This window comes from Solanum lycopersicum, chromosome 10 (assembly GCF_036512215.1).
Source record: "Solanum lycopersicum chromosome 10, SLM_r2.1".
NCBI lineage: Eukaryota > Viridiplantae > Streptophyta > Magnoliopsida > Solanales > Solanaceae > Solanum > Solanum lycopersicum.
The window spans coordinates 58,185,733-58,306,303 of record NC_090809.1 but is presented as its reverse complement, the minus strand read 5'-3'; the positions used below and the strand labels follow the sequence as shown (position 1 = coordinate 58,306,303).

Sequence of the window (120,571 nt, the reverse complement as noted above, 5' to 3'; positions counted from 1 at the left end):
AAAACATAGATTTTTTTTGTAGAATTATTGTTTTAATTATACTTTCTTTGTTTTAATTTTTATTTTTGCATTTTTTAAGAAAAAAAATTCTCTCTCTTCTTTTTTTTTTTTAAAAAAAAACAATACATTAGTTCCAACATTTTCACATGACAATTTAAGATCACAAAATTAAATAATATTTTGATATATTTTATCTATTTTTAATTCCAAACACATATCGAGATTTTAAAATCTTTTTTTTTTTACTTTCTTGATTATACTTTATGAGTACATGATTTCAAGGCCACCGTTAAGTCATATTCATAAACTTTTAACGTGTAGAAATTTATAATTCTAAGCTTTAAAATAACTTTAGATATGTGGTGTGAAGTTTCATATATAACTGAAGTTAAGCGATATATTATGAACTTTGATCATATATTTCAATATATTTTGCAATTTTAGGCTGACATTGATTTTTTTTTTTGGGAAAATTATATGAAATGGCAAACATTTATAACTAATTATATCATAGGGGTATAGTTTAATTTATTTACATTAAATAATTATAGTTTTTTTTTGCTATAATTAATGGGGCCCACAACCTATTATGTAACCAATTGTATAAAAACCTTATTTTCTGATTTTGTATATAATTATACACAAAACAATTTTCTCTCTCCTTTTTACAATTAATTTTCTCTCTCCTTTTCATATTCTAACGTCTTCTCCTACATTTCATACTCCAGCTATCCGATTTGAATTTCGAATTTTTGTCCAAAATTTCAGTAATCTCTCCCGAAGTTGAAGTCCCCTCCCCAAGTTGAAGTCAATTTTGTAAGTACTCCTTAATTTTAGTTGTTTACCTCTTCTTCTTTTTTCTAACTTATTTAAAAATTGTATATGTGTTCTGTTTATTATTTTTTTCATATATTTTGATGAAATAATCGATTTTTTGTTCTTGATAGATCTAAAATTGTTCAAACAATGAACGAATCATCTACATCTTTGAGGATTACCAGAGGTAGTCTTTCGCATGTCAATGTCGTTGACATTTTACCATCCTTTTCAATGGGGCTAACTCAAGAATTTGGGGTTAATGTAGGGTCTTTGGGAAAAATTAAAAGAAGTTATACAAGAACAAACCATGGAAGAGTTGAGATCAAAGAAAAAAAACGACCCTATGGCAGTTCAACAAGTTATTAAAAATGTCAAAGCTAGAGGCATTAAAATTGTACAAGGAACAAGAAAGAGGAAAGCTGTGAACATTGAATCAGAGGAAAATGCTTCTGAAGTTGTCGGATCTGATGAACTTCATAATCATGAGGTAGTGTCTTAAAACACAAAGTTAGATACAATTTTTTGGTTAATTAGTTGTCAATATACAAAAATTATTAAATTAAGTATTGTATATAGTATATTCCATGTTTAGTAATTGTATATGGTATATTGCATGTTTATGTTATTTTTGGTTTTTGTATATATATACAAAATAGTAATTGGACTTAGTTATATAAAACAAAACTGTACATGTCTGTTTTAATAGCTGGTAGTAGGGGATTGTATATGAAAGACTCATTATTATTTTTTATATAAATATATACACAAAGTAATTGGATTTAGTTATATATAGATGGGAAAATATCATATGTGATTATAATTTTGTATATTGTAGTAGTTATATACAAATTATTGAATATAATGTCATGTTTAACTAATATATTCATGTACACTTATTGTAGTTGCATTAAGTTATATAGATGGGAAAATATTATATGTGATTATAAATTGTATATTGTATTAGTTATATATAAATTATTGAATATAATGACATGTTTATCTAATATATTCATGTACACATATTAATATAACTTATTTTTATTTTTTTGTATATATATACAAAAAAGTAATTGGACTTAGTTATACAGATGGAAAATTTGAATATATGATTAGAATTTGTATATTATATTAGTTATATACAATTATTGAAGTTAGTATATATTAAGTTTATATACATATACAAAAAATGATATGTACATGTCTGTTTTAATAGCTGGTAGTAGGGGATTGTATATTAAAGGCTCATTATTTTTTTTATATAAATATATACACAAAGTAATTGGATTTAGTTATATAGATGGGAAAATATCATATGTGATTATAATTTGTATATTGTAGTAATTATATACAAATTATTGAATATAATGTCATGTTTACCTAATATATTAATGTACACATATCAATATACAAAAAAGGTAAGTTCATATATATAAACAGAAATTAATCTGTGCATGACTTATTTTTTGATTTTTTTTGTATATATAGGTAAGTATATATATACAGAAATTAATTTGTACATGACTTATATTGATTTTTTTTGTATATATATACTATGTTTATTTCATACACTTTTTTTATTTTTTAGAAAGTCAGATATATTTGCAAGAACCGTGAAAAAGGACAATTCACATGCAATGTTATACGCAAATCAACACATTGAATGAGCTTCAGAATAAACTGCCTCCAAATCAATATAATCGTATATGTGCATCATCGTGTTTTGCACAGTTAACAGCAATGAGACGATGTCACGTGCAAGCACAATTGTTTAGATGCATTATGTTGAGGGAGTTGGAAGGCAGTTCTGTGAATGCAATACTTTTTTTTATATAAATGGCACAACGCTTCGATTCACAATACGGGAATTTGCCATTATTTCTGGTTTGAATTGTTCTGATAATGGTGCTAACTTCTACTTTGATACTGATCAATCCAATAGAATCATCGATGAGTATTTTCCAGGGAATTCTCCTGTCACTAAAGCTCGTTTGGCTGAAGCTTTTAAAGCAAAGGTAGAGGGTGATAATTAGGAAGATGCATACAAGCTTGGGATTCTATATTATATACATGAGTTTATCATGTCCGCGAAACCTACTACAACAACAATAGATAGGTTGGACTTTGATCTGGTTGAAACAGGTAGATTTATGGATTATCCGTGGGGTCGGTAGGCTTTTAATGAACTTGCTAAATCCATAAACAACAAGATAAAGCTATGTGGTCAGTACTACAGAATTCAGGGCTTTCCACTTCCAATGCAAGTTTGGTTCTATGAATGTTGCTCGTATGCTGATGACAAGATTGATGTCAAGGTTTCTAGTCACATTCCTCGGATTATCAATTGGGTGACTAAGAACGACCATCCTCGGTTTGATTATTTCATGAAAATAATTTTTAATGATGCAGATAATTCGGTATGCATTTACTTAATACAATTTGAAAATTATTGAAGTTAGTATACATTTACTTACTACAAATTGTATATTACATTTTTATTATATTGATTTATAATTTTTCATTATTATGCAGATTAAGTTCAGAAATATTGAACCAACATCGATGGAAATTAAAATCCTCAAACTTCCACTATCGTCAGAACAATCAATTTCTCAGGGCCTGCAGACTGATCACAATAAAGTTACAGATCCGGATGATGATTTCCAAAACCCGCCCAGTATAACAAGCAGAAAAGGAAAAGAAAAAGTTATTGAATGTTCTTCACCGATTAGGAAAAGAAAAAGCAATCTGTTACAGTCATCTCCATCAACAAATCTTCAACAAATGCAATTAAGACATACACACAAAGATCAATGGCGCGCAAAGCCAAACGATCACAGTCCATCAATATCAACAGTGTTGCGAAACACAGTGATGCAGGTACGTCACACAACAATGAACATGTAGAGCAGAAAAGTGTACAAGACAAAACACAAATGGGGCAAATTAAGAAGTCAACAAGCATTACAATTTCGCGTGATGAATTTGAAGCATTCAAAAATTCGGTAATCAAATATACAATTCAAATATATGTTATTTGAAAAGATTATGTACAATTATTAATAAAATATGCACCTTTTTCACATAGGTCAAGGACGAGTTCGCTGATTTGAGAAAAATGCTTGAAGACAAATTCAAAACATTTATATAGTTTACAAGTCAATATTTTGAGAGTCACACTACCTTATTGAGTTTGACCGAGTAGTTTTATACTGAAATCTCTCTTTAATCGCATATCTTTCCATGACTACTTTCAAAATTGATTTGTCCTTGTATACTTGATCAACCTCAACATGCTTATTAGATTCGTCTGAAATCACCCAAGTTGTATCAATCGATACAAACGCAACATTTGTATCCTCCGGTTCAATAACAATCATATCATGACAATCATTTTCTCCAACAGTTGCCAACACCCCCAACTCTTTACACTGAGAAATCTGTCTATCACATGAATCCAAAATAGTTATACAAATAGGAAATTTGTTAAAATCAGTGTTGGCCTTTTTTAACATTATGTACACTCTGACACCCATGTCATTGTGTATAACCATTCGTTTATTGCTTTCTTCAACTTTGTACTCAATCTTTAAAGTCTTATTATTCATATCAACACCAATCTGTTTGGCAATAGTAGTATAAAAATCAAGAAACGTTGACTGTTCCTTAAAAACTACTCCCTCTATAGTATAATCAACGTAACTATTTGTATCGTCCCATTTTCCAGAATGCATAACCAAGATAGCTAATGAGCCCATTATCTGTACATTTATGACAAGAATATATATATTTCAAATAATTCAAAGAGATCATATATACAATTAATACAACAATATTTATACAATCAAATTATAGAAATTTTATACTATTATTATTTTTAATATACAAACACTACATCTACAATAGTATATAAATCTATCAAAAAAAACATGTTTTTTAATATATACAATTATGACCACTGATTATATATTTTCGATTACAAAATATACAAATTATGCGAATAACATATACAATTACATGAACAGTATATAATTGTATATTATGAAAATTCAGCTTAACAAAATCATATTTTGAATATTTTTTTAAAAAAAACACATCACACTAACGAATGAACACAAATTCAGCTTAACAAAATCATATTTTGATTTTTTTAAAAAAAGAAAACCACATCACAATAACGAAAGAAAACAAATCACAATTTCTAAATCCAATTTAACATTGTATTGTTATTGCAATAATAAACAAGAAATTTCATCGAAAAAAAACTTACCTGTATTCGATTGCAAATATTGCTGAACTTCAGTATCACAAAGAGCAAAAAAAAAATTATATTTTTGTTTCAATTGCTGTATGATTTTTTTTTTTGTGAATTTGAACGTTTAGCTTAAAAAAAGGGACGTTTCCCTAAAATTGTGGCATTATCTTAATTTATTGTTACAATATTTAACGCTTCAGTTACAAACCACTTTTTAAAATAGAATTGTATAAATTAAAAAAATAAAAACCTTTATATACAAAATTAAAGATATCTAAAATAACTAAACTATACCCATATAATGTAATTAGATAAACTATACCCATATAATGTTATTTAATCAAATAAGTTTGCGATATATGAAATTTACCCTCTCTTTTTTTTACTCAGAATGATTGAAATTCAACCATTTTTTCCTAAACTGTATCATATATAGTTGAAAATCATTTTTACCTGAATTTTGACTATTAAAATCCAACTATTTCTTTCTTAACTTCGGTAAGTAAACCTAACATTAGACATTTAAAGGTAGGCATGATAGGATATGTATATAAATATCATATCATATCAAAAAATTTAATACTATAACTTCGATATTGTGGTATTTGGTGTGGATGTGTCTATATATATATATATATATATATATATATATATATTTATTGCATTCGACACGATATTTGATATTTAAGTATAACATATCGAAATGTCGAATATTATATCCAAGTATATAGTTATATAAACAACATATGTATCATTGAAATACTAACAAATACGCAATCTAGTATTAGTATAAATTTAATGTTTGACTACTTTATTTGGATTGAAATGTATTTGAAGTATTATTGATTAATAAAAAAGTTGTTTGTACTTTATTTTGCATATATATTTTTGCATGTGTAATGTGTTAGTGTGATACAGTTAAAGACCTTTTTTTAATTGTCGAAATCATAATAGTCTATTTATACGAGTAGATACTAATCGAAGTTGAACGAATTATGATATCACTTTACCATATTATAAAATTCTAAAATCAAATTCCAATATACCAACCCCTATCAAATTAATTAATATGATACTCATATAATATTTTAAAAATCAAATGTCAAAACTTTTAAATACCGTACCATATCATGCCTGTCCACAACCCACCTCTGCTAGACATCACATATCTGAAATTGTGCTGGAACAATCAGACACAAAAAAAATTAAAAATATCGATATAAGTTATAAAAAGCAAAAATAATTGTCAAATAAGCAATGGACGTGTATCGATTAAAATCATTATAAAGAAAAAAAGTTGCAACCAATATTATTCTTTAATTAGATGACTTGGAATATCAGTTAACTCAGTAGGACCCACTCGAGTTATTTAGAAACACTCACATAAATTATCCTATTTAATTTGAATTGAAAAATTACTCAAATTAAAATTGAAATATACCCTTTTCGTCTACTTTTTATTATCATATTACATTTTTTAAAAGTTAATTTGACTAACTTTAAAATTAAATTAGATTTCATAAATTTGATATTTTTTTAAAAAAAAATAAATACTCAAATAGTACTATAAATACAAGTTTTTACGTGTCGATGTGAAGAAAAATATATCGTAAAATGTTAGTCAAAATTTTTATAATTTAATTCTAAAAATAAAAATAATTGTGGACAGAGAGAGTAACAACTAGTGCCTCTGTTCTAATTTATATGATATTTTTTAGATTTCGACATTCAAACAAATCTATTTTTTATCGTAAATTTTTTATACATATAATTTTATATTTTGAACTGTTAATTATTGTAATGCATGATACTTTCTATCTAGATTGATAATTTCACGCATAAATTATCAATTAAATTTAAATTATTTGCCTCTTAAAAAATACAAAATATCACTTAAATCGAAATGGAAGAAATAATATGAACAACGATAGTAACATTTTGGTGTAAAAAGAGCAAAACATAACATTACACTCCTTGTAATTACAATTAGGAATTAAAGAAATTGTTCACTCTCCGTAATTAGAGATCTCGATTTAAGCTTAGATACGAATAAATATTTCGTAGGAATCGCTTTCTCATTTGGAGCTAACTTTGAGATGGCGACAAAACTAAGCTGTCAAATACAGCAAATATAACAGATAATTCTAGTTGTTTGTTGTCTCTGTAAAAAAGTTCTCTTTTTTTTTCCATTCTTGTTCTTCCACTTTCCAATTCCCAATATCTATCGATAATTCTTGATTTGGTTTATCAGTCTAATAATTTAAGGCCTTAATTTTGAGGAAGAAAATGACTGATGTAAATGCCCATAAGGTGACTGATGTTTTGCCTGAACCAACTCCACCTCCGGCAGCCGGAAATGGAGAGACACAGGCACCGGAAATCAGCACCGGTGTCTCTGAAATCGTGAGGAGATGGAAGAGAGAAGATTTGGTGAAAAGGGGTTGTTTAATTTTGCATGGACTTGCTTTGGTTTTCTCATTGATTGCTTTCATTGTTATGGCTAGTAATACTCATGGGGATTGGAAAGATTTTGATAAATATGAAGAATATAGGTATTACCAATTTTAGTCTATGCTTCGTTTTGGTATTAATAATACTTTTTCTGTTTGGATTGTTCAACTGACACGGTCGAGACGAGTTCAGTGAGGTGTATTATGTATTTGTTTGCCAATGTTTTTGTTGGAGATGTTGTTCTAGTCTTGAAAATTGAATGGAATTTTGGGATTGTGATCATAACAGGTATGTGTTGGCTATTGCAATTCTGTCTTCGTTATATACAGGATTTCAAGTTCTGAGACAAATTCAAGAACTTTCAACTGGCAAGGAATCTTTTTCACGGCAAAAATTAGCTTTAATTGGCTTCATTGGTGATCAGGTTGGTCATTTTCCATTGACATGAAAAATTGAATTCAACAGATATGATGAATAGTAGTCAACAAGATTTGTGAAAAAGGGAAGAGCTTGATTAAAATTGCTTATAACCAAGAAATGTCAGCTGAGCTGAGGGTCTAGTAGAGACCGTCTTTTTACCTTTACTAGGTAGGGGAAGGCTGCATATGCACCACTCTTCCTAAATCCTATTTGTGCGATTACACTGGATAGGTAATGTGTATGTCTCTCTATTAACTTAAACACTCCGTGATAAGATTCTAACTAGTGATATGCGCTTAACTCATAAATTCGCAACCATCTTGCTTCTTTTTTTTGGATTGTCTCTACTTCGCTTGATTCTTATGCCAGTGGACTCCATTCTCTGATTTTGTTCTTAATACTAACTTAATTTCATTTACTGATCATGAAGTTTGACACTAGTAAGTGTCTTTCGTGATTGCCCTCTTTATCGCTGAAACCAAAGCCTTGAAGGCTAGTTCTTGATTAAATCGATTGTGAGACATGAAATTGATTGAATTCTTACTTCTTTTTTTTTTGGAATTGCAGGTAGTAGCATACTTCTTATTATCAGCTGCATCATCAGCTGTGCCACTGACAAACAGGATGAGAGAAAACAATGACAACATATTCACAGATTCTTCAGTAGCAGCAATTAGCATGGAGTTCCTGGCATTCTTTGCTCTGGCAGTCTCAGCTCTCATTTCTGGACATAAGCTTTCAAATAAATCCTACATTTGATCACATCTTTTAGAAATTCCAAGTCTGATAATTCTTTGATCAACTTCATTCTGCCCATGTACATCTGTTACTAATTCTTTGTCTGTTTTGATCATGTACATATGTATCAAAAACTACAGAAACATTCATATACCTGTGAAATGAAATTCAGAGTGCAAATTTTATCTGTTTGTAAAGAAATTGTCGTCAAATTGAAGGGAGTGCTCTTTCAGTTTAAAGTCTCTAAATGTCCAAGAACTTCTTGACAACATATATCTGATGAAGTGAATTGATTGAACAAGAATAGCTGTTCATATCCAGAGAAGTTGTCAGCAATTGCTAATTAGAATTGATTCTTTCGCATCACGGTGTGATATTAAACATTAGAGAGATCAATGGCATAACTCACACAGTCAAACCTCTTTATAACAAAGTCAGTTGTTCGTTTGAACTGTATAATTATCATATTTCCACCCCTACTTTAAGAAATCACATCAAGTGATTGACCAAAAGCCTATAAGAAATCTATGATGTTTCATCTTCTTAATGGTATCAACTGTGCATTCTTAAGACTGAAAGGCTCAAAGAGTTTGAGAGGGCAAAAAGTTCTTACGGTACGAGCAGAGCTATTTCTGTCAAATAACTGTTTGATTGAGAGTAAATTTGAAGTTACTTCACGTGAAATCACATTAGTCAAAAGGAATAAACATTCACAAACCCAGATATTGATTGCTAAACAATAAACATGATTTTGATCTGTTTAATCCATCTCATAACATTTTTGAAAAAATTGATTTGATGCCGGGGCAATGCTGAATGGACAGACGAACAAGTTGCAGACACTTAACAGGGAAAACAGTCGCCATAAACAATGCACCTTGCCTGATGAAGTGCTAACAGATGAAGTAAGGACTCCGGAGGCTCTGGGGCGACTATCCATTTTAGGACACTCGCGTAAATGGCTCAAACTGAGGGCTCAAGTCTTCATTCTAAATTGTCCAGCTGAATTTTCCAGTATATTGGATCTACTTCAGCCTGTGGTTAACCAAATAAAAGAAAGATAATTCATGACTAGACCAAGAAAAAAAAAGGTGATTTTCATCATTAGATAATCAAAACTGTAATTTTATTGTCTCAATTAAATGCCAAACACGAAAGCCACTGAAACTGCATTGATCCTCTAGATAAAGTAATAACCATGTTATGTTTAGCTAAAATATGTAATTCTAATTGATTCACACAACAGTATATTTTGACAACCATAGAAGTACCGCACATATTTTTCAGAGAAAAAGTAGGTAAAAATAAATATGAGAAAGATACCTGAAATGGTTTCTCTCTCCACTGAAAAACACAACCCCGGGATTCTAGATGTTGAAGGAGAGGTTGTGGTAGCAATGATTTAAATGATGTCTGCAGCTTAACTTTAGTAAGTCCGCCACAAGCCAACAGTGCAGCTCCTAGTCCACCAGGAGATAAACCCTTGAGGTGCAGGATTGTCATGTTCTGTAGACCGCTGATGCTGGCAAGAGACAACAGCCCCACATCCGTCACTGAAGTGTAGGATAAATTTATCTGTGTAATAGACAGATGGCCAACTTATATAAGATGTCAATGCTCCAGTTTGTCAATGTCAACGAAAGAGAAACTGTGGTTACCTGTTTGAGGTTTGTCAAGAAGTGAGCAAGTGGAATCATTCCAGCATCATCAATGTTGTGACAATTTTTTATGTCTAGTGTCGTAAGCTGCTTACATCCCACAGCAACAGCTGCAAGACCTAAAGATGTGACAAGAGGACAACCTCGACTTTCAAGTGTATTCAACTTTGAACACTTTGATATAGATATGAATGAGCTATCAGTAATACGATTGCAATAGGCAATATTGATCATTTCAAGGCCAATACAACCACGAGAGATTGCTAATATTCCCAAGTCGGAAATTCCAGCAGACCTGTCAAGAATAATAACCCAGTAATCAGCACACTCAATCTCTAGTACTCCGTAATTAAAAGTGAGTTTAACCAATCCATCACAAAAGAAAAGACTATAAAAAAAAAAAAGAACAACTGCACAAGATATATAGTTACACTATCTCAAATGAACTGTGAAATGCATACCTATATAAGTCAAGCTCCTTAAGATTTGAGCAGCACATGCCAATGTGCATAAGACCCTGATCGGTTATATTCAAACAGATCCCTAGCTTTAAGCTGGAAAGGCTGGCACACTTGGAAATGGTCTTCAAACCTGCATATGTAGGACACCGTCAGATATAAAGGTGGAACTTTCAAAATTACAACAGAAGCCTGAGACCTTTAAGGTAAAGGGGTGACCTTCATCATCAATTTCGTTGTCTGTAAGGTCAAGCTCTTCAAGGTACTGGCAACGCTGTCCAATTAGAACAAAAGCTTCTCTCGGAACAAGAGTACAAGACTCCATCCTAAGAGAAGTAAGGGAGGCACAAGAATTCGTTATATGGGAAATTGATATGTAAGTGATCTTGCGGCAACAAGTAATGTCAAGCTTCCTTAAGTCTTTGTGCTTCGTTACAAGGGAGGAGAGACCTTCATCTGTCACTCCCACACATTTACTTAAGCTCAGTTCTCTAAGTGAGACACACCAATTTCCAATAGCCATCAGTCCAGAGCATGTAACTTGGCAGCCATCTAGTTTGACGCACTGCAACCTAGAAAGCTTCTGCAAGCTATCTGCGACAGCAGGTGTAACCTGAAATACCAGTAATTTGAAATCAACAATCAAATTAAAAACGCAATACTACTGAAAGATGCTCAAGTCCTTTAACCCTTACAGGAGAACCATATGATAGTACAAGTTGCCGCAGACATCCAGCACAGCTAGTAAGAGATGACAAACCCACATGACTAACATTCTGACAGCTTGACATATCAAGTTTCTGAAAAGAGCCAACATACATATACTGACATTAGTCAATAATACCTTGCAAAGAAAAAGTCATTTGAGAGGGAAAAAAGGACCAAAAGGCATGATACATGCAAGGCAACACTTGACTTGCACAATAATCCACTTTTTTGGGACATCTGACGATTAGGTAGGGATGTGTACAATCTGAGTTACCTAGTTCTTTAACTATCTCAGAATACTTAGAGTGGCGTTGGCACAGTAATATCCAATTATTGACTAGACTATTAGGAAAAAAATCCATATATCTGTACATCTAAAAGAAGCAGTGCTTGGAGCTAGGACAATTTGACAATTTTCAGGGCAATTTCTTCTTGATGACTGAGAAATCCATTAGGATACAACCCTTAGGACCAACCGCAGCCTTCGGAACTAGGGGGATGATGGGTTCATTCCTCCCTTCTCCACTTAATATCAGACTTAGTTCGATTGACACGGGGCTCGAACTAGTAACTTAAGTCACAAGTCCCTCAACCTTTGCCAATTGAGCTAAGACACTGGGACTTTTGGCAATTTCATACATCAATACTATCTTCATTTTTTATCATTCATTTTTTTTCTTAAGGAGATGCAAATGTGAGAATCAAAGTTCTAAACAGTTTTCCAAAGTACATACCTCCAGTGACTTGCAGCCTTGCTCGAGGGATGCAAGGCTGTCATCATCAATTCCATAACAGCCTTCTAGAATCAATTCTTCAAGATATTGCAGTTTCGAGATTGATGATAAGCATTCATTAGTGATCTGTATAATAAGAAGATCAACACATTATTGTATGATCATTAAAGAAAGCGTGGACAAAAACAAAAAAAAATACAAAGGAGAAAGAGATGGGATGTAATAACAAAAAACAGAAACAGATTACATATAACAACTTCATAAATACAGCCAGTCAGTGGAGACTTGGTATATCTGGAATTTAAGGTCTGAACCGAAGTTGTAGGAAACTACAAACCAACAACTACTATCACGCCTTAATTTCAAGCAAGTTGGGGTCAGCTATATGAATCTTCACTGTCTATGTCCCTCCATTTATGATTTAAGCTCATATCCAAGTTGTGGTAACTTCACAAGTCAGATAGGACTTCGAAATCACATGAACAAGGTGTGATTGCGATCTGGACATCAGACAAATTACCAAGGTGCTAAAAAACACACAAATTTTTTTGCTAGGTCTCACCCTATCCTTAAGCTGAGTAGATATCAAGAAAATACAGATAGATGCTCTACAGCATAAAACCTCCAATAACTTAAAGTTTTCCAGGATGAGTATGATAAGAAAACATTATTATTCATCTGAAGATACACTGGGATGTCGAGCAGAGGTGTTCATTAGGATTCAAAAGCTGGACTCTGCACTAATTTTCCTTTTCGACATACTCAAGGCCAGAAGCATGCCAAGTGCAAGAAATGTGCAAATTGCATAAGCAGACTCTTTTTTCAGTACTTGTATATCTCCCAACTAGATAAAGCGCAACACACAGGAATGAAATTTATTAAGAAAATGTAAAATTTTAGCAAATGTATAATAATCTTAAATATTTAATGTTCTGTGAAAATTTTCCGTTCAATTTCAAAAAGAATCAGCATTGAGACCGAGTTACACGTCAGCATATGACATTGGTGTCCAGGCCAGCTTGAGCATACCCACCAAGTACCTGCTACCTCCCACCGGCACACATACCGAGTAATTTTGCATACTAAAGCTCATACAGATAGGAAGATATCGTCTAGTTTTGAACCTGAGACATATCAGCACTTGTTGACCAGTGCAAACTCATGAAGTTTTCCTCCCTTACGGAGGATAGAGAATGAAGAATAATCTTGTGCAAAATATCCTCACAAAGTTCTTCTCTCCCATTCTGATGTAAATTCGCTTAAGGTGTCATGTGTACCCCTTCTTCAAAAGCTTGCCATTCCTTGTCTTGACCCACCCTTGACGATTCGCACTCCGTCATGGATGTCACAATTCTCATAGACTTCGTTAAGGATATCAGTGAGAAATTTATACACGGCTTAGCATTTTATATATAATGATGCTTTCTTGGCCAGCTTAATCTGCACATTCCCTACTAAATCATTGGTTAACACTCCCAAAGCTGCATAAATTATCATCACCAAGCTACATTTGTTCTACAACATAAAATGCATATTTTAGCATTCATGATACATCAAATTTCAAATAAAACAAGTCCATGACCAAATTGGTAACTACAAAGCTAGAGATCTCAGTCACTTGTACCGGCAGAAGCAAGGATTCATGAAAGACTATATAATCTGATAAGCCAGTATGACAATGAGAAATCAAATAGAGTACTCAAAAAGAATCACGCACACACATCTGACGATTATTGATTCACAACATGAACACACACATCATGTGATCCTGAACATTATAGTAAACTGAACACCAACCCAATCGACGAGCATACTGTCTAAACATGCTCAATAGAACTGTATTAGACAAGCAAACTAACTTACCATGAAAAACAGAAACAGAAACATAACCAACACAAAAGTACAGGGCAAAAACATAATCGAAAACAAAATTTATAAGGGAAGAAAAGCTCCATTACCGGCAAGTAAGAAAGATCCAAACTCCTAATCTCCTTACACTTGACTGCAATCAACCCCACACCAAGATCACCAACACCCAAACACCATCTCAGGCTAAGCAATCTGAGCTTCCTGCAGCCAACAGCAATACACCCAAGTCCAATATCAGTTAAAGACTTACACCTCACCAACCACAACTTCTCCAAGTTTTTTGCCTCAGCTAATGCAGCAGCACTCACATCCTTCAACTCAGTAGCATTTGACAAATCAATCTCAACCAAATTCCCACAATTCATCACCAAATTCGACAACCCCACATGGGTAAAAGACTTAGACCTAGAAAGATTGATTGACCTCAACATTTCCTTACAGAAATTAGCTATAACTCTTAGTGAACCGTCTGTAATTCTAGGACAAAGGGAAAGATCCAGATGGGTAACTTGTGGGTATCTGCTAAGAACCTTTGTCAAGTGTTCTGACCTAAAGGGTTTCAGTATTTTCCTATGATGAGACTCAATAGCATAAAAAGATTTGCAAACAAGAGAAAATGATTTCTTGTCAAATGGGTTGTCATTAAGACAATCAAGAACTGAAAAGACAATTTCTTCAGAAAGTAGATCAAAGGGGTTGAAAAGGGTTTCTGAAATTGGCTTTTGCTTCTTCATTGTTCCCAAGATTGAACTTTTAGGGATCATTTTGGACAAAGATTGTAGCTTTATGGTTAAATTGCAGCTTAGATTTGGTTATTCTTAGTAATGGTGGGATTTTTTAAGGGAAAATTTGCAGGTGTAGAAGTAATTAGTAGTTCATTTGTGAATTTTGATCACATATAGAAAATGGAAAATTGAGAAGGAACCGTTTTAACAGAAAAACACTGGCCTAGTTGAGAATAAACCAAGTAAGGAGGAAGAAGAAGAAGAAGAAAGAAAGTTTCAATTACCTTATTGTCCTTGTTGGTTTTTTCCATTTTCTAGAAAGACCATAGGCACCCAAAAAAGTTTTGCTTGAAAGACCAAAATACCCTCTTAGTTTGGAGGATGGAGAATTTCATGGATGATAACACCTACCCTAGATAATTAAAACCAATCTTATTTCTCACTTGCATTGTGTTGTTGTTGGTTTATATTAATATATTATAACATAATAATCATAGAATTATTTTCATTGATTCTTAGTTTGTTACTATATGTTGTTTCTTGCATAATTATTCTATTATTTTGATATAGTTTTTATTTTATTGTTATCGTTTGCTTTCAATATTATTTATTTCTTTTTTGTATTTTTCCAGCTCCTTTTTGAAATTGCTTTGGACTATTTTTTCTTAAGCTGAGACTGTATTTAAAATAATCTTTCTACCTCTGAGATAGATCATAAGAGTATAACTCTCTACCTTTCTCGAAATCCACTTTTTATGGGACATTGCTCGGTATATTGGTGTTGTAGTTGTAAATCATAAGGAAAAATTCAAATTAAAAGAAAGAAAAAAAATTAAATACGTATATATATATATATGTTTACACAAAGAGAAATTACTCGTATTTTGAATCAATTAAATATGAGAGCTAATAATGTTCCTAATAAAACACATTCCATCGTTGTTACAACAATATTTTGTATATGTTTTGGTTTTTTACTCTAGTTTGCTAAAAAATAAAAGTTAAGAAGAAAATGGAAAGTATATTAAATAAATAAATAAAAAGGGTATAAAGGTCAAATAAGCTGGAAGTGAATGCCGTACGGGAAAGGACAGAAAAAAGGATGGGAGCATTGACGAAGGCATTTTAGGTAGAGTCCTATTATTGGGTCCCACAAATAATAATATATTTCATTCGGTGGAGAAAATATGTGAGGAAGGACATATTCAAGTGCAAACGGACGGTACGATCCTTTTACAATTATTTTTCATTTTTTTATAATGTCCCCACTAAAAATAAAAACCTTTCATCCTCACATAGAGCTTATCACTATTTTCTCATCTCGATATTTAAAGTCGGCATTATAATCTCGATTAAATTCAAATCAATTATAATATTCATTTAAAAATGTTATATTTTATTTTTAAAAAGAAAAATATTTTTATTTAAAAATCAAAATAAATAAACATTCAAGACATAACTAATTAAATTTTTAAAATTAACCTATAAAAAAATATAACTCAAATATAAAAAATCAATAGTTTAACTTTTTAAAAATGTTATAACAACACATTTTTTATCTCCTATCAACGAAGTAATTATTTTCTATTCAAATGAAAATTCTAGTCAAAAGAGAGAATATATGCCACTCTTATCATTTATTCCCATTTAGTTGATTGATACTCTAATGATGTTTTAAATTATCAATAGTCTTTTTCAAAAATAATTATCTTAAATATTTAAAATAAAATAAATTAATCTCTTTTTCATTTTGTTCTTGATATAAATTTTATTGACATTATTTTCTTAAATTAATTTAATTTATTTCTATTATGTCTATTTGAACTTTCTACTCATTTTAGCTGAATTGTTGGCATGATAATATAATGGCAAGATATGACTTTGAGAATTGCATACTTTTAATGGAGATAACAAATACCTCAAGTAAATATTTAATCAAGAAAGATTACAGCTTAAATATAAATAAGATTAAAATATTTAAAAAATTCTCCGAAGCAATATTTCTTAGAATATTTTTTTCTTTAAAAAAAATATTTCTTAAAAGCTAGTAAAACAAATAATAATAATAATAAATGATTTAAAACAAAAAGACTAATAAAATAATTTAAGTGTTTTGGATATATTTTAATTCATTTCATAAATAAATCTTCCGCGTAAAACAACCAAATTCATCGGTATCCTATTTAGCAACGAATTATGTTACCTACGAGCGAAAATAGCAATAGACTACATAATTATACAAATCATTGATCCAATAAATCAAACAATAATAGTAATCACCCATTTTTTTTAGTAAAATCATTCCACACGATAAAGATATTCTCTATTTTTACAAATTTAATCTTTTCTTCTTTTGTATAAGATAAACTTATTGATCATATATTACATATTAAAAAAAATAAAATCACATTTTAAAATTCCAAATCTTATATTTTAAATATTTAGTATCTGAAATCACAATTTAAAATAAAAAATTTAAAATTTTATTCTTAAAATCAGATCTTCAAATCGCATCACCAAACGTATTTAAATATAATAATATTGTTTTAAAAGTGGGGCAATAAAAGAAAATACTTAGCACTTGGGGATGAAATGATGATATTTTTGTGTTGACCCAAATAGAAAAAAAAGAAAAAGAAAAAAAGATAGTACTAGTAGTATTCCCAACTAATTTATTGTAATGGCCGTACTTATGTGTTGGGTTGTCAACAAATTAGGTACCTAACTTCCCCTGATAAGAGAGAGCCTCAATATACCTTTGATAGATGGAGAAAAGTTTGGGTCCCATGCCACATGGTGTACTAGTGGAGGTTCATTCTCATGGAGGTCTCAACCCAATCATCCAATTCATATTTTATTTTATTCGACGTATCATATCTATATTAAAATTAAAATTTATAATATCTAAGATCGTATTCAAACAAAAATAGTTTTTATTTAAAAAAATTTTTATACTCAATTCTTGAATTCAAAAACTTTAATAAGAAAAAAAGCAATCCACATCTTTCGATAGTCATTCAACTATTATCATCTAACAATGATCTCTTCTTTTTTTTAAAAAAAAAAATGGATTCTCAAATATATTTGTGTCATAAAGTAATAACAAAATATTATAGAAGAAAAAAGGGGTGCCAGATTATTTTATAAAGTAATTACAAGATGTTTTAAAAATTACTTGTAAGTTGTCTGCTTAAATTATTTACAAATTATTTTTTGAGCTACTTATAATTTGTTTACGTGATTTCAATTTCCAAGCTAAGGAAGCTACTAGAAGCCTTTTCAAGAATCTGCTTGCAATCTATTTGTTTGAGCTACTTGTAATATTTACGTTGAAGTACTTATAAACTGTTTATTTGGTTTCAAACTTCTTCAATAAAATATCAAATAACATTTATAATATGGTATATTTATTACTATTTGAAGAGTTTTTGCAGCCATTATATTTCATTTTAATTCTTTGATTTTATATAGTACTCTGCGTTCCAATTAATATAGCACGTTTTGTTTAGTGAAAATTAATTTAACTAAAATCACGTTTTGTTTAGTGAAAATATCAATTTTAACTAAAATTTTAAGTTGAATTGAATTAAATTGAGAAGAATATATTTGAAAGGATAAGAGCATATATTAGTTAATTAGGGTATATGCCTTACCCCTACCCCACCCCCCACATGCAATACGAGAAATGATAAGACTAATAAATAGTCCACCGAATAATAGTACATAACACAGTCAGGTTATATCTCATACACCTCATATAAATATGATATGTCATAAAAAAAATTTATATATTTTTCTTTATAAGTATTAGTTACTAATTATTGAGAATATTATTAATAAAAGTTTGATCTCTTTAATAGTTTCAATTTTTAGAAGAAATTGTCACACACTTCAATATAATATCAATGTAAAACTATTCTAATTTCTTTATATCGCCAATGTTGGCCCCTGTATTATATTGTCCACATTCTAGTTAACGAGCAGGATCGGCTCAAGCGTATTAGTAGTCTAAAGCAAAAATCAAACGAAGCCTTAAATTTAAATTGTTAATAACTTTTATATAATTTATTGAGAAAATAGATAAATACTTTTCTAACCTATTATCGAATTCTCGACCACACACTTATACTTCGGAGGAGTTCCATCACCTCCCTAAACTATTTTAAAACGGAATTATTACACCCTTAGAAGCAAACATGGCATAGAGAGTGTTCTCACTCTCTTGGAGGCATGTGGAAGTCAGCAGATTAATAAATAATATTATAATAATATTTTTTAAATTTAACTTTTTATTAGATATATATAATTTTTTTTACTTTTCTCTCTTTAAGTTTTTTGTTTCTTTTTCTTTTTTTTCCCCTCTCTCATTACTCAAGATTCACTCCACCACCATTTCCTCCACCTTGAACCACTATCATTGCACTAACCACATTTTTTGTCCATTTTTAATATTTTTTTAGAATTTGCTTTACTAGTTTCTACAAATTAACAGTGCAAATCATCAAAAAAAAATAGAATTATTAAACACCTTTCATCATAAAAATTCATTCTATTATTAAATTTTTTTAAATTATTGGAGAAATCAAGTCAATTAAAACAATTATGACTATATAATAAATTTTTCGATCATGAACTTCATAAACCAACCAAACATGAGTTTCGATTATATAATTTGGGTCATCACCAACTTTTTTTCTTTTTCATCAATCTCAAGTTATTTCATATATCAACACCATTAATCTACTTTCTAACCGATTTTGGGTTAGTAACATACTGAACCATCAGATCTTATATTCAATCTCTATTATTGTTTAGTGAACACCCAAGAATTTAAACATCGCAAAATTGTAAATAAATATTACAAATTTGGTATCATGGAGACAGAGAAATAACATAATAAAATTTTATAAAAGAAAAAAGAAAAGAGCTGAATTATCAATTTTGTCAAGATGCCTGAAGGATGCTATGAAATGATGAAAAAATGATAATAAAAATAACTTTAATTTTTTTAGTGGGTGAGTGATTTGAAATTAGAAGGGAATGAAAAACAAAAAAAGAAGAAGAAGAAGAAGAAGGAGGAGGAGGAGGAGAAGTGTTTTATCGAAAAAATATTAATTTCGAAAAGAGTTCGTTTTATTTTCAGATACTTTTGACTTTTAGGAGTCGCCACTTAATTTTTAAGAAAAATCAAGAAAACTTATTTCCAAAACAACTTAAACAGAAAAATTTGTTTTGAAAATATTTTAGGAGGTTCGGGATTCTTATTCGCGTCTTAGGAAGGTGTAAAGCACCTAAGACACTCCGCTAACTTACGGTTTTCTGGCGATTAACTTATTTGACTATTTTAACCTTAACCTTTGCGAATTTTTTTTGTTGATTGAACTTATTTAGCAACTTGCGAATCTGTTTCAAAACTTAAGTTTTTATCTAGATAAATTTACAAGTTTGAAATATTCATCATTTTGAGATTCCGTTTTAGTTAAACTCTTTAACCTTAATTCTAAGCAAATTTTTGAGTTTGAAATTTTATTGTTTTAGGATTCAATTTTAATTTTTTAAGTCTCGATAAAATAAAAGACATCGATGGGGTTTGGAGTCTCTAACCCTAAAACTAACGGCAAATCTAAACAAACGCACAAAAACAAGTAATAAAGAGAGAGAGAGAGAGAGGGAGAGAGAGAGATTTGGGTCCAAGCTCGGGTTCTGTTCGCCTTGACCGAGTTTGGACCCACCTGTTTTCGGGGTTTATTAACCCATTCACCACCTGTCCTAGTCTAAACATACGAAATAAAATACAAAAATAAAGCGACAAAGGGCTTATGCCCATACAAATAAAAATGCAAAAAAAAAAAAAGAAATAAATAAAATAAATCTCTAATCCAATTCTTCAAGTCCTTCAATCTTCAGGGCGTTCGAATCTGGCATGTTTCACCTATATGGGTTGACTTGACAAAGATCTTCCGAGCCTTCATGGCTCTCCCAAAATGCAAGGATAAAATGGAGTCCGGAATGGACTCGAGAAAAGTTTCCCATGCGACAAGATAGAAATAAATTAGCATATGAAACAACAAAGTAAATCAAACGTATTTCGAATGAAATCTAATAAGTAAAATAAGACAAATAACTCTATAGAAAAACCAAATGGAAACCAACCAAAAATAACCAAGATTAGCAGACAAACTAACTCTAAATCTCATTAACTTCCAACATGCAAAGACCATACCGACTGTCAACATTAATAATGAAACATCCCAAGGAAACTTACATGAACAAATTGACATTCAAGGATTTTGTATCATGCTAAAAATAAATAAACAGTAGCTCAAAATTACATGATCAACAGCTACGCTATTTTGACCTTAAATAGATGCAAAAGTTTGGCTTCCAACACAATAAGCAACCGAACTTTAACATAAGACCCTCCTTCACTAATCTCAAGTGCTATTTCCATCGTTTATATCAGAACCGAATAGACGCGAGATTCTAACCTGAACCGAAGACAATCCGAACTTGTTTGCAACTCAAAGCGATAAAAACAAGAGAAAACTCAAAGGAAACCAAACGAGACATCGGATAAGCCTAGTTGGTACTCCTTAAAGGAAATAGCTACAAGAACAACAAAGACCATCAAAGCTTCAACATACAGAAGATAATAAACCTAACTAAAGCAGAATCGAATATGACTCTATACAAAAGTTCGAACAGACAGATCAACCCACTTATCATATAGGAGAAAATAAGCGAGAGAAGTGTTATACAATACAGAGGAAGGACAAATAAGAACTAGCATATTTCCCCTTCACCAAATCAGCTTGACACAGTTGTCCAAATGCAAACAGAGAGAGGACATATTTGAAATCTTAACAGACAAACCATGAATCCAAAACGACAGAGAAAATCAAATTTGGCCACATTAGAGATTAAGCAGAAAGTGAGACCAGCACTCCACAAACAACGACAACGAAACTCTTTCCATATAGGTCGTTAAACATATACAAACGAGGAAAACATCTGAAGACGAAAGATTTACCTCTTCGGGGGCAGCGACCGAGATGAACACGAGCAGCGATGAGCGACGACTTCCACAGCGAACCTAGTATTTCGAGCAAGCGCGTAAAGGGCTGGCATCGCCGGATTGAGATGACGATATCGCGATCAAGACTGAAAGGCAAACCCTGTTTCGGACACCTTCAGCTGACAGTTCCAAAAAAGAAATGAAGAAGAAAATGAAACTTTCAACTTCGACTTTCGAGGCTCTCAAACGAAAGTGATAATCCCCCTTTCGTAGTTTCAACTCGACTTTCCCTTATACTCCTTCCGACCCTCAAAATCCAACTAAATTTTTCCAGTTCACACAACAACAACAGGAAAAAAACAAAGAACTTCAACTAACGATTTCTCAATTCTCTCTCTCTGAAAATTCTTTTCTTTTAAACCCAAAAGTCCTACCCCCTTTCTGAAGAAGGAAAGGGGTTATTTATAGAGGAGAAGAGAATTAGGGTTTCGAGTTTTGGGTGGGATCGATAATTTTTTTTTTGCCATTTCAAATTTCAAATTCCAAGTCTTATCCAGCTCAAGAATATCCTCCGAAGATACTCTCAAATTTTAACCTATTCCAACGGATTGAGAGCAAGGTGGAGGGTTGAGATGCGTTCAACGTACTGTCGAGGTGACGTGTCACCATCTCCAAGCGAGCAAGGACGAGCAAGGACGATTTCGTGTCGCCTTGCTCACTATTTTGCTGCATCAAAGCTGCAGCTGCAGGGACGTTGCTGCGAAAACAGGGTTACAGGGCTATCGCAACGCCCTGCTCACGCGCAATGGAGAGAGGAGGGGAGAGAGCGTGGGGGAGACGCGGGACGCGACTGGGGGAGCTATTTTTTTTCGTACGCAGCTTCTGCATTTCTCTGGATTTCCTGGAGTTTTCGCATGGGTGTTGGGGGGTGTTGGGGGAATGCGTGGTGTGAGGGGGAAGGGAAGAAGGAAGCGGAAATGGGTCGGAGCCGGGTAGGACGGGTTGGGTCGGGTAGGAGATTTAAGTTTAGTGGGTTTTGGGTAAAGGGGAATGGGCTGGATTAGGCAAAACGTTTAGACAGAAATGGGAATTGGGTCGGAATTTTTGGGTTGAAAGGGAATTTGGGCCTGGGGTTAGAAGTAGAAGTGGAGTGGGCCGATGGAGTGGGCTGGTTTCGAATATACACAAGATATACCGGCTATATACACAACTATGTAAACATTGTATCGTTATATTTCGCAAAATTATAAAACTAATTAATTTTAAGTGATTTGGAAAACTCATGAAGCTCGCTAATTAAATCATACCGGAGCGGGTCAAAAATTGGGTGTCAACAACTGTCCCTCATTTTACTCGGGTTGATGCAAGCAATTCGAGGAAAATGAAATTGACCAAGCCAATTTTGACCGACCCCATTCGCTTTCTAAAAGAAGAATTCGACAAAGAGTTTAGGAATTATGGCCGAACCCTTGAAAACGGGTCTCCTACATATCTCAGGCTATATGAGAATTCAGGCCACTTGTAGTTCGACAAGCTTGATTTACTGCATGATTTTGGAAGAATCAAAAGCCACTTCGATACCGAATTATGAAGGTATCAAAATGCTCGAGAATAGAATTCGAGAGCGGATGCTGGAATACAGCCGAGTTTTCAACATTGAATCCGCCTACATATCCTTAAACCTTTAGGAATCAGGCTGTGTGTAGTTCGACTCGATCGGTGGAAAAGGAAATCTATTATGCTAGATAACCTTTGGTTTTGGACGAGCGACAAGTTAAACGAGTATGAAAAAGAGGCTTGTAACCTCTTAGCCATGAATGTGGCAAGCTTCATACCCATAATTAAGAACTTACATGGACATAATTTCCAAAGCTTTTGGCGCATTTGTCACTCAGATTGGAAACTTGCTTTCGATAAACCGAAATCCTCGGATGCGAGATTGAAACTGACAGAACTAAAGAAAAACCCGCATGCTTCGAGGGGGGGTGGTCCGATTGTGGTGGAAGTCGCTCCTCTGCTCGCGTCCTAAGAGTTTGACATTCCTCTTTGGACTGTGTCCCAGTTTGCTGCTAAGAAAAAGTTCCACGTTGTGCTGCATCCTTTTTTATGTCGTCCGCACCTGTGGTTTTTTGAGAATTCATCCTTTTGGATGCTCTCGACAAAGACTGAGATAAAACTCGTCAGCTTAAAAATGCAATTAGGATGGGAGACAGTGTCTTTTTTATCGTGCCGACACTTCATTTTTCTCCTCAAATCGACGTCGACTCGATCGGTCTGGCGTCCAGCAAATAAAGCTTATGCCTTGTGTTTTGCAATATAATCTTCAATGTAGTCTATACTTGATGTCAAAATAAATAAGTAAATGTTGATGCGATATTGATGTCTCTTTTATCGTCATCTTCAATGCTCTTCTTGATGTTTACCTTTATAATAAATAACAAAATGCAATCGAGGCCAATGGATAAGTGTTGCTCTTTCTTTATCCGTGTATGTCCTCTTGCAGGGCATGAATATCTTCCCGCGATACGTAAATTCCTGCGAGGTATGAAATTTTCTCGCAATGCATAACTTTCAGCGAGGCATGAATTCTTCTCGCGATGTGCAAAATTTCAACGAGGCATGGATTCTTCTCGCGATGCACAAATTTCAGCGAGGTATAAATTCTTCTCGCGATGTTTAAATTCCAACGAGGTATAAAGCCTTCTCGCGATATATAAATTTGACGAGGCATGAAGTCTTCTCGTCGAGTATAAATTCCAGAGAGGTATAAAGTCTTCTCGCGATGTATAAATTTGATGAGGCATGAAGTCTTCTCGTCGAGCATAAATTCCAGCGAGGTATAAAGTCTTCTCATGATGTATAAATTTCAAATTCACGATGCATGATTCTTCAGTGTATGATTTTCTGCAATGCATGCTTTCCACAATGCATGATTTCCGCGATGCATGATTCTTTAGTGTATGATTTTCCGCAATGCATGATTTTTGCGATGCATGATTTTTGCGATGCATGTTTTTCTGCGATGCATGATTTTCGCGATGCATGTTTTTCCGCGATGCATGATTTTTCGCAATGCATGATTTTCGCGATGCATGTTTTTCCGCAATGCATGATTTTCGTGATGCATGATTTTTTCGCAATGCATAATTTTCTGCGATGCATGATTTTTCGCAATGCATGATTTTTAATGAGGCCTGGATGGCTCGATAATGTTCCAACTGTAACGAGGTGGATGTCTCGATAATGTTCCAACTGTAACGAGGTGGATGGCTCGATAATGTTTCAACTGTAACGAGGTGGATGACTCGATAATGTTCCACTATAACGAGGTGGATGGCTCGATAATGTTCCAACTGTAACGAGGTGGATGGCTCGATAATGTTTCAACTGTAACGAGGTGGATGACTCGATAATGTTCCAACTGTAACGAGGTGGATGGCTCGATAATGTTCCACTGTAACGAGGTGGATGGCTCGATAACGTTCCAACTGTAACAAGGTGGATGGCTCGATAATGTTCCACTGTAACGAAGTGGATGGCTCGATAATGTTCCAACTGTAACGAGGTGGATGGCTCGATAATGTTCCAACTGTAACGAGGTGGATGGCTCGATAATGTCCCAACTGTAACGAGGTGGATGGCTCGATAATGTTCCACTGTAACGAGGTGGATGCTTGATAATATTCCTGCAAGATAAAAAGAAACTTGTTTAGAAATCACTTGAGGCAATATAAAGGAATAGAGATAAAATAAGGTGGAAGATTTTCTAGGTTTCGTTGAGGAGTCCACGATGGGTGCGAGTGGCGCCTTTTGTCATTCTTGACAGCTTTATATAGCCAATTTTGTGACTTCAATGTTCCTGCATCCAAAGAAAAATTCTTAGTTTGAAAGACTGATTTGTGTTGATTTTGTCTCCATGCTCCTTCTTGCAGTTGGCTTGCACGCTCGCTCATTCTTTATATGACATATTTGATGGTATTTTTTTGAGGACCCTTCTCAAAAATTTATCCCGGTCTAAAATATATAAGAACTCTCATAACTTGCTCTGTTAACTCTGAGGTTGCTCATTCTTGAATTTTGAGGCCCCTCCTCAAAATTTGTCCCAGTTTACCTCAATAAGTAACAAATGATATTTATGGAATTTTTGAGATCATCTCAAAAATTCTGTCCCAGTTGCAAGCTAGATTGTCGTAATTTTTGAGATCCGCCCAAGGCTAATCTCCGTAGAATTTTGGTCTTCTGTTTAGACTTGTTAAAGAAGTCCAACTTCAAATGAATTTTTGAGATCCTCTCAAAAATTCTGTCCAGTTTCCATTATGAAGAGAAATGGAAATCTTACTGGGTATATGACCGAGCTGTTGTGGCGCCTACGTATCCCGTTGAATCAGGAATCAGGTCAAACGTAGTTCCCCTCTCAAGGGTTAACCAAAATAGGAAGTTTTGATAAAGAAACGATCGAGGCCGACATAGGCCGCCTACGTATCTCATTCTTGAGAAATCAGGCCGAACGTAGTTCAAACATAAAGAAATAATAAAGGGGGTAAATGGGGTGACCGAAGCCGACATAAGCCGCCTACGTATATCGTTCTCGAGAATTCAGGTCAGACGTAGTTCGTTAATAAATGTGCAATACATTTTCGAAACTTCATATGCAAAATTTTGCCAATGTTGGGCATTCTTCTTCTCGAATGAATATCTTCAAATGACTCAGTTCAGAAATGTCATGTACTCACTCTTGAGCATCCAATATGTCATCCATTCAGGTGTTTTCCTCAATATTGTTGATCATGTTTTGTATCTTGTGCTTCAGAGTTGAACAATTCTCTGTGTCATGTCCAACGGCTCCTAAGTGATAAGCACATCTGTGGTCAGCTCTGTAAAATTTTCCCAACGGATTGGCTGGTCTTCCTTCTATAGGATAGAGCATACCCATTGCTTTCAACCTGTCATAAAGTTGAGTTTGAGATTCCCTTGACGATGTAAATACTTTAGGAGCCTTCCTAAATTTTGGGCGAGAAAATTTTTCCTGATTGACATTATGGTTTTGATATTCCCTTTAAGAAGCCAGCTTCATACGGTTAGTCGTGACCATACTTACCTCCTCCATTTTTCCTTTTGATTTATCCATATCAGTAATCCTGGCAAATTTTTCATTAGATTGCAATGCGGTAAATTTGGTGAGCTTTCCAGTCTTGAAACCATCTTCCAAAGCTTCTCCCACTTTGACAATCTCGACAAACTTTTGTCCCATCATGCACAAATTCTTTCATAGTACTCAGGCTCTTGAGTACGAATGAACATTTCAGTGATCTCACGTTCGGACATTGGAGGTTGAACTCTTGCGGCCTCTTTTCTCCAACGAAAAGCGTACTCTCGATAATTTTCTGTAGACTTCTGTTTGATCTTCTCCACGTAGTAGCGATCTGGGGCATCTTCTACGTTATGTCCAAATCTTTCCGTGAAATCCTTTGCGAGTGCATTCCAACTTTTCCATTGTTTCAGCTCCTGCGATGTAAGCCACTCTAGAGCTTCTCCACTTAGACTTCGACTAAAGAGACGCATCAATAATGCTTCATTTTTGCCAACTCCCACGAGTTGATCACAATAAACTTTCAGATGTGCCAGAGGAATTCCTGTTCCGTTAAAAGTGATAAACTTTGGCACTTTGAACCCTTCCGGGAGGTCGAGATTCGGATGGATGCATAAATCCTTATAGCTCAACCCATCGACTTCGAAAATGTGGTGCAACTCCTTCATGGTTTTCCTGATTTCTTCTTTCATATTCAGCTTCACTACCTCTTCTCTTGACCTCCACTCTCTCTCCTGTTCCTTATAGTGATCAAGCTCGGAACAGTCGACATAAGGTTCATTTGAAGTTGGGATTTGGAAAGTAGTCTTTTGAGGTATGGAAGGATTCTGGGTATTCTGATTGGCTTGATAATTTTGGGGGAAAGTTCGAGGATCAGTATTTTGGTTCTGAAGATGGGGGAAGGTTTGAGCATTGTTTGCACTTTGGTTTTGAGGGAAATGGAAAATTTGAAGGTTAGTATTTTGAGGATGATGTGGTGCTTGACACGATGTGGTGGCGTGACGGGGATTGGGGATAGTTGAGTCAATGGTTGGAGGATTTTGAGCGGGATTAGAGAGAAGGTCCTGAACCTGTTCCGCATTCGAGGGAGGAAAGTGGAGTGGAGGTCTTCCGTCTCTCGGAGGGTTGAAGGATGAAATTGGATTAGGCAAATCTCGCATCCTTTGCATTTCGACCCTCATTTCGGCGATCTGTTGCATCAACTGCATAATCAATTCATTTTTATCAGCGGCAGCAGGTTGAGCCACGACAACATCATTCATGTCAATCTCACCATTGTTATCCCCCATTGTTGTCTTTTCTTCTCGCGAATTTGATCGGGTAAGGAATCTGAAGGGTCTTCCACCTTGTGAAATACGGACGATCAACCAACTTACCAACACAGATCAGTTTTAAATACCTGGTAAATGAAAAAACTCAAAAGACCAATATGGTAGTGCCTGGAGGTGGTAAATAATACAAGATATCACATATAGGTGTAAACACATAAGAGTTGCTTTATCCGGAGATAAACTGGCTCACCAACATAGAGAAATGTCTAAATAGACAGGAATTTGTCTACTTGACTTTGGGATTTAGTAAATAAAATGTCGACTTGAGTCGAGACAAAGTTGACGGTATCTTTCATTACCGTACTTTAATTGAGATGTAACTCTAATTTCCTTGTAAGAGTTGGAAAAGATAATTTTCTCAAAATTCTTTTGATTTGAGATGATGAATCATTTTCTGGTGTGAGAGTAATAATAAAGAAAAATGAAGTTCGTTTTTTTTAAACTAAACACTCGATGAGTATTTGGATGCACTTTTGAAAGTGACTTGATATTCGTGCTTACGGGTTCTAAAAGTATTTGAAGAGAAGTGAGCTAGAATATCTCCAAATAAAGCAACATATTCACATAAACAGTTATAACAAATATTGCGCGTTCTAAACAGATATGTGACCCTTTTCTGCCAAGGGTGGGCCTAGCGATTTGAGGGATGTATACGTCATTTTGAAATATTTCTCGAACACCGTATACACCCTTCAAATTTGAACATATAAGTATGATCGTCCATTTAGGCCGTGGGCCGTTTGGACTCAAGGTGGTCTTCTAATGGGCCCAATATGCCATGGGTATTGGCTCATCCTAGGCAAATGCGCTATTTTGGGATTTGGTTTAGCTCTATCCTAGGTTTACTAGAATTGTCCTCAAATAGACGGTTACCTGAGTCGGACAAACATCGGGATGGAGCTATCGAGTAACGTCGGATGACCGCATTCTGACTATTTATTGTATACTCCCAAATGATTTTCTTGGGGTATTTCTGAGAGAAGTCGCGGTATGCCGCGTAACTTCCGTTTCCTAATGCAGACTATTTGCCGTTTGGCGGAAGTTATGCCACGAGAGAAATGCATTTTTCAAAAACTAAGCAATTTAAACAATTCAAACAACAAATTACAAGTTAGTAAAATAGTTAGTCTTAGGGTTAGAATTCTCCGTCCCCAGCAGAGTCGCCATTTCTGTTTTATCGAAAAAATAGTAATTTCGAAAAGTGTTCATTTTATTTTCAGATATTTTCGACTTTTAGGAGTCGCCACTTAATTTTTAAGAAAAATCAAGAAAACTTATTTCCAAAACAACTTAAACAGAAAAATTTGTTTTGAAAATATTTTAGGAGGTTCGGGATTCTTATTTGCGTTTTAGGAAGGTGTAAGGCACCTAAGACACTCCGCTAACTTACGGTTTTCCCGCAATTAACTTATTTGACTATTTTAACCTTAACCTTTGCAAATTTTTTTTGTTAATTGAACTTATTTAGCAACTTGAGAATCTGTTTCAAAACTTAAGTTTTTATCTAGATAAATTTACAAGTTTGAAATATTCATCATTTTGAGATTCCGTTTTAGTTAAACTCTTTAACCTTAATTCTGAGCAAATTCTTGAGTTTGAAATTTTATTGTTTTAGGATTCAATTTTAATTTTTTAAGTCTCGATAAAATAAAAGACATCGATGGGGTTTGGAGTCTCTAACCCTAAAACTAATGGCAAATCTAAACAAACGCACAAAAACAAGTAATAAAGAGAGAGAGAGAGGGAGAGAGAGAGATTTGGGTCCAAGCTCGGGTTCTGTTCGCCTTGAACGAGTTTGGACCCACCTGTTTTCGGGGTTTATTAACCCATTCACCACCTGTCCTAGTCTAAACATACGAAATAAAATACAAAAATAAAGCGACAAAGGGCTTATGCCCATACAAATAAAAATGCAAAAAAAAAAAGAAATAAATAAAATAAATCTCTAATCCAATTCTTCAAGTCCTTCAATCTTCAGGGCGTTCGAATCTGGCATGTTTCACCTATATGGGTTGACTTGACAAAGATCTTCCGAGCCTTCATGGCTCTCCCAAAATGCAAGGATAAAATGGAGTCCTGAATGGACTCGAGAAAAGTTTCCCATGCGACAAGATAGAAATAAATTAGCATATGAAACAACAAAGTAAAACAAACGTATTTCGAATGAAACCTAATAAGTAAAATAAGACAAATAACTCTATAGAAAAACCAAATGGAAACCAACCAAAAATAACCAAGATTAGCAGACAAACTAACTCTAAATCTCATTAACTTCCAACATGCAAAGACCATACCGACTGTCAACATTAATAATGAAACATCCCAAGGAAACTTACATGAACAAATTGACATTCAAGGATTTTGTATCATGCTAAAAATAAATAAACAGTAGCTCAAAATTACATGATCAACAGCTACGCTATTTTGACCTTAAATAGGTGCAAAAGTTTGGCTTCCAACACAATAAGCAACCGAACTTTAACATAAGACCCTCTTTCACTAATCTCAAGTGCTATTTCCATCGTTTATATCAGAACCGAATAGACGCGAGATTCTAACCTGAACCGAAGACAATCCGAACTTGTTTGCAACTCAAAGCGATAAAAACAAGAGAAAACTCAAAGGAAACCAAACGAGACATCGGATAAGCCTAGTTGGTACTCCTTAAAGGAAATAGCTACAAGAACAACAAAGACCATCAAAGCTTCAACATACAGAAGATAATAAACCTAACTAAAGCAGAATCGAATATGACTCTATACAAAAGTTCGAACAGACAGATCAACCCACTTATCATATAGGAGAAAATAAGCGAGAGAAGTGTTATACAATACAGAGGAAGGACAAATAAGAACTAGCATATTTCCCCTTCACCAAATCAGCTTGACACAGTTGTCCAAATGCAAACAGAGAGAGGACATATTTGAAATCTTAACAGACAAACCATGAATCCAAAACGACAGAGAAAATCAAATTTGGCCACATTAGAGATTAAGCAGAAAGTGAGACCAGCACTCCACAAACAACGACAACGAAACTCTTTCCATATAGGTCGTTAAACATACACAAACGAGGAAAACATCTGAAGACGAAAGATTTACCTCTTCGGGGGCAGCGACCGAGATGAACACGAGCAGCGATGAGCGACGACTTCCACCGCGAACCTAGTATTTCAAGCAAGCGCGTAAAGGGCTGGCGTCGCCGGATTGAGATGACGATATTGCGATCAAGACTGAAAGGAAAACCCTGTTTCGGACACCTTCAGTTGACAGTTCCAAAGAAGAAATGAAGAAGAAAATGAAACTTTCGACTTCGACTTTCGAGGCTCTCAAACGAAAGTGATAATCCCCCTTTCGTAGTTTCAACTCGACTTTCCCTTATACTCCTTCCGACCCTCAAAATCCAACTAAATTTTTCCAGTTCACACAACAACAACAGGAAAAAAACAAAGAACTTCAACTAACGATTTATCAATTCTCTCTCTCTGAAAATTCTTTTCTTTTAAACCCAAAAGTCCAACCCCCTTTCTGAAGAAGGAAATGGGTTATTTATAGAGGAGAAGAGAATTAGGGTTTCGAGTTTTGGGTGGGATCGACAAATTTTTTTTTTGCCATTTCGAATTTCATATTCCAAGTCTTATCCAGCTCAAGAATATCCTCCGAAGATACTCTCAAATTTTAACCTATTCCGACGGATTGAGAGCAAGGTGGAGGGTTGAGATGCGTTCAACGTACTGTCGAGGCGACGTGTCACCATCTCCAAGCGAGCAAGGACAATTTCGTGTCGCCTTGCTCACTGTTTTGCTGCGTCAAAGCTGCAGCTGCAGGGACGTTGCTGCGAGAACAGGGTTGCAGGGCTGTCGCAACGCCCTGCTCACGCGCAATGGAGAGAGGAGGGGAGAGAGCGTGGGGGAGACGCGGGACGCGACTGGGGGAGCTGTTTTTTTTTGTACGCAGCTTCTGCATTTCTCTGGATTTCCTGGAGTTTTCGCGTGGGTGTTGGGGGGTGTTGGGGGAATGCGTGGTGTGAGGGGGAAGGGAAGAAGGAAGGGGAAACGGGTCGGAGCCGGGTAGGACGGGTTGGGTCGGGTAGGAGATTTAAGTTTAGTGGGTTTTGGGTAAAGGGGAATGGGCTGGATTAGGCAAAACGTTTGGACAGAAATGGGAATTGGGTCGGAATTTTTGGGTTGAAAGGGAATTTGGGCCTGGGGTTGGAAGTAGAAGTGGAGTGGGCCGATGGAGTGGGCTGGTTTCGAATATACACAAGATATACCGGCTATATACACAACTTTGTAAACATTGTATCGTTATATTTCACAAAATTATAAAACTAATTAATTTTAAGTGATTTGGAAAACTCATGAAGCTCGCTAATTAAATCATATCGGAGCGGGTCAAAAATTGGGTGTCAACAAGAAGGAACAAAAAAATATAAATATTTTTGTAATTAATGAAAAAGTGATAAAAAGATAAATAAATAAATATAAATAATAATAAATAACAGTTGGCACGAGTGTGCATCACTACATATTGAGAATGTGATTGTCTAGTTTCATGGTGGTATATATTTTGTTTTTAAAAAACTTGAGGAGGTAATAGGACTCACGGAAAGTATAAGTGTGTAGTCGAGAATTCGGTAATAGGTTAGGGAGGTATTTGTCTATTTTCTCTAAATTTCTTCTAGTTTTCACCTTATAATATAACCATTTTTATTTTAAATTATTTTTCATAAGATATAATACTCAAAATATGTCAATTTTTTCTAATAATTGCTTCATTTTTCATGAAAGGTTTACTTTTTCTATAAGTAGTATTCAATATTTGTTAAAAAATAATTACTTTTTATAACCTATTATTATAAAAAAAAATAAAATGAGACCCCTTAAGTTTGGAGGCTTAAGGCACATATCTTATTTTTAACACTGTCAAACCACCCCTGTTAACGAGTTTGGACATACGGGTTGTTAAGAAATCCAACATCAAAAAAGTGATGAACAATTGATCTCTTATATGGACTTGGACAATCCTCATTCTACGAGCTAGCTTTTGGGATTAAATTAGGTCCAGATATCGTATATAACAGGCAGAAGCTTTTAGATCATACACTTCAATATTAATAAGAAGAGTTTTCTTTTTCTTTTGACTAATTTGCCTTCATATTTATTATTAATCTTAAATAAATATTTACTCTATTTATGTTATATCAATAAAAGTAATACTGAGGGATATAAATTAGAAAAAGAAATTAAACATTATCTTTTAATTTTTTAAAATACCAAGTATTAATCATTTTTTTAGTAACTAAAATGACTAAAAAGAACTAGATTCCCCCCTCTCCCCCCCTCTCCCCCCCGGTCCAAAAAAAGAAGAGAAAATAATGGAAAGACTCCCTGCTACTAATTAAAGGAATTAAATTAATATAATTTACGAAGATGGTTTCTTTCCGAGCATAAATATTCATCATATGATACCTATAATATACTATATAAAGCCTAAAAAGAGATTTTCTCTAACATTGAATTAAAAATAGTACAATACTGTCTTACGGACGTTTGTAATTAAATACTTTTTTTTCTCAAAATAGTTATCACATTTTATTTTTTGAAACTCAAATAAAGAAAAATGTGATATTATTCTAATGGAATATATTTATGCATAACCAAACGCAACGACTAACGAGCTCTCTAGCTAATACATTGACCATGTAATTAAAATTATCATCTTATAGTTACGTACGTTGGTCCATGTTGACATTAATTAATTCATAATAAAACTGAAACCGTTATTAAAATATTTTTTTGAGAAAGATGGCTGGAAAGATTATTATAAACACGTAATTAAGAGGAATAATAAGCTCAAAAGAAAAAATGATGATTTAATTTCCGTACGTTATGATTTAATTGTATTGACTTTTTGTGTCATAACTCATACTTCCTAGGTCCGTATTTAATTGTCTACTTTAGAAATAACACACATATTAAGATAGCAATAATTAGTATAGCGAAATTATAATTTTATCCTTATTAATTATGGTTTAAAAAATGATGGATTGAAACTTGAAAATTTTCAACTAGTTTAAATGAAGGTAAAATAGGAAATATTTTTTATCTGATTATCAAAATGGACAAATAAATAAAAATAACTAAAAAAGAAATATAGACAAGTAAATAAAGACAGAGGGAGTAACTCATAAAGCAAGAGAATTCATTAGGCCATAGTTCATGCATGAATGTTCAAAAGGGAGCAACTCACTAAAAAATCACTATTTTTTCATTGAAATTGAAAGTGATAATTTTCACAAATTTTTATATGAAAAAGAAAAAATATAATAACATCACTTAAAAATAAGTAGGTAAAAATTTCATATCACTATTGCCATGATATTTTTAGATCTTTAAAAGAAAACATTGAAAGACATTTTTTATCCCAATCGATAAAAACAGATCATATTAATATAATTTATGATACGTTAAAAATATCTTTAACCTTTTTTCGAAAAATAAATTAGAAGACAGCTAGTATACTTAGCAAAATAAATAAAATCCAAATGGGAGAGTGGAGTCAAAATTGGCAGGCAAAGGACATTATTGGTTAAATGGTTTAAATGTGGTTTATGATCACTAATTATCTTGACGTCACATGATATATCTAAAGTTTCTGCAAAAAAATATTAATTAAAGTTTCTTAAACACATTAAATATTGACACGAGGGAACAAATTAGGAAAAGACCTGTATCACATAGCTTCTAAATTTTTGTTCATTACTACTCCTTGTTAGTTGTTACCTTTAATTACAAGATTAAGATGTATTATTCTTAATCCTAAAATCTAGGGATAATGTTTAACAAGAAAATTAAACTAGTTTTGCTTGGGGCAGTTGGTAACTGGGGTCTCATCTTTCCTCAAATTCATTAAACTTTTAAAATTATACGTTAAACTCCGCTATAGGTTAACGTTTTTGGCCTTTTTTTTTTTTTTTTTCATCATATCTATATCATAGGTCCATATAAAAAATATTGAGTTCGAATAAATTTGATACTAAGGGTTACGTCCGGCTTAGGCCCTGTTATTGTGTCAAAGAGTATATAACACATCTTTTCTATACAAAAGGTTGACTTTAAAATAGGAAAAATTACGCGGAAATGATAAACATGTAGAGTATATATGTAATATAAATATAATTTAGATTATTTTTAATTCGTAGTTACATTTTCACAAAAAAATATTATTAGCTTTCTTAATTAGTATAAATTCAGAATTTGTATAATTCGATTTCTGATTGTATAAATTCAGAATTTGTATAATTCGATTTCTGATTATATAAGTCCAGAACTTATCTATGCTTACCCTAGATATTTGTATAAACAAAAGGAGTTCTGAAAACTTCCTAAATATATATATATACAAAATTGTATAGGCAAGCGAAATATACAGCCGCAACCTCCATTTGCCTATACTTACCATGTTTGTATATTTGCAAGCGAAATATACAAACTGCAACCTCCATAACAAACGAAACTATATCTGTGAAGTGCAACTATCAAAACTATAGTCATAGAGACTTATTATTTCTATAATCTTTGCTATTTCTGAAATTTTCTCTTCTTTAAGATAAACTAGTAAGTATGATTTTTCCATAGAAGGTTTTATTGCCAAAATATTGTTGAATAAAAAGTAAAGATGAAACCAAATCTGGACAAGCCTAAAACAAATTAGATAGTTGATCGACAAATCATCGCACATAGTATTAGACATTCCATGTTTTGAAATCAAACACTTGAAGAAGTACAATATAAATTAAATAGTAGCAATCTTGGTAATAACTTTTCAAATATAAAATTTATCTTGCATTGCCTTAAAAGCAGTTGCAACAATTAACATTTATGGTGTACAGAAGGCTCACATTGACAATAGCCTTTGAGGCAATCTGTGCTGAATACAAGTTGTGTCATGGAGCTTTCTACTAAAATGTATTTTACAAGATGCACATAAGTTACACGTAAAGAAAACTCGAAGAGGGAAGGACCAAACCTCGTGGCATTGTTGTTCGACCATAAGTTTCATAAAAAGGAAACATGCTTGTGGTTCTGTTTTTCGTGCTCATCGTTGCAGAGTCTAAGTTGATCTTACTAAACAATTGAACTTCTCAAAGTGAAATAGGTGCTTCCTAACCCGATAAACATGTATACTGTATAACGTCGAGGCCAGTGTCACTAAAAGGAAAGATAAAAGAATCAACTTCCAGAAATCCTGAATCAAATGCAGTAGAAGATACAAGTTAAAACACATTTCAAGTATGGAAAACAAAAAATGCTTTCTGTGTCTATGTAATGGAAAGATAGAACTTTTATTTAACACAGGACAAAATAATACTTGACAACAATAACATATCCCATGTAATCTCATAAGTGGAGTCTGGGGGATAGAGTGTACACAGACCTTATCCCTACCTCGTGGAGGTAGAGAGCCTGTAATTTCCGAAAGACAACTTTTGATTACACAAAGGCTCATGTCTTCTTGATCACATGAAAGATAAATATGGTAATAGATTATATTTCCTTAAATCTCTTATTCTCTATCAAGTCCTAGTTTCTTTTGTGAAGCACTTCTAAGTCACGTTACAGCTTCGAGGGAATAATGAGTTCTAAAACTGCCTCTCCGGATTGAAATAACAATGAGTGATTAATGAAAATCTACAATGATCATCACCTGAGGATTAGATATGATTATGCCCGAGAGATAAGTCATCAATTCCAGGACAGACTGTAGTGAGTTTTGAACTCCTCCTACCACACAGCGATCACTTTCAGGGACATGATCCTGTCCAAGTCCAGAAATGAAGATGTCATATAATGTAAACCGCTATCAAAAAAAAACGATGAAGATGACAAATCTCTTCAACGACAGCTAGCAGAAATGTTTTAGCATCCTCACCTGCATTTGCTGAATGACTGCTAAGTCAAACATCCACAAGCCCAAACGCGATGCAGCCACACCAGCCATAAGCATAAATGCTGATAGAAATTTCTTATGGACCCATATCGAAGCTACACATATCAACAGGAAAGTCCACTGCATAGGTAACAGAATATAACTAACTTAGAAATCAGAACATTCAATGATTACTCCGTAAATTCTTAGCAACTTCTCATCATATCCTGTCACCATACAGATTTTGGCTCCTTAAGTATTTACTATGCTTAATACCTGTGACCAGATTGACCAAAGGCCTGTTCGAAGTGTTGAAATGTGTGATTCTAATATTGGGTAGAGAAATGTCGCAGCTATCCCTATTGTTGCGCTTACTCCACGCGCAATTCCAATGACATATGCAGGAATTCCTTCCCATTCAAGCGTAGCAGTCATCAACGTTCCAAAGCTGTTGGCACAAAATTAGAAAAAAAAATGATCAATATGCCCTCGGTATATTATATATCAGACATTTTTACTAGAAAGTTAAAAGTTTTCCTTGGTAACATTAAAACCTTCTTAGGTAAAATGGCAAAAGCACCGGGAGGTTGGTGCTGTTGTTAATTTCAAGGATGATAGTTGCAAATGATTTTAAGGTCGATTGCATAATAACGAGTAACATTATTAAGTTTCACCTGAGTACGGTGAAAAAAAGTAAGGCAAGGGCTAGCCCTGGGAGGACTACATCTTGCTGCAAATACACTTTCCATGCAGAAAGGCAAGGTAGTCTTGAGATTGAACCGACTATTTTCCTCCAGAGATTTTCAGATTGCTCCAATCCAATTCCATCTGAGTGAAGTGAGCTTTTCTGTTCATGAGAAATAGAAGGGCTTAAATCCGAATGCTCTGGTAAAGATCTTGAGACCCTCCTTAGGCTGCTTTCACTTAGAGCTGGAATCCCATTGTATGCTGATGTAAGAAGCCAGTATTCTAAGCAAACGGATATAACGTTCCAAAGAGCTAGAGTCATGGCTGATGCAGTTAGAGAAACAAAGCTGATAATGAAGCCAGTTACCACCGGAGCGAATAGCTTGCAAATCAAATCTATTCGTCTTATGATTGAATTCATCTTTGTTAACAGCCCAGGAGGATGCCCTTCTGATATTACGACTACCCTGATAATAAAGTTCAGTTAATTGTAAACACATCCAAACTAAATTATGAACGAAAATTTCATTAAAGGAGGTCGAGCACTCTAAAATTTTAGATGTCTCACCATTCTCTTTCGATCAAAATGGTTCCAGCTAGAGATGAAAGCACACCAACAGCTCCGGATATATAAATTAAACTTACAAGTGAGATAAATGCCGTAAGATTGACCAATATCAAGTCTGCACGGACTAAAAGAGCAATTACTGCACCTCCAGCAACAATAAATGAGATATTTTGGCTTAGCAGCCAGAGTTGGAGAACCTGAAACAAAGTCCAAAAATTGTATTCCTAATCAGAAGTGAACTTTAAGTGATCACGTGTTGAAATACAACATATAACTGCTAGAAACTAATTGTGTGTCCGTCCTGGTCTGAGTATTCTGCTACTACCATGAAATGTTTGGTATGTAAAATAGTATGCAATAGCTACTAAACCATGCATGCCAACGATTGGTTACTCGATCCCATATTGTTACCCCTTTGCATAAGCAGAAGCTTTTGTTCCTTTCATCAAAATACAGTACTAAAGTGGATTTCCAATGCGTCTTGTGATTTTACTTCACTAAAGCACAATTTACTACATATCTCTAAAGCATTTTTTGACCTTTTGATTCATATATATCATTTACGTATCAATATGAATGATGTTGTTGAGGCATAGTTGTTGTTGCAGTATGAATGATGGTTAACCATTAGTAGATGACAATTACCATAGCAATTATCGGAAAAATGTGTTATGTTTTGACATGGATCTTTATCAATCATGTGCAGGGGACTGTTAAGAATGAATGAGAACGAACCTTCACATATGTTAACCTATCCACCCACTGTCCAACAAGAGGACCAAACAATGCCGTTGAAGCAGACTCTACCACACCATAAGCAGCTGTTAGGAGTAACGAGTCTGGCCAGACGTTGATCATATACAAACCAACAGAGAATTCCCACATCCTGCAATTATGAAAATGTTTATAATTGAATCTAACAATAACGCTCGTATAATTGCATTACGCCTTCCATAACATGTATCATAGGCTTTTTTGAACAATTTGGTAACTTTTAAAATATCTCACACCCTCCCACTGAGTTCATGTTATTCTGCATTAATACCACTTCAAAGGAAGTAAAACACTGCAATCTCCACAAGACTGATCTTCTAATGAACATACTAACAATTTCTGAGCTCGAGATTCATCGAATGCAATAGGCAGACAAATTAGAGAAGCATAAAGGTCAATTCTCCTAAGTAATTAGTCCAGAAAAGAAATATGATCATTTTTTTTCTTCTTGAATTTATACCACTACACATAGTGTTTAGCGTTAACATAAAAATCCTCAATAGGGCGTTACCAATCCTAATAAGACTATGAATTCTCTAAATATTGGTTTTATCGATTTTACTGAAAAGGGTCATAGGCAACGACAAAGGCAGTATTTTCACCAAGGGTTCATCATCTACTATATAAACGTAACAGAAGACATGAAGGTTTGGGTGGAAATCTACTCAAATTTGCGTTAATAGTGAATAATTTGAAGACATATTATGATTAAAAACAAGCATTACTGTTTCATCACACCAAGAACAATACATAAAATCTAAATTTCTACACTCAAAACTTGAAAATTTTAGAAAATAAAATGCATAATATATAGTAACCTGGCACTCCATCTTGATAGAAAATGACCAACATATAGATTATTGAGAAGAGCTTTTGGAAATTGAGGGTTCTGATTTTCTTGGGAAATTAATGCCTCATTCAACATATTCATACTGATTTTATATATTTTTCCTTGAATTAATTTCTCCTTTATGATCTGAACTAGATAATTTTTGACTTGTCAATACAAAAAATGAAGTTGAGGGTTGTTATATTTATTAATTGTGATGTAGGAAGCAAGATTTGACAAATGATACGAGAATCTTAGTAGCTCAATTTGATTTATAACGATTATTCATCTTATAATCATCTGTCCTATTTTGCCTTCACTAACCAAAATAAAAATAAATACAAAATGATGGTAACCCTTCAACATTTCATGAATTAATTACTAGAGTAGTTATAGTATTTCAACGAAATGGCAGAGGAATCAATTACTACAGGACAATATATCAATATTTCAGAACTTAGTGAAAAACATTTATAACCAGAATATCTGTTACATGGTTTTGTTTATAGATACATGTCAGAATACTAGGGGTAATCAAAGCGTAAGTACTTCTTTAGTCTTAATTAGATGTTTGAGATATGAAAATGAAGAAATTTCTGATGGACACTTGAATTTTATAAAATTAGATTTTTTAATAAATTTTGAACTTAAAAATGATTAATTTTGAACTTTTCAACTAAACTCGGATTTAAGTATGGAAGTCTCACATTGCGCGAGTAAATATTCTGTAATAAAAACAATGTTATATTCAGGAGGATTCGAATATGATATCTCTAACTAAGAACCAAAGAGTACGGTTGATTAGTGCCTATCACTTTATGGTCAAATTTTATTTTTATTTTGCTTAATCTTATAACAATCATATAATCACACTATTCATTATGTATTGTTGTTATTTTGCTACTATATAATGTAAATACAGTTGGAAATCTTTAAATGTGAAACGGAAAATAAAAATACTTTGAAATGCCCAAAATACAACAATTTATATAATAAAGTTTATTAGCCAAAAGTGAAAAAAAAGAAAAAAAGAAAAAAAAAAGGGAACTATTGTCCATTTTAGCAGTCAGATTTGTCTTTTTTGTCTTCATATCTCAGTTTCACGAGGCTTTCAACACTGGCCTGAGTTAGAATTAAAATAAATATAATTCAAAATATATTATTAAACGAAGCCTAAAAATATATGATTTAAGGGCCATCCAACCAGATGAGACAATTTAAGGGGATAGAGACAGAAGTAGAACGAAACGCTAGTTCCATCTCATTCCATTAAACGTACAATAGTAATATTTTCTTTTAGATATTCTGAGATAAGAAATAAATAAATAATTCAATTGTTTTATAAAAAAAATTAGATCCTTGTTCTCTAAAACTTTGAGGAAAAAAAGATTTTTCACATTAAAAATTTAAATTTATATAAAACATTTAATAGTGTTAACCTAATATATTCATATTTCATTGTTTCTATGTGTTGTTGCATATATATAGTAGAAAAAGAATAAAAATTAGTTTCAACTCAACCATTTTAGTATCAAGAACATAAAAATCGCAAGAACCTTAAAACTAAAAAACTTTAAATATTCTAACATAATAATATTCATCATTCTTTAAAAATTGTGTTTTTTTTAAAAAAACAATTTAAGTATATCCGTAGTAATATTTATATAATGTTCCTAATACAATACTAATTAATTAATAAAAAATACACATGTAATACTCACATCAGGAGATTAGTAATTAATGAAAGAGAAATTAAAAAACTAAATACTATAAATACTTATAAGACTATAAATATATATAATGGGACTTCTGATTCTTTCATAAAACAAAATTACATGTACCAGTAACGAAATCAAATATTTTACGAAGGGTGTTCAAGAACCACATAGATTAGAAAAATAAAAATTTGATGAATGTATGCTAAAATTTTGTAAACCAAATCAAGTAAATCAATAACTAAATAAAAATCAAACTATATAATATTTCTTATATAAGTTGGATTTCTCGTAATGCAACTTGATTAGACTAAACACAATGACAACAAATTGAAATTTAGTTAACCAGTGAACTTTCGACTTAGATCTATATGAAAATATATATATATATATATATATATATATATATATATATATATATATATATATATAATCAATTTTAAGCAATATTATTCTTGCAATTTGCAAATTTTATTTTTCTTAAATTTTGGTCCTAGTAGGTGGAAAGTTATTTCACAAAGCACTGAATTTAAAGAAATTCTTGTGGTTTATAATGTATCATCCAATTATTAAGAAATTAAACTCCACTTTTTCCTTTATTTTGTATTCAATACATATTTTTATACCATCAATGTGGTCTGGCAGGTGCAGATTCTCTAGCTTCCACCAAGTTAATTGCTGATTATCAAATAATCCTAATCCTCAATTTTATAATCCCAATTACTTCTTTCCAAATTATTAATTATAATGAACTTAAACATTATATGATGTATTAAAATAATATGCAATTTGGAAAACAAGATCAGGTTGAATCAGAACTAGGTGTAAATTAGTATTACATTTCCTTTACTTTCGTCATATATAACATACTCAATCTAATCTAATCTTATAAGTGATCGAGGTCCAAAAAAATAATGTATATGCAATCTTATTTCTATCTGATGAGTGTATAGATCGTGATCGAGGTTATTTATAAAGAATCTCCAACTCAAGTAATTAAGCATAACAAAATAAGTATGAAAAGCAATATGAAAATGAGATACAATACGAAAAAGTTATATTGAAAATAATGAAAGAAAATTAAAGAACGATATGTAGCAACAACATTACCATTGCAAGAATTTTTTCTTGAAAATTATACGAGATCATTAAAAGCTCAATATATATATATATATATATATATATATATATATATATTAAAAATGAAGAAAATCACTTACTTGTAAATATGGAGAAGAGCGAGTTTGTAAAGAGAATAAGGTTGAGTGGTCACGATGGGGAAGATGGGCACATGAAGAACTAACTCATTTAACTCATGGAACAATATATATTAGAATTATTTTTTCGTCTCAATTTATGTGATATAAATTTTTGTTTAATCAAGAACGATATGTTTTTTTTTAATTTGACAACTGTTTAATGACATTATAAACATTTTATCTATATTGAGTCTCATTTATTTGACGAAAAGTCTACAAAGTGTATTCTTCTTTAAAAAGGGTAATTTTTATAACATGGTAAATTTTTCTCATATTTCTTAGGAACTGTAAGTCAAATTGCATAAGATTTTAGGACGGTATTGTGAGTTTAATTGAACATATTACTTTCGATCAAATTGTGTATATAGAGAGATATAGACGCACCATACATTTAACGAGTTTGATATACATGTACAATATTACTTACTAAAATGTCTAAAAATATTAGATTCTAAACCTACAATGCAACGGATTGGATGATAAACATCAAACTTTAATCTCGAATCTACACACCTACGTATAAATACGTTAAAAAGTTTTTTAAAAGATTACACGCGACTTTAACTAATCTTAGAGACTATAATACATGAGTTAGTAAAGCACGTACCCTGCTTCTCCATCTTGCCCAAAACTCACCTTCTCATGATGCCACAATTTGAAAGACTAGCTCTATTATATATATATATTGATAACTTTGAAAACTTTCAAGTCAAGCAAAGGAAGTATACTTTATTTGTTTTTGATGATATTTCATATATAATTGTGCTACCACTTAGCATCATATTTATAACAAAAGAAGAAAATCATTGTGGAGTTATGTCAAAAACCATTTGTTTGGTATTAGGTGTAAAGGAAGATTAGTTGTAAGTGGGAGCCTCTACCTAAAAATTATAATGCAAGAAATTAAATTGTCAGTAAAAATAGATATATATATTTATATCATATAGGACCACACACCGGTAGAACTTAACATTTACTCTTCCATAATGACATTAGGTTGTCATATCTATGGTGCTACTCCTTGTGTTCGACCATACTTGTCCATTATTGACTTTATAAATTTTTTTTAAAAAATTATAAATAAAAAGATAATTTTACGTTATCACTTTTTTAATATATAAATATAATATCTTGAAAAATGTAATAGGGCGTAATGACTATAATTCATGATAATGATAGTGAACCAAGTGTAAAATCATCTATTGATTTCATAAAATGGACAAGTATTATTGAATATCCCAAAATAATATAGTGGACAACTATTATTGAACGCAGTGAGTAGTATATTAGTTAGTACTCAACTAGAAATGGATCTAAAATTTTAAGTTCTATATATAAATTTTATTTTAGAATTTGATCACAATTTACTGAAATTGAGATATGTTATTAATTAGTACCTGAGTAGAGACAAATAAAAAATTTAAACTTATATATATAAATTCTATTTTAGAATTTGATCTCATTTTATTGAATTTGAGATAAGTTATTAATTGCTACCTGATTAAATAGCTCTAAAATTTTGAACTTTTATATATGGATTCTATTTTAGAATTTGATCACAATTTATTGAATTTGAAGTGTTTTGTATATACCTATCAAATATTATTTATTAAATATTTTGTTTGATTATTTGTCGAAACTTTTTTGAATAAAAAATATGGGCGCACAGCCACACACCTTTAGAACAATCATATTTTGTTTAACATCATTAAAAACATACTCAACAATACTGAGGATTATTTATCACAATTTAATATCTTTACACTAGAATTTATGGCATTTCATTGAAAGCATTAAAAGTTTATATGGACCCAATAACATAACATTGCATCCATCTCTATCGATCCAACTTTCTTTCATACGAAAAAGAGTAATTAATTAATTAATTTCCATCATATTGTTATATGAAAAAGGATTTGTCATACCCCTCGTTATGACAGTGACTCATATATATTCATATTGTTATATAAATGATACACATATATGAAAGAGTAAATATGAGTCACTTTTATAATGAGGGGTATATCAAATGTTTTTCCCTTGTCATATTACTCCTTTTGTCCGATAATAGTTATCTACTATATTATTTTGAGATGCTCAATAATACTTATCGACTTTGTGATCAATGAATAATTTTACCCTTAATTTCTATTTACTCTTATTATAATTATAATTATTTTTCAATTGCATTTTTCAAAATATCGTATTTATTATATTGAAAAAGTGATATAATAAATTATCCTTTTATGTATAATTTTTTAAAAGTGTTTAAAAATAATAGTAGGCAAATATTATTGGAGAATATAAAAAAAAAAATTCTCAAGACAAAATGGATTAAGACAGAAATTAATTACGTAGTAGTTCAATTATTTGGCGGATGTGTTGTAAATGCTTCATCTTATTACTCTTTATTTTTAATATATCTTTTTGGCTACAAATTAAACAAGTAGAATATAATTATTTCATATATATATATATATATATATATATATATATATATATATATATATATATATATATATATATATATATATATATATAGTGGAAGACACCTTTCTTGTTTTCTGCCATTATGCATATTCTTTATCTTTATTTTTGTTATCTATATTAATTCTTAGCCTACAATCAAGAATATATTATCATGACCAACAAGGATTAAGAAGTGAGAAATATTCTTTTATCTTTAATCAAAAGTTACGAGTTCTAATCCCTTTGAATATGTTATATTTACTAGAGAGTACTTTTTTGACATGTATTTAAATTTAATGTACAAATAAAAGAACCATCGAGAAGTTAAATAAAAAAATAACATTATTGTACATAGTGGAAGACACCTTGATCTTTGCATATATCGTCATAGTGGCACTGAATTTTAGTCACCAAGCCTACTAGGAGTACTTCTTCATAAGTCTTATAATATACTAATGAACTGAGAAAAATACTAAACAATTTTTTTTTCCAATTTAGCCATAGGTAAGAGTTAAGACTGATACACAGTGAACAAGAGACATTTCTGGTCATTCATGAAACCAAGATATGCACCTGTGAGGCTCGAACCTGAAACCTTTAGTATATGATTTGATATCGTATAACATAGTATAAATCACCTAGTTTGAAATCTTAGAAGAAAATAATCAAATTTACATGTAAAAGAATATATAATTATGTTCCCTTTTAGAGAATGAGCCTTTTTGATAAAACGATGTATATATACATTTTTTCTACACAAAAAACTATGTACAGGCTTTTCCCTATATTAGTTCCTGGGCACATGCATTGCATGTGTTATCCAATGTCAATTGCTATCATAGAAAATAATCTTAAATTGCTTGCTTAACTTCTTAACTTTATTTTTCTATCACCGCAATGATTGATTTCAAAACTTAAGATCTATTGAACTTTGATAAAAATGATAAAGAATAAATTTTAGATATTAATTAAATAAAAATAATAAAGCAATGCTATATTTCATCGGTAAAAAAAGTAATTATAATAAACTATAAATAGTGAACCAATTAAACTAAACTAACAAAATTAGTATACCGGAGAAATCAATTATCTAAACTTTTGAAGCTTCCCTTTGAGTTTTTAAAAATAATTTTAGTGGCAATTTCAATTATTTTTTATTTCTTTCAAGTACAATAAATATATCTAGTATAGTAAAATTACATTAACACTCTCATTTATTGATATTCATAATCATAATAAAATTCAAAATAATGATTTAGCAAAAGGCACGGAGCAAAATTTTAGAAATTTATTAAATGAAAATAATTAAGCAAGATATCATTTAAGACTCCCAATAAATACACTATACACCACTTCTTTAGTAGTAATAACATATTAAATTGTACACATTGTTTTTCATCTATACATAATATAATCATAAGAAACAATAAAAAATATATCAATTAATGAAAATTATAAAAATGTTTTCCAAAGAAACCACTCTTCTTTCTTTCATACCTCATGAATCTTGCTAATGTTGATGATGGAGATGGTAATCTTCATATATCATTCCATAAAATTTGAATTCGGCGATTTTATGATTTCGATATATATTCATTAACTCTACATACTTCACCATCTTTTATTTCATACAAATATTGCTTTAAATAAAAGGGGATAATGATGAAAAAGAAATCAAAAAACAAGAATTAAAGAAATCTTACTGAGCTGAAATATGTCCGTGAGTAAAACGGGAATAAATTTCTTTGATGTTCTTTAGGATTCTTTTAACAGATATATTGATTATATTAATGACATTTAATTACTATAGAACTTCTGAAATTCTGCAAAAGAAAAAAAATTATATTTTGTGAAACAGTAAATCAATCTTTAACACTTCATTAATGCATTATGAATAGCACATGTACCGTCTCTTATTTATAGTAAAAGTTATTTTCTTAATGGTAGTAATGACTTTTCAACTTCTTCATTGTTTATCACTTAGAAATAACGGTTCATCTTCTTTTTCATCTAAAAAATCATGATTTTTGATTATGTAATACAAATGAAATAGATACATGAACTCTCTAGTTTCACATTTAATTTTTTTTTCAGTTTTGTTATTTTTTTTTGTCTAGTTCCACATTTAAATAATTTGATGTGTTATAACATTTTAATTTGGTGAAGGACATTTTCATAATTCAACTTTTAACTCAAAATCTTTCCACTTATAATAATATATATATTATCACTCCACTTCTTCGTAAGTGATTCATTAGCAATTATACAGCCCTTAGAAGTTGGTTTAAATTTGGAAAAACTACCCAAGACAAATATCCCCACCACATTCACTAATTTTCCCTATAGTTTGAAATAATTTCATATTTATTATCTTACTAACCAATAATAATTTCAAATGACTTTTCCAATTAGATACACCTAAATATATTTTTGCTACTAAATATACTAAAATAATAGAGAGAGACGAGCAAGATAGGAGGTATGCGAGCGAAATCCTCGATACATGTGAATCACACACTATATATATATATATGAGATACTAAATACAAGGAGAGAGACAAGTGAATTAATCACATATATATAGAGAGAGACAAGTGAATTAGTCAAATACATGTGAATCCACTTGGATAAGCGCTTGGATAAAATGCATATAAAACAAATTACACCTAATTTTGACCTCATGTATTCGAGATACCTTATACATGCATCACAAGTCCAAAATCCGATAAGATTCATAACATTACAAACAAAATCTAAGTAATTAGCTCCTAAACTAATAAAATTTCTCTTTTAAATTACCCTTTTTTAATTTCCACTATGATACTTTAACTTGGGTCAATGTCTATTGAATACTCCAACATCATTTGGAATGTCTAAGTAACACCCCATTCTAACGTGACACAAAAAGTAATTCCGTTGTTGTTTAGTGCGTGAATCACTTGTATAACCATGAAAGAATCATTTGCTTCAAGATAGTAAAAGGTAGAAGCGTATTATTAATGAAGTGAATAGTTAATTAACTCAATATGATAAATTTCATTCTCCTTATCATTTACAATATACAACTATACGAATATACTTTTTTTTTAAAGTACGAAGATAATGTAAAGATGACAGGATCAATCAAATTCTTCTGAGAGTAGTTTTCCACTGCAATATAGGCATTTTGATGTTTGTGCCACGTCCCTAGACCTATTCAAACTCATTGCATCATCACACTTTGGTATGGAAGTTGATTCCTGTAGAAAATTGCTGTTGACATGAAAGTGACCAGAAATAGTTTCTTTTAATGATCGTGTTGTCGGGACCAACTTGGCATACACCGGGTACTTGCTACTTCCCACCAGAAATAGTTGATCCAAAGCTTAAAATAATCTCCAACTATCATCTCCATTAAGGACTCTTAACAACATAAAAATTATAACACGTTAGGACAACACAGAAAGTAAAGAAAGCGTTCATGCACACTTATGTAGGAGGCAACTAATTGATATGTACAAATTGACTCAAATGGGTGAGAAAAGAAAGGAAAGAAGTAAGCTAAGCAAAGGGAAGATTGAATAAAATGATATTTACAAAATAGAAGAAACAAAGAATGAAGATATTTACATCTATTTTTACCTTTGTATGGAATTTTTCTCCAAAGCTTCCGTTCAATATGTTGATTTTTCTTGACTTTCCGCCACTCTGTGCTGATGCAGCTCAATAATAAGCAGCATGCAACCTCCGTGAGCCGGATCAGCTCTTCAGGAGAGGTTGACAGCAACTAATCAAAGATGTCAACATCAACCTCAGTGAGCTGATCACTGTATTAAGAGATGTAGACTGGGACCAGAAGAGATGTCAACAATCCATCCGCCACTGACCATCTCAAAGGAACACACCCAAGTCCTAAAAATCTTGTTTCTCAATCTGAGAATTTGTGACAAAGCGATGAAGTTGTTATGTTGGTGGGGAAATCTCATCAGCGTAGATAGAAACACAGGCATCTGCTGCACCAGCAGCAAGCAGCACTTGATAGGGATGGAAGGTAAGGCATCTTACAGATCCAATCGTCTGAGCCATGAAGGTGGACAAATACCTAATAATGCCTAACTGCTTACCCTCCAGGTTGAACACTTTGATAAGTTGCTTTAATGAACCACTTGCTATAAGGGGTGCATGACGATGTACCGCCAGAGATATAAGTGATCCACTGTGAGCATCAATGGTCAGGTAAGCCGCCTTGAGATTTCTCATATCGAGGAACAGAATATCACCAGCCTGAGATGCACTGACAACCTGAGAAGAAACAATTGAAACAGTTCATGAATTCTCATTTTGCTTTAACAATATTGGAGAATATTTTATCTGCAGAAAAAATTGTTAGTAGAAATAATTATTGGAACAACTAACATAAAAGAGAGTGATGGTGAGTATATACTCTTTTTTTTTCTTTTCAAAATACAGTCTTCTGAGAAACCAGTAACTGACAAGTTGACACTTGACAGGCCAGATATAAACAGGGCAATAGTAGTCACCTTTGCTGGTAGAAGTCCAGGTTGAAAGCCAACCCCAACAACTCTTTCCACTTTGGGATGAGGTCGGGTTGAACAAACAAGCCTAAACAAACACATATTAAACAGTCAAAAAATCACTGAATGATGGATGTAATTTATGCACCAAAAAATGTATGCATGTGTACGTAATGCCTAATGTGTGTGTATTTATCTAAAATGTCTCTAATTGGCCAATGCTTACTTCTTTGTCTCAGAGGTGAACAGACTGCATAATCAAATTGCCACTTGGGACACAAAGTTTGAGAGTGGTACGAGAACTGCTTCGCTGCATCCCTTCTCACCAGTTGTGATTGCTGCAGATGAGAGTGAATGGATCAGGTAGAGGAATATTGGCCTGAATGAAGACATTGTTTTCATCGTTCCTTTTTCACGATCTTCTCTCGTAGTACTGCGGGAAGGGTCGGTTAGTTCAAGTTCTAGGTTAGTCGTTGGAGCTATGTGTAATCTGTCGTTTCAACCAACAAATGCTGCTTTGCTGGTAAGCAATCATTCTCAAGTGGAAAGACTAGATGCAGGTCAATGACATTTAATTTAACACAAATAACGATGATTACTTTTGGTGCATGCACTTAGGAAAACAGTAAGTTGTATAAACTAAAATGGAAATATCACACTGCTTTGCATTCATTGACTAAGAAACAAAAGCAAAAATAAGCAAGAAACACCTGATCCAACACTATACAAGAGTGAGGTCAAACAAAGACTTCAATATAAGTAGCATCTACGTCTTGAAGCTCTAAGAAGATATGGCGATTATTTAGAAAGCAGGCATAGTTCCAGGACATGTACATTGACCTGCATCTAGTCTTTCCACACAAAAGCACAAGTAGCAAAGATGAACAAAAGCTACTCAGAGAGAGAAACAAAAGTTTTCAGCAGGCCCACATTTTTACCGAATTGATAGTTCAAAAAGCTACCAAATTCAGCATGTGGCATGGCAATTTGAGGTGGGACCTACACTTTGAGCAAACACATCAAGCATGTACAAGTTACAAATATATAAGTACAATATCTTGATTAGACTTTGAAATTCTGAAAATGTTCTCCAAAGCAGGACGACCCTAAGCTACTCCCGCTCCCGCTTCTATATTCCTAGTAATATTCACAATGATGTTACCATTCCCTCAAGTTGGTGCAAGAATTATATGTACCAAGCTCACAAACGTGTTCACCAAGTCCCTAGCCTAGAACAAGTTATATATGCAACAAGCTTGACACATAATTTGTATTCAGCACTTAAGGGGGAGTGCTAAAATATTCACAAGGATTCTACGACTCCCCATCAAGCTAGTGAATATAAATTATATGTCTACAAATTGATCATTTGACCGCATGAACCTTGTGACTGTCTTTTAAGAGTACCTTTTATCTGAAAAAATGGCAATCAATCTCTAAACTCCAGTTGGCCAGCGCGTGAACAGATCCTGTTAGAATCTGGGATGCTCTGGTCGGCGCATGAAGCGGCAGACAGTAGCGGAGATGGTTGAGGATTGTTCATGTTAGTGTTCCAGTTCTCATAGCGGGTAACGGTTTGATCACAACATCTACGAAAACAAAGTTATCTTTGGACCAGTGTTATCAAAGGCGCGCTTTAAGAGCGCTTAAGCCCTAAAGCGAGGCTCAAAATGTGTTGAGCACTTCACCTCGCTTTATGTGCGCTTTAGTGTTGTCGTCAAGGTTCTAAGGCAGGTATTTCCTTGCCACTGAGCCTCTTATGAACAATTTGAAGCTAAATAATTGATATTTCACTCTATCATAATTTTTTTTTCAATTTCGTTGGTCATATATTTGTCATTCATGTTTAAAGTTATTAGTCTTGGACTAAACATATATATTTTATTCTTTTCTCCCTTTGCGCCTTTTTCCGTAAAAGCCCACGCTTTATTTGCGCTTTGCGCTTAAAGCCTCCTACACCTTAGAGCTTTTCGCCTTTGATATCACTGCTTCGGACAACCGTAAGAGGTTGTCTGAAAATCTTATTTCTATATGTTGCTGGTCGTAACTAGGCTTTAATACCTAGTGAAGTTGAAGAAAAAATAAGAGGAACTCAGCACGATTATTTCATCAAGCTATTGGGGTTTGAATACTTCTGTATACATGTCCTAAAAAGAAAAGAAAATCAGTACAAACCAATACCTAATTATAATAGAAATAAATTAAGTTACCTACTATATTCATTTGTTCTAGAATAATCACAAGGATTCTAAGAAACATAAATTTAATAGAATATCATCTGTTCCTTTACGGGTCTAAAATCCAAGGGAATGGGTAGAACGACAAGATGTTGCACATCGTATTGGAGTGGGGCAGATGAAATAAAGGCGCACATCTTGTGTCCTAAGTGAATATGTCATTGAGACTTAAAGGTAGTTTTATAGAGTGATTGTTAGACCAACTATGTTGTACAAGATGGAGTATGGCCAGTCAAGAACTCCCATTTTCAGAATATGAAGTTAAGAGGAAATGAGGATTCTTAGATGGATGTGCGGGCATACTAGAAGAGACAGGATTAGGAACGAACATATGTGAGGCAAGGCTGAAGTAGCCTTCGTGTGTAGACAAGATGCGGAGGTTGGTAGTGATAGGTTTGAAGAGAGATAGAGGTAAACTGAGAAAGAATTGGGGAAATATGATCAGACAAGATATGACTATCTCTAGTTTACCGAGGAAATGATCCTAGATAGAGGGCATGGAGGTCAAAGATTAGGGCAAACGGCAAGTAGGTTGTAGAGCATTTTCTCTCTTCATAGTGGTCATGGAAGCTTGTAGTCTTGGTGCATCTATTTGTTCCCTTGTCATACTATTACTATTATGCTAGCATTATCTTATGCTTCAGTTATATCACTACTATTATTTCCTTTATTCGGTTATCTTCAATACTTTTACTATTGGTACTTCCGTTCCTTCAATATTTTCATCATAGCTTTTTACTCTTATGTTTATTTCAGATTTTTTCTGAAAAATGTTTTTCTTAAGTCAAGGATCTATTGAAAACAACTCTCTACCATATAAAGGTAGGGGAGGTCTGCATACACCCCCACCCTCTCTGGACCTCACTCGTGGGAACATACTAGGTATTGCTGTATCATTAGTTCCTTTATCATGAAAAAGAAGCTCAATATATCAGATCTAATGGCCAAGAAGTTGACCATGTAAAAGAAACTCAATAACTCAAACCTAATGGCCACAGAGTCAAGAAGTTGTTCTGAGGTGATGCAACATAAGGGGTGAGAAGACTAAGAAACAAAAGCAAAAATAAGCAAGAACACCTGATCCAACACCATACAAGAGTGAGGTCAAACAAAGACTTCAATATAAGTAGCATCTACATCTTGAAGCTCTAAGAAGATATGGCGATTATTTAGAAAGCAGGCATAGTTCCAGGACATGTACATTGACCTGCATCTAGTCTTTCCACTTGAGAATGATTGCTTACCAGCAAAGCAGCATTTGTTGGTTGAAATGACAGATTACACATAGCTCCAACGACTAACCTAGAACTTGAACTAACCGACCCTTCCCGCAGTACTATGAGAGAAGATCGTGAAAAAGGAACAATGAAAACAATGTCTTCATTCAGGCCAATATTCCTCTACCTGATCCGTTCACTCTCATCTGCAGCAATCACAACTGGTGAGAAGGGATGCAGCAAAGCAGTTCTCGTACCACTCTCAGACTTTGTGTCCCAAGTGGCAATTTGATTGTGCAGTCTGTTCACCGCTGAGACAAAGAAGTAAGCATTGGCCAATCAGAGACATTTTAGATAAATGATGACACACCCATGAAAGATGGTAGTGTGAGAAAGAATGAACCATAAGCCCAGTAGACTCACAACAGTGCTGGGATTTGGTGATGAGGTCAAGAGCTAACTTCTCCTTCTCTTCTCTCCTAGAAATGTTCTCTTCATTATCATCATCTGCAGAAAGAAGTGGCTTTGAGAAGTGGCCACAGCTCCAATTATAAATGGTTGATTGAGGAATAGAACTGCATTCTGAAGCTCTAGAAGATCCACCAGAACCCAAGAGGGGATCAGCTGACCCTGAGTCTTGAGAGTTCATTGGGCGATGCCTGAAGTCTAAAGAATAAACTCTTCGCAATCCCCTTAAGAAACTGGACTGGGGGGGACTGACAGGAGGAGTCCTAAAAGGCACAGGTAAACGCCTACCTGCAACAGTTCAAATAGGAGATTGTATCAAAGGGGAACAGAATTACTTGAAAAAGAGTATGGAGGGAAATACGTGAACATCAAGGTTGACACTGATGGATTATGGGGTAGAGAAACAACAGTAATACTGACTCCTAGTCTCCTTTAAGCACTAAATATACCTCCACTCATGTCAAACCAAGAAGATGATCGATTCAATCCATCAGAACTAGGGCCAGGAGATGTTGTGGATTCAACAGTAGACTCGACTGACTTGGTGAACACTTGGTCAATCCCAATAATTGAAAGCAGTCTACATCCAAGACCTGCAACGCGAGGTGATGGATCCTTTGCCAGGGCAAACATGGCCTGCACAGACTTAGTATAGAGTGAATTTTCAAGTGGTCTGGGTCTTATATGATTAACAACACCATCGCTAACAGCATCACCCAGTCTTCCAGAATCAGAATGATGAGAAGAACCATCAGGCAAAGGAGATCCATGCATGAAGCCCGGTGTTGCAACAGGGCTGCTAGTCGAGACCCTACCATCGTGAGAGATAGACGGACTGTCACCTACCACTCTCAATAAAGGAGCATTAGGAGATGGAACTACACTTCCATGTGGAACATAACAAGTTGGCATCGTATAGCCACTACCTGAACTCTGGACCGTAGAAGAAGGCAAGGAAGTCGGCATGGAATTAGATTGATTCTTCAAATATGCAGCTGCAAGCGACTTCAGGTGCACCTTATGCCCAAAGGCAAAACGAGCCAAGGCTACAAGAATGAAGCAACATGAACAAACTAGGTCATACATTCTGTCCACAAAAGTAGATCAGGCACAAGATGAAAAAGAGAAGAATGAGGAGAAATCAGAGAATTAGACGTGCTATTAAGGGAGTAGATATCATTTGGCATGCTATATCTCATGCATTTATGTATTGAAACAATTGCAGCTAACTTATATTTAATTCTTTTTGAAAATAAGAGCATGCACAGAGAAAAGTTTCATCATTCTACACTTATTTATGCACCAGCCTGTGTGCACCTCGGCGATTCCACCGGGTACCTCTCAACAGCACAAGTACGGGTAATTCTTCCCATCAAGCTTAGGCAGATGAAAAAAAATCATCTAGTGTTTTTTCACCTCCGCGGGAGTATGAACCTGAGGCCTTGGGTGCAACTAATTTTTTTATTTCCCTTTCTCCTGCCTTAAAGCAACTTTAAAGTCTTTGACCAACCGGTATGCTCAGCATTAACCTGCCTCTTCAAAGTAAAGATAAACAAAATTCATAGTCTGCACAGATTTAGTTCAGGAGGTGTCCTCATCATACAAGAAATGTAGTGGCACGCTGTTTTAGAGTTATCATCAAATTTCTACAATAATTAAACCTGCAATATTTTCCTCTAACAAAAAGAAAGAATAAATATGGGACAAATCAGGAAGTAAGTTAATAACAACAGTAAGTGCATCACAAAGAAATGTCTCCTCGGGGTGGGAATAATTCAGTAAAAACATACCAACAGCAACCTCAGCTCGTACCAAAGGGCTCGGATCCGAAACAACACTTAAAAGGCTCTTCATTATGACTTCTGCACCAGTTTTTTCCTCATTGCCGTAGTCTTCATCCTCTCCAATGTCATCCTTAGATGTATCAAACCCAACATCAAGTAAAGTACCTAGTGCAAATATAGATGCAGCTCGCACCTGAAATAAATTGCTCTTTTAATCGAAGTCTGAACAATAATGGAGAACCATACTAATAATACACCAAACTGACATATGATTAAACAAACCTCAGGCTGCGATTGAGTAAGTAGAGGCGCAAATATTGCTGGTGCATCTGCCTGCAAGCCTAGTACTTGTGCCTCTGTGAAATCCTCCCAGAGCTTTCCCAGACAAAGGCACAGCCATTGAAGATACAATGGTTCAGTTTGGACATCATTATAGGTTGATCCCTGAAGATGCTTCAAGCAGACATTAATAAGCCCCACTTCAATACACGCCTCCTGACCCCGTCTGTGACCATCAGCAGTTACTGCCAAGACAAATGCAGCCATTGCCCTTTGCTCTGGATAAGCCTCAACGCTGTCAAGAAATCTAATGAAATATGCATGTCCACCATCCTTAACAAGGTCAACCTGGCAAGACTGTCATCTCACAGAAAAAGGGTAATCTAATGAATATTAAACTAGAGGATCATAACACTTAAAAGTGAATCAAGAAACACAAACCAAAAAAGAAAGTTATCTAAGACAAACGTCAACACGAAGACTCTGAAATAAAAGAAAGAAACCTCAACATTTCAACATTACATAGTTTCTACACAGTATAGTCGATCAAAAGAAAGAAAACGCTCAGTGACAAGCATTGAATGAAAGGAGGAAAGAACATGTTCTGTTAACATTATAGATTCCAAAACTAGATCATTAGATTCAGGTAACATCAGAATAAAGAACAAGAGAGCATTCAAGATAGTTTAACATCCTAACAAAACATAAAACACAAACTACAAGTGTAAATTTAGTGATGATCTCATCCGTGCCAATTTACTGCTTGGTTGATGGAGCTTGCGTGGAGGTTCTGTTTTTCGTTACTTTTTCTTATAACAGCACAACATGCATTAATTAATTTGTCTGTAGCCGAAAGAAAATAACTTTAAATAATGCAATGAGTCAGAATTCAACTTCGAATTGGTGCTTAACATAGCTAAAGTACCTTATATTTGCTTAGAGGGTTGTTTCTGTTTTAGAAAGTTGTATTATTGATAGAAACAGCACTAAGAAAATGTTGTAAGCTGGATAATCTGAAGATAATAGCTCCTTAGACTATAAGATGTAGCACATATAACCCAAATAGGATCACTGAAATGGAAGATTGATCACTACAGGATTGCATTACTATTTGAAGACACATACTTTCAATAAGTAAACTTTATCCAACAATTGTGAAACCAGTAATGTAACATAGTAGTGATTGTTGAGCATCTACGATCCAACATATCCACAAGATATCTATTCTAGAAATGTGAACATTAAGATGTCAATCCAAGATGAAAAAAGCTCACACTTACCACATTTGACAGAACAAGTAACATACATAAAGGATAAAAATGACAGGTCATCTAAGATGTACAATGTCTTAGGTAGACCTTCAAATGCACCCATAAGTGATACTACGAACATTCGAAGTGTTGCTTGTGCTTTTGAAAAATCTCCCAGACACAACAATCGAAGATATGTCCAAATCCCGCCAGGGTCCCTTTCCCCACTATTTTCCGGTGATCGGAAGGCATCTCCATTCTTCTTTTCTTCTCCCTTTCCTTGCAATCAACTTCAAATGGACGAACATATTTATTTTGCAGTTGGCTTCAAGGCCTACAACATCAGAAGATAATCTGGTATGGCAGGAGCTTAGTACGACTGGACGGAAAGAAATAGAAACTCGATTACAATGCCAATCTGGACTGACTCGCCAATAGTGTGTTCGCCAGAGAAGATTTTAACTCTAAGGTCATTACCCAATGGCTATGAAATGGAGGAACCGCCAGGTAAAGAAGATCCTCTGCAAAGTCAAACAGCAGAAGATACAGCTGACAGAACACTTACAATGACAGAGGCACATGAGCAGGCCATCAAATTTAATGGAGGAGTGGGTCGGGGCAAGCTCAAATTGGCACGAAACCCAACTGTATCAAGAAACTAGCCACTCAATTTTTACAGCCCTAAACAGCTAGGAAACATTGACAATCGTAGAAAACATTGAGCCCTCTGCTAATCTATGCCACAGAGAGACGACAAATAAAATGAAAGAGGTATTCGGACCAATTCTCACTGAAGTAAAGGGAATCGAAAAATACAGATTCAGCAGATTCATGATAATGAGCCGGTAGACATAAAAAACCTGGGTATCAAACTGGTGGGGAAATCAAAGCATCCAGTTGGGTGAATTCCTGTATTCTGGAACTTAGCTAAACAGATGAAGTGGTGTTTGCAGTTTCCAAGGAAGAAACACATGCACTACTGATGAGGCTCGATGAATAAAAGAGTGACGGAAAAGAAGGGGCAAACAGTGCAGTGTCAACACCTAGACACAAAGGAATTGACAAGAATGAGTTGAAGAATTTACATCACATCTGAATGCGGAAGTTAATGGCGTAAGAAACAGAGAGAGTTCTGTCACTAACTCACGAATGAAAGTAAAGATTGTATCTTGGAATGTCAGGGGGATTTACAAGATTTCTTCAAGGAATCTGGTTAAGAGCTCTCTTCTGAAATAGAGAGTTGATGTTTACTGCTTACAAGAGACCAAAGTTACCAAATATGTAGAAGGGATTTCCAAACAATTGTGGTCTAGCAGATGGATGAGGTGCAGGTAAACTGAAGCTGATGGCAGTAGTGGGGGGGGGGGGGGGGGGATTTCAATCATGTGTGACTTATAAGTTTGGGTGGGCAGCTGTGTGGAGGAAGGTCAATTCTCAATCACATACAGATTCAAAGTTGTCCAAGATTCCTTTCCTTGGTTTCTCACTAGTGTATATGCTCACACACCAGAGCAGAGAAATTGGATGATGGGAAGAAATTGTAGCAGTTAGGGAGCTATATGGAGGTCATTGCGACACTTGAGGGGACTTCAAGACTGTTAGAACAATGGCAGAAAGGAGAGGATGCAATAGAATAATCAATGTAATGGTTGCTTTTTCGATCTTGATAGAGGACATGGAGTTACATGATCCCCATCTTAATGGTGGGAGTGTTACTTGATTCAAAGAGCTAGCCACCACAGTATAGCTAGGTTGGATAGGTTCCTCTACAGTCTACTCAATGGAGTGGGAAGAACTTTTCAGGAGCATTATACAACAAATTATGCTTAGAGTTATATCTGATCACGACCCTATTATTCTACAATGTAAAGAGTGAGAACAGAGGAAGTCTTACTTCAATTTATTTTTTTTGACAAAGGTAACAAATTTTGTGTAAATCTTCAGCACTAAGACTGGTGTCCAAAAAACTTACATCACAGAGCTACTTACAACTGAGTAGGCTCAGCAACCCCCAAAAAAGGAAAATCTATCTCTAGGTCCTATTTCATCTTACAAGGATCCTAAGATGTCTACAATCGCTACAGGATCATCTATATATTCCAAACTACACCAATAGCAAAAAGTGATAACGCGGTTTGTTTTAATCCTATGCAGAGACTGCTAACACTTTCAAAACATCTCGAATTTCTCACCTTCCAAATGGTCCACCATATCACTACTGGGACAATTTTCCATCTGTTTTTGTCCATGCTACCACTCCCCTCATAGTTCCAGCTTACTAGTGCCTGACCTGCCCTTTTAGGCATAGTCCACCTTATGCCTCTGAAATTAGTAAACAAGTTCCATAGTTGGCTAACCACTTTACAGTGTAAAAACAGATGGTTGATTGTCTCTGCCTTTTGCTCACAAAAAAAAAACATCTTGGACACATTTGTATGCCCTTTTTCATGAGGTTTTCTTGTGTTAGAGCAGCCTCTTTCACTACCAGCCAAGTGAATACTTCAAATTTGAAAACGGGTTGCTTAAGGTAGAGGGTTTCAAAGATCTAATCCAGGTCCCAGTATGGATTTGTGTGGAAGGATGCCCAGACTACAAATTCAGTATGAAACTACAGATGCTAAAGCAGAAATTTAATAAATGGAGTTGTGTAACCTTTGGGGAACTCACCAATAGGAAAAACAATTTATTGAATGTGTAGGTTGAGTTGGATCTGATTCAGAATAATAGAGTGCTGATAGAGGATGAGATGATTCAAACAGCAATTCTAGTTGAGTTGAAAGAACTGGCAAAAAAATGAGGAGTCCAACTGGAGACAAAAGTCCAGAGTGTTGTGGCTAAAGCAAGGAAATAATAAATCAAGTTCTTCCAAAGAGTGGCAACAACACATAGGAGGTACAACACTATCTACAAACTGATTATTAGTGGGAGGAGATTATATACCCAAAAGAAATCAAGGAGAATATAACAAATTTTTACAAGTGTTTGAAGGCATATAACGACCACATGAATTAGCAGTTAATCAAGTAGATAACATGCAAGGTCTTGTCAACAACCTGGGCTGTAAAGTGGTTTCTCTTCCCACCAAATATTTGGGGATGCCCTTGGGAGCCAAGAACAAAGAGCTGGAAATATGTAGTGAACTCTTGAGAGAAGTGAAAGGAAGCTGACACGGTGGAAGAGTCAATATCTATCCCCTAGGAAGTAGGAGGTAGACTGACTCTTATCAAATCAGCTATGGATGCCCTCCCAACTTATATGCTGAGTCTTATCCTCCTCCCAAGAAGTATTGAAAAGCATGGCTACAACCTGGTTAAATGGAAGAGGCAAGAATGAGAAAAACCCAAGGGGTATGGGCATTAAGAACTTGAGTATCCAGAACACTAGTCAGCTAAAAAATTGCCTGTGAAGATTCTGATGTAAAGATATGGCACTATGGAGGAGGTTCATCACTGAGAAATATGGCATACTGAACAACTGGATCACCGAAGAGGTTCCTGGCACTTTTGGTTGCTCTCTATGGAAAACTATCAGAAGATTGTGGATTGCTTTTTCAATGCAAAGGTGACCATTAGAGCGGGAAATGGTTTGAAGACTAGTTTCTGGAATGAGAACTGGATAGTGGATTAGAAACTGTGGATACTTTTTCCTGATTTATACATTAGCGCTTACGGATCAAGCCATTGGAGAGCCATCAGAAACCATTGGCCAAAGCTCAGAGAAAATTGCAGTATTAAATTGGGGAATGGTAGGAAAACCTCTTTTGGGAAAGATAGATGGCTAGAACAAGGATCTTTGAAAACCTTGTTCCCGGGTTTTTTCACCCTAAACAAGCGGCAAAGGGCGCTGTAGAAGAGATGTGGTCAAACCAAGGGTGGAATCTGAGTTTTAGAAGACCTCTAAATGACTGGGAGATCCAAAGGTTGGTGGAGTTTTACAAGGTCTTGGGGCAGTTCAAAGGAACATTGATGCACAAGATAGTTTGGGATGGCAGGATCACAACCGGGATAATTACAGTGTCAGAAGAGCGTACAAAAAATTTAATCCTTGTAACAGTCAGAGGAATGGGTGGCCATGGAAGTTGATATGGAAAACTAAAATCCCCTACCAAAGTGTCTTGTTTTACTTGGCTCCTTGCTAAGCAGGCAGTTTTGACCCAGGAAAATCTTATGAAAAGAAATATTCAGCTGAGTCCTAGGTGCCTACTATGTGGTGAAGAAAAGGTAGAGACTGTCAACCATCTCTTCCTTCACTGTAGAATAACCAACATTTTGTGGAATATCTTTATCAATCAGAAGGACATGAAATGGGTTATGCCTAGGAAAGTTACACAAACTCTGAATCAGTGTTCAGGAAAGCGAGTGCTTCATCGCTTAAAGCAATGAAGCGAAGCGATGCAATGCGAGCCTTCTACGCTTCACACTCCAGAGTGATTATGTGAGTTCTTCATCGCTTAAAGCGTAGAGCGAGGCCTTATCGCTATTTTCCGCTTCACGCTTCCCTGAACACTGCTCTGAAGTTATGGAGCAGTTATGCAAGCATTACCAGGCATAAAGAAAGATGGAAAATCATCCGGCTTGCATCTGGTGGTCAGTGTGGAAAGAAAGAAACCTCAGATGCTTCCAAAACAAGAGCAATTCCATCCAGAAGATTAAGATGAACTGCTTAGTTTTGTTTCTTTTTTGGTGTAAACAGGAGTACATGGTAGATCTAGAATCAGTCAAAGATGTTCTAGATTCCTTGTAAATTTTGCTATAGGATTAAAGATCTTCCTGGTACTCTCCACAATTGTAATTAGGAACCTGTAACTTGTTGTGGCAGGTTCTGGTTTTTTCTTTTGGAATAGAATACAAGTTGTTACCTTCTCAAAAAAAAAACAGATACCACTATATGCACATATTTAGAACCCTCGGGGCAGGGATCTTATGTTCGGAAGGGCTCTAATGACGTAGTTTCCAGGCATCACCACAGAGCCCGAAAACCAGTTTGGAAATTACATGGTCGAGGAGTTGGAGAGGAATAGAAATCATTCTTTGACAACAGCTTAGCCTTGGAAATTAATCTGGAACATAAAGATTCCTTTAAAAGTTGTATGTTTCACTTGGTTGGTAATTAAAAGAGCATACCTAACCCATGAAGTGCAACAAAGAAGAGGTGTACAGATCTGTTCAAGCCTTCAAGGTGTTATATGTGTGGACAAGAGGCTGAAGTAAATGGCCACCTATTTCTACATTGCTATACATCTACAGATCTGTGGAACATGTTCTTTTGTGTAGTTAGGGTAAATTGGACAATGCCTAGAACCACTTCTGAGGTACTGACACAGCAAGAAATTGGAGAAAGAGGATCAAAGGAAGATTGGTGGAAGAACATCACTGCTTGCATTTGGCAGACACTATGGAAGGAAAGGAATGAGAGATGTTATGACAAGAAGGTTAGCTACACAGAGAAAACCAAGATACGATGTCTTAAGTCTTTTTTTTTTGGGGGGGGGGGGGGGGGTGTAAGCAGAGAATTTAGTGGGAGAACTAGATAGTTTAGTGAAGTTTATAGCCCAACTATAAATTTTGAAGTTTGTTTTGGATATTGATTATGATGGCACCCCCTAGGGTTTGTTAATTCATTCTCATCAGTTTCCTGATGAGTATTTTGTGTGAATGCAAAGTTGCCTATTTCAAAAAATAAAAAGAATGGTAGACCTAATAACATAATAGAAAGGTAGCCGAAAAGACCTACAATCTCTCGAAATGATTATGAATTTGGAGAAGAATAGAATGAACTAGTTAAAAAAAAGATACAAACAGATAATACTGACGAGTTAATATTAAGGTTTAGCCAAGTTAAGTATCCCGCATTGGTGGAGGGATAAATTGTTTGTCGCCTCATATGTTCTTCGGGCCTCATGAGCTAGCTTCTACAGTTGATTTAGGTCCTAAATCTATTTCTTAACAAGTATCAAAGCTGAACCCATCTTTGTTACTGTATGTCATATTACTGGCCCCCAATATTAGGTTGTCTACGCTCTAGTTGATAGGTTTGGCTGGGGATGGGGTTTGAAGTGTTAAAAATTGGTTAAAGGATAGGTTGTTTGTCTCCTTGTATGGTTTTTGGAGCAATGCTCACCTCATTAGCTAGCTTTTGCCTTTTGAGGTTGAGTTAGGCCAAAAATTCATTTCTTAACCGGTCGTTTTGGCACGCTTACATGGCCTGGTCCACAAGAGTTAAGCCATTGAGTATCTTAATGAAATGGATCTAATGCAGTGGAATGAATATTGAGAATCCATATGACCAGACCCAACTAATTTACAACTGAGACGTAGTTCTTATAATTGTGGAAAGATCGAACCATCACAACATCTAATATTTACTTATTTCCAAATATTCCCATACTAAACACACAGCGCATTTCATATAAGCCTTATGCTGTTTCTTTATCCTAAACTTTCAGCTACAGACCACATTAAGAAATTTTCACCCAGTTACCAAATGGGATAGTGAAGAATCCCAGATCTGCCAAGACATGGCCAACTGCAGGAACAGTTGTTCTGATGTTGCACAAAAAAGCATAAACTCCACATGCAGGGCCCCAAAGTTTATTAGATATAACCATGCCTAGTGCAATGCAATCCAGGTGAAGCACACAACTTTTCTCATATTCAATTTTTTTTCCATGTCTATTGTTATTCACTGATGAAACATCGGTTTAGAAAGAGATCGCACAAAATCTATATGAGAAATAAATATAGATAAAACTGAAACATGAGAATTTAAAATGAGAAAATTACAGGTGATAGACAAACCAATTCACGTACCTTATCAAGGGCAAGGATCTTCGTCCAAATGAAGACAAGAATTTGCCTAAGCTTAGGAGTTGTGGTTTGCAAAAGCTTTAGAACATAGGGAAATATTCCAACAGACAAGGCCTGGAAATAAATTTGTTGACTTAAGAATTTCTTAAAAATTGGACGCATAAAATTAGAGGCAGCCAGCCTAATTAACAAGAAGCTTGAAATGCACCACCAATAAGTACCAGATCTACAGCCCAAGGTCCCATATCAAGAAATCTTCCGAGAAGCACCAGTGCTCGAAACCGGTGGGAATGACTAAGTAACACCTAGTAACAAAGAATAACCTGGTTACCATCCCATACAAAGAGAAAAATGCACCAAAACAACAAAGCCCTCGAGAGTGAAGAAAACCTGATATATAGGAAAAATATTAGAAAGACAATTAGCAATCAGCCTGTATCTTAGGAAAACTATGGTTTTTCGATTTCTGTATCCTTCTGTGTTGAGTCGAGCAGATAAACACAAAGTAAATCTGTTTTTTCTTTTGGTTAGGTAAAACACTAATTAAATCTAGCCATACTTCACAATTCAAATAAAGAAATGCGCTCACACGACGAACAGTACCAACTACTTTTCAAGCAACCCCTACAAAAAAACTAAGATGATTGTCTTGACTGAGGACTAGCATTACTTAAACCAATGGTTCTGCTGATTTTCCGTTAGAAACTTCAATCAGCCTTGTGGTAATATGCTTCTGCAATGGTAAGGATATGAGTCACACTAGAATTGACAAAAATGTACTCTAATCTTCCATAGATCGCAAGATTACTTGAGCAAAATAATAAGTACGGAAAATATGAAGCAGATGAAGACCCAATTGTGCTGAGAGGAGTACCAAATCTTTGATGGCCTATTAAGTAATTTATAAGAGGAGAGTTTAACCACTCCTCACATTATGACATGACTTTCTGGTTATTTTCTCTTTTATTTCTGAGAACATTCTATTGTTCAAAATTTAGCATGATATACAACAGCATACCCAGTGGAATCCAACAAGTGAGTCTGTGGAGGATAGAATGTACACAGACCTTACCTCTACCTCGTAGAGGTTGAGAGGCTGTTTTGGGAGGACTCTTGACTTGAGTACAGCTAAGTACAGTAGATATAAATAGACAATTTTACTCCTATCTAAACAAATTTAAGCAAATGCAGCTAACTATCAATAACTGAAGCTTCATAAAGGAACAATAAATGCTAACAACCAAATGTTTCCTTTTCACCTTTTCATCATATTAAGAAACAGAAATTGACAATAGTGTGGGAACGAGGAAACGTGCATTATTTAAATCGACCATTTCATGGCAAGCAGAACCAAGAATGGCCTTTCATTTGATTAGAACCATAATATTTCTTACCTGTAGCACAACCGGCAACTGCACTGGTGGTTTTTTATTCTCTGATCCAAAGTCAAGCCAAAGCTCAAAAGCTGTCAATTGGTCGGTGAAGAATGAGCTAGGCTGAAGAAATCAAAAGATGGGAAAACATTAATCTTGAGAAAAATACATGGATCATGTTTTTCAGAAAACAGACCAACTTTTAGGAACTAAATATATAAAATCAAAGGGACAATAACTCATTATCCCACCTGAAATTCAACACTTGGATCAGCAAGCAAAGTTGGAAGCTGCAAAAGGCAGATTTCTGCTTCCATGTCCCACGCATCCCTGTGGAATTAGTACAGGCCCCAAATGAGGAGAAAGTAAAGCATGAACTTGCATAGCTTGAGTGTTTCATGTAGTTACCACATGTGATGCTGATGAGTAGGTGGTAGCATTGGGTATGAAATTGGAGAACAATTTGCAGAGCGCATGATTCTTTCAGCAAGTAAAAAATTTCTGAACAAACTAGCAACTAATAGGTCTTGCCTGAACAATCTCTGAAATAGATCTGCGGCTTTGAAACTTACAGATTAGGAAGAGCTTAAAACGCCGAAAAAGGAACTAGGATAACTGCATCAATATAACTACTCTATCACATTACCGCGTGGTAGAACATTCCAGGCAATTGAATCAGTTACTGCAGTGAAAATCCAATTCAATTCACCAAGAGGTGTCTTTCGATCTGTTTGGCGGCCAGGAATTCTATCTATCAGAGCATAATCAAATGACTCACAAAATAATGATCGCGTGCAAAGCCTAACAGCCAAACAAGAAGATACAAACAAAGAAAACTAGTTATAACAAATTTGACTGAAAAGTTAAAAAGGAAAAGAATAAAGAATAGAAAAGATTCTTGTGAATAAAGATAGGCTATTTATCTAAGAATTCTGACAACATAGATTCTTATGAATAAAGATAGGCCATTTATCTAAGAATTCTGACAACATCACACTTGAGTTAAGCACAAATAACTAGGAGTGCACTCGGACATACTAAGTGGCAATTCCCTAAGAAAATATATTAATCCTATAGCAAAGGTTGTCATAATAGACAACACCCATGTGGTTTCTAAAATTAGAGGTGCTATACAACTTTGGGGTATCAAAGGGACTTGTCCTGTTTCAAATATTCTTTTGGTGAGAAAGCTATTCTAACTTTCCATCTAGATGGTTAGTATATGCAAATAGACATGACACTTAAGATAAACTATGGAATACCATAGAGAGAAAAAATAATATTATCCATCAGTCGGGGACCAAACCCACTGAAATGCTATTTCAAGTTGCCCAAATAAAGTATTGCTGCTAGTTCACCCCATTGCAGAATTGGACAGGTTTAGCAGAAAGCATGAAGAAAAACAGAAAGGATAAACAACTTTTTCTAAGAGTAAGTCACCATCTCAATGCCATTTTGATTGGCGTTGTGAGGCAGGAAGTGAAAATGTCAGCAGGATACTCAGCACTCTGAGGAAGAGTCTCATGTGCTTCACAGGCACCGAGCAGAATACAATCTCTTGTAGAAGGTCCAGAGGAATTAGAGGCAGCCAAGTTTTGGAGCTGCATTAAGCAAATGGCTTTGATTAGAGAATGAGCTTAGCAGATAGGTAGATCACCTCATCATTAAGCATGTACTGCATTATTAAAATATGCACCTCTATAAAGGCATTAACGATCACCCCAGCAGCTGAGCAGTCAAACACATAGATTGAAGGTGTCTTCAACCAAGAGTCCAGGTCACTGATCGGCAACGGGATATACTGCATATTACTCTAAACAAATGTCTAATTAAAAAAAAATAGATATCACAAATGCTCTGTGAAAGCAATTTGAGTAAGAAAGAAAACCTTATTGAATAGCCAAATTTCATTATTGACTGATGGTTTTTGTACACCGTATCCATTGTAATGGAAAAGAACTCGCTCTGACTTGGCGTAATTTCGACATGTTGTGCAAAGTTTCTTAACTTCATCAACAATAGGATCCAAGGAGATCCTGTAGCGTGCCTACATATAGTAAGATATTTAGGTCATTTTAATTAAATTACTGATTACCTTACAAAATACAGCCTAGACCTTGTCCACGCATAATATCTATTATCACAAAAACACTTTTTTACCTTGGGTTGCCACTTCTCATACTGTTCAAACAATGTTCTCCCAATTGTTTCAAGGGCTCTTTGAGGTGGCATAGAATATGGATCTGATATAGAGAAAAATAGCGCAAGTATCAAAGTGATTGCTGGTTGACAGAAATTTGAAAATTGCTGATTACAACAACCAGGTAAAGTCTTAACCAAATTCATCCAATATCCTCAAGAGAATATGAAAGCTGGGATAGCTGATACCGAAATATATTCAAGTAAACAACCGAGTAAGCCAAGATGTAATATCATCAACTATTCTCCTGCATTGTCAATGCTGAAGTGATAACATACGCAACAAGTATACAAAACTCCACAATATTTAAAGGTTCCCAAAGATAAGCTACTGCACAAGTATGGCACAGAACCTTCAACAAATGCTATCTGAGAGCTCTGAAGAAGGTGTTAAGGTTATTATTTACAAAAGGAAGGGCAAAAACTAGGGGGTGAGGACTCTTACGGCGCAGGAGATAATTCACATAAGAAGGTCATGATATTGTACATAAATTGGATGATAGAATCATGAAAGAACAAATGAGGGGGTGAATTCGCAGAGAGGAATTGAGTATATGACTGTCACTGGAAACCATATATTAAAAAGAAATTCTAAAGGTAAGTAAAAGTGCAAGCAATGACTCAAAAAGAGAAGAGAATCTTCAGAAACAAAAGGAAAGAAATGGGAGAATTACCCATCTGTTAAAAGTTCCCTAGCTATTATTTCCATAAAAGTAGGATTTGAATTCCATGCTATTTGAGATAGGTTTCATCATTAATATTATTTAAGAGGCTTCTCTTCTTTACACCTTTGTATATGGTGACTATGGATTTATCTTACAACCTTATAAGAATGATTTTTAAGAGATAATATTAATTCTTAACTTGATATCTTTGGTTTCTATTAAGTAAATTAAAGAAGGTAATTAGTCTTGCACTCACTGTTGTCTCTAATTTTTCAGAAGTAGGGGACAAGATCACTTTTGGTTTAAGTTCTTGACTTGACTCGATTAGTATCATAATAAGTATTCACTGGGTATGTTGTTGTTGTTGATCATAATTAAATTTTATCTACTACTTTTAAATACTAAGACTAATTAGAGTTCTTAGCAGTTTATCTTGAAATTTGGGGATTTTATTATCGAATTTAACACATCTTTCAATTCCTCCTATCTTTAATCTTTGTATTTTTGCTTCCGAATTGTTTTCTTTTTTATTCAAGTAATCTGATACTTATCGGAAGTGCTGTGAAAAGAGAGCACTGGAAAGCTATTCAACACCCCCACCCCCCAAAAGGGCGCTCTACTAAAAAAACAGTTGAACAAGATCTTACGGGGAAAGTTCTACATTAGGTTGTTTTGAAGATTCTGAACAGTAAAGCAAAGGAGTGGTAGACCTAGGAGTGAGGATACTTTTCAAGCTGAAATTGTCTAACCATTTATCCTCCCAAAATGAAATCTTGATGTTATTTCCTACCCTGATGGTCGTACTGATCTTCAAGAGAAGCCACATGATTCTAATGTACTTCCATAGGCTTACCCCATATAGTGTAAGGACCTCCTTTGTCATCCACTTGTTCTCCTCTCCATATTTTGCTTGAATTACTTTTCACCGGTATGGTTGAGGCTCTTCAGAATACCTCCATAACCACTTTAGTCTAAGGGCTTTTGCACTGATTTATCAAATTCCTTACTCCTAGACCCCATGTCCCCCCCACCCCACCCACACACACACGCACAAAAAGAACCTTGTTCTAGTTGACTAACTTCTCATACAACCCTTGGTCACACCATTTTGTCTATCCAGAACTTTGCCTTATCCCCCCCCCCCCAACCCACATAAAATCATAGTGTGGCATTTTAGGTCTCTCCAGTAATCTCTGATAGTTCTCCAAACCCCAACTACATAAGAGGAGGTCACTTCATTTGTGCAACAATGATCTTCTTGCCCATATTTATATTGAGTTATCTCTCTGCATAGAGTCTGATTCCCATGAACATATCGCATCGCCATTTGAACAGCAAACACTTGATTTGTAGCTTAAGGTTTCTGATTCTCAATCCCCCATTCTTTTTGCTCAACTGAACTATCATCCATTTCACCAAATTCAATCCCTTCACTCTCCCTCACAGAGATAAGTACTGAAACTTCCAATATGCTAATTTTTTCTCAGTTTATGTTTGGACCCCCACCCCCCACCCCACCCGGGCTTGACAAGGTAGAATGTTGATACCTCTTCCACCTTACGCTTGAGAATGCTTGCTAGGGACTCAATCAGCAAACCTCCTTAATTGGGAAAATGCTACTCTTCCTCCTGTTTACTTTAAGGCCTGAGCATGCTTCAAAGATAACTAGGATCAGCCTAAAGTGCCAGATTTGCTCCCGTTCTGCTTTACATAAAAACTATTGTATCATCAGCGTATTGTAGATGAGTCAGCTCCATAATCTCCTCTGTCCTTTTTTGAATAAAAATCCCCTTATCCAATTATTAGTATAGGCAAAACCCTCCATAGAAATAATGAACAAGAAGGGGGTGGATCCCCTTGTCCTGAACCCTTTTGCCGGGAAAAACGCAATTGATTCTCCATTATAAGAATGGAGAACCTAGTGTTTTTACTTTTTAGTACAAAAAGTTATCCCTCTACCCATTCTCATCTGAAGCCCATCTGAGGGTGTTGCTCAGAAAATCCCAATTGGGGTGATCATAAACTTTTTCAATATCTAACTTACATATCACCCCTAGCACTCCACCTTTAATTCTGGTATAGATGCATTCAAGTGCTATAAGAGCATCCATGATCTACCTTTCCTTTGATAAAATCCATTTGATGCTTATTAACCAATTTTTTTATCACTTCCTCCACCCTCTCTACTAGCACCTTGTCAATAATTTTGTAGACTCCAGTAATTACACTTATTGGTTTGAAGTCCCTCAAATCACTTGCCCCCATCTTCTTTGGAATCAAGGCTACCAAGATGACATTTAATTTTTCTCAAACATTTGGTGGGAATGAAATTATGAAAGGTCAGCATCAAATCCTCTTTAACCAATTCCCAGAAAGCATGAAAAAATGTCATAGTATAGCCATCTAGACAAGGTGCTTTGTCAATAGCACGTAATTTAATCCCTGCCCAAAACTCATCCTCTTCTAAGCCCTTTGTTAACCGTTAATGTTCATTGCTTGTGAGTTTCTGAACATCCATTATGTTCAAAGATGGCCTCCATCCTTCAGGTTCTTTATACAAATCTTGATAGAGATGAACAATTGAGCTTTTTGATAGCCAAAAGATCAGTAATCATAACTTCATAATCTCCAGGGGATTAATGGTATTAATCCTTTTGTGAGTTGTAGTTAATTCTATGAAAGAACTTGGTGTTCTTATCACCACACTTGATCCATTGAATCTTGGATCTCTGTCTCCGGTGTATTTCTTCATTCTTTGTCACTTCCTCATAATCCTTTGTTAACTGGTTGTCATCAACTGCTCATCGTTTGTTAGAGGTCTGAGTTCTTGAGTGGCTTCCAAACTACTTTGTTTCTCCATAATCTGATTTTTTTTCTAGCCCTCCAATTACTCTTGTTATCCATATTCCACTCCTTGAGTCTCTTTTAAAGGAGAATTTTGTAGATAGCTACCACCACAATAAAGGAACCTCCACCCACCAGTCATGCACTTTGTCTCTAAAGCAATCCACATTTAGCAGTTCAGTGTTCCACTTCTTTTCAACATTTGTCTGCATTTGTTGTTGTTGTTGCCTGGCAATGTTCTCCTGCTTTTTTCCATCAATTTTCATGAAATACCAGAGCCCCACCCTTAAAACTCTGCCCCAAATTCTTTACTAAGTTTAAGAATGTGCTGGTGTATCCAAATTAGAGTGTTGAAAACTGGGTCAACATCTTTATTGGGAATTGCACCTCCAATTGAGTGATATATTCTACTGATAGTTCATCTCATCCACCTTCTCGTTAACATGCGCGTCTTAAGAACCTATTGGCTCCCAAGTCGTTGCTTTTTCTGCAATATAATTTCCCAGGTTTTGTTGATCAATCTGAGAATTACTTTCTGCAATTTCAAATCTTTCTATTGTTGCAAAAATTTCCCATCTCCTTGATTGTAGTTTCTTCGTTTCTGTTTTGAGTTAATTCGTTGAAACTGTCGATTCTGTTTTGAATTGATTTTTTGACTGAGTTTGCATGTATTTCGATCTTAAAGTTGTCCATAAATTCGGCCTCATTGGACTTGGTAGTAATTAGTTGAGTATTAACAACCGGGTCTGGAGTTCTTAGGCCTATCCTTCAGCCCAAATGTTTCTTCTGAATTAGAAGACCCAGCCGTTGTACTTGTGGGCCCTTCTCGAACAATCTAGTTTCATGTGTCCTAAGATCTTAAAATCCCTTTCTTTTGATGTACCTGCGTGCTCAGTCATATATTGTGCTGGTGTCAGACCTATTTCACAGTTAAATAGGGTTTATCACTCCTTTCATCCTGTGGTTCCTTCATTTCATATCAGAAATTATATAGCAGTCGCTTTCTATCACTAATACCAATGGAACATCTTTCTTACCATCACCTCTCGCTTTCATACGTGCGATGTACAAGTGACTTCTCAGTGACATTTCCTCCTTTCTTTATGTAGCCTCCACAACGGTCACCAACCATCTTGAAGCTTTTCCGAGACTAGAGGTTCAAGGGAACCTGGTAGTCTTATCCAGACACAATTCCTTCTTCCGACTAGCATATGTTGTTTGGCTCCACCATCGGAGTTGTGCCTTGTGTTTCTTCCATACCCATTCGGCAGATAACACATGTTCAGCCACCTTCCTAGATGAAAGTTCGAAGAGAAATTGCCATCACTCATGGACTCCAAACACTGTCTTCCAAGTGCTACATGCCATTTACGAACATCATTCAAAGTTGGGATTTACTGTGACTGTTCATGAAATTCTCCTATAATGCATCTGCCCTATAGCTCCTTTTAAGAGATAGTTGAGCCTCCATTGATGCAGATTTTGTTGGTAGTGGTCTGGATCTATGAGGCTTTTGTGACTTCTGTTTCTCTTGAAGGCTTCTTTGAAGAAGGATCCAAATTGCTTGAAGCTGACAACATCTACCTCCTATAATGCATCTGCCATCCTCCCTTTAATGTGGTTTCTGGTGTAATAGTGACATATTTGTTTTCCCATTGAATGGAAATAAGTTGATGTACGTACCATTCTCATTGTATTTAAGAGTGCAAAAGAAGTCTGAGAAATGATCCTTCATGTTCAGTCTCTTGGCCATCTTTCGTTGCCCTTTTGTTGCATCAATATATACAGATGCCATCTCATAACTGTAAGACTAATCATAATTTCCTCATTAAAAATCTGCTGCATTCTGCCCATGCTACCAAGTTTTGGTACCTGATTTAATTCTAGTAATGTCATAGGATTTGAAACCTGCATTGTAATAAATCCTGTCCTCCTCCATTGCAGAGAGAGTGAGTTGCCAGAAGATCTCCCCGAGGAAGTTGTTGTATTGAAGAGACGGCTAGAAAGGTCTAGCCTTGAAAAGAGTGCTGGGAGCTGATTACGCTTGTTCATATAGCCTTTTATCCAAAGATAACTCCATAGCTGTTTGAATAACAGGCTTTTATTGGATAGATTCTGGCTCCTAATTTTGATATCACCCTGTTTCTTTTCTGTCATTATAAATTTCCAACTCACCAACTGATATGTTCTTTTAAATTTTCACTTTCTATAAAAATAAAGGTCCACCTTAAACTTGTCCAACCTTCTCTCCATCTTCCTTGTAACTGGAACAGACACATAAATATGTGCGTAGAACATCAAGAAACCTTTTCAAACCACGAGATTGGTGACTTAACTTCCAAAATCTATTGGCCCTACCTTATAAGCAGAATACCACACTTGACAACCAAATACTTGAAATTAGAAGAGGGCACTAGTGAAAACCATCAACCAAAGATGTCGTGTAGAAAGGTCACAAGATGTACTTTTCACTTGGTTAGCAGTAAGGGAGATCATGCTCACAACAAAAAACTAAAGGAAGAATGGACTATATAGGTCAGTTGGTGCTACATTTGCAAATGCTCAAGAGATTGATCACTTACTGTTACACTGTCAGATTGATAGCCAATTATGGCTAACTGTGTTAATTTTGTTGAGCAGATAGTGGACGACACAAACCACAATCAAGGATAAGTTATACAACTGGACCTCTAAATGAAAAAAAATGAGGTGTAGAGCTTGGGAAGTAACCCTTTTGTCCCTTAAGTGGGTTGTATAGAGACAAAGAAACATGAAACTTTTTTTTGAGAAGGTAAAGAAACATGAAACTTTTGAAAGGTGGATAGTACTTTAGTACAAATAGTTCTGTTGTCTTCTGGGTCTAGTCAATTTTTAGAGCACCAATGAGGTCCCAGTTAGGATAGATGCTTCAATGTTCTTTGCAGTGAATCTTATCTTTGAAACCTATTTACTTTTTGTATGCCCCTTGTATACTGAAGATTATCTCATCACGTCAAATAAAATATTTACCTTGTCTAAAATATTAGCAAAAAGAAGAAACACTTGTTTTTTGCAGAAGAAGGAAAGTTTAGCATACCAATCCAACACTGCATCCGAGCACAAGGAGATACCCTTATTACATCTGGTGGAGGAACGCCGATGTTCAAACACAGAACAAGGGCAACACATCCCGTCTTCATCTGCAATAAGTTTTGCAAGTTTAGATGGTAAAGATATCAAACATTTGTTTTTGTATGAGAACTTAGCCCGAACACTGTAAGATATCAGCTAGCTCACTATTAAGATTGAAACAAAAGGTCAGCAAGTACTACATATATATATATATGATTTTCTCTTTGTACATTAGTAACAAGCAACAAGTGCAGAAAATGGAGTGGCAAGCCCATTATCCACCGAGTTCTGAACCATGTGCCACAGCCCACGGGCTCTCAGGCATATCTTGGTAATAAAGTAACGCATAAAGTAACAAGCAACAGGTATAAAGCAAATCGAATCAAGCATTTAACAAATCCAAATTTTATCTTTAGACTTGGGCAAGACTGTTGGCAGCAAGAACAGCTTTAGATAACTTTTTTGTTGCCTGAATAAAGAAGCTCTAAACAACTTTTTTTTTTTGCAAAGAAGAAAATGATTCCATCTTAAAATTACTTTCACTTAAATGGTAAGTTGAGTTGTTGAAGAGAATAACAGCAAAAGCATCACAAGGTTAAAGTATGCACAGCACATAATTGAGTAAGCCCAATTTAGCAATAATCAAGAAAGAGCAGAAAAGTTCTAATGCCATAACACAAACAGTCATTAATACATTCAGAAATATAAGAGAAGCTGACAACAGTTTGTACTTCATAATAGCCCTTCTTCTGGTTTCACCAAGCTCTATTTAGATTAGAAGTCCTAGTAAAACCTTTGACTTTTTTCACAAAGTTTATTTCTAGATGTAAATAATAACAAGTGGAAAACAAAATTCCCAGATAATCTACAATGTGTCATAGTGGGACAATTGCAGATTTATGCACATCGCAAGACTGGAATTTGAATCTTAGAAGGAATATTAATGATGGGGAATGAAGACGATGTATATCTTGCTACAAATGCTAAGCGACATAGTGTAGCAGTTGAACGTCAACAAAATAGACTCTATCAGTTGGAGGGGTCACTCCAGGGGTATCTTCTCAGTTAGAAGTTGTTGAAGTATGCTGGATTTTAGCAACAATGTGAGTGTTGGCCTTAGAAAAAAATATGGTACTACAAGGCATCTACAAATGTCTCTTGCTTCTTCTGGATTGTGGATAGGGAGGCATGCCTCGCACAAAACAATCTCCCAGGGGTTTTCAGTTGTACAGTAGATGTCCATTATGTGAAGAACAATCTTGAAGAAGTTACCCGCCTTGTTTTGCATTGCAGGGTTACAAATCAGTTATGGAACATGTTCTTGTCAATTTTTGGTATGTCTTGGACCATGCCTAACTTCATTATAGAAATCCTGAAGTGCTGTACAGGGAAAAAATTTGCAGGAAAGCTCAAAAGACCTGGAGCACTGTTCCTCAAGTTATCTGGTGGCCTATTTAGCTTGGTAAAGATAGAAGAATCTTTAAAGGCAAAAGAAGAAACATACAGCACATTAAACTTAGATAGATTTTGTCGACCGTTTTTTGGTGCAAAGTAGTTTTTGTACCAGATGTAGATGATATTTTAGACGGAATAGCTGATTTGCACAAATTGTGATTGCACTGGCTTATAGTGCAAATATTTTATACAATATATTATTTACCCATCAAAAATGGAATCTCAAGTGTTTATCACATTTATTACTCTGCTTCCACATACAATATAGGTCCAGTATATAAGAGCTTCCCTTTTTCTTCAATACTCCTAGAAGAGCAAAAGAGAGAGATCTTAGTGTTTCTCAGATCAAAAACTCAGAGCTTCTCTTTCTCTTCAATAATCCTACTGCATAATGTAATATTAGGTGGTTGTTCATTTAGGCACAGTTTTGGCTCATGGAGCATCTATTTAGAATCCGGTTTCTACTGGTAAGCATGTTTAAGATAACATTTACATCATTTATAAATAACTAGCTGCGCCAAGATGATAGAATATGCCTAATGTTTCAGGCTAAATATATTTTCCTTTTTGCCTCCTCACAAAATTCTATAATTTTTTCCGAACCAAAAAATCCACAGTATAGCAAAAGGAATAGTGTTCCATATGTTATCATTATTTTGCAAACCCTTTCTGCTCAATTCTTGTGAAAAGGCAAGTATGGTTAGTCAGATTGCCTGGTGAACATACAAAACAACAAAGAATATGGACATAACTGGTAGCTGACTATCTTTGGTATACTAAAAGTGTATCTACATTCTACACCATTTGTAGTAGCAGTAAGAAAAGCATCAGAACACTTCAATTGAGAATATCACTTTCAAAGTGAGTAATGATTGGAAGTTCCTTGGAAAGCTTTAATGTTTTGAAATACACCAGACCTAAGGCAACTTTCACAAGGTGGCTCACTCTCCATGGAAAGCTTCTCACGTCTAATAGATTGATTAAATGGGGCATTGATGTTAGCCCCAACTGCTCACTTTGTGCTACCCACCCGGAGATAGGGACCATCTGTTTGTAGAATGTGAATACACTAGAAAGGTATGAGATGCCATATTGAAATGGATGCACAAGGATGAATGTCCTGCTACCACATGGTCGCAAATGGTTGACTGGGGAATTGCAAATGGGAAGGGGAAATCTCAGATAGCCCAGGTGTTCAAGATAGTGTTTGCAGAAACATGTCACTTTATTTCGCTTGAAAGAAATCAAAGGATTTTTGAAGGATAAAGGGCAGATGTCGCGGTCATTGTCCGGGAAGTGGCTCACCTGTGTTCCAAGACTTCAGACATTAGTCCATACTTTTTTTTGTAATGACTACAGATGTATAAGGTCAAGGCCCAACTGGATACGGAGATAACTCCCTATGATCTAATCTCCAAATCAGTAGAAATTGGTTTATAGTTAGGTTCATTTTCTAGAATAGCTAGTTGAGTTGACTTAGCTGCTTTGTAATTCTTTCCTGGTGATAAATAAAGTTTTTAGTTACCCAAAAAAAATTATTGGAAGCTAGCTTTTTTCGGAATCATAATTGAATTGGTCACTTCCCTCTAAAAGACAAATTCCCTGACTTGCCCAAATTAACCAATTATCCTAATTCCACAATAGCTAGCTACAAAGGAGAAGGTACTTGGAACTTCACATTTAGAAGGAATCTTAATGACAGGGAAATTGAAAGGGTTGTTGCCTTATTGAGAATATCAAAGTGAGCAGTGATTGGAAGCTAGCTATTTGGACTCACATTTGAATTGGTCACTTCCCTCTGAAAGACCAATTTCCTGACTTGTACAAATTAACCAGTCATCCTAATTCCACAAGAGCAAGCTACAAAGAAGAAGGTGATTGGAACTGCACATTAAGAAGTAACCTTAATACATGGGAAATTGGAAAAGGTGTCCTGTCTGGAACTCTTAATACAAATTTTCACCTGTACAAGGCTCCCAGCATGTTCTTCGGCCTGGACTCAGATATGGAATACTAAAGCACCATTCAAAGTGGAATGTTTCTGTATGGCTGGTAGCAAAAAATGCATGTTTGACACATGAAAAATCCTCTAGAGAAGGGGAATTTAATTCTGCAACTGGTGTCAGCTATGTGGAGAGAATTTTGAGACAATGAATAACATTTTCATTCATTGCAAGGTGACAGATTAACTTTTTGCACAAATTTTTGAAATAGCAGGAAATAACTCAATTCAAGAGATTAAGTTTAACTGCAGAATTTTGCTTTCTTTTTTGGAAAAAAGAAGAATTTGTTAATGAAGCAGAATCAATACTGTAAAAGAGCTTTTCTTTGGGGGTTTTTGCTCAGCTATAATTACAACAACACTTTGTGCACATCCAAATAACCTTTTCATAGCCTTTCTCTCCTCGCTTTCGCGAGTTTATACAATTCTTATCCCACCTGCTCAAAGGAGAAGAAAATGTATTCATGGAAATACTTAGAACGTGGAGAAGGATCTGGATTCACTTTTTTATTTGATTCATACCCACGTAAAGGCTTTTCCTGATTAAGAAAACATTAATTTAATGCCAACAATCATGTTGTACATCACAACTTCTAAATTAGGTTGCATGCCTGTGCCACCATGCCGCTGGTTTAGATGCTCATGCCTTCATGCAACTTAGAGATTGAATCTTTCACGGCCATATCCAACAAAGACACTAGACGGTAGACACATGTTTGAAGTATTCACATTGGGAAAAAATTATATCACCTTACATAGTACATCATGGCTGACTCATATTAAAAAAATATTGTCAAATACAAATCAAAGAAACTAATGGTTTGATGGGAACTTTAACAGCTTGTTACCAATGTTAGCGTTGTGGAGTTTTCATGTTTATTTTGACAGACAAGTAGAAAATTTAACCTTGTGCTCAGATGAGCATCATCCTCCCATATATATTTCTTCACCTTGAACAAATGAAGGTTACACTAAACTAATATCCAAGAAAATCCTAAGAAGAAACTAATAACCTTCGGTAAAGATAACAGAATTTGAAACTATTTCAATCATATAGGGGAAAACAAATGAAAGCACAAATTAGAACAGTATTATTACTGAATTTAAGTAGAATGAGAATTAAAGATTCCTATGGCTGATTCCAATCAATTTGTTATTGATGCATTGTTGATAGATTTAGGTGACAATTGAAACTAGTTCATTCAAAATGTGCTTCCAAATTAAGAATTGCAATAAAAACAAATGTATAAGGAGGCACATCTTACCCGGTTCTTATTCCGCCACTTAGAGACCAAATCAGTATTAGCCGGTGAAGGAGGGACATACGCCTCAAACTCATCAGGACGAAGCTCACGAAACCACACAAATGGCCGTACATCATTCATACTTGTCTCTGTCGTCGTCTTCATCTCATTTTCAGCAGCAACAACATCAAAGCTACCATCATTGTTTCGGTCGCCGTCTTCATAATCTTCAGACTCCTCCACAACAGCTGATAACTGAGAAATCGTCAAATCTCCCAATGCCATTTGAATTGTATAACCTTGATCACTAATCAGATAAATTCTGAACAGCAACTCAAAAAAGAGTTAGAACGAAAATGCAAGATGTTTGTGATGAGGTGAGATACGATTGTTGAGATTAATCAAACGAAGCCGGAAACCATATACGGTGAGAGATTGAGATTCACTGTAAAGCTCAAGCTCAAAATCGTCCTGCTAAGAACCCTAGAAGCAAGGTGCACCAAAAGTGGAAGCCATGGACAAGCGGAGAAAGTGAGGAAGAGAAGCAAATATATAGGGGTATGAAAGAGGAAAAGGAAGTTTTGGAATTATCAAAATGGTCCTTCAAGAAAGGGTATTATACTATTCGTGTCCTTATATATATCACGTATTTAAAATGATCCTCAATATATAAGAAAAGTCATTTTAGTCTTCAATTTATATACTAACTATAACTAATCAAATTGATTCTTAATTTATGAAAAGAAAAATTATTTCAGTTCATGAAATGATAATTTTAATTTAAATCTTAAAAATGACAATACAAAGTAAAAATTATTGAGTTTAGAAACATAAAATAATGACAGTAAAACTTTTCTATTGTAATCAAATCTTAAATAATGAGAATAAAGGTCAATTTTACAATTTTGATTAAAATTTTTGTATTAATAATTACTCCTATGTTTTTGTGTTAGAAAATATAACTTACTTATGTCTCTTGTTGCAATGTGTGTAGACACTGAAATTATGTGGGACTATACAAGATTGGATTAAACTCAAATTAGAATTTTTGGACGCTACTCAACTTTAAACTCTAGTTTATGCCTATATAAAAGGTACTAAATTCTCTTAAAAGGAATCTCGAAAATTTCATAAAGAGATCAAGATCTCGAATACTCCACAAATTGATGATTTATTTATAAAGAGAGGTCAAAATGTAAATCATCCTATTTCGAGAAATACGCCACTAACGGCCCTCGAATCATAGATAAATTCTAGGAGAGTAGAATCAAGGGATCAACAAAATTTCGTTTGCAACAAATTTTAAACATATGGAAAATAAATAAACTATACAAATAAAATATGAAAAAATATGATTTTATTGATCAAGATAGATTGCGGGTACAATTATGTTAATCCTAATCCATCGAAATGATTATTTTAGTTTTAAATCTTAAAAATGATAATACAAATAAAAGTTGTTGAGTTTAGAAACATAAAATAATGAAAGTAAAACTTTCTTATCATAATCAAATCTTATATAATGATAATAAAGGTCAATTTTTGTTAGTTTTGCTATTTTTGATCAAAATTCTTTTATCAATAATTAGTTTTTGCGTTTGAAAATATAAATAGATTGTTTGACTTACATGTGACAGAGGAAAAGTATAATTTTTGTTTCTTTTACGTGATTATGTAGTTACGTTTAGCTCTGTGCAAAGGGCTTCAGTTTTTTCTTTCCATTACTTCTTCTACATTTATTATTATTTATTTAGAGGATTTTTGCTTGACTTAATTCTTGTTTTTGTTATTTACTTTCATTCATCAAGTATAATCTATAATTCATATCAATGTGTGTGTATATTAAATATCGATTAATACCAAAATTTAGGATGATATATAAATATTAATAAAATCATATTTAAATAGGTGTTTTTTAACAAACTTTATCAACATTCATACAGAGTAAAGATAATTGAGTTAAAATCTCAGTGGCGGAGTCAGAATTTTCAATATGGGGTTCAAAATTCGAAGGAGTAAACATATATATGAACTAGTCGAAAGGGGTTTGACGTCTATTATATACAAATAAAAGATAATTTTAACCGTACAAATATAATAATATTTTCCTTCGAAAAGGGTTCTGATGAAACCCCTAAAGACATACTGGCTCCGCACACCCCTGGTTATGGCTCCGCAAACCCTTGGTTAAAGCAACAACTTTTATTTTTTTCTCATTAGATGATTTTTTTTATAAAAGTCCAAATTTTTAACCTAAAAAATCTCTCATAAATTTTAGAGAATAGGGTCTCTTATATCTATATAAAAAAAAATATGAACTACTTAAGTATATATCTAAAAGATTAGAGTAACTAAAAGAATATTGCTAAAAATACATGTTAGATCAATTTATTTATATAAATCAAAAAAATAAATAACTTGAATTATAATTCAAAATTGAAGAAAATAATATATTTATCCCATTTAGACAATATGACTCATGACCTTCGAATTCTGAATTATCCTCTATATTTGCAAAAAGTTTTCAATAGAATTCAATGAACCTTTAATATCTCATTTAATTATTGAAATAAAGTGTCACCTAAAAAAAACATAATCTTAAGTTTAAAATGAATTTGTAAAATGAAAAAAAATATATATAAAAGAATTTAATCAAAGAAGCTATGGTTTGAAATTATAATACAACTATGTTTCTTGCTACAAGAACAACGTTATGTTATAATGAAAATTAAACAAGAAACATGTGTACTTCATTGTTGCATGACACACGTGATGGAGGGAGGGAAAATAAAGTCTTTTTTTTTTTTACGTGACTCTGTATTTTAAGCTTTGATTTGTGTGAAGAGCTTCAATTCTTCTTTTTTTTTTTTGTCTTTTTCAGTATTTATGCGTGAAAGAGTTTTTAGTTTTTTTGCATTACTTTATATTTATTTATTACCAGTTCAAAATACATGTTTTGCACATTGCTATAAGAATGCAATTATATTATAAGGAAAAATAGAAAAAATGTGTACTTCATTGTTGCACGACACACGTGATGGAGAGAGAAAAATATATATATTTTATTTTTTAATGTAATTGTATAGTTTACGCTTTGATACGCACTTATAGATTAATATAGAGAGAGATATTCACACACATTATAAAAATGTATACTTACTTTATTATTGCACGACACACAATAATGAAGGGAGGAAAATTATAATTTTTACTTTCTTTCACGTGATTGTGTAATTTGCGCATTAATTTATGCTAAGGGCTTCAACTCTTTTTGTTTTTGTCTTTTTCGTTAATGTGTGCAAGAACTTCATTTTTTTTTTCTTTCTATTATTTCTTCTATATTTATTATTATCTATTTATCAAATAGCCTGTTCTTTTTTTTGTTGGACTTAATTCTTGATTTTTTTAATTTACCTTCTTTCATCAAGTTGTTGATCTCTAATTGAAATAAGTGTTGTGTGTATTGTATATCAATTATTGATCAGTTTTAAGTTTTTAATGACACATAAATATATTAATAAAAATACTTTTAAATAGTTATTTTTTAAAAAAAAATGCTTTATAAATGATAAATATTATTATGTCAAAATTTTGAATTTAAAGATTCTTTCGATCTTTTATCTACGTTCACTCTAAGTAAAATAATTAGTTGAAGCTACAACTTTTTTTTCTCAACTATATGATATTAGATGATTCTTTTATAAAGTCTAGACTTTTACCGTGAAAAAATTTTGTTTTCCCAAATTTTTAGAAAATAAGTTCTCTTATTCGTAAAAAAGAACGAGTTACTTATGTATATATCTTTAAGATTAGAATATCTAAAAGAAAATGTTGCTAAATATGCGGGTGTGTTTGGTATGAAGGACAATGTTTTCCATGAAAAAAAAATTCCTAGAAAATATTTTCCTAGAAAACAAGTAGATTTTGAACTTATTTTCTCATGTTTGGTTGGTGAGTTGAAAATATTTTTCAGAAATGATTTTTAGTGTTTGATTTATGAATGAAAAATGTTTTTTGAGAAATATTTTTTATTTTTACTAGAGTAGAAAATAATCTATGAAATTGAAAATATCTTTTAGAAATAATTTTTCTTGAGTGGATGTGGGGAGGGTGGGTATGTATGGGATAGGTGAAAAATTAAAATTTGAAGTTGAAACTATTTTTTAAAAACAAAATTAATTTTTTTGGGGGTTGGGGAGAGGGGGCTGGCGGGGGGTGGGCAGGGGTTAGGTGAAAAATAAAAGTTTGAAGTTTAAAATATTTTTTAAAAATAAAATTAACTTTTTTTTTGTGGGGGAGGGAGGGGGGGGTTGGTAGGGGGTAGGAGCTGGCGGGGGGAGGGGGGAGGGGAGGGAGGGAGGGAGGAGTTTTAAAATAAAAATATTTTTAAAAAGGAACTCAAATTTTTTTGAGAGGGGATGGGGAGTGGAGTGAGGAGTGGGGGGCTAGTTGGTGGGGGATGGTTGGGGTGGTGGATCAGCAATCGGGTGAAAAATTAAATTTTGAAATTGGAAATAGGCTCAATGTCTAGTGGCTTAGGAATAGGCTCATGTCTAGTGTTTTAGAAATTATAATACAATTACAGTAAAATCTTACTAAATTAATGTTCGATTAATTAATAATCTTCTCAAGATAATATTTTTCTTCGATCTCGATTTGGGTCAATGGATAAAATCACTCATTTCAATAAGATAATATATTTTCAGAATGCCCCTATATAAATATATGGTTGCATTAATATGATGATTAATAGTTCTTTCAAAGTACATATACATTTAAAACAATTTAGTGAAATATGATTTTATGCATAAATTTTTTTTTGTTGAAATTCAAATCTAATTGAACCTCGTCTCTTATTTACTCACTGCATCCAAAAGTTTCGATATGATCTTTTCGAACCACACAATAAAATTAAGAAGAGTTCTATGTGTGATAAGTGTTTCCTTACTATAACTGGTTCCAATGTATTATATCATCTTCAACTTTATTTTTTAAATGATATTCACAATTTTTTGTAAACTTTGGACCTTTGAACATGTATCATTTTCAGCATCCAACAAGTTATTAACGTTCATTTTATTATAGTCACCGAGATCACTAATCATGACCTCAAGTTCATAAATGACGTTTCACAAGTGAGTTTATTTATTGAATTCTTAGAGATATCATCCCAAAAAATTTTGCTATATTGAAACACTCTTTTAATTAATAAATATTATTTTATCGATTAAATAATATCTTTATAAAATAATTATATTTTATATTCTCGTCTATATTAATTTGGGCAACTTTCGCATATAGCAAATAAAAAATTCATATTTGTATGCTATAACAAAGTTTGCATAATTGCGCTCCATAGCAAACATAGAAACTGTATAATTCGCTGTACATATACAACAAATTGTATAAAACGAAGTGTATAAAACAAGAAAGAGAAAGACACTTGGGCAGAAAACTGTACAAAAACGAAGTGTATAAAATGAATTGTATTATTATAAGTGTACAAAATGATTATATACAATTTGAATTTGTATAAAATGAGAAAGAGAGAAAGACAAAATAGACTTGACAAGGAATATACAATTGAATCGAATTGTATAAAATGAGAAAGAGAGAAATTAGATACAATTTAAAAATTGTATAAAACGAGAAAGAGAGAAAAGCAAAAGAAACTGGGCAGGGGAGTATTTTTATTGTATAATTATAAGTGTATAGGATGAAAATATATGTACTTGCATGTGTATATACAATTTTCTCATGCTTTATACAAACAGAAACACAATTTATACATTTCGCTTCTGTTTGTATAAGTGAGAAAGGCAAGGGTTGCGAGCGAAATCTGGAAGAGGGGAGAAAGGGGAACAAAAATATATGTATTTATACAATTTTCTCTGCTTTATACAAATAGAAACAGTTTTTTACACTTGTGTTTGTATAAAAAGTGAGGAAGCGAGCAAGAGATTAGAACGAGAATGAGAGAGTGGCGAGCGAGATTTTCGAGAGAGAGGCGACGGACAAATTTTGGCAAACGTTTGTTATGGAACACAATTAAATCAAACCCTAACTACTCTATTTATTTTAGGTTATTAGTTTGCTATTATATACGATTATTCCTATTAATTAAATGAGATTTTACTTTTTTGCTAGCAGAACAAAAATTGAAGTATGCATGACACACGATGGAGGGAGGAAAAGTATAGTTTTCACTTCTTTCACATGATTGTGTAGTTTACGCTTTGATTTGGCTAAAGACTTCAACTCTCTCTCTTTTTTTTTTTTTGTCTTTTTATTAGTGCTTGAAAGGGCTTCAACTTTATCTTTTTTTTCAATTAGTTTTTCTTTTACTAGTTTAGAGTAAGATGATGTGCTAGCTCATAAAGAAAAACAAGACAGTATTTCCAGAGACAACGAGTTGTTGACTCATATTATATGATGATAGTTAGATACTGTACGTACTGAAGTAGCTGCTGATTTTCAACTGACATACATGAACATAAAAGCTATATAAAGGAGTTCCATTAACTATGCCATTATCATATGGCTATAGGAGGAACTGTAATTGCTAAGCTGTTGAACTGTAGTATCTTGGACACACGTACGAGGCACGTAATGAAGAGTCTTTATATCTTTGACATTGCACAATCCATCACATCTGCCACGAAATCTGCAACCGAAGTTTCAGACATATAAGAGCCAAACTCCTCGAAAGGACAGAGTGTAGCTTGAATTGGGCGATTTACATTGAGTAAGGAGAAAAGAGAGCTTAAATGTACCTGCATCTTCTTTAGTGAAACAAAGTGGAGGTGTAATTCTGAAGACATTTCCACGGAATCCACCCTTGCCAACTAGTACTCCCATATCTTTAAGTCGAATAGATAAACTAAGTTAATACATATGGTGTAATTTAACGACTGGACAAAAGGATGATGATTTAAGAGAAACTTACCTTTCATATGGTTCATGATATGAAGAGTTTCAGCTTTAGCAGGAGTTTTTAGTTTGCGGTCAGTCACTAGTTCAACACCTAGAAGCAGTCCTCTTCCCCTCACATCACCAACAACTGCATGAATGTTATTGCGGAAGCTATAATCGATTGAAAGTGATAATGAAAGAAATGAAGTGTTTCCTCTAAAAAAGGTATTTGATAAAGGTGAGGGGAGAAAAATATCTTACTTTCATGCTTATTTTTGATAGCCATAAGGCGCTCTTTCAAGTAGGAACCAACAAAGTGAGCATTTTGTTGAAGGTTTTCTTTTTCAATCACTCTAAGGACAGCAAGTCCTGCAGAAGTACAAACAGGGTTTCCACCAAATGTGTTGAAATAATTACTATGGCACAAGACTTCTGCAATCTCAGGAGTTGTTACCACAGCTCCAAGGGGTATTCCGTTTCCAATGCCCTAGAAGAAAAACAAGGAAAAGGTAAAAAAAGATTCATTATTGGCCGAGTTATAATCAGGAGATGTATGTCTTCTTTTGTCATCGAGTATGTAAAATAGCAGATTGTCATTGTTGAAGAGACTGACTTTTGCCATTGTCACTATGTCAGGAACCACTCCTTGGTTCTCAAATCCCCAGAACTGGCTTCCTGTGCGAGCAAATCCAGATTGAACCTCATCTGCAATACAAAGGCCTCCAGCTTTTCGTACAGCGTTGTATGCAGCAGGCAAGTAACCTGGAGCCAATTCAACTATCCCACCAACACCCTACACTTAAAAGGAACATTATGGAGGATGATGTTTTACAGAATTGAGATGGACAAGGTAACATCAGGGATGAGTACCTGTATAGCTTCAGACATAAAAGCAGCAACCCTTCCAGATGTTCCAAATTGGATAAGATCTTCAACATCCTTCGCATACTTCTCACCATCAGAACCAAAAACACCTCTGTATGGGTCAGGGTTTATGGCATGATGAACTCCACTCTGATCAGCAAAGTAAATAGTAAGTGAACAAGAGACAGAGTAATAAGCATAACAAGGTTTTTTACATTATAGGACCCGCATATGCTACCTAGTTACACTACTGCAGATTTCCTAATACTCCAATTGTTATAGATAATCAAATACAACTTAGAATAGATAGAAACATCAAAGTTTTATTTAGTGCTAATTTTTTCCGCTGCCTTCTCCATTTTCACTGAATATCAGATCTAACAAAGGAGAATATGCAACATAATAACACTGTAACTTCTTAATGATGATAAGATACCAAGTAAAATCACAGAGCAATCCATTAACCCCTTTAATGTAACTTCATAATAGTCATCTGATAAAATATGGATGGTTGCATCAAGTAAACACAGAGGAATAACAATTTGCAGACTACGAAGTTGTACCTGTACTACATTGAATTTCCAAACGCTTTGCCCAGTGGTGCTCATAGTGGCAGCTGCGTTTCCATGGTAAGCATTCCTTAGAGAAATGATATCATGACAACCGGTGTATAATCTTGCCATCATAATGGCTAACTCATTTGCCTCAGTCCCGGAATTGGTGAAGAACACAACCTGGAAAAGCAATCATATGTCTCGATCAGATTGTAGACATGGATTTAATGTATAAACAATAGCATTGAAAGTACTTTTACACTACAGTGTATCCATTATAGAAGATAACCTGCATCATTTTCCAGGCTACTGATTTCACTTTATATGGTTACAAGTATTGTGCATATAAGTTAAACTCATTTTGTAATTTTCCATGATAAAGACCGCATTTCTTATGGATGATCTGGACAGTTACATATATTGTGTATAGAAGTTAAACTTTGTAGACATAAGTTGATATGGTGCTCTAGATAAAAAGACCAGAGAGTAAAGAACTACCTTGAGATCACCAGGTAACTTAGAAGCAAGTGCCTCAGCAAAATCAGTAATTGCGTTATTGAGGTATAATATAGTCGAGTGCTGTAAGCGTTTGGTTTGGTTTACGATGGCCTCTACCACATCAGGGTGGCAGTGTCCACAAGATACAGTTGCAATTCCTCCAAATGCATCAAGATATCGACGTCCATTGCTGTCAAATAAGTATTGCATCTTTCCATGTACCAAATGCAGCTGTACAAAATAACCACAATCACATTCACAATCTAAATATTAATAGTACCATAATGAAATTACAGAATACTGAATCAGGTAATTCTCAAACTAGACCTAACCATTACTGAATCTGAAGATGAAACTTTACACTGCTAAAAAATGAACATAAAAGAGACCTCAAGGTAGTTTGCTGTATTCAACTCTAAGCCTCACAATATTTACTAAGACTTCCTTGCGTTGACAATTCAGCATCATACAACTTGTAGTACTTTTTATATAATCTTTCCAATGCTTGTTTCAAATTAATACATACAGATTTCAGCGTCGGAATAGTACTTCAACTCGTCTCCATCCGTCTCACAATGTGTCATGTTTCTCTCTTACACGCCCCTTAAGAAAATACTTATTAATTAGGAGGAGTTTTGACTATTTCATCCTTATTTGTATCTTAATATATATAATCTCTCTCCATTTATACTTTTTTTATCTATGTCATTTCCCATAATTGAGCTGTTTATAGTATTCGAGAACAATTACTAACGAGGGAAACATTAAACAATAATATACCCCGTGAAATTCTACAACTAGGTAGGAGAAAACAATTACTCTGAGTGGAAAATGGGAAAAGAAAAAATGAATTTTTATCTTAACTCTGAAATGACAAATGATTTGAGACTAACTATTTTATAGATCAACAACAACATACCTAAGAAAAGACAGAACACGTAATTAGATACAGCTAATTAGAAGTGAAAAGAAAGACGAAAATGAAAAAAAAAAAAAAAGGTTAAAGGAATCTAATCACGTTAACTCCGCATGAACACGCAAAACGAAAATCAGTAATTGGTTAAATAACATTAAATAATCATCCCAATTCCACCAAAATCATTCAAAACATTATTAATTTACATCTCAATCTCAATTTTAACTCTTTTTTTTTTTCAATGCGGAGTTCCGCGGATCCGGTCACTGCAGACAGGATTTTCTTCGTACAGAGCTCAAACCCGAAAATCTGGTTAAGAATGAAGCAGTCTCGCCACTGTACACAATCAGTTGTTCCTCAATTTTAACTTAAGCCCCACTTAGTTATACTACAAATTCTATCTTTTTTCAATTTTTCACTAAACAATCAGCTAATTAGTTAAAAAAAACTCACCGGATTTTTTTCATAGAAGTAAAACATAGAAGGGCTAAGAAACTCCTTCCGTTTGCTCAAAATTTCATCGGCTGAGGGTCCATTGTACGGCGGCGGAGAGTAGTCGAAGTGAGGCATCTGAGGATTGATGATCAAATCATCCTCCTTTTGCGATGCTAAGCCCAATTGAGAATAACAACGCTGCGATAAACCTCGCAACTCTCCTACCCATTTTGCCCTTGTTACTACCAACCTCTGCATGTTGACGGTGACGACCGGTGCCGGAGAAATCTTTTTGCTGCCAGCCGGCGATGATTTGAAAAAAAGAAGACGAGTAGAAAGAATTAATGTTGAAATTGGAACGTGGCTCACATGTATATATAGGGAGGAATTTGATATGAAAGATTATAAAACGTCTTTATCTTATAGTAGTAATATATAATCTCAAATAAATAAAATAAAACACTCGTTCCGTTTATTATTTTTTTTTAAAAATATGTTAAAGACAAGTAGAAATGAATCGAGAGTGTGATCTTAGAAATGTAAAAAGTGTTTTCTAATGTAAAAAGGGGTGTATTTTTTTACAAAATTGGATGTTTGATTAAATTTTTTTAACATAAATAAATATTTTTAAAAATAATAATAAAAAAGAAATTCAAAAGCTAGAAAATAATTTTTTTAAAAATCACTTTCTTTTGGGAAGTATTGAAAAGTATCTAAACTTTTTTTTGCAAATAAAACATGGTTATTGTTTTAATATGATGCAGTGAAAGATGTATCAACTTATAGATACATGGTTCAAGAATGTGAATATATAGGAAAAAATTAAACTAAATCACAATCACAAGTAATAAATTCATTTAATGAGTTAAAATTGAATTAAAATAAAATCACATTAAAAATAAATTAGGTTGCATAGGCTTAAACTTGATCAATGCAAAATTATTTTATGTTCAACCATAAAATTATTGTCGGAAAATCTTGTTTTGGTTAAAAGAATCATTTTTTTAGTATGAGTAAGTACTAGTATATATATGGTATAACCTTTTATATCCGAAATATGTCATGCATTTTTATGATACAAATATAATTTATTCCAAAGTCAGATTATTATTATATTTTTTTTAATATAAATTTATGAGATACTTATTCATAGAATAAATTTATTATATCAAAAATATATTTCTGTCGATGTTTTAAAAATTTAAGTATATATATATTTATAGCGTATATATTCAATAAGTTTTCTTATATTGAAAGCATACATATATATTTTATGATTGATTTTCATGTATATTAAAATATGCTATTTTCGTTAATGTTTTATATGTCATGTTGATAGTGAATCAATATCGTGTATTGATAATACACTCAATTAATACAAAAATGTTTAGTTATATTTTTTTTCGTTTAAGTTTTGGATCATATTTGACACGTGTATCCAAAATATGTATTTGAAAATTAAAATAATCAAATTTGATAACTAGTTTTGATTTTAATTACCTTGTGAAACAAATCAAACTTTCGATTATTAATTTAGGAACAATTGTATATTATTATAACATTACTATTACTTAACAATGCATGAACATTGGATTGGGTTAATAGCTAAGAATTATTTGGAATAAATATCCAAAGTACATTCAGAGTCTAGTCAGATATAATTTTGGTTACGTTCCATTTACGTAATTTCAATTAATGCTTACTTGTATTGCTGGAAATAGATATTGTCCTATATTAAAATTGTATATAGTTAGGTATTAATTAGTCGTATGTTTTTAAGAAATTTATTTGGGACTCACAATTTGTTAGTAGCAAGTTATTATTTGTGATTTATAAAAAAAATTTAGGTATCTTAAAAAATTTAATTTTCTCACTATTATTAGGATATATAAATTATTTTTTCTCATGATAAAATAGGAAAAAATGATTCTATAATAAAGACGCTGCAAATCAAATAATAAAACAAATTATACACAATAAACACTAAGCTTTCTTTTAATTTGAAAAAATGACGCAAAAAATATTCAGAACTCGATACGTTTTTCAGATTTTCAATTTATGTAAAAATTGAGGCCAAACATATGAATTTATAATCAATAAAAAATAATAATGTGAATATGTACTATTATTTTTGCCTCTCAAAAAAGTTATAATATCTTCCAAGGGAAAAGATGTTTGTAGAGGTCACAATAATATGTTAACATGTGTAGCTGATTGAAAAGAACATTTTTTATATTTTTAGATATTGGGGAAACAAAAAATAATTTACACTTCATTAACAAATATTATTGAGGTAGCATATGACAAGGTGTTTACGAATTTGTTTGACTTGGTTCTTGATTAAAATTGAAATTTAACTGATTTAGTGAATTTTTAAATTATCAAAACAAAATCAAATACATACATTTATTGTTTTGGGTGTTATAAATTTTATTCGATTTGGTTCGTTTTTTAATAATAAATAAAAATAATAGAAATAATTTATTCAAAAGATGAAAAAGTAACAATAATTCATCCAAAACGAAAAATAGTTAGAATGACTGACATTACAAAACTTTCTATTACTAAATTTATTACGAATAAAACTTCAAAATTCACTATTTTGGCCTAGATAGTAAAGACTATGACATTTTTAGCCCCACAAATAATTTTTATAGGCACTTGTACACATGAAATCAATAAAATAAATTCTTACCTTGAACATTTTTGCTTCATAAGTAAATTATAGTAATAATTTTAATGAAAACATATACAAGATCTTTAAAATTATTTATAAAAATAATACTTTATGTATTATATATGATTTATCCGTTCAATTCAGTTATTTCTTCAAATCTTTTAAAGCAAAATTATAATCAAATCAAATATAATTAATGTTTAAAAATCTAAAATCTAAAATCGAAGCAAATCCAATAAAAATCAATTTATTTAATTCATTTGATTTGTTTTTTCAATTTGAATAGTTTTTTTATTCAAATCGTGAATCCCTACATTTTATATAGCAAAAGTCTATATTTTCATATAGCAAAACTCTATATAAAAATAAGTGTATATATGCATATGAGTTGTGGTCGACTTGGATTGAATCGTTTTTTTTTTTAATTTGAATTTACATTTTTATTAAAATTTTAAATCAAAAAAAAATAAAAATTAATATCTATTAGATATGGATTAGATCGGATTGAATCAAATCGAAACTTTTAGAATTGAATTTGTATATAGTAGATTGTAAAACTATATAGAATAAAATACACGCATTGTTTAGCTTTTAGAAAGAAAAAAAATGGGCGAATAAGTAATTCAAGGTGAGCATAAAATAAGAAAAATAATAATTATCCTTTTTGTATTTATATATAATATAATAAAAGAGAAGTAAAAGTGAAAATCTATTTTTAAAATAATGGACAAGTAAAAATGAACAAAAAATAGTATATATACACTTGTTTCAACATGCAATATGTAATTTAATCATGATGTGAAATTAGATTGATTTAAAGTTGAAGTTTGTTTGAATTTGCAATTTGAATTTTTTAAGTTTTATCTTTTCTCATACACTAAAATCCCACAAATTATGAAAGAGAAACTTACATAAATATACTATAATAAAAAATATTTATCATTTATAGCAATAATATTTTTTTTACTTGACCATTTTTAATTCTTTTGTAATACAAGTTTAATACATATTACAAAGAACAAAGTTTTAATGATGGATAATACATTTATCACACATTTTAATACACTTATAATACAATGTGACAATTTTTTACCAAACAAACATAATATATTTCAAAAACAATTATAATTCAAATACATTGCATACATAATTCACTTTTAATACATATTATAGATTTATCACAATATTGCTATAAATAATAATAAACAAAAAATATCGCTTAAATCAGTAATTATTTTTTAAAATATATTAATTTATGTAATTTTTTTCATTATAAAAACTATCAAAATTTCCTCAATTGTTTTACAATCTTATTACCAAATGATCAAACCATACTTCTTAAACAAAATAATAGAATATCTTAATGCCATTGATAAATAATATATCTACCTGTTTCGTTTATAAATAAATATTCATAATAAACACGAACTTTCAAATACACATAATTTATAAAGATCGACTAATCATCAATAATACTAACTAATTATTTTTAGTACAATCATTTCACATGATATATACAATTTCAACAAAGTCAAGCATGAATTTTTAACATTTTCTTTTTTGCAAAATTCTAAATGATGGTTTTTTTTCCCTTACAAGATATAAATTTATAAATTAGAACAATGATTTGAGATTTAAAATCTTCATATCACATATCAAACTTAATTAAGCTTATAAAAAGTTAGTGAGTGCACATGTAGGACTTGCACTTAATTTTGTTGCTTTTTATTATTACTTATCAATGTGTGAAAATTCAGATGCTTTTCTATATATATATATAGTGCATGTCCATTTGAAGTATAATTAAATGAGTTGGAACCATACATACCTCAAATTGGGATGAGTAAATTATTGAAACACATAGGGGAAAAGGTAGGAGGGATGGGTGAGGCAAAAAAGACCAAATGGAAGGTATCTCCTATAAGAAGTATACTCCATACAATTAGGTAGTGATGCTAGTGATAGAATACCACATGCATTTATTTTTGTTTTCGATACTTGTCATTATTTGATTATTGCACATTTCCCAACACCGTTTCACTCTAACATTTGTCAATTTCTTTGAAAGATATTTATATTGGAGTTCAATTATATCAGTTTGCGACGGCATGACTTTATTTAAAGGGTAATGTTTTCTGTTAAATAAATTTTTTATGCTCAAATTAGTTTCAAATCTAAAACCTTTGACGAAGAAAAATACATAGTATATAAACATGACTCTTAATTTGGCTTTATTGGATAACTATGCATTTCAACTTTGAATACTCACAAGTAGACGCTTAAATCGTATTAAATTAGACAAGTAGACATACCTGTCCTAAATGACATAATACACGTAAGACGCCATGCAAGACGCAAAATTATTATGTAGAGTGTCATATAAAACGAATATATCTATTTGTTCAATTTATATAAATTTAAGTGTCTACTTGAATATATTCAAAATTAAATATCATAGATGACGCTAAATTCAAAATCATATTTATATGTTATCCGAGAGAAAAAGGTGCTTCGTTCACTACACCTAACACCATACATGTTGTCCTTTAGAGGTTCTTTTATTTGTCAATCACCTAGCTAAAAGTTCCATAGCAAAATAAGTTACTTTTTACTTTGGTACTCTGTAAATCTATATTGGAGTAGGTGAATTATTATATAAAAATATTAATATGCCAAAGTTAGGGGGAAGTTAGAATTTTAGATTCTTGAAAATAAGTATATACCTGATAAATTATTACACATATTAAGTGACTTTTTTAAAAAATAAAAAATTATATATAATGAAAAATTAATAAATTAAATTAAATGCTATAATCACATTTTGATTTAATTGTACCTTATAATAAATTGTTTGTTAGTCACCTCTCTCCCTCAAACTCTTGCTTGCCACTCTCCCTTTCTCTCTCGCTCCATCTCTCACTTTTCTACAAACACAAGTGTACAAAATGTGTTTCTGTTTGTATAAAGCGAGAAAAAATTGTATATATAAATATATTTTCTTTCCTCTCTTTCCCTTCTCCCAGATCTCGCTTGCCACTCTCTCAGATCTTGCTCACCACCATCGGCTCTATCACTTATACAAACAGAAACGAAATGTATAAATTGCGTTTCTGTTTGTATAAAGCGAGAGAAAATTGTATATACACTTGAAAATACATATATTTTTGTCTTATACACTTATAATTATACAATACAAAAATATCTCTGCCCAATTTTCTTTTTTTCTTTCTCTCTTTTTCGTTTTATATATATACACAAATTATACAATTGATTTGTATGTAACTGCTTTCTTTTGTATATGTATAACGAATTGCACAATTGGTTTCTTTGTATATGTATAGCGAATTATACATATTTATGTTTGCTATGGAGCACGATTATACAAACTTTGCTGTAGCTTACAAATATAAATTTTATATTTGCTATATGTAAAAATTGTTCTTACCAAAGAGTTGAACTAAAATTATTAAATTTTATCTAAGTTGTAGGCAAAGCTCTAGCTCCCCCATGATAAATACTTAATTTCACAAACATAATAATTATCACGAATCAATAAAAATTAAGAGGAAAATACACTTAATACAATCATATTTACGTGATGAAATTTGTATAAAATTACGTATTAGCATATACTTATTAGTTTGGTGCACACATCGCACTCTTTATAATTTTTACCATTCTTATTAAAAATTAAAAACTAGTAATGAAGTTTTCTTGGTGAACTCCTCCCAAAATAATAAATTAATAGAACGGACTAAACAATGAGATTTAAAAAAAGGAGCTTTAGCATATATATATATATATGCCAAAGTTAATGATACAAACAAATTATTACTCCCTTTGTTTCTAACTTCTTTATTTTATTGGAAAAAAAAAGGTGTAATATACCCCTCAATTTTGTCATTTAGAGCTGATATATTCCTCGTTATAAAAGTGGTTTATATATGCCCTTATCGTTATACAAACGGCTCATAGATACCCCTGCCGTTACAAAATGGCTCACATATACCCTTCATTTAACGGAAGTTAAAAAATTAGTTTTAAATTTATATTTATTACTTTTATTTTAAAAAAAATTATTTCGGGCTATATATGATTCTTTTGTCAAAGTTCAAGGTATATTTTAATTTTTTTCATATATAAATTATTTTTTGACTTCTTTTATTATAATTATTCGAATTTCTTATTCTTGTTTTGTTTTTTTCTTTCATTCCTTAGTTTAAAGACTAAAAAATTAAACTATTTTTTTTGTGTGTATTGTAATTTAATTTCGTATTCGAAGAAAAAATTTGGCCATCTACAATAAGTTTTACAAGAATATTAGTGAAACATAAATAAATTTGATTATCAAAAATAATAATTATAAATTAGTCATTGAAATAAAAAAAATATGTTTGACAAGGATTAAATTTACTCATATGAGATTATATTTTTTAGAAAAAAAATAAAAATTTAGATTAAAATTATTATTTTTTTCATTTCCGTTAGAGGAAAAAGGGTATATGTGAGCCATTTTTTTACAAGTAGGGGTATATATGAGCCACTTTCATAACAAGGGGTATATCAGCTCTAAATGACAAAGTTGAGGGGTATATCAGACTTTTTTCCCTATTTTATTTAACTCTTTAGTTTGTGTAAATTTTTTTTTTTTTAAAAAAATATTTTAATTTTAACTTCTACGTAATATTTTATTTTATAGAGAGAAATATTAAAAATATTATTAAATTTGACGTAAATAATTAGTTTCATCTTTAAACTATCGATAGCCGTAAAAACACATCTTTACTTGACTATTTGAATATAAATACACCCATCTTGCGACATGAGGAAAATATATCTCTAAATTCTCAATAAGTATAAGATGTTCTCAACACTTCTCTTGACTTTTTACAACGAGTCTCATGTTCCTATGATAAGATGTATTTAAGTTTAGTTAATCAAGTAGAGAGGTGTCTTTAAGACTGTCCATAGTACCAAAACAAAACTAATAATTCACGTCAAGTTAACAGATATTTTCAATACTTCTCTTCATTTAATACAATAAAATTTAAAAAAATATCTCTAAAAATTTTTCTAACTTCTTAAAATTCCACCAAATATCAAAATCATACCAACAAATTAAAATGATGAAAACATTAATGGTTAACAATCTTTCTAATGTATCTGCCCATTTCTCTTAACCACTTTCATAGATGAAACATAATCTAGCCAATTTTAAAGCAGAGAATGCAAGGTAACCTTGTTATCACTATCAAATATACACTCACTATGATATGATATTTAATCTATATTATAGTGTTCGATTATAATGGCAATAATGCTAGAGATCGACACATTAATCATTTAATTTGATTGGGTTCTGTAGTATATAATTTAATTAATTATAGCTAAGAGACCAATCAATCACATCACAAATTTCAATAATATATATTAGGAAACAACGTTACCAACACCACTAATGAGATGACGTTCTTATCCTCTTATGTGTTCATTGTCTACTTCCACCCAAACTTGCCTGTTGGCTGTATCTTTAACACGTCGTATATTATAATGATAGATGTTTATAGTAATATAGATAGAATAAATAATTGAATTTGAAATACTAAACAAAAAGATTCTCTTAGCTATGAGGTATATGTTATGCCTAAACTTCCAAATTTATGAATTCTTATAGCTATTTTAAGTGTTATATGATATAAATTAAATAAAAAATTACATATTTTATACCTTTTTAACAAAAATATAAGAGCTATGCAAAGTTTACTAAATTTCGGCGAACTCATAGACTATACACTAGAGTGAATTTGATTAATCAAAGAGACAAAATCAAAATTTAAAAGAGAGCTTTATACATTATTAAAAGTTATGATTTTTCACTTTAAATGTACTTTAATGATTATTTTTATAAAAAATTTAATTAAATTTGTGAAAAAAGAAAAAAATATTTTCATATAGAAAAATCAATAAGTTCTCCCCATTTAGTAAGAAACTATTTCCACTAATATACATTTGGTGGAAAATCGGTAGAAAAATCAAGTCTTATAACATGAATATTTTTCCAGTGATTTGCAATAGGAAAAATCTATATTTCTAATATTAATATTTTGAATAATTATTTATTTTTAAAAATATGTGTACATATTTAATCGATTTTTAGTACTAATACAATATTTCAAATAAAATTATCAAATTTAGACAAAATCCTATTTCTAAATAATTAGACACCAAAATATTTATGAGTCCACCGAGTATACATAAAACAAAAAAAAAGTAACACATTATATAATCATCCGTCAAATGGATTCCCATTAACTTACAAATTATTTTTAAACTTTGGATACAACTAATTTATGAAACATCAAGTTCAATCGATTGGTGTTCTTGTTTAATAAAAAAAAAACATCCAAATTAAATAATTAAGCTGAACTGATTTCCACCAACTTTAAGTCACCACACACTTAAATATTCTACTTTATGCTGATAAGTGATAAAGCTGAGTTAATCATAAACTTTCTTAATCATAGCTGCCCCCAACAAGTTTTGTTTAATTTAACAATGAAAAAGTTACGTGTCGCAAATAAAAAATAACAATAATGAAATTTTAAAGTATGAGGATGAAATCGTCCCATTTTAAATGAGTACCAAAATAGACTCTTACAATTGGTTCAAATTAAGTTGACGTGACAAAGAGAGTGAATACGCTTTTATTTAGGACACGTGAAAGTAAAAAAAAAAATTGACTTTTATATAAAATATTTTAAAAATTTATTTTCAAAAGATACTTGAAAAAATAGTATTAAATAGAAAGGAACAATATATTTATCTCTTCAAATAATGATACTTATAGTGTTATATAAATTGGATAAACATATTAAATATTATTTATCATTTTTAAAATATAGTATTTTATCTTCACGTTTGGTACATAATGCATCATAGAGTTAGGTGAGTTTGTTTTTTTCTTAATATAATTGGAGTTTTTTTATTTGCGAAGCCAATTGAACAAAAACAACTATTTTGGAATTCTCTAACAAAATAGCAGAAGTATCACGTGGAAGTAAGATAGAATTTCCTCACCAACCAGGCAATAGTAGATATCCATTGTCTTCTTCATTATACATGTGAACAAAAGAGGTGGGGGTTAGGCTTGACCACTATCATGTTCATTTATGACAAAAATTACAAATAGGTTAGAGGTGGACATGAGCCTTAACACTAATCTAGTTATACTAAGAGTAACACCAAAAAAAGTTGATGAGAAAAAGTAGCCTATACAAGATCTTCTCATCCTAATCAAGAGTCATACTAACTTACAAAAAAGTTACTCTTTTCATATTTCCTCTTCAATAAAGGGAATTGCCATTTGTCTATTAGAATTAAACCTTTAACTAGGGGTGTTAAATGGGGGGTTGGGCTAAAATTGAAAAATATTAAAATGGATTGAGATAGAAGTAGGGCTGGGTCTTGATCCGTCCAAGTTTACTTTGGGCTCAAATGAACTTTAAAAACGGGTTGAATCTTGACCCACTTAATTTGACTTAATTAATCTCAATAATTTAACATATTGATATTTATCTTTTATAATCACAATTCGAAAAAAAGTAAATTGAATTTTAGCTTGATTTTTTTAATTAAAAAGTAATAAATTGATAGATAAACCCTAAAAGATGCTAAACAATAATAATTTATACCTTAAATATAGAAACATATCTTAATAAAAAGTTTTAAAACAGGTTGAAATTGGAGATTGAATTGGATTCAATTGAGGATTCGCTTCAAATGAATTATGCTTGAATGAGTTGAGATTGAACCTAATTCAAATTATCTTGAGCTCAACCCTTAAAATTCTGGACGGATTGAGCGAATTTTCTATGTTTGGGTTTACTTTTAACACCCCTACCTTTAACCTCGCTAGATAGTTCTTGATAGAATAGGTGAAGGTATTACATCCACTTGTAGAAGCCAATTTGGCTAGGTGATCAACGACACACTATTTGTTGTTATCTCCTGTATTCAGGTTAGTAAAAATACATTAAAAAGAAGAAGAAGAAGATGAAATAGACAATATAAGTAATCCGAGTTCAAAGAATCAATGTATTTTTTAAAGAAATTTAATTTTCTCATAGTATCCGAAGTTGCAGATTTATCCTCCCAAGATAAAACGAATTAACCTATTAGAGAAGTATCGATACCTCAAACTTCACTAATTTCAACAAACACAAGAACAACAAAAAGAGCACACACACTCAATCGATTGACAATTTTGTTTTGTAAAAGAAATATATACGGAGAGGAAAAAATTTTTATCGAGTGAAAAACGAAAAAGACCTCGTATTTATAGTCTTTTGCAACAAGGAACACATATGTTAATTGATTGATAATATCTTGTCCAAAAATATTATCAATCTATGGCTGAAACCAAGGAACACATATGCTCATTGATTGATAATATTTTGTCCAACATTTGTTTCTCTAAAGCAGTGAGATAATGAGCATTAACACTGTTAAGAATTTTGGTGTTGTCCTGGATGATAGGTTTCATCTTGAGATTGTTTGTGTCTTTACTGATCAACATGTTAGCAATCACCATGAAATCAAGTTCAATGTGTATATTATTGAAGCCATCAAATTAATAGATATATACATATTGAAAATCAAGTGAAAAATAGATGACAAGATGCCGCTTTTAACTATGCTTGGTAAATGGAAAATAATGCAATTTTATGGGCTAAGGATATCAATATCCATCATTAGGCGAAGTTTATTTTTTTCAAGTTTAAATGTTTGCGAAATAACTTTAAATGTATGTCACTTGACTTGAAAATCTACGTCTAAATTCAAATATTTTTGTATTGAAGTATGACCTTTTGAAGGTCAAAGACCAAATATTTGTTTTTGCAAAGGCACATTAATTAGTGAGGAAAGCAGACTAGTATATTTATACGAAAACAATTTGTTTGTGTTATCAAATACTGTATACTAGTTAAATATATATATATTTTTTAAAAAAATTTGGTACAAATATAAATGAGGGTTGTCAAATAAAATGCTCGTATAATTTCTATCAATCTAACTGGATCTATCAAATTACTTTGTCTTTCGATGCATTAACTTAAGTTCATGAAAAATTTAGGTATAAGACTTGTATATTCAATAGGAATATCATGCCAAAATACAGGAGTATTGAAAGAAGAAAACAATTTGTGTTTCACATAATAAAGTTCACTTAGCTGTGATAATTTTACCAAAGAAAATCAACTTATTTTTATATCTTGCATACTCTTTATAATAAATCAAATATTTGGATGAGGTATAGCATAATTCACATGATATACAAGCCTAAATTGGTTCATAGTAATATTCGTGACTAATGTATTTACGTGTGTTAGGTCTGTAACATGCTTCCTCATGTACAAACTTTATTTTATAATTTAAAATTTCAATTCGACATTTTTCTTATGTACAAACTTTTTTAATTACATGATATAACTTATTGTTTTTTATGTTTGTTGGACACAATTTTTTCTTTTTTGAAAAATTGTATAAATAGCAAATTATTAATTTAAATTAAATGATATAATCACGATTTGATTTAATTGTAATCTGTAGTAAACAGTTGCCATTCGCCTTATTCCCTGAATTTCTCGTTCACCACTCTCTGTTTCTTTTGTCTGTCTCTCCCTCGCCTCTCTCTCTTTGTACTAACAAAAATGTATAAAATTTGTTTAGAACGAGAGAAAACTGTATGCATACATATCTTTACGTACACCTCTCTAGAATCTCACTTGCCACTCTCACTCGCGGATAAAGATCTGATCAAGTATAATTAGGTCAAGTAATGTTCAATGACCATTTAAATAGATCTCAATCATAAATTATTATATGTACACATGACATAAGTTTATAAGACTATTTGTGAACACCTAATTTTTGACGTGTTTATTTTACTCCTATAATATTTTAGTAAGAAATTTTATTTTTATTTGTATTTTGGGTATTTGTTTTTATTATCTTATTGGCTCAAATGATCCAATTTTGTTTAAATTGGGCTGATTTAGATTAATTTTGATGGCCCAATTGATTTTGACCCGATCAATATAAATGGTCAAGATTGAATCTCAACCATTCATGATATTTTGATCCAAGGGCTATTATTGGACCCAAACAAAAATTAAAAACGCCAAAAAATTAGCATTTTTTTTATTTTAAATTTTTTATTTTTCTTCTCCCCCTTACTATCATGCCGCCGGCCGGCCACCGCTGTCGCCACCACCACCCGGTGGCCACCACCTTTTTGATCGAAAAAATCTTTAAAATTTTACCCCTCTCAATCTTTATCCAAATTCATCATTATCTTTTTTCGTTTGACCATATAAGTCGTTTGATATCGGATCTATGTTATTAATGTTCTTTAAGTTTATCATGTTGATGTTATTGCTTGAAGTATTATTATTATTTCTTTATTTTTTTATTTTATTTTATGTTTATTAGTTTTTATTTTTTATCCTGCATTATTTTTTTTTGTGTTTGATCTTTAAAATTGTTTAGATGTTTAGATTTTGTGTTAGTGGGTCATTTTTTTTTAAAAAAATGATAATGCACAAACAGATACTTTGTAGGTCAATTTGTTTGGATCTTGATGAAATGAGTCAATATTTGGCCTATTTTAGATTTTTTCAGATGGCCCATCAACTATTACTCAAACAATGAATAAAAGAAATGGGTCATCTACATGACATTTGGACGTTTTATTTTCAGACGACCCGTTAACTATTATTCAAACAATGAATAAATGAAATGAGTTATCTAAATGACATTTGGGCCTATTATTTTCTGATGACCAATACAACTATATTCAATTAATGAATAAAGTAAATGGTCAGCTAAAAGGGCAAATGAAACAAAATACAAAAAAATTTCATTGGCCATCTTGGGTGGCACCTTGGGAAATCAAAGAGTCCAATGCATGCATTGACTCTTAAGTTTTCAAGAAAAGTTGGAGGTTTAATGTTGAACACCTATTTAAACCCCCTTCTTTTTTTCATTTAAAAAAAAAAAAGAAAAAAGATAGTAAGAAAATTAGAAGAAGAAAAAAAAATTAAAAAATTTTTCTTTCTTAAAAAAAAAAAGTTATTTCTCTTGGGTTGTCTTGGGAATTCAATTGAATTTGCATTTACTATTTGCTTGTCATCAACTCTAGGTATTTCTTTTTACATTTCAATGTAATCTTGAATTAATGTTTTTTTTATGTTTTTTTTTTGAAAAATTGTTGATTTTTTTTGCTAAGTTTATTATGATTCTCATATGATTATGTTTATCCTTATGTTACTTAGTTTGTACATTTTTATTAGTTTATTCTATATGGTTTCTCATATGATTGTATTTATTATGATGTACATATATATTATTAATCATATTTAGTTTAAATGTTAGGTTTAGTAAGTAAAAAAAAAAAAGTAAAAAAAATTAAAAACAAAATATAACAATCGGAATTTTTTAGTGTTTTGGTAACTTTCTTTTTGAAAAACGAACTTAAGAAAAAAAATAAAAAAAATGTAAAACTAGTAATTTTTTGCAAAAGGGTTTAATGTGGTCATTTTCGCAACAAAATAAAATTCTCTTAAATAACTATTTGAATTGACTATTAAAGTAAAAATACAAATTTGACTTAATAATCTAACAATTAGAAAGTTTGTTATTTTGCAATCTTCTATCAAATAAGTCAAGGTAGTAATTTTATATAATTTTTTTTTACCAAATTGGTTATTTCTTAATTTTTTTTTATCAATATAACAAAAAAGAAAAAAGAAATTAAAACTAGTATATCATTAGTTTAAAAGAGTGTTTAATTGTAATTTTGTAAAAGTTCTTTTTTCTTCTTTTGTTGTCATTGTCTAGTAGTAAAACTTAATTGTCTATTTTTTTCATTTGATAAAACAATAAATATAAATGCTAGAAATTTTTTTATAATAATAATAAATAAATAAATTCATTTCTTGGTCTATATGTTGCACCATTTTTTTTATTCATTTTTATCATTATTTTTTTAAAAAAATTGAGTAACTAATTATTGTATTTTTTTTCTTTAAAAAATAAAACAAAACTTCAAATACCATTATGTGTTCGGTTATGATCATTGGTGTGTATTCTTTTCTAAAAAGAAGGTCTTGTGTGCGGTTACACTCTACGGCCAATCAATCTTTTTTTTAAAAAAAATAGTAATTAATACAATTTTTTCCTTTTTATCCATAATAAAGAAATAAATTATTTTACCCAAATATAAGTTAATAAAGCAACCGTGCTAGAACCACGGGACTCGTGGGTGCCTCATACCTTTCCTCCGGTCAATAGAATTCCTTACCCAATCTCTGTTTTACGTAGACCAAAATAATTTTTTTTAAATTTAAAACTAAGAACAATCCGGTGACTTGGAACACCTAAAAAAAACTCAATAACAAGTGGTGACTCTACAAAAAAATAAAAATATATATTTTTAAAAATCCGTCATATCCTCAACAATTGTAAAAAATAAAAGAGGTGTGACACTATTGAATATTAATTGACCTAATTATACTTGATCGAATCTTCAACCCTCACTTGCCTCTCACACTTTTAGACAAACAAAAATGTATAAATTGTGTTTTTGTTTGTATAAAACAAGATTTTTTATATATAAATACATATATTTTCGTTCTATATACTTATAATTATACAACAAATCTTCCCCTGCCTTTCTTTTATTTTTTTCTCTTTCTCGCTTTATACAAATACAAATAGAGCGCAATCATACAAACTATAACTATAACATATAAATATGATTTTTATATTTGCTAATCTAAAATATACTCTTTCTTTTTATATAGATAAATGTTATTGTAGACGTTGTTTTTCTTATGTTGGGTATGTTGAAAGATTTTATTTTGTTCCTCACTGATAATAATTGTGTGAGGTCCCTTTTTATTACTCGAGTAGATGAATCCAAATTTTACATTTTTGGATTTACATATTTTGGGTCCACAATAACAATATTACCCATTATTTTATAGGAATATAATGAAGAAGAAAAGAAATATTTCTAATATTCTAAATATTTCTCTCAGTATTACCCATCTTTTGGAAATATTAGACAAACACTTTCCAGTGCTTTGGATGAACAACACTTAATAACTTTTTAAATCGTCGGACTTGAAAATCGATAAAAGTGAAATATTTAGTATTTTTATATATTTGACAAAGTAAACAACAAGAATCAAATTCTTTTTTTCAATTACTCCCAATAAGCCTTCTTTTCATTCAAGCAAAATTTATGCAAACTTAGTCACATTTTTTCAAAAAATAAAAATTGACAAAATAAATATTAGATTTAACTGTGTATTATTGCTTTGATGTATTCTCAATTTCTGATTTACTATTAGAATTATCGATAGTCGTGAAATTTTTTGAATTTCCTTTAAATATTATAACTCTCGTCAAATAGTAATCAGCACCCAAATAAAATTATCATAATCTGCAACAACTTAAATCATCATGAACCCCGTGTGGTCTCAGATTCTTTGAATAATTCAAGCAACCTAAAGAAATAATGGGACAATATATTTTGTGATATTTCAAGAAGAAATGAAGATTGTTTGAAGAACAGTTCTGTCAGTATTGACTCTTGTTAAAGAAGAGAAGTTGTATAAACTATGGAAAATGTCTGTTGTGATCTTTCAAAAGGAAGAGAACTCTTTCTATATATAAACTAATAAAAGGAATCTAATTGTAACCACTTTTAACTAACTATTTTAATCTAATCCACTAACTTCTAATATTTACAAAATGACCCCTAAATTATTAAGTAACCCCAAGTTGATAGGAGTGAACAAATTCACTACTCCAAACTTGGACAACAAATACTCATGTTGCGACTTTCCTAGACCTTTAGTCAATACGTTAGCCTCTTGTTCTGCAGTTTCTGTCTTAACCAACCCATTCTAAATTTTCTCCCTTACATAAAGTGACAGTCCAACTCTATGTGCTTTGTTCTTCATGTAGCACTGGATTGGCTGCAATCTGTATAGCAGACTTACTATCACTATAGATAGTAGCTGGAGTTACAATCTCTGAGTGTAGTTCCTTAAACAACTTTGTTATCCATACCACTTCAGCTACTGCACTTGCCATGCTCTTGTACTCAACTTTAGCTGAACTCCTAGAGATTGTACCTTGTTTCTTGGACTTCCATGATATTAGAGAGTCTCCCAGTTTAATCATGAACTCTGTAACAAACCTTCGAGTGTGTAAGCAAGCTCCCCAATCTGAATCACAATAGACCTTCAACTGTTTGTTATTCTTACTTGAAAATAGTATACCAAGCCTGGTTGACCTTTGACATACTTCACGACCTTAAGAGCAGCATTAAGGTGTGAATGTTTTGGCTGATGTAAAAATTGGCTCAAAGTTTGGGTAGCAAAATCTATGTCTGGCCTGGTGACATTGAAATACTGTAGCTTGCCTATTAGCCTTCTGTATACAACTGGATCCTCTAGTAGTTTGTCTACCTTTCCTGTACCATTTATTTCATCATATTCTTTTGTAGTTAGCTGAATATAAGGATCAATAGGAGTGTTAGATGGTTTAGCAGCTTCTCAAGAGAGTATTTTTTTTGATACATTACAATCCCTTCATGTGATCTAGCAAACTCAATGCCTAAAAAGTTTCGAAGTTCTCCTAGGTCCTTCATCTAGAAGGTATCTTGAAGAACTCTTTTGGTCTGTTGAATAAGCCTAAGATTATTGCCAGTAATAATCATATCATCAACATATACTAACAAGATTACCATAGATGATCCATTTTACTTAATGAACAAAGAGTAATCTGCATGGCTTTGAACAAACCTCAATCTGATAAGAGCCTCTGTAAGTTTCACATTCCATTGTCAAGGGGCTTGTTTTAACCCATAAAGGAGCTTTGGAACTTCTTTGAGATCTCCTAACATCAGTATCCCTGGGAACTGACTCAAGAACCACTACAAAAATATCAGTGGCCGCACCTGATTGACCAATATTAGCATGGATTGCACTATATGGTGAAGTAACATCTGAGGGAATGGTGACAGTAGGAAATAGGCGCCAATAAGTGGAAGGTTCAATTGCAAAGGGAAATGTGAATTCTCTAAATTCCACATCTCTAGAAAGAAAGAATTTCTTGTCATTGAGACTGTAGAGAATATAACCTCTAGTAGTAGCACTATAGCCCATGTGAACTTCCACCACACTATTAGATTGAAACTTATCATAAATGTACATGTTCTTGGCAAAACACAAGCAACCTAATACTCTCACATGTTGAATAGTAGGTTTGGAATTGTGAAATGCTTTATGAGGAGATTTCCCATGTAAGACTGGGTTTGGCAACAAGTTAATGATATATGTTGTTGTGAGGACACAATGACCCCAAAACTTGATAGGGATGTGATCTTTGAAACCTGATTGCCCTGGCAACCTCAAGAATGTGCTTATGTTTTCTCTCAGCAATTCCATTTTGCTGAGGTGTATGGATACATGTCCTCTGATGAGTACTGTCTAAGCTGGTAAACAATTTGTGACATTCATCATTCACAAACTTAGATCCATTGTCAGTCCTAACAATCTTTACTATAGCATTGAACTGAGTTCTGGCAAATATGAGAAAGTTTTTCAAAACTACACAAACATCACTCTTTAGTTTTATTAGAAATACCCACAGCAGTCTAGTACAATCATCTACTATAGTAACAAAAAATCTATTGCCATCAAATGTGGGGGTGTTAAAAGTCCCCCAAACATCAATATGGAGTAATTGAAAAGAACATGTGGAAACAGTATTACTATTGGGGAAAGAAAGTCTATGTTGCTTGGCCAAGGGACAAATGGTGCAATTGTGGAGATCTTTAGAGCATTGAGTAGGTGAAACAGCCAAAAGATGAGCCAGAATACTAGATGAGGTATGGCCTAACTTTTGATGCCATAACAGTACTTGTGATTCTGTTGAAGAGGAAATACTACCATGTGCCAAATGAGATGAGCATTGTGGGGTTATTTGTATAGGTGAGGTATGATTTGGCATTAGATAGAGTCCAACATGCTCTCTACCAATCTCCTTCACCTGCCCATTTGAGAGGTCCTGGATGACAACAAAGTCAGGAAAGAAGCATACTGTACACTTAAGATCTTTAGTAATTTGCGATATTGACAACAAATTGAACTCAAAGTCAGGAACTAGAAGAACAATGTTGATAGTATCCTTGGGAGTTACTTGACAAGATCCTGTTCTTTTGCAGTGGTAACAGAAGGCATTTGGATCATAGCTAGACTTTGGCCTAGACACTTGGTTTGACATGTTACCAGTAGTGAACATAGCACTTAACTCAAAACCATTAGAACTACTGGCTGTTTGAGAGATAGTATGTTGGCTTTCTCTTTCAATCAAGAGAGAATAAGTCTTGTTCAGGGAAGAGAGAGGAACCATCATCAAGATTTTTCCCCTAGCTTGTTCATATGAATCATTCAACCCCATAAGAAACTGAAGCAACTTCTGATTGTGTACAAACTTCGCAAACTCACTTGAATTTAAACATTCACAACTAGGAGCAGGTGTTATGCTATCATATTACCCACATTTCACGCAGTCTAGAGAAGTATGATGAGTTCGAACTAGTACCTTGGCTGATAGTTGCAATCTCCTTGTGCAATTGGAAGATACGAGATCCATCAAGTTTATCATAGCGTTCAGCCAGATCTTTCCATACAGTAGAAACAATTGTAGAGTAGACGATCCCTCCAAGTAATTTCTTAGAAACGCAATTCATGATCCATGATAACACTATAGCATTGCATCGTTCCACTGATTCACCAAGTTGGGGCCATATGACTCCTTTTTGCAAGAACCATCAAGAAATCCAAGTTTATTTTGACCTATGATTGCAATATTCAATGCTCGACTCCATACAGAGAAATTATCGGCTCCATTCAATTGGATTGAACTGAGCAGACCTCCAGAATTATCAATGGTGTGTAAGAAGAGAGGGTGATTGTGACTCAACTTTTCTGGAAGCTCATTGTCAATGGTGGCCATGTTCTTGCTGCTTTGAGTAGTTGAAGCAGAGATTCGATCAAAGCTACTACTATGAAAAGAGACTGTTCTTAAAGAAGAGAAGTTATTTCATATAAACTCTATTCATATAAGGAGGTTTTGTATATATATATATACAAACTAACAAAGGAAATCTAATTATAACTACTTCTAACTAATTATTTTTATCTAATCCACTAACTTCTAATACTTACAGAATGATCCCTAGATTACTAAGTAACCCCTTCTTTAATATATTTCTACATTAACCTACAATACAAAACTACATTACCATTTTTGGTTATGATTTACTCAAATTTTGCATTTTTTTCCAATATAGGTCACACAAATCTGCTCTACTTATTCTGTTACAACCATCTTAATATCGTCACAACTCCAAAAATCGCCAATCTTTTTCCATGCAGATTCTCCTTCTTTCAAGGTCAAGCCCGCCGATAAGAAGGTGTTGAGTCTTTCGTCGGAAAAGTTATCTAACTTACCAAGGCATAAGTTAGATACCTCCCGTTTCATAAAACTGCTTATAATCAGTGAAACGTGAACCGAAATCAAGTTGTTAACTTACCAAGGCATAAGTCTGATACCTCCCGTTTCAGAAATTTCAGAAAACTTGCAATCAGTGAAATGCGAATATTCTACTTAAAATTTTAAAATAATGTTGATAAAATATTTATATTTATGTAAATGAAATTTGCTGGTAAACATTATTAACATAAGATCGAAAACTTATAAACAGTGATGTTAATATCGATTTTTTTTTTAATATTCATAGTCCATCTACTTGATGTTGTTGTGGCACCCTATGCTCAACATTTGTTCTTACAAGGGTAATTACCTGGACAGTAAAGTTTGAAAATTTTATTTTGACTCGTGGCATCAAGGTTAACAATGAAGTTTGAGATTCAATATGGCTTATGGATCTTAGAAATAACATGAATTTATTGAGCAATCAAAACAAGAAGATACAATGTCTACATAATTAACAAATTAACACACAACTCTACAAAGTCTCTCCATTCGCAATTAACTTGCTTTATGGAACAGAGGCTCTTGAGTAAAAATCACAATTACACTGGAAAACAATCAAATTCTTGAAACAATTATTCATGAATCAACATTATCTTAGACGTTCACCTTCCTGCAGTTTACGCGAATTTGGCCTTGATTCCCTGTCAATGGCTTAATATTTCCCATCTTAATCATAGACTCGGCAAAATCTTTAGAGAAACTCCCGAGGTTGGTACTATATTTCTTAACAAGATTATCAGTTTGACCGCCATTAAATAGTGCTTGATCAGAGTGCAAAAGTCCTTTCTTGGACACCAAGTTACTAAAATATTTTGAATCAAAAAGAGCTGGAGTTGGATCAAGTGGAGCAAGGTTGGTATTGCCTCCACTGCGTGGACAATTGGCTTTGCGTTGGCTTGCAAAAGTGGAGTCGATGTTAGTGTCATTGTAGATACGATTCCTGAAGGTGGAACATTGAGCAAATCCTAGTGTGTGTCCTCCAGAGAGTGCGACGAGATCTTTCTCATTCAATCCTTGCTTCTTGAAGCTGTTGATAAGTGCTGGTAAGTCCAAAGTTGGAGGTGGGATATCATTGTTTGCTTTGGTTCTACTTGCTGTAGTCGAATCCCTTCTTCCCAAAGGAACTTCCCATGTTGGTCCACCTAGCTGTTCATCAAAAACTATTTTTAGAACTAATATAATAAATTGACAAGAGTAAAATGAATAACTTACTGCAACTACAGAGTCGCGAGCTGCAACAGCTACAATATCTGCACAAGACACAATAGAACGTCCACAACATTTATCAACTTCTGACTTGATTTTGTCAATCACATCAAATCCTCTAATAGAATTGTTATTGGGTATCGCAGTCTTTTCACTGTCAATAGTAGCCGTTTTGTCTAGAAGAATTGAAGCGTCACACCCCTGCATTTACAAGAAATTATATATTATCTCGTGAATAGAGAAATATGTACGTATGAAAAAGAGGAGGAAAATGAAAGAATCTCACATTGACAAAACAATCATGAAAGTGTAAACGTAGCAAAGAGGCACCCATTCGCCTCTCTTTCCTGACTGCATCCTCAACGACTCGTTTTATGGCTGGCAAAGCTTCAGGACATACATGATTATAGAAAGAAGGTGAAAGAGAATCCGAAAGTGCCATGCTTGCTAGAGAAAACATGACCAAAACATGAAGAAGAAAGAAGCTATTGGAAGCCATTTCAAATACTATAGTTATATATGAAATTGCTACACTTTTATGTGTTGTGTTTTGGTGTGCTTTAGAGTGTAAAATGTGTGTGTATTTATACTTGGGACAACTGTTGACTATGGCAACACGACAATTTTTTTAGGTTTAGCAACTCTCAAAAGAATAAGGCAGACATCGACAAACTCTAACAACACTCCTTTTTTTTTTATTAGTAATGCAATTTGAAGGATAGTGTTACTACATAGTTAGGTAGTTTTGATTATAAAATAAAATAAAATATTTTTAGACTTATACACAAGTAAATAAAGTTTAATGTGTAATAAATACTTGTGCATTAATTAAGAACAAATTATTTATCACATATCTTTTTAACATAAGGAGTAAAGACTTAGCCCGCGTGAATACGAATTTAATTGGACTCCAATATAGATAGCGGACAACAAGTGAAAAAAATATTCATTTTTAGATTATATATTTAATAATTATAAATCGATAACTAACATCAGAAGAGGAATTGGTAAAAGATAATTGGAAAATCAATGTAGTTATGAATACTAAATTCACTTCCTATGAATTGAAAAGGGTAATTGCTTCACATTATTTATCAAATTGCTTATTGATCAACTAATTATTTGAGACTTTGGTATCAACAAAGGTAATAATTTGTCCTAATACTCTGTATATAGCAGGGTACTTACTGAATTTTTATCTTTGTATGATTGGAAAAAGGGCATTTGGAATAATCCTTGACTTGTATCCTAAGAAGGAAAATGATTTTCATCAAAATTAATTTTTTGAAAGTAAATGATTGTTTAGTTATTTGATAAGTTAATAGTCTCAAAAGTATTTTTTTTTCATGTGGTAGAAGTGGAGAGGAGACAATGAATATAGATTAATCATCTGTACGGCTTATGAGATTTGTTTTTTTCTTTTTTCATAGTTTTATTAGTAAGCCATTTCTATTATTTTTTTAACACTTTTTTTTTATTTATCAACAATGAAAATAGAAAACTTTTTCCATACTATATTAAATGTCAACGCTAACAACATGCAAATAAAATAATTTTAAGGAGGGGTAGCAATTGGTTAAGACTGATGTTGGAGGTGTTAATTAGTTCCTTAATTAGAGTTGAATACTATTTGCCACATTTATATTTTATTGAGTCATTCATTTATCATTGCCACATTTTTATTGTATATTTTCCTTCAGTTTATTTTGTGCCGATTAACAAATCTAACTTGATAAAAAACACATTTTGTCTCAATTTATATTACATTTTTTTCTTTTTAGTTAGTCTAAAAAAGTTATACTCCAACCATTTTATATATATAAAAAACTTGACTATAAAATTTTTAGTTTATCCTCGATGACATGATTTATCTATGACTTATTTTAGACAATAAATTTTAATTTTCTTTTTGTTATTTTTAAACTATGTACCCAATCAAATATATTCATAGTGGTGATAGTGGTTAATATATTAGCGGAGGTCGTAATTGTACGTGGTACTGTTTGATATAATTATAATGATGAAGGGTGTTTTAAGTGGTCACGACTGACACTTATACTTGACAAAAGTGGTGGTGGTATATGGTTGGCAACGACAGTTAGTGGCGATGATTGTGATGATAGAGGTGGTTAGTAGTTAAGTTGATGGTTATAGTCTTGTAGACATATAATAATGGTGAAAAGTATATACACATAATATTTCTTAATGATATTAAGATTTTTCCAAAATCATAATAATTAAGACCTATTCACATTAAATAAGTGCCTAAATCTTACAAATATATAAAAATAAATACACTTAATAATTTAAATTTTAAATCATTCAAATTCAAACATCGGTAAATAAGGCTAAGACTGATGTTGGAGGTTTTAATAAGTTAAGTAATAAAGTTGAATGCTTGCTACAATTATATTTTATTGGTTAATCATTACTTATAATTATAATATATAAGTTAATCCAAGATTATATATATATCATATGGTCCCTAATTAGCATACCGCGTGTCACGGAAAAATCTTTTATAAGTATGATGAAGAAGAAGCGTGTCAGTAGATCAACAACTACGTTTAAATAATAATCTTTTTTGTTTTTGAGGATTTCATACCATTAATTATGATTAATTGGTTTTACATGGACAGACCGTTGGATATTTCATATGTTATTGTTATATTTTTTTTTTTTGTAGAATAATGAGTTGTTCAATTATGTAGTAGTCTTACAATTGATTCAGTTAAATATTAATTTCTTAGTCTTAGTAAAAGTTCAATACCATGTAGTCCCTACCCTGAGTAATATTAGCCAAATGCTGATGGCAGCAGGTGACGGATTTAGGATTTTCAACAAAATTTATAGAAATAGACACATTAAATTGTTAAAGGGGTTCGATATTTATTATATATATATATATATATAAAAGTTATTTTAACTATATATAAATAATATAATTTTTCATCGAAGAAGATTCGAATAAACTTCTTAGTATAATGTGATTCCGCCCCTAGCTAGTTGTTGCTATTTCGTAATGATGCATATTAATCTATATATCTTAATAAAAATTAAAGGTATATAGTTTTAATATTTATATAAAACAAATTTTCATTCGTATTATTTTCTACCTTGGGGTTGGCATATTTCTCCAAAAAGAAATATCACTGATATCAAAGCTTTGTGATTTTAATGGATTTGTGCATTTCTTACCGAAGAACTTTCAACATTTTTTATCCAAATCTGTTTTTGAACTATTTTGAGATGTCTTAATTTAACTTGTTAGATTTGATTATTAGCAGTTGAATATTGTGATAACAATAAATAAATAATAATAATACATTCATAAAGTAAATAAGAGACCGTATAAAGCTTCACAAGTTCGACGGTGTATATGAGTCAATAAACCATAACTGTGACAATTACTCAATCTACTACGTAAGGAACTAATTAAGACCTTCAACATCAGTATCAACCAATAGCTATCCCTCCTTACAATTATTTTATTTGCATGTTGTTAGGGTTGACAATTTTTTTTCATTTTTTCTATTTGACGTTCGGAGTTCATATTCGAGCTCTGACTAAATTCAGATCGCACACTGTAAGGTCCATTCGATGGTGAAGCTCCTAAAATAATTGTCTCCATATTCAAAGCTCGAACCCCGAGCACTCCCAACAGTGCACCACAATCCATTGACAATTAGTATACAAAGGAAGTTTATTTTTTATTTACTTATGAAACATCAAAAATCAAGTATGAGAAAAGCTTATTTTGAGAAAATCTTTTTCCGGAGAAAATTATTTTTTCTCTATCATTTACAAATTTATTACTATTTTTTGTTTGGTTGTCAATTAGTTGTTAGTCGCCACAAAATATAAAATTATCCACAATTACTGCCTCCTTCCCTCTCTCCCTCATAATCCTTCAATTTTTAAATCTTAGTATCAACAAATAGAAAGTTATCTTTGAAAAAATCGATACAATCTCGATTATTTTAATAGCCTTTTATCCAAATATGCAAAAAGAAAAGCTCAATAAGTATTCTGCTATTTAGAGCAGGACAACTTACTATCTGTGTTGATACCCAAGTCTCAACTAATTAAGTAACTCAATCTGTTATCAGATAATTATTTGATCGACATGTAATTGTAGGGGGAGGAGCAAAATAACACAAGTAGGATACAACACCTACAAGGATCGACTTCAAGACAATCAACCAATTATACTTCACCCAATTTACCAAAAGAAATTCACCACTAAATTAACCAAGCTCAAATCAGCAACATATCAAAAAAATCACAAGCAAATATGAATAATAAATATGCAAGTGACACACGAGATTTATACGTGGAAAACCCCTTTGGTGTGAAGGATAAAAACCACGGGACTTGTAGGAGTCCACCCTTCTTATTCTCTTATTATGCAAATTGAGGATAAAGACATCCAAATCAGTCTACAAGGATGTCACAGCCCACCAACAACAACATACATAAGAGCCAACACAAAAGAGAAGAGAAATTGGGAAATATCACCCAAAAAATGCAGGTTACACCAGCTGCAATAACAGACGATCAAGAACTCCGATTGAGGATCTGAACCATCAAGATGTAGTTCTATATGTTGTGAACCAGCTGTGAAAATTTCAGAACGATCCAACGGTCGGATCTCCGGAAAACTGAAATTTTGTCAAGGCTGTCCAGAAAATCTGCACTCAAACCCTCTCTCAAAACTCTGCTTCTCTCTCTCTATCACACACCCTCTCAATTTCTTCTTTTCTTCACGTCAAAAAACCCCAGAAGAAAACAGCAGCTCCCAAAGACTTCTAGAAGAAGTCAACAAAGCCCAAAACATATGGGCCACACATCAATAAGTGATTGGGCTTTCACTTAAAAAAATATAACAAATGGGCTGGACCCTTAACAATCTCTCCCTCCAGCCCAGTTCGGGGAGACCAAACATAAAAGGTCATCAAGAAGACATACCTGCAAGCTTGGAACAAAATTTAAGCTTGCTTCCAGGGACCACCTTTGTCAACATATCAGCACCATTCTTGTTGGTGTGAATCTTCTTCAACTTCATTAGTCGCTCTTCAATGACAACACGCAACCAATGATATCTCACATCAATATGCTTTGTGCGAGCATGGTACATGCTGTTTTTGCTCAAGTCCATAGCACTTTGACTATCACAAAATACAACATACTCACTTTGCTTCAAACCTAACTCTTGAAGGAAACGCTTTAACTAAAGCATTTCTTTGCTTGCTTCCACTGCTGCTATATATTCTGCCTCGGTTGTAGACAACGCTACACACTTCTGTAGCTTGGAATTCCATGAAATGGCTCCCCCTGCAAATTTGAACAAGTAACCCGAGGTAGACTTCCGGTTATCAAGATCTCCAGCCATGTCAGCATCCGTAAATCCCTCAAGAATAGGCTCACCACCTCCAAAACACAAACTCAGATTTGATGTGCCTCGCAAATATCTTAAGATCCACTTTACAGCTTCCCAATGAACCTTGCTCGTATTTGCCAAGTATCTGCTAACTAATCCAACAATATGTGCTATATCCAGTCTTGTACACACCATGACATACATCAATGAACCAACAACAGAGGAGTAAGGAATATGAGACATACTTTCCTTTTCTTTCTCGGTTGTAGGACAACAACGCTTGCTCAACTTGAAATGGGCTGCAAGTGGTGTATTAACTGGCTTGGCATTCTTCATACTGAACCTTTCAAGCACCCGTTCAATATACTTTTCTTGTGACAACCAAAGCTTACCAACTTTTCTATCACGAGCAATTTCCATGCCAAGAATTTGCTTCGCAGGACCCAAATCTTTCATATCAAAGGACTTTGACAAATCCTCTTTCAACCTGCAAATCATCTCAACATCTTGTCCCACAATCAACATATCATCAACATACAAGCAAAGGATAATGAAGTTACCTTCAGAGAATTTTCTAAAATACACACAAGGATCTGCAGTAGTTCGCTTGTACTCATTACTACTCATGAAGGAATCAAACTTGTGATACCATTGCCTTGGTGCTTGCTTGAGTCCATAAAGACTCTTTTTCAACTTGCAAACAAAATTCTCTTTTCCCTTAACTTCAAATCCTTCCGGCTGCTCCATGTAAATCTCCTCATGCAAATCACCATCTAAGAAAGCAGTTTTAACATCAAGTTGTTCAAGTTCAAGATTCAAACAGGCAGCTAGTCCCAAAATCATACGAATGGAAGTCATCTTCACCACCGGTGCAAAAATATCATCGAAGTCGATGCCCTTTTTCTGATGGCATCCCTTCACCACTAATCTTGTCTTCCGCTTCACTAGCTTGTTGTCATCTTTCTTGTTCTTAAACAACCACCTGTTCTTCAAGACTTTCTTCCCTTTTGGAGGCTTCACCAAGTCATAGGTTTCATTCTTCTTCAAAGAATCCATCTCCTCTTGCATAGCCTTGAGCCAATGGTCTTTGTCTGAATGTGACAAGACCTCTTGAAGGCTTTCAGGATCCCCCTCATCAGTGATTAGGATGTATTCTGAACTTGGATAAAGTCTTGAAGGTTGACGAACTCTGGTCGATTTTCTAAGTGTTGGCTCTTCTACCTGTGGGCTGGATTTCTCCCCCCGATTAGAAGACTCTCCATGTTGAACATCTACAGCTTCATCATCAGGTTGTACCTCTTCAATATGGTCATGTTCATGAGCAATTTCATGACCATCCTCTGGAGCATCACCTGTTAATTGATCATCTGAAGCAGAAACATGAGGCATGGGCATATCAATAACTTCATGAGAGAAATGAGAATAATAAGTCTTATCAGCACCCAAGAGATGAAAACCCATCTTGTGCTCATAAAAGACAACATCTCTACTTCTCACAACTTTTTGCTTTGCTGGATCATAAAGTCTGTAACCAAACTCTTCATCACCATATCCAACATACACACAAGGAGAAGTCTTGAAATCAAGCTTCAATCTATGTTCCTTCGGCACATGCATAAAAGCCTTGCGTTCAAACACCCTCAAGTGAGAATAAGAGGGGTCTTTCCCAAACCAAACTCTCTCAAGAATCTCAAACTCCAAAGGAACTGATGGTGCTCTATTTATCAAATACACAGCAGTTCCAACTGTTTCACCCTAAAATGACTTAGAAAGATTGGACATTCTAAGCATGCATCTCACTTTCTCAATAATAATTCTGTTCATCCTCTCGGCAACGCCATTGTGTTGTGGGGTACCCGGTGTTTTATCGAAAAATTGTATTTCGAAAAGAGTTTGTTTTATTTTTAGGGTATTTTTGACCTTTAGGGGTCGCCTCTTAATTTTTTAAGAAAAATCAAGAAAACTTTTGCTTCTAAACAACTTAAACAGAAAAAATTATTTTTGAAACATTTTTAAGGGTTCGGGATTCCTATTAGCGTCTTAGGAAGGTGTTTAAGGCACCTACGACACTCCGTTAAACACGGTTTTCCGACAACTAACTATTTGACTATTTTTGTTTTAACTTTTGCAATTTTAAAGTTGAACCATTTAAAGTTTCATTTAAACAAGTTGAACTATTTAAGACAATTTTACAAGTTTCAAAATATTTATCTTGCAATTTTGCGAGTCTATTTTTGGGGTCAAACTTTCTTTAAAGTTTTATCTAAACCAAACTTCACGAATTTGAAATACCATTTTAAGATTTATTAAATTTAGTAAAGTAGAAAAGATTCTTGGCGGGGTTTGGAGGTTCCTAAGCTTAGACTAACGACACTCAGACAGCGCACATAGGCATGTAATAAAGAGAGAGAGAGATTTGGGTCCAAACTCGGGTTCTGTTCGCCTTGACCGAGTTTTGGACCCACCTATTTTTTGGATTTTTTATCCATTCACCTGTCCTATCTACACATACACAACAAAATACCAAAAATAAAGCAACGAGGGCTTATGCCCATTACAAAATAAATAAAAGTACATAACATTAGGAAGTCTTCTAATCCTCCTTTGGATTTCTTAAATCTTCGCGGCTTGTACGCCTCTCTTAATGTTGTCTTGCTTGATAAAAGACTATGAGTCTTTACGACTCTCTCGAGATACGGAGAAGGAGAGTTCATGGTGAACTCAAATGGATTTTACATGCCACAAAGTAAACGAAAGGAATTAATATACGATTCAACGGACACATATGCGCGAAAACAAACTAACTTAACAAAAATACATATTTTATCCAGGAAAGATGCAGAATAACAAACAATCCTATATGATTCTAAAATGAAATTGCAAATCATACTCATACATGAAAGGAAAGCATAACGAATAGGTAGCCACCACCGCCGCCCCTTTTGATTTAATACGAGTAAAATGGCATATCTAAATAAATTATGTTACTATTTCAATACAAAAAAATTTATTATGCAAAACTAAATCTAATACAAAGAAACAAACAAGAAGATCAACAGATTCTAAGGTTAGCAACAATTTCAAGATATACATTCTATTATGGAAGCTTGCAACAAATATTTTAACATATTAAGTCATGCTTGACAGAAATGGACAACTGAAGAAAATTTTACATCCTCTCATGCTTTCGAATTATCGAGATTTGTTTGAAAGTGGAGGAAGACAGAATAGGCGAGTAAATTAGTCGCGTGACATAAACTCATATTCAAAACTACCGCCCAATAAACACTAGATTTCAGTGTACATGATAAATCTAATAGTTTTCTAAAGGCAACAAGCTGGGGGGAGTCAAAGCAGGCCACCGAATCAAAACAAACTCCCACGGCCAGATAACAAGATAAATCAAACATCTATGTTATAAGGTCAGGTGCAAATTAACAAAGGTCGCATATAATGCTGCTCGTTCACAGATAGTCGTGGCAATAAACAAATCAACGAAGCCTGCCTCTCGTAACGTCAAATTACAGCCACCACAACCACAACAACGTATGCTGTCTACAAACAGCCTAACAAGACCGAAACGCTAATATTCAATCGAGTGAAAACATAAATGATCAAGACGAGAGCCAAACAAAATCAGAACAGCAAAATAACAAACAACCAAGGCACTGCATTCTACGCTTGAAGCAAAACGTGAGTACAAGGGGATATTACCTTTCTTCGGACAGCGAAGCGGGGACGGCACGAGCAGGAGGATGAACTTCCACCACCGAAACACGACCTTAAGGACCCCCTCGAGCAGAAACGGGATAGTGGAACGCAAGACAACCAAGCGAGTCCAAGTTTCTCTATTGTTTTGGAGCTCCGCTATACCTATCTATACTATGGCGACGAAACCAAGCCAAGGTTTCCTCTGTCCCTCTCGAAAACCAACAGCACACTCAAAGAACTTTCTTAAGAAATTTCTCAACACTGAAGTTTTTTCCTCTTAGTGCTAAATTCTCCAGTTTTTTAAAGAAAAATTTTCCGACCAAAATCTCTCTAACCCCTTTTCTTGAGGACGGAAGGGGTTTATATAGGGGATATTAGGGTTTTCGGAAGAGGGAGGGAGGGATTACGAATTTCTCGGCCCACTTCGGATTCGAATTTGAAATTCGAATCCTTTCCCTTAAAGGAGAAACACACTTTTCCTGCAAATTCAACCCCATTCCGAAAGAAGAGGGGAGAATGGACGATTGGGATGACGAGGAATGTCCTTGGCAGCCACGCGGAGTCATCTTGGCGTGGTAAGGACGAGAGCTGGCAGCTTTCGCCGAAAGCACTGCACAACGAGGCAGAGGAGGAGACGTTGCAGGGCTGTACGTCTGTTTTCGCGTGGGAAGGGGTCGCGTGGGGGAGATACGCGGGAGAGGAGAGAGAGCGTGGGGGGAGACGTGATTTCTGAGGATTTTTGGCGTACGTCGCGTCTGTGTTTTCCGGAAATGGCGTCTGTTTTCCTGTTTTTTCGGTCGAGGTGAAGAGGAAGAGGGAGAAAAGGGGGTGAGGG

General features: G+C 33.1%; 7 protein-coding genes across 17 annotated transcripts; 1 reads left to right on the top strand and 6 right to left on the bottom strand.

Moving 5' to 3' along the window:
• The first annotated feature begins 7,133 nt into the window (after positions 1-7,133).
• Positions 7,134-8,881, top strand: LOC101244045 (CASP-like protein 4B1). Its single transcript, XM_004249011.5, has 3 exons — positions 7,134-7,623; positions 7,811-7,946; positions 8,510-8,881. Exons 1-3 carry the CDS (start codon positions 7,358-7,360, stop codon positions 8,699-8,701), a joined length of 594 nt encoding a protein of 197 aa, XP_004249059.1. The 5' UTR covers positions 7,134-7,357; the 3' UTR covers positions 8,702-8,881.
• A 428-nt stretch (positions 8,882-9,309) lies between these two features.
• LOC101243752 (F-box/LRR-repeat protein 3) lies at positions 9,310-15,836 on the bottom strand. The gene is made up of 8 exons (XM_004249010.4): positions 14,197-15,836; positions 12,239-12,364; positions 11,492-11,596; positions 11,016-11,409; positions 10,800-10,929; positions 10,339-10,633; positions 10,004-10,255; positions 9,310-9,715 (listed from the first exon to the last, which is right to left on the bottom strand). The coding sequence occupies exons 1-8, from the start codon at positions 14,869-14,871 to the stop codon at positions 9,665-9,667; spliced, it is 2,028 nt and encodes a 675-aa protein (XP_004249058.1). The 5' UTR covers positions 14,872-15,836; the 3' UTR covers positions 9,310-9,664.
• A 20,243-nt stretch (positions 15,837-36,079) lies between these two features.
• On the bottom strand, positions 36,080-43,787 carry LOC101267281 (solute carrier family 40 member 2-like). 3 transcript variants are annotated; one of them, XM_010329413.4, is made up of 8 exons: positions 42,991-43,787; positions 39,188-39,338; positions 38,453-38,649; positions 37,872-38,351; positions 37,474-37,645; positions 37,201-37,338; positions 36,976-37,086; positions 36,080-36,516 (listed from the first exon to the last, which is right to left on the bottom strand). In XM_010329413.4, the coding sequence occupies exons 2-8, from the start codon at positions 39,335-39,337 to the stop codon at positions 36,382-36,384; spliced, it is 1,383 nt and encodes a 460-aa protein (XP_010327715.1). In that variant the 5' UTR covers position 39,338; positions 42,991-43,787; the 3' UTR covers positions 36,080-36,381. The 3 variants fall into 3 exon arrangements, with proteins under 3 accessions (XP_010327715.1, XP_010327716.1, XP_004249709.2); XM_010329414.4 differs by having other exon boundaries at positions 43,637-43,787; XM_004249661.5 differs by lacking the exon at positions 42,991-43,787 and adding an exon at positions 40,045-41,034.
• Positions 43,788-48,471: 4,684 nt separating this feature from the next.
• LOC101266988 (regulatory-associated protein of TOR 1) lies at positions 48,472-79,470 on the bottom strand. 9 transcript variants are annotated; one of them, XM_069290422.1, is made up of 21 exons: positions 78,968-79,470; positions 74,211-74,313; positions 67,587-67,669; positions 67,315-67,473; positions 67,123-67,239; positions 66,867-67,027; positions 66,073-66,227; positions 65,835-65,979; positions 65,678-65,756; positions 65,448-65,549; positions 64,275-64,358; positions 64,057-64,167; positions 56,001-56,354; positions 55,725-55,911; positions 54,861-54,980; positions 54,384-54,776; positions 53,895-54,222; positions 50,239-50,261; positions 50,019-50,100; positions 49,120-49,779; positions 48,472-48,900 (listed from the first exon to the last, which is right to left on the bottom strand). In XM_069290422.1, exons 1-20 carry the CDS (start codon positions 79,229-79,231, stop codon positions 49,734-49,736), a joined length of 3,096 nt encoding a protein of 1,031 aa, XP_069146523.1. In that variant the 5' UTR covers positions 79,232-79,470; the 3' UTR covers positions 48,472-48,900; positions 49,120-49,733. The 9 variants fall into 9 exon arrangements, with proteins under 9 accessions (XP_069146523.1, XP_069146521.1, XP_069146524.1 ...); XM_069290420.1 differs by lacking the exons at positions 50,019-50,100; positions 50,239-50,261 and adding an exon at positions 53,654-53,777 and having other exon boundaries at positions 53,890-54,222; XM_069290423.1 differs by lacking the exon at positions 50,239-50,261 and having other exon boundaries at positions 53,890-54,222.
• Positions 79,471-85,341: 5,871 nt separating this feature from the next.
• On the bottom strand, positions 85,342-89,595 carry LOC101268729 (alanine--glyoxylate aminotransferase 2 homolog 2, mitochondrial). Its single transcript, XM_004249009.4, has 9 exons — positions 89,144-89,595; positions 87,775-88,005; positions 87,286-87,456; positions 86,729-86,872; positions 86,472-86,651; positions 86,120-86,345; positions 85,893-86,006; positions 85,720-85,806; positions 85,342-85,610 (listed from the first exon to the last, which is right to left on the bottom strand). Exons 1-9 carry the CDS (start codon positions 89,381-89,383, stop codon positions 85,567-85,569), a joined length of 1,437 nt encoding a protein of 478 aa, XP_004249057.1. The 5' UTR covers positions 89,384-89,595; the 3' UTR covers positions 85,342-85,566.
• A 16,217-nt stretch (positions 89,596-105,812) lies between these two features.
• Positions 105,813-108,630, bottom strand: LOC138338956 (uncharacterized). The gene is made up of 5 exons (XM_069290057.1): positions 108,436-108,630; positions 107,269-108,356; positions 106,679-107,057; positions 106,168-106,384; positions 105,813-106,099 (listed from the first exon to the last, which is right to left on the bottom strand). The coding sequence occupies exons 1-5, from the start codon at positions 108,628-108,630 to the stop codon at positions 105,813-105,815; spliced, it is 2,166 nt and encodes a 721-aa protein (XP_069146158.1).
• Positions 108,631-109,832: 1,202 nt separating this feature from the next.
• Positions 109,833-111,324, bottom strand: LOC101246908 (peroxidase 70). The gene is made up of 3 exons (XM_004253352.5): positions 110,932-111,324; positions 110,652-110,846; positions 109,833-110,585 (listed from the first exon to the last, which is right to left on the bottom strand). The coding sequence occupies exons 1-3, from the start codon at positions 111,142-111,144 to the stop codon at positions 110,034-110,036; spliced, it is 960 nt and encodes a 319-aa protein (XP_004253400.1). The 5' UTR covers positions 111,145-111,324; the 3' UTR covers positions 109,833-110,033.
• Positions 111,325-120,571: the final 9,247 nt, after the last annotated feature.

What these genes read in the sequence shown, in the direction of transcription:
- LOC101244045 (XM_004249011.5), top strand. Translation starts at nt 7,358, where the DNA reads ATGACTGATGTAAATGCCCATAAGGTGACTGATGTTTTGCCTGAACCA. An exon ending in GATAAATATGAAGAATATAG is followed by an intron (nt 7,624 to 7,810) that starts GTATTACCAATT and finishes TGATCATAACAG; the next exon opens with GTATGTGTTGGCTATTGCAA. An exon ending in TTGGCTTCATTGGTGATCAG is followed by an intron (nt 7,947 to 8,509) that starts GTTGGTCATTTT and finishes TTGGAATTGCAG; the next exon opens with GTAGTAGCATACTTCTTATT.
- LOC101267281 (XM_004249661.5), bottom strand. Translation starts at nt 40,157, where the DNA reads ATGAATATGTTGAATGAGGCATTAATTTCCCAAGAAAATCAGAACCCT. An exon ending in ATTTTGATCGAAAGAGAATG is followed by an intron (nt 38,352 to 38,452) that starts GTGAGACATCTA and finishes CTTTATTATCAG; the next exon opens with GGTAGTCGTAATATCAGAAG. An exon ending in CAGTCATTCAGCAAATGCAG is followed by an intron (nt 37,087 to 37,200) that starts GTGAGGATGCTA and finishes GGACTTGGACAG; the next exon opens with GATCATGTCCCTGAAAGTGA.
- LOC101243752 (XM_004249010.4), bottom strand. Translation starts at nt 14,871, where the DNA reads ATGATCCCTAAAAGTTCAATCTTGGGAACAATGAAGAAGCAAAAGCCA. An exon ending in AAGGCTGCAAGTCACTGGAG is followed by an intron (nt 11,597 to 12,238) that starts GTATGTACTTTG and finishes GGCTCTTTTCAG; the next exon opens with AAACTTGATATGTCAAGCTG. An exon ending in AAGGAGCTTGACTTATATAG is followed by an intron (nt 10,634 to 10,799) that starts GTATGCATTTCA and finishes TATTCTTGACAG; the next exon opens with GTCTGCTGGAATTTCCGACT.
- LOC101246908 (XM_004253352.5), bottom strand. Translation starts at nt 111,144, where the DNA reads ATGGCTTCCAATAGCTTCTTTCTTCTTCATGTTTTGGTCATGTTTTCT. An exon ending in TTCATGATTGTTTTGTCAAT is followed by an intron (nt 110,847 to 110,931) that starts GTGAGATTCTTT and finishes TTGTAAATGCAG; the next exon opens with GGGTGTGACGCTTCAATTCT. An exon ending in CTCGCGACTCTGTAGTTGCA is followed by an intron (nt 110,586 to 110,651) that starts GTAAGTTATTCA and finishes TTTGATGAACAG; the next exon opens with CTAGGTGGACCAACATGGGA.
- LOC138338956 (XM_069290057.1), bottom strand. Translation starts at nt 108,630, where the DNA reads ATGAATTGCGTTTCTAAGAAATTACTTGGAGGGATCGTCTACTCTACA. An exon ending in CTAGACTGCGTGAAATGTGG is followed by an intron (nt 108,357 to 108,435) that starts GTAATATGATAG and finishes GTACACAATCAG; the next exon opens with AAGTTGCTTCAGTTTCTTAT. An exon ending in GGTCGTGAAGTATGTCAAAG is followed by an intron (nt 106,100 to 106,167) that starts GTCAACCAGGCT and finishes ATTGTGATTCAG; the next exon opens with ATTGGGGAGCTTGCTTACAC.
- LOC101266988 (XM_069290418.1), bottom strand. Translation starts at nt 79,231, where the DNA reads ATGGCATTGGGAGATTTGACGATTTCTCAGTTATCAGCTGTTGTGGAG. An exon ending in ATCAAAATGGCATTGAGATG is followed by an intron (nt 66,228 to 66,866) that starts GTGACTTACTCT and finishes TTTGGCTGTTAG; the next exon opens with GCTTTGCACGCGATCATTAT. An exon ending in GATGAGAGTGAACGGATCAG is followed by an intron (nt 49,780 to 53,653) that starts GTAGAGGAATAT and finishes GTTTCTTCTCAG; the next exon opens with GTTGTCAGTGCATCTCAGGC.
- LOC101268729 (XM_004249009.4), bottom strand. Translation starts at nt 89,383, where the DNA reads ATGCAGAGGTTGGTAGTAACAAGGGCAAAATGGGTAGGAGAGTTGCGA. An exon ending in TATCAAAAATAAGCATGAAA is followed by an intron (nt 86,007 to 86,119) that starts GTAAGATATTTT and finishes ACATTCATGCAG; the next exon opens with TTGTTGGTGATGTGAGGGGA. An exon ending in TTTCACTAAAGAAGATGCAG is followed by an intron (nt 85,611 to 85,719) that starts GTACATTTAAGC and finishes CTTCGGTTGCAG; the next exon opens with ATTTCGTGGCAGATGTGATG.